This window comes from Copadichromis virginalis, linkage group LG5 (genome assembly GCF_057382275.1).
Source record: "Copadichromis virginalis isolate Kocher_CV1m ecotype Utaka linkage group LG5, C_Virginalis_male_GT1.1, whole genome shotgun sequence".
NCBI classification, from domain to species: domain Eukaryota; kingdom Metazoa; phylum Chordata; class Actinopteri; order Cichliformes; family Cichlidae; genus Copadichromis; species Copadichromis virginalis.
In genome coordinates this window covers 12,822,208-12,961,803 of record NC_140622.1, presented here as the reverse complement: position 1 = coordinate 12,961,803, position 139,596 = coordinate 12,822,208, and the positions used below count along the sequence as shown (strand labels likewise).

The 139,596-nt window shown below is 41.1% G+C and overlaps 10 protein-coding genes and 7 non-coding genes across 21 annotated transcripts in view; 13 read left to right on the top strand and 4 right to left on the bottom strand.

The window, feature by feature from the left end:
• Window positions 1–13,911, top strand: part of fgd5a (FYVE, RhoGEF and PH domain containing 5a) — a 33,877-nt gene extending 19,966 nt beyond the window's left edge. The window contains exons 8-21 of one of the 2 annotated variants that reach the window (XM_085456025.1): window positions 3,650–3,740; window positions 4,110–4,160; window positions 4,300–4,358; window positions 5,139–5,210; window positions 5,413–5,481; window positions 7,858–7,941; window positions 8,029–8,108; window positions 8,230–8,326; window positions 8,679–8,816; window positions 8,970–9,072; window positions 9,182–9,318; window positions 9,770–9,871; window positions 10,196–10,350; window positions 11,820–13,911. In XM_085456025.1, the coding sequence (XP_085312151.1) occupies window positions 3,650–3,740; window positions 4,110–4,160; window positions 4,300–4,358; window positions 5,139–5,210; window positions 5,413–5,481; window positions 7,858–7,941; window positions 8,029–8,108; window positions 8,230–8,326; window positions 8,679–8,816; window positions 8,970–9,072; window positions 9,182–9,318; window positions 9,770–9,871; window positions 10,196–10,350; window positions 11,820–11,856 (1,275 nt within the window). In that variant the 3' untranslated portion in view covers window positions 11,857–13,911. Of the gene's footprint in view, window positions 1–3,649; window positions 3,741–4,109; window positions 4,161–4,299; window positions 4,359–5,138; window positions 5,211–5,412; window positions 5,482–7,857; window positions 7,942–8,028; window positions 8,109–8,229; window positions 8,327–8,678; window positions 8,817–8,969; window positions 9,073–9,181; window positions 9,319–9,769; window positions 9,899–10,195; window positions 10,351–11,819 lie in introns of both variants that reach the window. The other variant, XM_085456024.1, reaches the window with a different exon arrangement.
• Window positions 9,498–9,569, bottom strand: trnae-cuc (transfer RNA glutamic acid (anticodon CUC)). Its single transcript has one exon. It is a non-coding gene; the product is annotated as a tRNA-Glu (tRNA).
• A 5,813-nt stretch (window positions 13,912–19,724) lies between the features above and the next one.
• On the top strand, window positions 19,725–22,056 carry LOC146709057 (uncharacterized). The gene has a single exon (XM_085456023.1). It carries the CDS (start codon window positions 20,399–20,401, stop codon window positions 21,770–21,772), a length of 1,374 nt encoding a protein of 457 aa, XP_085312149.1. The 5' UTR covers window positions 19,725–20,398; the 3' UTR covers window positions 21,773–22,056.
• A 2,399-nt stretch (window positions 22,057–24,455) lies between these two features.
• Window positions 24,456–27,675, top strand: LOC146709056 (uncharacterized). Its single transcript, XM_085456022.1, has one exon. It carries the CDS (start codon window positions 26,005–26,007, stop codon window positions 27,376–27,378), a length of 1,374 nt encoding a protein of 457 aa, XP_085312148.1. The 5' UTR covers window positions 24,456–26,004; the 3' UTR covers window positions 27,379–27,675.
• A 2,497-nt stretch (window positions 27,676–30,172) lies between these two features.
• On the top strand, window positions 30,173–33,255 carry LOC146709055 (uncharacterized). Its single transcript, XM_085456021.1, has one exon. It carries the CDS (start codon window positions 31,594–31,596, stop codon window positions 32,965–32,967), a length of 1,374 nt encoding a protein of 457 aa, XP_085312147.1. The 5' UTR covers window positions 30,173–31,593; the 3' UTR covers window positions 32,968–33,255.
• Window positions 33,256–35,436: 2,181 nt separating this feature from the next.
• LOC146709054 (uncharacterized) lies at window positions 35,437–38,652 on the top strand. The gene has a single exon (XM_085456020.1). It carries the CDS (start codon window positions 36,983–36,985, stop codon window positions 38,354–38,356), a length of 1,374 nt encoding a protein of 457 aa, XP_085312146.1. The 5' UTR covers window positions 35,437–36,982; the 3' UTR covers window positions 38,357–38,652.
• Window positions 38,653–50,124: 11,472 nt separating this feature from the next.
• Window positions 50,125–70,546, top strand: prkcdb (protein kinase C, delta b). The gene is made up of 17 exons (XM_085456019.1): window positions 50,125–50,277; window positions 59,167–59,297; window positions 59,487–59,762; window positions 63,542–63,710; window positions 64,453–64,484; window positions 64,650–64,735; window positions 65,133–65,262; window positions 65,392–65,492; window positions 65,592–65,676; window positions 66,185–66,309; window positions 67,090–67,263; window positions 67,841–67,932; window positions 68,064–68,126; window positions 68,289–68,427; window positions 68,642–68,830; window positions 68,925–69,053; window positions 69,212–70,546. The coding sequence occupies exons 2-17, from the start codon at window positions 59,189–59,191 to the stop codon at window positions 69,368–69,370; spliced, it is 2,058 nt and encodes a 685-aa protein (XP_085312145.1). The 5' UTR covers window positions 50,125–50,277; window positions 59,167–59,188; the 3' UTR covers window positions 69,371–70,546.
• trnae-cuc (transfer RNA glutamic acid (anticodon CUC)) lies at window positions 62,002–62,073 on the bottom strand. The gene has a single exon. It is a non-coding gene; the product is annotated as a tRNA-Glu (tRNA).
• Window positions 70,547–72,267: 1,721 nt separating the features above from the next.
• Window positions 72,268–94,155, top strand: sfmbt1 (Scm like with four mbt domains 1). Of its 4 annotated transcripts, none has more exons than XM_085456014.1 (21): window positions 72,268–72,477; window positions 77,792–77,852; window positions 79,123–79,268; window positions 80,141–80,384; window positions 81,081–81,169; window positions 83,015–83,267; window positions 84,055–84,152; window positions 84,334–84,435; window positions 85,571–85,730; window positions 85,874–85,956; window positions 86,607–86,733; window positions 87,180–87,293; window positions 87,479–87,521; window positions 87,619–87,686; window positions 87,794–87,933; window positions 89,131–89,240; window positions 89,596–89,786; window positions 91,286–91,464; window positions 91,552–91,776; window positions 92,201–92,329; window positions 92,524–94,155. In XM_085456014.1, the coding sequence occupies exons 2-21, from the start codon at window positions 77,828–77,830 to the stop codon at window positions 92,662–92,664; spliced, it is 2,667 nt and encodes an 888-aa protein (XP_085312140.1). In that variant the 5' UTR covers window positions 72,268–72,477; window positions 77,792–77,827; the 3' UTR covers window positions 92,665–94,155. The 4 variants fall into 4 exon arrangements, with proteins under 4 accessions (XP_085312140.1, XP_085312143.1, XP_085312141.1 ...); XM_085456017.1 differs by having other exon boundaries at window positions 72,270–72,477; window positions 79,174–79,268; XM_085456015.1 differs by having other exon boundaries at window positions 72,270–72,477; window positions 89,596–89,771.
• A 56-nt stretch (window positions 94,156–94,211) lies between these two features.
• stimate (STIM activating enhance) lies at window positions 94,212–108,602 on the top strand. The gene is made up of 9 exons (XM_085456012.1): window positions 94,212–94,376; window positions 94,703–95,222; window positions 97,894–97,942; window positions 98,041–98,136; window positions 98,242–98,363; window positions 98,614–98,726; window positions 100,869–100,946; window positions 101,348–101,491; window positions 106,447–108,602. Exons 2-9 carry the CDS (start codon window positions 94,997–94,999, stop codon window positions 106,558–106,560), a joined length of 942 nt encoding a protein of 313 aa, XP_085312138.1. The 5' UTR covers window positions 94,212–94,376; window positions 94,703–94,996; the 3' UTR covers window positions 106,561–108,602.
• trnar-acg (transfer RNA arginine (anticodon ACG)) lies at window positions 103,831–103,903 on the top strand. Its single transcript has one exon. It is a non-coding gene; the product is annotated as a tRNA-Arg (tRNA).
• On the top strand, window positions 104,642–104,714 carry trnar-acg (transfer RNA arginine (anticodon ACG)). The gene has a single exon. It is a non-coding gene; the product is annotated as a tRNA-Arg (tRNA).
• On the top strand, window positions 105,589–105,661 carry trnar-acg (transfer RNA arginine (anticodon ACG)). Its single transcript has one exon. It is a non-coding gene; the product is annotated as a tRNA-Arg (tRNA).
• trnae-cuc (transfer RNA glutamic acid (anticodon CUC)) lies at window positions 108,595–108,666 on the bottom strand. The gene has a single exon. It is a non-coding gene; the product is annotated as a tRNA-Glu (tRNA).
• Window positions 108,667–110,116: 1,450 nt separating this feature from the next.
• Window positions 110,117–111,565, top strand: mustn1b (musculoskeletal, embryonic nuclear protein 1b). The gene is made up of 3 exons (XM_085456013.1): window positions 110,117–110,263; window positions 110,364–110,487; window positions 111,210–111,565. The coding sequence occupies exons 1-3, from the start codon at window positions 110,255–110,257 to the stop codon at window positions 111,323–111,325; spliced, it is 249 nt and encodes an 82-aa protein (XP_085312139.1). The 5' UTR covers window positions 110,117–110,254; the 3' UTR covers window positions 111,326–111,565.
• trnae-cuc (transfer RNA glutamic acid (anticodon CUC)) lies at window positions 110,669–110,740 on the bottom strand. Its single transcript has one exon. It is a non-coding gene; the product is annotated as a tRNA-Glu (tRNA).
• A 1,299-nt stretch (window positions 111,566–112,864) lies between the features above and the next one.
• On the top strand, window positions 112,865–138,399 carry LOC146709043 (inter-alpha-trypsin inhibitor heavy chain H3-like). The gene is made up of 22 exons (XM_085456007.1): window positions 112,865–113,027; window positions 113,229–113,258; window positions 113,510–113,533; window positions 113,674–113,828; window positions 113,981–114,085; window positions 114,182–114,344; window positions 114,755–114,865; window positions 114,984–115,112; window positions 115,216–115,329; window positions 115,412–115,580; window positions 115,690–115,815; window positions 115,935–116,116; window positions 134,215–134,400; window positions 134,521–134,660; window positions 134,833–134,993; window positions 135,345–135,371; window positions 135,476–135,538; window positions 136,465–136,578; window positions 136,772–136,973; window positions 137,363–137,535; window positions 137,786–137,897; window positions 138,019–138,399. The coding sequence occupies exons 1-22, from the start codon at window positions 112,914–112,916 to the stop codon at window positions 138,155–138,157; spliced, it is 2,739 nt and encodes a 912-aa protein (XP_085312133.1). The 5' UTR covers window positions 112,865–112,913; the 3' UTR covers window positions 138,158–138,399.
• Window positions 138,400–139,596: the final 1,197 nt, after the last annotated feature.

Below are 139,596 nucleotides of genomic sequence, written 5' to 3'. Positions count from 1 at the left end.
CTCCACACAGAAAACCCTGGCCTGATGGTGGAATTGAACTCACTGAACTTCTTGCTGTGAGGCAACAGTGCTAACCACCTTGTCACCGTGCTGCCTTCACTAAAAATGATCCAGTATTTTTTTTTAAAACATAAACAAAAGTAAAATCTCAGGTTTACTTTAAATATTCATGGAGGGAAAGTAAATCAGGGTGCAGAAATCAAACCTAGTGTTTCCCCTGGTGCTTACTTTACAGCTCTCTGCTTTTATTTTTGTCACCCAGCTTCCACAGGGAGACGCTGGCCTTTCTAAACCCCCTCTATCCCCTCTCTTTTTCATCTAACTGACCTTTCTGCTGCCATGCTCGCATATTCTATACCCACTCCACAGCAAATACTCACTGTTTTGCCAGCGTGTCTCTTCATCCAGGAGGTTGGATTTGGGTGAAGGGATCAGCAAAGGCTCAGTCTAATAGGATCTGTGGTCTAATTTCATCACTGTTTTCAAAAAATTGTATGCATGGTCCGCTTAATAATCCTTACTTTGTGCTCCTGCTGAATATGAACATGTACAGCTTGAGCGGGTAACAACCACGACTGACATATTTTGAGTAAGACGCAGTATATTAAGAAAGCATATAGATAAACCCACATACACAGCATTCAAATGATTGAGTCTTTATATAAGCCTCATCTGCCTCTGGTTTCATCAGAGTACAGATCATTAGAAAGCACTGCCTCATGTTACCTATTCAGCTCAGCTCCTCTGTAACCAAATGCATGCGTCACCAGCTCCATGCCGTGTGCTGATTCGCCATGAGTGCCTGACACAATGCTTCCGAGCATTTGTGGTTTGATAAGAAAAATGAATGGACAAGGCACCAACTGTCTTCGCTCATGAATATTCAACAGCAGCTGCCTCTTCCCAGAAAGAAAAACTTTGGCTCTGTCCGATCAAATATAAATAGGGGGGAGCGAAGTTGAGAAATGACTCGCAGCCACGGACAGTAAACACCGACCTTTCGTAATCTTGCGACATGTTTCCACACTTGGACAAGCTCGGCTCTAAATATCCTTGATCAAAGTCAATTACGTGCCTCAACATGAAGGGGCTATAAGCTCCTTTTCTCACATCGTAAACTGCTGCTTACCCGGAATATATGCCGTGAATGGCTTGATTGGTCTGAATGATTTATGTGGGGTTGGCCTTACATCTCCGAAAGTATCACCCGGAGTGGCAGTCGCTATTAAATTCTCCTGGGAGGATCGCTCCAGCTGTCACTGTATATTCAACCTGCATTTACTTTTCCCTTATTACATATAAGCATGTAACCTGGAGTCTGTCCTTCCCACAGTCCCACACCAGGGCATTATGTGTGGGTGATGAATGCTGTGCTGTACCAAAGGACTGCTTTGGGAGTTACATGGTGATTGTGACCCCACTGTAATCAGGAGGAAAGAGGGCTGAGGGAGAGCAAAGACAATCATACAGGCACACTGTACCTGCTCCTGCTCCTGAGAGATGCTGTGTTGTTATTTAATACTGGTTGTGTGGCACATCTCAAGTCATTATACCTACAAAAAAGCACAAGCATTGACTTGGGTAATTGTACTCACAGCTTGCTGTTCTTTTTTCTGCATTTAAAAATAGTCAATCTTCATTAGATCTGGCTATTTTCAGTGCTTACCTCCCCTCAACACCTCCGTTTCCTTTTTTCCACTCTCCCGGCCAATTGCTTTTTTAATGCCACAAGCCAAAGTGCTGCAGCATAAGTGCTAGCAATTTCATTGTGGATGTGGTGATGACAGTGATAAAGTAGCCACAGACCCTGATCAGATCACTGCTCGACCCTTACAGGATTACAGTCTCCTCTGGACGGCCAGTGTTGCTCGTTTACCACGTGAGTCAACACTGCGTGGTGTGCTTGTGTGTTACCCATTACCTCTGTTACCAATTCATTTGTGTCCCTTCATGTGTGTGTCTGATTGTCTTTGCAGGGCGATTGTCATTCACAAATTGCATGGATGTCATTCAACTGCAAACACTTCAGAAATCTCCTTCCACAGCACTTCGGGTTGGATTAGTATTCATGCGGTAGCGTAGATGTGTGTAAACGCTGCGTGTTTCCTCCTGTGCCAGAAGCCTAGGGGGACAGTGGGAGGCTGTGCAGCAGGTGGACAGAGAGCGATAGGGGGAAGAGAGAGCGATGGAGTGAAATCCTTGTAAAGGCAGCTGGGCAATGAGGCAGACAGAAGCTAATTAGAGCCACAGCCTCTTTTACAACTCCCCAATTAGATCAGTTCTGTGTGCAGGCAGCAAATCAGCTGGCCGTGACAGAGTGTGAGAGGTGTGGGGCTTCTTTTTTTTATCTCTGCGTTTCTGTGGAGGTGTTTATTTGCCAGCACAATGCATCGCACATTCGCTCCTCTCTCCCCCTTCGTTTGGTCTCACCCAAACAAACTGCAGGCTAATTACCATCTCTCGAAAGCTACTTCCTCTTTACAAGTGTCAATTGGATGACAATTTACAAGCAACACTTGAGTGGAGCGGATGCTCTGAAAACAGAATGGAGAGCTAGTTATTATTGTTCTCAATGCATCATGCAGTGATCAGTGGGAGAGGAGGAAAGAAGGAAGACAGAAAAGTAAAGGCTGAAGCTGAGGGGTAAAAAAAACCAACCACACCTTCATACACGGAAACCTTAGGAGTAGGTGAGTGGACGTCACTAGAAGAGGCCTCAGCTTTCTGTTACTTTTTGACTCCTGCAATTCAGATAATGAAGACAAAGCGGTGTGTTTAAGTCATATCGCATCCCTCCCCTTTTAGAGCCCCAATCAGCGTTATCTCATCACCAACCACGGCCTGGGTGTACGTGGGAAGGGATCCATCATTTGCACACTGCACGCACGTGTGAATGCGTCTGAAATTGCATGATAGAGCTGGTGTTTGTGTCTGCGTGGGCTCCTGTGTGTGCACGAGTGTGTATGCGTTTGTGTGGTGTAAATAAGATGAAGATGCTGTTTCCCGCAGGGTGCTATCTGTGCCTCGCTAATGAAGGATGGGACTTCATTGGATTAGAAAAAAAACTCTGTGTGTGTGTGTGTGTGTGTGTGTGTGTGTGTGTGTGTGTGTGTGTGTGTGTGTGTACACAGACAGTACACAGACCCCCACTGCTTCTCCACCGCTTAGGGCATAAATACCTGTCAGAGACAATTAGATCCTGATTGATTTTCTAAAGCTCTCTCTGATTGTGCCACTTTTTGTCCCCTTTCACCTGCAAATGACTGCACCGAGCAGAAGAATGGGAGTCGCTTCAGGTTTTTATACACTGGTGGAAAAGATGTTTTAAGGTCATCCTGTCCCATAGGTTTCCTTTGGTCACTTGTGCCCTTGACTTGCAACACTGACTAATAGTGGTTAACCTTATTTGGGAGCCAGAGAAGCGGCTCTTTGTGTGTAGCTCAGGGGCACCGTTGCACTCTTATGTGGGTGAGATCTTTTGTGGGAGAAGGTATTTAATTTCACAATAATTTTGTTCTGCGGAAATAATATGTCTGCAGTGTACAATTCAACAAATGACCCCTAATAAAAACTTTTCCATGTAGACTAGTCATGGATGATCTTTTACAAGCCTCTAAAATTTCCAATATGTGTGTGTGTGTCTGTGCAGACAAGAAGCCCAGAAGAAGCAGAAGTCCCACTGAAACACCAGCTGCTGCAGGTTATAGTGAGAGTGCTTCAATACCGCATGCTACTCACAGGTAACACATAAACGCACATATGCACATATTTAATTGTAAGACAAAGTGTTATTTATGCTTAACATGAGCTGTTGTTTCCACTTGGAGCAATTATGTGGCAGCTTAACCAGCCAGGTTTGCTGACATCAGCTAACAGTAGCCACTCAGCATAGTATTGTGCATCCCAGGAGTTATACTGGGCTGGGGCTGTCTGGGGTCCACCACTCATTTTCAACAGTGTGTATTTTTGCAAAAGTTGGACTTAAAGATACAGTTTCATTTGTACCACTAGTTATGGCCAGACAACTGTAGATGCTTCACACCTGCAAATTCAGATTTAACCTTGTTTTACCTTGTCTTGTTTTCATATCTTCTCTCTGATTTCTCCAGATTACCTGAACAACCTCTCTCCTGATTCCAAAGAATACGAGGACACTCAGGGTAAATCTGCATGCTTTGTGCTGACACACGCGTGCACACTTGCACGCAGCTGTATCGGTGCCTGGCTGTTGTGTCAGAGCCAATGAGACGGTTCCAAGTTCCAACACTCTCTCTTTTTCTTTCTCTGTTTGTGTTGCAGCTGCCTTGGTGATTGTGTCCGAGGTAGCCGACCAGGCCAACGACAATCTGAAACAGGGGGTGAGTCTCTGAGTCAGGATACACCCCGCGAGTTTACATTCAGACTGTGTAGCCCCTGTTGAGTTTGACATATTCACAGCTCACCGTTGCAGTTGCTGCGTCTTTATTCTGCGTGGCAATGAAAGAACAATTTTCAAGCGTGACAAGATTAGACAGCTGAGGTTTTTCTCCCACGTGAATCCTTCTTCCAAACGACTTGCAGGAGTGAAGGGGAGCTCTGTTCCTCTTTTTTTGGCATTTAGCTTGTTGATTTACGCAAGAGGCAAGGAAAGATGATGTCATCAGAAAGTCCCAGGTGTTTATTACAAAGGGAGCAGTGTAAAGGGTGAATATGACCCCCTCACCCTCACACACACACACACACACACACACACACACACACACACACACACACACACACACACACACACACACACACACACACATTATCTCTTCATGGAGATAATTATAAGGGAGGGAATGGTTTGTGAATGAACTGGCAACCCCACCTCACTGCTGAGCTCCCATGTGGCTCTTTGGCTTACCTCCTGTGTTTATCACACTTTTTTTCTCATTTGTGCACAAGCCCTGACACACGCACATACACACAGAGACTGACAGACGGTGGTAGCACATCTCTCTTTGGGCATGAAAGGGAGGGAGTCGGAAAGGGATGTGATACTAAAAATGTGAGGGATGGCAGACACAGAGAAACAGGGATGGTTCAGTTCTTTGTCTTCTCTTCCATCAATCACTAGATAATCTCTCTCTCGCTAACTTCCTGCTTCTCTTCTTCTGCAGGAAAACTTGTTGCGTCTGGTCCACATTGAATACAGCGTGAAAGGGAAGAGGGACCTTCTGAAACCTGGAAGGGTGAGCATCGTGTAGTTCTGTCTGACAGCGTTACTGCTGCACTGTCAAAAACAAAGCAACACCAAAATCTGAATGCCAGATCTCTGAGGTCACTTTGAAAGCATAAAAAAGACTGGTCATGACCCCCCCACCCTTGTAAGGATTAGTTAACAACATTACATCAACCTAACATGCAAAGCTTTTATACTGTTTCTTTTGGCAGATGTTTGTCAAAGAGGGCACACTCATGAAGGTCTCCAGGAAAAGTAGGCAACCTCGGCACCTGTTTCTGGTAATGGCATTACATCGGACACTACTGGTGTTAAAGCTTAAAAGTATTTCACTATTTTGTTTCTTCAGTAGTTTGAAATGGTCTAATATTAGCTGTGATTAGCCTAGCTTATCTTTAAAAAAGGCTAATCATAGGAAAGATTAAAGGAAATGTGGTGGACAAACTGTGCAATGTAAACACTCGTAACATGGTGGAAGGTTGTTTCTCCCATCTCTTCTTTTTATGTATTAGCCTTATTAACCTTTGCTGAAAGACTGGTAAATATCTAATATCAGCCAATAGTTTTACCTCACCAATAAATCAGTTGGGTGCCAATCTTTGTTCAAAGTAGCGTATTTAATATTTATCCTGAGTGACTTAATCAAACATTTGGCTATAGCTTGACCTTTCTTTCAAGTGCTTTTTGCATTATTTCACACACGTTTACCAAAACAAAGCCTCGTGATTTCAGTATCTTTGGAAAGTGCCATCTCAGTTAGAGTTCAAAAGAAACTCGTGTGGTTTTAAGCAAGGTGTGGATGGACAGCACGAGGACAGAAAACACCTGCAGTGTTATTTAGGTAATGTTAAAATGAATGCTGGCGTGGTCTGCAGAAAATGTGGAGGAATGTTGGACAGGGTTGTGCCACAAGTTAGGTGAGGTTTTGGGGAAGGGTGGGGGGCACAAGGCCAAGGCTGTAAGACCTCGACTAAACACCACACCCATCTAGCCAAGGGCCTCCCTCTCCACTCTCCTCCTCTCCCCTCCTCCCCTCCCAGGACTTGTTTTCCAGGGCCCCACTTCCTTACAGGATGTTTGGTGTGGGTCACTAGATGCCGACTTCCTGTGTATTGGGAGGGGACTGACAGCGAAGTGAAGGCCAGACACCCTGTAGAATGCAGGGAGGAGGGGTGGTGGTGCTACACAAACACATAATGTGAAATAGAGAAGTCCCATCTATTGTTTCATGTGCAATCAGTGCTGTCTCATGTTATGAATTTCCATGGGCAGCATATTTGCCATAGAGTGTTCCAGGTAGCATGTAACATTTGAGACACTCAGGATTCATTTTGTTCTCTTCCATCAGTCTCTTGCTGTTTTTAAACTGATAAGCTCTAGCTTGAAAATGTTAGTGGTTGATACTTGTAGGCTATTAGGACTATAAAGCTATTTGCTCCCTTGAAGCCAACAGCTCCAGAGGTTCAGGTGTTATTAATGGGAAACTGAAATACAAACGGCGCCGATGAAAGCAATCAACCACCTCTGTGACAGAGAGAAGCAGCACCCATGTCACAAGCCAGGGCTCACAAAAGAAAGAAAAGCAGGCTGAGTGAGTGAGAGGAGGGATTAAGAGGGAGGATGGAGATCTAGAGAGATGTCAGAGGGAAAGAGTAAAAGGGGGAGGTAAAGGAGGTGATGCTTTTAGGGAAGGAGATGAAATGCCACTGTCGAAAAAAGTAAATGTCTTGGTTGCTCAAGTGGATATAATTTGCGTCTCGTGGGTCATGTCTGTGAAATCTGTTAACTTGGCGCTTGCTTGGATTTCTGTGGAATGAGTAAATGAGCAGTGCAGGGTGGAGCAGAAGAGCTGCGGCGGCTCGAGCACAGAGGTCGTAGGCAGGGCTCGGGCTTGGCTATCATGCAGTGTTTTGTCTCCAGCCAGTCGTCCAATGAAATGCGTTACTGCTGCTGTTAGTGTTGTTGTTGTGGTGAAGGAGGCCAGTTCCACCCAGCTCTGGTTCTCAGCGTAGCCTAAGAAGGCTGTGAAGGCGAGGGGAGGCCCGGAGTCCAGAGCAGGGTGGAGAATTCCTGGATGCTGCTTATAAGGCCCCAGCGGATGTTTAGAGCACACATAAGGTGTGACCGATGATGTCATTTCTTTTGTCTGTGTTGTGAGAACACAATAGACTCTTGGTGAATTCAGGGGATTCAAATACCTCAGGTTTGACAGGAAAATAAACATTTTCCTTACAGTAATGCCTAATTTTGTTGCGTGCATACATGGGAATTCTGTGCTGACAGGATGCACAGAGGTGAGTGTGCCGTGAAAACACAGCCTAGTACTTAACCAGCTCTACCCTCGGTGCTGTTTTGGGCAGCTGTGGTGCTTAAGTTCATATAACACTACCACCTTGTGTTAGCAGGTGATATTACATCCGAGGTAAATAATTTTCTCATCAGGAGAAGAAACTGTAAAAATCTACAACGAATCAAAAGTTTAGTCAACAAATAAATCAGTTAATAAAAAATACTATGAATTAATTTATTGTTTCTCTTTTTTTTGTTTTTTTTTAAATGTTGGCAGTTTCAGTAAATGTTGTGAGAATAAGCCATCATATCTCAAATAGTGAAATCTTTCTATACCTCTTATATTTTCTTTCCTTTTTCTCCTTCAGATGAACGACATAATGCTGTACACCTACCCTCAGCAGGATGGGAAATACAGGCTCAAGAACACACTGTCTCTGTCAGGGATGAAGGTACATGAACTTTTCCAAGTTTCATAAACACGTTTTGCTTTTTTGCTTTTTACTGCACTGTGATCTGGTCTTGTTTGTCACACACAGGTGAGCAAACCCACGCTGGGCAATGTGCTGAACTGTCTTAAGATTGAGGTGTCCGACATCACTATTACACTCTCTGCCAGGTGAGCCGCTGACATTCAGAACTCTGATGTGAACAATGGCTGTCGTTTCCAAAGAAATCTACACATTCAGTCAGGCACATCAGGGGCATCAGGTGTGTTGTATTTCTGTATTTCTCTTCAGTTCTGTTGGAGAAAGGGAGGACTGGTTCCACACGCTAAGTCGAGCCATAGCGGACCACGCGGCGGGACTCTGCACATTTGGCGGGCCCTGCAGTGAGGTAGGAAAAATAACTTCAGTGTAACACAATACGATTTGTCATAGAAGAGAACTTTCATCTGAGTCATTGTAAGAAAGGGTGCAGAATTAGCTAAGAGAAGGGTTTGATGATTCACTTTTTAAATAAATTACCATTTATAAGCCCTGTCTACTTATTATTGCTGGCAATAACTTGCAGTTCAACTCCTATGAAATGTATTTGTCAGAAGATTCAATAAACTCTCTCAGCTTTGAAAACAAAAAGACTTTTCTGGCAATTATTTTGTGGTTCGGGCTTTACAGGGTTAAGAGTTGAATTCTGAAAAAGCGAGCTTTATTCGTGCTGTAACATCTCAACATCGCTGTCCAATCAGGCCCGTGAGAAATTGTGGATGGCGCTGGGCGAGGCTGCACCTGTCCTCGTGCCAGTTTCTCATGTGATGATGTGCATGAACTGCACCTCCGACTTCAGCCTCACTCTCAGACGACACCACTGCAATGCGTGTGGCAAGGTCAGACCCAAAGTTTGCTCTCACTCGAACGTGGTTGGCGTTTAGCTGTAAACTTGTTTGGGGATATTGGGGACATAATCTTACCATACTTTACCGTTACTTTGGAGATTTTCACTGTAGATGTATCACGATGTCACTGATGTGTCCGCACAGGTGGTGTGCCGGGCTTGTTCCAGAAACAGATATCCTCTGAAGTACCTCAAAGACAGACTGGCTAAAGTGTGCGATCACTGTTATGCCGAGCTCAGGAAAAGAGGTGAAGCTTAGCTTTCCTGGTGCCTGTTTCAAAACTCACTGTACAATGTAAACCTTATTATTTCCAGTTGTTTACCTCGATAAGGAAATGAGTTTGCATTTGCCTGCAGGTGGAAGTGTGTCAGCTGCCTGTGATAACTCCAGCCCTCGGACTCACCGGGCCAGTCGTCCCCTCTCCGCTGTCTTCCAGAGTCTGCAGCCGCCTAGTCTGTGGAAGTCCCGAAAGAGCATATCCCCTCTGACCCAGGTGAACTACTCGCTGCCTGTTATCTCTACCCTTTTTTCAAACCCTGATAACTATTTTATAAGCAAGAGAGTATTGCTTCTTATTACCAAAGTAACACGGACCACTGTGATATTTAGGCAAACCTTGTAAAAACATTCATATCCCACATACTCTTGTATTATTGGGGAAAGTAAAGATTATTCCCTGACCGGGAATCGAACCCGGGCCGCGGCGGTGAGAGCGCCGAATCCTAACCACTAGACCACCAGGGAGCTGTGTGAATGGAAGATGTCTGTGTGTACTGGCATCACTGGAATCTAGTCCAGCTGCTTCCTGCAGTGCACAGAAATTGCCACTAGGGTTCACACTACTTTGTACCCTTTCATTTGTCTTTACAGCTGCAACAAACAGCTGACTCATCATCCCTGTTATTAGAGTTTCTGAATGTCTAATAAATTACAATTATCTGCAGGTGTCACTTGGTGTGGAGGGCTCCACCATGAGTGGGAGTTTGCAGCGCAGGAAGAAGAGCAAAAGGAAGTGGAAGCGACTGTGGTTCCTCCTCAAAGACAAGGTGCTCTACACCTTCACAGCCAGTGAGGTGAGGGGGCACAGAGTCTCCCACACCAGCCCCAAACACATTCACACATTCTTATTGCCTTTATCCAGCTCTTCTCGAGTGCATGACAGCTATTTAACTACATATCCACTTCTTTAACTTTTTCAGCCTCATGAGCAGAACACTTATTGACTAATAAAGGGAATCTCTGTGCTCTCTCTCTCTCCCTCTCTCTGTTTCTTTTGTCTTTTGTTTTCCTCAAAGCACGAGCAACTTATTAAGTTGTTGTTGCTGCTGACGGCCAGATTGGCATTTTTAACTTGTGCCTGCTTCCTTCAGGATAAAGTGGCTTCAGAGAGTCTGCCTCTGCAGGGCTTCACCGTCAAGCTGACTGAGAGGCCAGAGGGAGAAGAAAGCAGTAACGTATTCCATTTGTACCACAAGAAAACACTCTACTACACCTTCAAAGCAGATGATCAAAACACTGCTCGCAGGTCAGTGCAAAAGCTTTTACAAGCACATTCATGGAGTGTCTTTTAAAAGCACATTCTCTGACTAGCAATCATAGCCAGACTACAGCAACAAGAGCTCTAAATCTTAATCACTGGACCACCAGGGAGCTGTAGCAAGGCATGTGTGGTATGTTAGACAGCAGGCAGTGAGCAGCTGATCTCCTGCAGTGCAGCATAATGTACTCTCCATGCATTCTCGCTTTCTCGTGTAAGATTGCTGCACTGACCGTTAACAAGTCTCCTGTCTTCTCTTAATGTTTGCACTCGTTTATCTGCATTTATGTCCTCTATTGCTGATCTGTTTTGGTAGAATGTGTGACTCAGTGAAGGCTGACAGCAAGCTTATTAATGCACTTTTTGTTTTAATAAATACGTGGCAGTTTGCAGCATCCCCATTTTACTGGCAAAGAGTGGAGGTGGCAGGCTGTGTTTGTTAAAGTGGATTCGTTTCTCTTCCAACTGACTTTGAGATTTACAAAAGGCATCAATTATTATAATGGGCCATGACAATTTATTTGAATTCACTTGTTACTTACTGTCAGCCCTGTTTTGTAGGTTGTCGGGTTTTTTTGCTTGTAAAAACAGTTCAAAAGAGTGCATATATATTTATTTTTGAAAAGTATTTGAGCAGGAGGTCTTCCAAGATTTAAACTGGATTCCTTTGAGGGGCTCCTGGGATGGGATGACATAAAAAGAAAAATAACTCCAAGGCACTTTCTTTTAAATATCAAATAAAATGGATTCATTCTCACGGCGCTCCGTGAAATCTGTTCTGACTCCCTAACGAAGATTTGCATCCTTTTTTTTTTTTCTGCTTAAAGTTAAATATAAGCGTGTCACAACAATAAAAGAGAGCCTTTTTAACATTTAAAGTTCAGACACAGACCGCAACCTGATTGAAATGCTCTGGTGGGACCTTAAGAGAGCTGTGCATATATGAATGCCAGTAAATCTCGATGAACTGAAGAAACTCTGTAAAGAAAAGTGGGCAAAATTCCTCCACAATGATGTGGAGAGGGATAAAGTCATACATGATTACTTCAAGTTTTTGCTGATAAAAATGGCACTAAAAGTACTACTAAACTACTAATCATGTTTTTTTAGTGTTTCACAGTAAAATAGTCTATTGAAATCAAAACAAGCTGATAAAGAGAATGAGCAGAAGGTGTACACGAGTGCAAATCATACAAACCTGTTAAATAAAAAAAGACAAAGAAGCCGCTGAGTTTTATGATCTAGTTTGTAAGATTTAATTTGTTGATTATATTCCACGAAAAACAAAGTGGTTAATATTCATATTAACAATTTAGTATCATAATTATGAGAAAACAGAAAAACACTGGGAAAAACACACCTTGACCTCTGATCTGTGACATAAGCTGACTTTCAAATCCAGTCAAAAAAAAGACAATGAGTTCGAAGGTCTAATGCTCCACTTCTTTGTGTTTCAGATGGGTCAATGCCATGGAGGAGGCCACTATTTTATAGCATCTGCTAAGTTAAATAAATGACGCATCCACTCCGTGACTGCAGCAAAGCTACCTGCTGCATGTGAACTCAGTCCATCAGTAAGGATTCGTCACATCAGGCCTTTTGTGGGATATTGAGTGACAATTCAAACACCTGGGAGATTTTTCCTCAAAGGAATTCTGCTGTATGGAGAAGAGCAGCAGAATCCTCGAGTCGGATTTCACAAGAGCCTTCAGGAGCAGCTCAGATACCTTAAATACGTCACCTGAGAGAAAAATTTTTATTTCTTCTGTTTTCACCTTTTTTTTTCAGATGTCTGCACTTTTTCCTTTTTTTTTTTTTTTTGCTTTTCTGGTGTATTTTACCCGACTTTCCACTGGACTGTTAAACCACTCTTTGTCTTCTGCAGGAGACGTCCTTTCATATCAGTTTCGTTGCAGTTATGCATGGTAACTGCAAAGACATGAAAAATAACCTTTGCTTCAGGGTAGTATGCATATCTTGTAAAGGGGGAACGGAGAGATACTTGGTATTCTGAATATATATTGTGAAGTATACGCTGCAGATACTGAAGTGAGTTAGATGATTTATCTGTATAAAAATTGTGATTCACGATGTCCCCAATAAGGGTTCGTTTTAATCATCATAGTATGTGTACATTATTGTTCTTGTGGAGTTTTACACAGTTTTACTCTTGTGTTGAATCTGCAAAGTGAAGAAATGACCCTCGGCATGCTGTCCGCTCTAAAGCATTTGTCAAAGGATGAACAATTTTGAAGATACTTTGTATTTTTTAAAAGTCTTTTAGAAATTTTTCACACAGCTCTGAAGTGCCAGTTGCTTTCTTCCTGTTGAATGCAGTGCATTTTGCAAGTGATGATGAATGTGCCTCACTCTTTATGTTATCACAGTACTGTACGGAGGGACCTTGCTTTTTAATCTATTCTTACATATACTTTAACCTTATAGTATTTTTGAACAGGTCAGTTACTGTGCACTCACATAAGAACATGTTATTGTGCCATTTTTATGAGGGCCTTTTTTAATGCTGTATATATATGCTGCTAGATATAATCATACTTTGGCTGCTTTATTATACAAAAGCTTCTTAAAAATGCTGTCAAACTATCTTCATCCTCACAGTATTAGAGTGATCTCAGCCACTCGTGCCACAGGATTTCACTCATAATCAGATGCAGTTTCTCTTAAATAACCCATCCAATGGCATTATCTGTTCCTTTCAGAATGAAGATCCATCATCAGACAAGCAGCATGATATCAAAAGCACATGTTTGAGTACTGTTCAGCTTTTCTACCCGTTTCCTATAGCTCACACCTACAGTGTTACTATCGTTGTACCTCTATAGCATATACTGCATTGTAAATGTTTATGTATATAGATGCATATAAAAAAATAAACTACATTAAAAATGCTTACTTAGTGGGCGTTCGCTGTGCTGTGCTGCAGGCTTGTTTCTTTTTTGCATTATAATTCAGTATCAACAATAACGAGCGACTGTAAAATGATACCCACTGCAACAGCATAGTAACTTTTTGTATGTGTGTGTGGTTCTGGCTTTGCTGAGGTTAGTTACAAGCACAACAGCACTGGATGCTCAGAAATGGCTGTGCACTTCATCCTCTTCTCTCCGACAGAATTGTCTGTTGTATTATTAGGATTTATTCACGTCTTGTTGCTATGCATTGTGTGTTTTTTGTACTGATGTTCACGCTGTGCTTATCTCCTCCTGGTCATAAATACCGGGGTGATGGAGAAATGAGAACACAATGTACCTATCCTCCTCTATTGCCTGTGGTGCTGGAAAAATACAGCTTGGTTAAGTGACCCTTTAATCCAGAAGGGGGCAGCACTACATCGTGTCAAACTGGTTTAATATGAACTTTAGCCAGCCTAAATCCTGTTTGTGTGAGCATGAGGAAATAACTGGTGTTAAGTGAAAATAAGATTTAATAATCAATGAAAAAGTGGACTTACATGGTAATGTTAATGAAGTTGTCAGCCCACTGATATGGATGGAAATATTTTGCTTTTAATATAAGGTTTTAAAAGAGAAAGAAAGAAAGAAAGAAAGAAAGAAAGAAAGAAAGAAAGAAAGTGGATTCATTTTGTTGTTTTATTGTTTTATCGTGTATCAGTATAAGCGTGTGCACACAACACTGAATTTATAGTCGTAGCTTATTTGCAAAGGCCCGTGGTCTTTCAAATACATGAAACTCAACCACAAACACAGCAGAGGTAGTACAACACACAGTCTGCACAATACAGCTCACAACTGAACAACAGCAAAGTTGGCAAGTCACAAGAAAACCATTGAATAGAGAGCAGCAGATCATCCAGAATTGCATTACTCAGAGTTCCAGGTGTAAATGATCTCAGTTAAAATCCAGACAAAAAGCGATTTGCCGAAATGGGGATTTAGATAGAGCCCTTTATACTTCTCACTGGTTGCTCATCATGTTTCTGAGTACAGTCATCTTAAGGGTGACTAAGCACCTGAGGAGCCTGATCATGTGATAATTTGCATACCCTGCATCCTATTTAAAGCATTAAATTTTGGCTTCTGAGCTTAGCTGTGCAGTATGATTCTCAATGGCATAGATGAAGTTGCTTGAAACATTCCTTAGAGATTTTGCTCCATATTAACATCATAGCAACCACTAATGCAAATCTCCCATTTCACACCATCCCGAGGGTGCTCAGTGGACTGCGATGGTTACTGTGGAGACCACTTGAGTACAATGAGTTCGCTGTAATGTTAAAAAAAAAAAATAGTTGCAAATGATCTGACCTTTATGGCATAGTGTAATCCTGGTGGAAGCAGCCATCAGACAGTACACAGTACTTTATGACCACAGTGCACTGTGGTCTGTAACAATACTCAGGCGGGCTGTGGTGCTTAAATGATGCTCAGTTGGTATGAAGGGGCCCAAAGTGTTCCCCAACACCATTACACCACCATCAACAAGCTGAACTGTTGATACAAGTTGTTTACACCAAATTCTGACTCTGCCATCTGCATGTTACAGCAGAAATCAAGACTCATCAGATCAGGCAATGTTTTTCCAATCTTTTACTGTCCAGTTTAGTTCAAATTGTATTCTCGGTTTCCTGTTCTTAGCTGAAAGGAGAGACACCCAGTGTGGTCTTCTGCTGCTGTAGCCCACCTGCTTCAAGGTTCAGTGTGATGTCCATTTAGAGATGCTCTTCTGCATACATTGGTTATAACAAGTGGTTATTTGAGCTACTGTTGTATTCCTATGAGGTCAAAGCCGTCCGTAAAACCTATTCTGAGATTGATATGTGAGGAAAATCCCAGTAGATCAGCAGTTTCTGTAATATTCAGACCAGCTGGTCTGGCAGCAACAACTATTCCATGTTCAGAGTCACTTAAATCACCTTTTTTGCCTATTCTGATGCTCAATTTGAACTGCAACATGCCTAAATGCAGCTCTGTGGCTGACGTTAGAGTCCTAATCCATGCTTTTTTTTTTTTTTTACAGATGACCTTTGAATTTTCTTTATTTCCTGATAAAGAGTGGGGTAATGACAGATTAAAATCAAGATAAAGGCTGATCGATCAGGAAATAAGTGACTAATCATCCAAGATTTAATTTGAAGAAGTTTAACATAAGTTTTAATATAAGAATGAGCGTTATCAAAAAATAAACGAAAAAGAGGCTATGGTTAGAACTGGAGGATCAATTGCTGGAGTAAAATAAAAAGTATATGTACATATAAGTAAAAGGACATGGGTACAGTGTCCATTTATCCAACATCAAATGCATATGTAGTTTTCTTCTCTGCAAGGAAAGTTTACATACCCTGTGGCGCTACTTTAAAGTTTGTGGATTCACTCCCGAATGAGGAAAAAAACGTTACTCTGTCAAACACTCATTTACAGTTATGTTGTCCATTGAAGCAGCTGTACCAACATATGTTTAAATGAGCAGCTACAGCACAGTTTTGTGTGCAAGTCTTAGCTGTAGATCCTCGTGTTTTCATGTTCACCATGTTGCCTTTCGGTTTTCCAGTGTCTTCAAAGGCATGCGAGTTAACTCAACTATGCATTTCTCTATTACTGTATCAAAGTGACGTTTTGTCCAGAGAGGACTTTTCTCCCACCCCTCCAGCTGGTCAGCCACTAGTTTGAGAGATCTGAAATTACTCAAGAACAGATATTAGAAAAATTAGTAATGCAGTAATGTTGCACGAGTTTTGTAAACGAAATCACAATAAGAAGGCACACCGCGTTGTAAGCACGTGGATGATTTTATTTACAATATTTTCTTGTGCAGCTGCCTTGTCCCATTACAGCACACTGCTCTCCTGTTAGACCCCAGCATCCTACTAAAGCAGGGAAGGCGTGACCAGGTAATGGAGAACAGCTGTGTGGGTCAGCCTGCTCTAACACCACACCCTGAACTCACTGCTCCACCCCTCCAAGTGTTTAAGTGTTTGATTTCCTTCTATTGGAATAGATCTTTTCTCCTCAATACAGGCCCACTAATGTTGACACTGAGCTCTCAGCTTATCTCTTGATTGCAAACCTTTCCCTGCTGGCTGTCTGGTCAGAATAGCAGATTTTTTTAAACTCAAGAAGATCCCACAAAGTTTCTGGAGAACCCCTAGCCACTTATCTAAGAGTTAGTGCAATGTGACTGTATCATCAAATGACTGGAAATCTAATTGTACTTTGCAAAACTTCACTTGTCCTCACTTTTACATTTTAGAGATGCCTTTTTGAATGAGAGTGGTTGCTGATCTATGGGCATGAGAATTTGCATAATTATGATGAATAAACTGACCTCCCAGCCCTTTGTTCCTTCAGTGGGCTGGTTTCAGTGTCAGGGCTCTGTGTGCGGGCAGGTGGAAATGTGGATCCAAATGCAGGACTCCGAGACGAAATGTAACTAAAACCACAGCTTTTATTGCTGGCATGAAACAGAAACAGGGTACGACGCGACACTGAGCACAGGAAAACACAGGGCTAATATACACAGGGTGGTAATCAGCGAATGGGCAACAGGAGGGAGACACAGCTGGGAGAGATCAGGGTTAACGAGACGGGGGGAACCAAGCTGCCCACACTAACATAAGATGCAGACCTTCACAATAAAACAGGAACAAGAAACCATCATACTAAGACACAGACTTGACATTTGAGAGACAGACAGAAAATGACACATGGAACTAGACATATACTAAGCAGACCCAACCGAAGAACAAATCCTAAACACAAACATGAAACTCTAATAATAAACATCATAATCATCATCATCATTAACACAAGAGAACAAGAAAACAATCCCTGATGCAAAATTACACCAAAACATAATAAACTCAAAATACTGGGTCCAACGGACCCAGAACCGTGACAGTCAGTCATTATGCAAATCTCCAAAAGTTGATTTTGTTCATCTGGATGTAGCGTTTTGTGGGAGAAACGTTTCGTCACTCATCCAAGTGACTTCTTCAGTCTCAGCTGACTGCAGGTTTCCCCAACCTTATAAACAGTACATTTGCATAATGACTGAAACCAGCCCACTGAAGGAACAAAGGGCTGTGAGGTCCGTCTTGCGTCCCATTTAAGCAAGTGCGTGTTCACACTGCCCCTGGATGTCCTGGCCTCTGAGGTTAAGGTGTACGGCTCCTGGTTGTCAACTGACCAATTTATCATGGCAAAGCCTGTGGTGGACAAAAGATAAGAGGCTGATTATAAAAATGATCCATGCACGCCTTATGACCTACAGCATGTACAGTTAACACAGCTAAATGGCTGTGAAATTGTAAAATTACTTTTGAAATAAAGCTATTCAAAGTCAATTAACTGTGACTATAATAATAGCAATGTTAGCCAGCAAACAAAACGTTAGCACTAATTAAAATAAGCTGCTAGGTGATGGTACTGTTTCAAGTTCTCTCATTGTTTGACATGTAGGGCAGATATTTTGGTGACACTGAGATCAGCCAGACACTAAACAGCAGTGTAATATCAACGCTAGATTAGATGTTTTCTAATCCGATAAAATGACATTATTCCTGTTTATAGAAGATGTTTGTCGTCTGTTTGTTTGACTGACAGGAACAGGAAATAGTGGTTGGAAGTTACTGTTGGTGTTACATGAGGGTAAAGAAGGGCTTTAAGCACCTGGGTAAAAACTGGACCCATGATGAAACACTACAACAAGTACAACATATTCTTCAGTTTTAATATGTGACCATACTGTGCAGACTGCTGATGAGTTACACGGTTACATTTCATTAATCATTGTTAAACTAAAGTGGTAAGCAGTTACTTTATCCTTTCACTTAAAATTTCCAGGAAAAACACTACCTTGGCTACTTTTGTGCTTACATTTGATCTATGCTGGGTCACTACTTTTGCACTATAATGCTGCTGCTGACACCTTGGTTCACACTGACAACTAGAAAAAAGCTGATAGGAAAAGAAGGATGGAAAATGCCTGGAATTTAGTTACACTTGCAAATACTGCTTCCTCCAAACTGCAAGCATCAATAAAATGTTACAGTATTGTTTTCTATATCTGTGCATATATCCTTATTGGTAGTTTTCTCGAAATAGAAGCTCTTCATTTAAAAAAAAAAACCTCTGATAACATTGCTGAAGCTAGCGCCCACCCCTACTGCGCATACTGCAAATATAAAACTGATATATACTTACATCATGGAGCAGTTGATGTCTGGTTTCCGACAAATACAGTAAAGAGGTGCGTTCTCCCCCTCCATACCAGTGTTCTCAGGCACTGGTACATGGTCAGTGTCAGACACTTCACTGTCCTACAACATACCACATAGGACCACATTAGAAATGACATGTATGTAGACATGCTAATTATACCTGGCTAAATGGATGCAGTAACAAAATGTTACTAACTACTCTAGTTATTAGTTTCCAGATGTGTGCAGTTGCTCCAGTCTTACTGACAGTATACTGTTTCAAACACCAGTGCCAACATTTTATTTTTTAAATCTTAGTATGATTCTGCACCAAGACTTGTGGCCTGTTGCTCGGTAACTTATTGTCTGACTACATTAACTACAGTTCATAAACATCATTCATTTTCTCCTACTTATTTTATTCAGGTTGTATTCCAGCTGTCATAGGGCAAAAGTACACCCTGGACAGGTCGCCAGTCTGTTGGAGGGTTATTAGAGAGACTCAGACAACCACTCACACCAACAGCCAACTAACCTAACCCCGCGCATGTCTTTGGAGTTCAACACCAGTCTGGCCGAATCACAGATAAGCAGGGTGTCTGTGCTGCAGAGCACAGCTGTGTCAGAGACTCTCGACATCAATGTAGCGTTAAGGATGCGGAGCGATGGGTGCACTAACACAATGTAAATATTAAAGTTCTCGCCATTGTCAATATGCTGTTGCGCTCTTGTTCGTATTATTGCAACCATATCTCGAGTCTAGCTTACCCTAAAAGTTTGGAGAGAATTGGTCTGTTAAGAAACGCAATCGATTGTTTGGGACTGCTCTAGCCATCACGTCGCATAAACAACTCTACTTCCGGTGGGAAAACTAATTAAGGGTAAAGTCGCACTAATAACACCTACCACTCACGTTCATAAGCATACACTATGATCACTCCCACGCAGTAACGTTGTAATAAATATAATCCCCGGTAAAGTCAATTAGCGAACACTACTGGCATGTAATGCCAATGGCGACCATTTCACAAACTGTAGAAAATGCTCAAAATGTTGTCGGCACCAAAAGTGAAGGGCTGACAGTTGTGTTTATATACGAACCGTAAGCGCTAATGTTGGTTAGCATCAGCTAAAGCGAGGAAGTTTGACACTTGCAGAGAGAGCTTAAAAACGCATTGTGGGTTTTTTGTTTTTTTTTTTTGTTTTTTTGCATTAAGACGTTGCACACAAAATTACAGATATAACGGTGACTTAGCTGCTCGTTGGATAAACCCATGGACCTTAGAAAAGATCAACACTACTCGGATGTAAGCACCCGTGTATAACACAATAGGCAAAATTACGCTTGCTAACCTTTCCACATCACAGGCTTCACATTAAATAAACATTTTTTCAAATACTCACCATGATCTGAGACCGTTTAAATATTTTGTTACTCTGAAAATATGGCAGTATGAAGCTAAACCTTTAGCTTGACGGCTAAAGCAATGCTAAGATTTACACGGAAACGATCAGCGGACATCGTTAAAGTACTATTGGTCTACATTCTTCTTCTATGGTAGCAGCCTGGGCAGAGTAACAGCCAACTTTAAACTGCGCCATCTGTTGGCACCAATTACAGTAGAAAACATGATTGCGACAACACGTTTTTTGGGGAAAAATAACAGAGATTGAAACTTTACTGATAATTTGTCCAAGTTGAAAAATGCCCTCCTCCAAAAATATCACGTGACAACCTCATTGCCTTACAGAATTATGACGTCACACACGTAGAATCTTACCACCATTCTTTCCTTTGATCCAAAAACCTATAAATAGGGGTGAAGAGCAACGACTTTTAGTCCGTTTCTCGCAGCCTTGATGTGTGCAGCATTGAACCGTTCGCCAGAAAAGCCTTTTGAAATATTTGGATCCTTTGCAATTGTAACTGTATCCAGACCAAACATGTCTCAAAAAAATCCAAAGGGACAAGAAGTTGACCCATACGCTCTTCCTTGGGATGAGCCACTAGACTCTTCCCTTTCCTCTCTTCCCTGGTGTGACCAAGTGGAACTAGAGGAAAAGCGTTTGGAAGAACTGGAGGATGAAGCGCTCAGAAACGCAGAGAAGATTAAGTTCTTGATGGAGGAAAATGAGCGAAAGAGCGCTGAACTAAAAAAGTTGTCATTCCAGCTTCAAGAAAAGGAAGCTATTATTGAGGGGAAACAACAGGATCTCCATGACATGGACAAAAAGAACCAGGAGCTCCAAGGAAAACTTGATGAAGCCCTGCAACAAAATGAAAAACTTGTCCAAGAGAAGAAACAAGACGGCATGAAGAAGAGAGGGCTGCACAGCAATCTCCAAGAAATGGAGCTAATGTACAGTGTAGACAAAAAAAGGCTTGATCGCACACTGCAAGAAAATGAAAAGCTTCTCAAAGAGAAAAGGCAAAAGGAGTTAAAAGAGAAAGAAATGCATTCCAAGCTTCAGAGCATCAAGCAACACAACGAAAGCTTGCAAGGAAAGCTTGATCAAGCTCTGCGACAAAATAGAAAACTCCTCCAGGAGAAGATGAAAGACAGCACGAAGAAGAGAGGGCTGCACTCCAATCTCCGAGACATGGAGCTAATGTACAATGTTGACAAAAAAAGGCTTGATCGCACAGAGCAAGCAAATGAGAAGCTTCTCCAAGAGAAAAGGGAACAAGAAATCAAACAAAAAGAAATGGATTCCAATCTGCAGAGCATCAAGCAACAAAATGAAAGCTTGCAAGGAAAGCTTGATGAAGCTCTGCTACAAAATAAAGAAATCCTGCAAGAGAAAGAGCAGCTGGACAGAAAGCAGGGAGACATGGAGTGCCAACTCCAGCTCATGGAGGGAAACAACAGGATGCTGCAGGTAAAGTTCGAAGACCTGCTTCAAGAGAGAGAACAGCTGGTCAATAAGCAGAGAGAAGAAAAACTTCTTCTCCAGGAGTTTGAGAAACAGGAGGCAACATCTAAAGTGCTGAAAGAAAGGTTGGAAGAAAAACAAGCCGTAATAGAAGAAGTGGAGAAAAAATGCAACAAGCTGCAGAAGCAAAACACCGAAACAATCGAGGAGCTGAAAATCCTCATCCTCGAGAAAAAGGTGCTCGTGGAAGAGCAGCTGAAGAAAAAGAAAAAACGCTTCTGCTTCTTCTGGAGGAGGAACACTCCTTCTTTCAGTACTGCCAATGTCGCCTCTTCCTCTCCCACCTCTGTTCCAGCTTAATCCCCCCCCCCCCCTTAACTACTAACACCTCTCCCATCTCCCTCCCGTTTTTTCACAGTCACCCCCCAACCAGTCCCGACAGTTGACTGCCCCCTCTAGAGCCTGGTTCTGTCATAGGTTTCTTCCTTTAAAGGGAGTTTTTCCTATCCACTGTCGCCTAGTGCTTGCTCAGAGGGGATTGTTGGGGTTTTCTCTCCTCTCTCCCTTTACTTTCCATCCCACCCACCCACCCACCCACCCCCCCCCACCTTTTCTTTTTTCTTAATAATTGAACAATAAAAACAATTGGTCACTAATTAAATGTGTCAAATCAATGTCTTTATTCAAGAATACAAGAAATGGGTAATAGCTGCATGTGTGTTTGTGTGTGTGCATAATATGCATACTTTACGTGTTGGATCCAAATCCCACAAGGAATTAAATAAAACAAGAAGACAAACAAAAACAAATATTTCTCTCCCTTCCCAGGTCAGGAATCAGGATGAGGAAGAAATGAGGTCAGATCAGTGCAGGTTTTTGCACTACTGACATAAAGTTTCTGCTGATTAAAAAAAGTATGTCGATATTTCTGAAATACATTTGCAAACAAATAACTTTGACAACTTGTGTTTTTTCATAAAAGAAAAAAGAAAAATCAGAGAGCAGAGCTGGTAAAACAGCTTAGCTCCGCAGGTTACAGGAGATCAGATGCCAAATACTTTTCATGACAGTCTTCGTTATTGCATAAATCTCCCCTTTTATCATTGATCAGTAAATCACTGCATATACATTCATCTAACCGTTATAATTTCATGAGTAAAGATTCTCAGATGACTGAATGGCGGTTTTAGTAAATGTTGAACTTTATTGTGATTTCTATTTTTAGAATCAATAGCACACATTTTGATTTAGTTTTGCAAGCTGCTGATTTCACACAGATCCACTGCCCAAACGTGCCTTTGAGTTTTTCATCATTTAACAAGAATAGGCTCAGGCAATCATTGTGGAATTAGGCTTTGGGAAGGTCTGGGGACAGGTATGATGGTGGTGGTTTTAAAGCACTGTGGCACAACAGCTTGACTCAGGGAGATGTTAAAGATGCCCGCTAGGACATCAGTCAGCTGGTCAGCACGGGCTCCGAGCACGCGTCCAGGTATATTGTCTGGTCCAGCAGCTTTGTGTGGGTTGACTTTAGTGAGAGTCCTTCTCACACTGGCCGTGGACAGGGACAGCACTTGGTTGTCTGGCAAGCGGGTGGCCCTCTATAGTCTGTCTTGCGTCCCATTTAAGCAAGTGCGTGTTCACACTGCCCCTGGATGTCCTGGCCTCTGAGGTTAAGGTGTACGGCTCCTGGTTGTCAACTGACCAATTTATCATGGCAAAGCCTGTGGTGGACAAAAGATAAGAGGCTGATTATAAAAATGATCCATGCACGCCTTATGACCTACAGCATGTACAGTTAACACAGCTAAATGGCTGTGAAATTGTAAAATTACTTTTGAAATAAAGCTATTCAAAGTCAATTAACTGTGACTATAATAATAGCAATGTTAGCCAGCAAACAAAACGTTAGCACTAATTAAAATAAGCTGCTAGGTGATGGTACTGTTTCAAGTTCTCTCATTGTTTGACATGTAGGGCAGATATTTTGGTGACACTGAGATCAGCCAGACACTAAACAGCAGTGTAATATCAACGCTAGATTAGATGTTTTCTAATCCGATAAAATGACATTATTCCTGTTTATAGAAGATGTTTGTCGTCTGTTTGTTTGACTGACAGGAACAGGAAATAGTGGTTGGAAGTTACTGTTGGTGTTACATGAGGGTAAAGAAGGGCTTTAAGCACCTGGGTAAAAACTGGACCCATGATGAAACACTACAACAAGTACAACATATTCTTCAGTTTTAATATGTGACCATACTGTGCAGACTGCTGATGAGTTACACGGTTACATTTCATTAATCATTGTTAAACTAAAGTGGTAAGCAGTTACTTTATCCTTTCACTTAAAATTTCCAGGAAAAACACTACCTTGGCTACTTTTGTGCTTACATTTGATCTATGCTGGGTCACTACTTTTGCACTATAATGCTGCTGCTGACACCTTGGTTCACACTGACAACTAGAAAAAAGCTGATAGGAAAAGAAGGATGGAAAATGCCTGGAATTTAGTTACACTTGCAAATACTGCTTCCTCCAAACTGCAAGCATCAATAAAATGTTACAGTATTGTTTTCTATATCTGTGCATATATCCTTATTGGTAGTTTTCTCGAAATAGAAGCTCTTCATTTAAAAAAAAAAACCTCTGATAACATTGCTGAAGCTAGCGCCCACCCCTACTGCGCATACTGCAAATATAAAACTGATATATACTTACATCATGGAGCAGTTGATGTCTGGTTTCCGACAAATACAGTAAAGAGGTGCGTTCTCCCCCTCCATACCAGTGTTCTCAGGCACTGGTACATGGTCAGTGTCAGACACTTCACTGTCCTACAACATACCACATAGGACCACATTAGAAATGACATGTATGTAGACATGCTAATTATACCTGGCTAAATGGATGCAGTAACAAAATGTTACTTAACTACTCTAGTTATTAGTTTCCAGATGTGTGCAGTTGCTCCAGTCTTACTGACAGTATACTGTTTCAAACACCAGTGCCAACATTTTATTTTTTAAATCTTAGTATGATTCTGCACCAAGACTTGTGGCCTGTTGCTCGGTAACTTATTGTCTGACTACATTAACTACAGTTCATAAACATCATTCATTTTCTCCTACTTATTTTATTCAGGTTGTATTCCAGCTGTCATAGGGCAAAAGTACACCCTGGACAGGTCGCCAGTCTGTTGGAGGGTTATTAGAGAGACTCAGACAACCACTCACACCAACAGCCAACTAACCTAACCCCGCGCATGTCTTTGGAGTTCAACACCAGTCTGGCCGAATCACAGATAAGCAGGGTGTCTGTGCTGCAGAGCACAGCTGTGTCAGAGACTCTCGACATCAATGTAGCGTTAAGGATGCGGAGCGATGGGTGCACTAACACAATGTAAATATTAAAGTTCTCGCCATTGTCAATATGCTGTTGCGCTCTTGTTCGTATTATTGCAACCATATCTCGAGTCTAGCTTACCCTAAAAGTTTGGAGAGAATTGGTCTGTTAAGAAACGCAATCGATTGTTTGGGACTGCTCTAGCCATCACGTCGCATAAACAACTCTACTTCCGGTGGGAAAACTAATTAAGGGTAAAGTCGCACTAATAACACCTACCACTCACGTTCATAAGCATACACTATGATCACTTCCACGCAGTAACGTTGTAATAAATATAATCCCCGGTAAAGTCAATTAGCGAACACTACTGGCATGTAATGCCAATGGCGACCATTTCACAAACTGTAGAAAATGCTCAAAATGTTGTCGGCACCAAAAGTGAAGGGCTGACAGTTGTGTTTATATACGAACCGTAAGCGCTAATGTTGGTTAGCATCAGCTAAAGCGAGGAAGTTTGACACTTGCAGAGACAGTGAACGCAGAGAGAGCTTAAAAACGCATTGTGGGTTTTTTGTTTTTTTTTTGTTTTTTTGCATTAAGACGTTGCACACAAAATTACAGATATAACGGTGACTTAGCTGCTCGTTGGATAAACCCATGGACCTTAGAAAAGATCAACACTACTCGGATGTAAGCACCCGTGTATAACACAATAGGCAAAATTACGCTTGCTAACCTTTCCACATCACAGGCTTCACATTAAATAAACATTTTTTTCAAATACTCACCATGATCTGAGACCGTTTAAATATTTTGTTACTCTGAAAATATGGCAGTATGAAGCTAAACCTTTAGCTTGACGGCTAAAGCAATGCTAAGATTTACACGGAAACGATCAGCGGACATCGTTAAAGTACTATTGGTCTACATTCTTCTTCTATGGTAGCAGCCTGGGCAGAGTAACAGCCAACTTTAAACTGCGCCATCTGTTGGCACCAATTACAGTAGAAAACATGATTGCGACAACACGTTTTTTGGGGAAAAATAACAGAGATTGAAACTTTACTGATAATTTGTCCAAGTTGAAAAATGCCCTCCTCCAAAAATATCACGTGACAACCTCATTGCCTTACAGAATTATGACGTCACACACGTAGAATCTTACCACCATTCTTTCCTTTGATCCAAAAACCTATAAATAGGGGTGAAGAGCAACGACTTTTAGTCCGTTTCTCGCAGCCTTGATGTGTGCAGCATTGAACCGTTCGCCAGAAAAGCCTTTTGAAATATTTGGATCCTTTGCAATTGTAACTGTATCCAGACCAAACATGTCTCAAAAAAATCCAAAGGGACAAGAAGTTGACCCATACGCTCTTCCTTGGGATGAGCCACTAGACTCTTCCCTTTCCTCTCTTCCCTGGTGTGACCAAGTGGAACTAGAGGAAAAGCGTTTGGAAGAACTGGAGGATGAAGCGCTCAGAAACGCAGAGAAGATTAAGTTCTTGATGGAGGAAAATGAGCGAAAGAGCGCTCAACTAAAAAAGTTGTCATTCCAGCTTCAAGAAAAGGAAGCTATTATTGAGGGGAAACAACAGGATCTCCATGACATGGACAAAAAGAACCAGGAGCTCCAAGGAAAACTTGATGAAGCCCTGCAACAAAATGAAAAACTTGTCCAAGAGAAGAAACAAGACGGCATGAAGAAGAGAGGGCTGCACAGCAATCTCCAAGAAATGGAGCTAATGTACAGTGTAGACAAAAAAAGGCTTGATCGCACACTGCAAGAAAATGAAAAGCTTCTCAAAGAGAAAAGGCAAAAGGAGTTAAAAGAGAAAGAAATGCATTCCAAGCTTCAGAGCATCAAGCAACACAACGAAAGCTTGCAAGGAAAGCTTGATCAAGCTCTGCGACAAAATAGAAAACTCCTCCAGGAGAAGATGAAAGACAGCACGAAGAAGAGAGGGCTGCACTCCAATCTCCGAGACATGGAGCTAATGTACAATGTTGACAAAAAAAGGCTTGATCGCACAGAGCAAGCAAATGAGAAGCTTCTCCAAGAGAAAAGGGAACAAGAAATCAAACAAAAAGAAATGGATTCCAATCTGCAGAGCATCAAGCAACAAAATGAAAGCTTGCAAGGAAAGCTTGATGAAGCTCTGCTACAAAATAAAGAAATCCTGCAAGAGAAAGAGCAGCTGGACAGAAAGCAGGGAGACATGGAGTGCCAACTCCAGCTCATGGAGGGAAACAACAGGATGCTGCAGGTAAAGTTCGAAGACCTGCTTCAAGAGAGAGAACAGCTGGTCAATAAGCAGAGAGAAGAAAAACTTCTTCTCCAGGAGTTTGAGAAACAGGAGGCAACATCTAAAGTGCTGAAAGAAAGGTTGGAAGAAAAACAAGCCGTAATAGAAGAAGTGGAGAAAAAATGCAACAAGCTGCAGAAGCAAAACACCGAAACAATCGAGGAGCTGAAAATCCTCATCCTCGAGAAAAAGGTGCTCGTGGAAGAGCAGCTGAAGAAAAAGAAAAAACGCTTCTGCTTCTTCTGGAGGAGGAACACTCCTTCTTTCAGTACTGCCAATGTCGCCTCTTCCTCTCCCACCTCTGTTCCAGCTTAATCCCCCCCCCCCCCCCCCTTAACTACTAACACCTCTCCCATCTCCCTCCCGTTTTTTCACAGTCACCCCCCAACCAGTCCCGACAGTTGACTGCCCCCTCTAGAGCCTGGTTCTGTCATAGGTTTCTTCCTTTAAAGGGAGTTTTTCCTATCCACTGTCGCCTAGTGCTTGCTCAGAGGGGATTGTTGGGGTTTTCTCTCCTCTCTCCCTTTACTTTCCATCCCACCCACCCCCACCTTTTCTTTTTTCTTAATAATTGAACAATAAAAACAATTGGTCACTAATTAAATGTGTCAAATCAATGTCTTTATTCAAGAATACAAGAAATGGGTAATAGCTGCATGTGTGTTTGTGTGTGTGCATAATATGCATACTTTACGTGTTGGATCCAAATCCCACAAGGAATTAAATAAAACAAGAAGACAAACAAAAACAAATATTTCTCTCCCTTCCCAGGTCAGGAATCAGGATGAGGAAGAAATGAGGTCAGATCAGTGCAGGTTTTTGCACTACTGACATAAAGTTTCTGCTGATTAAAAAAAGTATGTCGATATTTCTGAAATACATTTGCAAACAAATAACTTTGACAACTTGTCTTTTTTCATAAAAGAAAAAAGAAAAATCAGAGAGCAGAGCTGGTAAAACAGCTTAGCTCCGCAGGTTACAGGAGATCAGATGCCAAATACTTTTCATGACAGTCTTCGTTATTGCATAAATCTCCCCTTTTATCATTGATCAGTAAATCACTGCATATACATTCATCTAACCGTTATAATTTCATGAGTAAAGACTCTCAGATGACTGAATGGCGGTTTTAGTAAATGTTGAACTTTATTGTGATTTCTATTTTTAGAATCAATAGCACACATTTTGATTTAGTTTTGCAAGCTGCTGATTTCACACAGATCCACTGCCCAAACGTGCCTTTGAGTTTTTCATCATTTAACAAGAATAGGCTCAGGCAATCATTGTGGAATTAGGCTTTGGGAAGGTCTGGGGACAGGTATGATGGTGGTGGTTTTAAAGCACTGTGGCACAACAGCTTGACTCAGGGAGATGTTAAAGATGCCCGCTAGGACATCAGTCAGCTGGTCAGCACGGGCTCCGAGCACGCGTCCAGGTATATTGTCTGGTCCAGCAGCTTTGTGTGGGTTGACTTTAGTGAGAGTCCTTCTCACACTGGCCGTGGACAGGGACAGCACTTGGTTGTCTGGCAAGCGGGTGGCCCTCTATAGTCCGTCTTGCGTCCCATTTAAGCAAGTGCGTGTTCACACTGCCCCTGGATGTCCTGGCCTCTGAGGTTAAGGTGTACGGCTCCTGGTTGTCAACTGACCAATTTATCATGGCAAAGCCTGTGGTGGACAAAAGATAAGAGGCTGATTATAAAAATGATCCATGCACGCCTTATGACCTACAGCATGTACAGTTAACACAGCTAAATGGCTGTGAAATTGTAAAATTACTTTTGAAATAAAGCTATTCAAAGTCAATTAACTGTGACTATAATAATAGCAATGTTAGCCAGCAAACAAAACGTTAGCACTAATTAAAATAAGCTGCTAGGTGATGGTACTGTTTCAAGTTCTCTCATTGTTTGACATGTAGGGCAGATATTTTGGTGACACTGAGATCAGCCAGACACTAAACAGCAGTGTAATATCAACGCTAGATTAGATGTTTTCTAATCCGATAAAATGACATTATTCCTGTTTATAGAAGATGTTTGTCGTCTGTTTGTTTGACTGACAGGAACAGGAAATAGTGGTTGGAAGTTACTGTTGGTGTTACATGAGGGTAAAGAAGGGCTTTAAGCACCTGGGTAAAAACTGGACCCATGATGAAACACTACAACAAGTACAACATATTCTTCAGTTTTAATATGTGACCATACTGTGCAGACTGCTGATGAGTTACACGGTTACATTTCATTAATCATTGTTAAACTAAAGTGGTAAGCAGTTACTTTATCCTTTCACTTAAAATTTCCAGGAAAAACACTACCTTGGCTACTTTTGTGCTTACATTTGATCTATGCTGGGTCACTACTTTTGCACTATAATGCTGCTGCTGACACCTTGGTTCACACTGACAACTAGAAAAAAGCTGATAGGAAAAGAAGGATGGAAAATGCCTGGAATTTAGTTACACTTGCAAATACTGCTTCCTCCAAACTGCAAGCATCAATAAAATGTTACAGTATTGTTTTCTATATCTGTGCATATATCCTTATTGGTAGTTTTCTCGAAATAGAAGCTCTTCATTTAAAAAAAAAACCTCTGATAACATTGCTGAAGCTAGCGCCCACCCCTACTGCGCATACTGCAAATATAAAACTGATATATACTTACATCATGGAGCAGTTGATGTCTGGTTTCCGACAAATACAGTAAAGAGGTGCGTTCTCCCCCTCCATACCAGTGTTCTCAGGCACTGGTACATGGTCAGTGTCAGACACTTCACTGTCCTACAACATACCACATAGGACCACATTAGAAATGACATGTATGTAGACATGCTAATTATACCTGGCTAAATGGATGCAGTAACAAAATGTTACTAACTACTCTAGTTATTAGTTTCCAGATGTGTGCAGTTGCTCCAGTCTTACTGACAGTATACTGTTTCAAACACCAGTGCCAACATTTTATTTTTTAAATCTTAGTATGATTCTGCACCAAGACTTGTGGCCTGTTGCTCGGTAACTTATTGTCTGACTACATTAACTACAGTTCATAAACATCATTCATTTTCTCCTACTTATTTTATTCAGGTTGTATTCCAGCTGTCATAGGGCAAAAGTACACCCTGGACAGGTCGCCAGTCTGTTGGAGGGTTATTAGAGAGACTCAGACAACCACTCACACCAACAGCCAACTAACCTAACCCCGCGCATGTCTTTGGAGTTCAACACCAGTCTGGCCGAATCACAGATAAGCAGGGTGTCTGTGCTGCAGAGCACAGCTGTGTCAGAGACTCTCGACATCAATGTAGCGTTAAGGATGCGGAGCGATGGGTGCACTAACACAATGTAAATATTAAAGTTCTCGCCATTGTCAATATGCTGTTGCGCTCTTGTTCGTATTATTGCAACCATATCTCGAGTCTAGCTTACCCTAAAAGTTTGGAGAGAATTGGTCTGTTAAGAAACGCAATCGATTGTTTGGGACTGCTCTAGCCATCACGTCGCATAAACAACTCTACTTCCGGTGGGAAAACTAATTAAGGGTAAAGTCGCACTAATAACACCTACCACTCACGTTCATAAGCATACACTATGATCACTTCCACGCAGTAACGTTGTAATAAATATAATCCCCGGTAAAGTCAATTAGCGAACACTACTGGCATGTAATGCCAATGGCGACCATTTCACAAACTGTAGAAAATGCTCAAAATGTTGTCGGCACCAAAAGTGAAGGGCTGACAGTTGTGTTTATATACGAACCGTAAGCGCTAATGTTGGTTAGCATCAGCTAAAGCGAGGAAGTTTGACACTTGCAGAGACAGTGAACGCAGAGAGAGCTTAAAAACGCATTGTGGGTTGTTTTTTGTTTTTGTTTTTTTGCATTAAGACGTTGCACACAAAATTACAGATATAACGGTGACTTAGCTGCTCGTTGGATAAACCCATGGACCTTAGAAAAGATCAACACTACTCGGATGTAAGCACCCGTGTATAACACAATAGGCAAAATTACGCTTGCTAACCTTTCCACATCACAGGCTTCACATTAAATAAACATTTTTTCAAATACTCACCATGATCTGAGACCGTTTAAATATTTTGTTACTCTGAAAATATGGCAGTATGAAGCTAAACCTTTAGCTTGACGGCTAAAGCAATGCTAAGATTTACACGGAAACGATCAGCGGACATCGTTAAAGTACTATTGGTCTACATTCTTCTTCTATGGTAGCAGCCTGGGCAGAGTAACAGCCAACTTTAAACTGCGCCATCTGTTGGCACCAATTACAGTAGAAAACATGATTGCGACAACACGTTTTTTGGGGAAAAATAACAGAGATTGAAACTTTACTGATAATTTGTCCAAGTTGAAAAATGCCCTCCTCCAAAAATATCACGTGACAACCTCATTGCCTTACAGAATTATGACGTCACACACGTAGAATCTTACCACCATTCTTTCCTTTGATCCAAAAACCTATAAATAGGGGTGAAGAGCAACGACTTTTAGTCCGTTTCTCGCAGCCTTGATGTGTGCAGCATTGAACCGTTCGCCAGAAAAGCCTTTTGAAATATTTGGATCCTTTGCAATTGTAACTGTATCCAGACCAAACATGTCTCAAAAAAATCCAAAGGGACAAGAAGTTGACCCATACGCTCTTCCTTGGGATGAGCCACTAGACTCTTCCCTTTCCTCTCTTCCCTGGTGTGACCAAGTGGAACTAGAGGAAAAGCGTTTGGAAGAACTGGAGGATGAAGCGCTCAGAAACGCAGAGAAGATTAAGTTCTTGATGGAGGAAAATGAGCAAAAGAGCGCTCAACTAAAAAAGTTGTCATACCAGCTTCAAGAAAAGGAAGCTATTATTGAGGGGAAACAACAGGATCTCCATGACATGGACAAAAAGAACCAGGAGCTCCAAGGAAAACTTGATGAAGCCCTGCAACAAAATGAAAAACTTGTCCAAGAGAAGAAACAAGACGGCATGAAGAAGAGAGGGCTGCACAGCAATCTCCAAGAAATGGAGCTAATGTACAGTGTAGACAAAAAAAGGCTTGATCGCACACTGCAAGAAAATGAAAAGCTTCTCAAAGAGAAAAGGCAAAAGGAGTTAAAAGAGAAAGAAATGCATTCCAAGCTTCAGAGCATCAAGCAACACAACGAAAGCTTGCAAGGAAAGCTTGATCAAGCTCTGCGACAAAATAGAAAACTCCTCCAGGAGAAGATGAAAGACAGCACGAAGAAGAGAGGGCTGCACTCCAATCTCCGAGACATGGAGCTAATGTACAATGTTGACAAAAAAAGGCTTGATCGCACAGAGCAAGCAAATGAGAAGCTTCTCCAAGAGAAAAGGGAACAAGAAATCAAACAAAAAGAAATGGATTCCAATCTGCAGAGCATCAAGCAACAAAATGAAAGCTTGCAAGGAAAGCTTGATGAAGCTCTGCTACAAAATAAAGAAATCCTGCAAGAGAAAGAGCAGCTGGACAGAAAGCAGGGAGACATGGAGTGCCAACTCCAGCTCATGGAGGGAAACAACAGGATGCTGCAGGTAAAGTTCGAAGACCTGCTTCAAGAGAGAGAACAGCTGGTCAATAAGCAGAGAGAAGAAAAACTTCTTCTCCAGGAGTTTGAGAAACAGGAGGCAACATCTAAAGTGCTGAAAGAAAGGTTGGAAGAAAAACAAGCCGTAATAGAAGAAGTGGAGAAAAAATGCAACAAGCTGCAGAAGCAAAACACCGAAACAATCGAGGAGCTGAAAATCCTCATCCTCGAGAAAAAGGTGCTCGTGGAAGAGCAGCTGAAGAAAAAGAAAAAACGCTTCTGCTTCTTCTGGAGGAGGAACACTCCTTCTTTCAGTACTGCCAATGTCGCCTCTTCCTCTCCCACCTCTGTTCCAGCTTAATCCCCCCCCCCCCTTAACTACTAACACCTCTCCCATCTCCCTCCCGTTTTTTCACAGTCACCCCCCAACCAGTCCCGACAGTTGACTGCCCCCTCTAGAGCCTGGTTCTGTCATAGGTTTCTTCCTTTAAAGGGAGTTTTTCCTATCCACTGTCGCCTAGTGCTTGCTCAGAGGGGATTGTTGGGGTTTTCTCTCCTCTCTCCCTTTACTTTCCATCCCACCCACCCACCCCCACCTTTTCTTTTTTCTTAATAATTGAACAATAAAAACAATTGGTCACTAATTAAATGTGTCAAATCAATGTCTTTATTCAAGAATACAAGAAATGGGTAATAGCTGCATGTGTGTTTGTGTGTGTGCATAATATGCATACTTTACGTGTTGGATCCAAATCCCACAAGGAATTAAATAAAAAAGAAAAATCAGAGAGCAGAGCTGGTAAAACAGCTTAGCTCCGCAGGTTACAGGAGATCAGATGCCAAATACTTTTCATGACAGTCTTCGTTATTGCATAAATCTCCCCTTTTATCATTGATCAGTAAATCACTGCATATACATTCATCTAACCGTTATAATTTCATGAGTAAAGACTCTCAGATGACTGAATGGCGGTTTTAGTAAATGTTGAACTTTATTGTGATTTCTATTTTTAGAATCAATAGCACACATTTTGATTTAGTTTTGCAAGCTGCTGATTTCACACAGATCCACTGCCCAAACGTGCCTTTGAGTTTTTCATCATTTAACAAGAATAGGCTCAGGCAATCATTGTGGAATTAGGCTTTGGGAAGGTCTGGGGACAGGTATGATGGTGGTGGTTTTAAAGCACTGTGGCACAACAGCTTGACTCAGGGAGATGTTAAAGATGCCCGCTAGGACATCAGTCAGCTGGTCAGCACGGGCTCCGAGCACGCGTCCAGGTATATTGTCTGGTCCAGCAGCTTTGTGTGGGTTGACTTTAGTGAGAGTCCTTCTCACACTGGCCGTGGACAGGGACAGCACTTGGTTGTCTGGCAAGCGGGTGGCCCTCTATAGTCCGTCTTGCGTCCCATTTAAGCAAGTGCGTGTTCACACTGCCCCTGGATGTCCTGGCCTCTGAGGTTAAGGTGTACGGCTCCTGGTTGTCAACTGACCAATTTATCATGGCAAAGCCTGTGGTGGACAAAAGATAAGAGGCTGATTATAAAAATGATCCATGCACGCCTTATGACCTACAGCATGTACAGTTAACACAGCTAAATGGCTGTGAAATTGTAAAATTACTTTTGAAATAAAGCTATTCAAAGTCAATTAACTGTGACTATAATAATAGCAATGTTAGCCAGCAAACAAAACGTTAGCACTAATTAAAATAAGCTGCTAGGTGATGGTACTGTTTCAAGTTCTCTCATTGTTTGACATGTAGGGCAGATATTTTGGTGACACTGAGATCAGCCAGACACTAAACAGCAGTGTAATATCAACGCTAGATTAGATGTTTTCTAATCCGATAAAATGACATTATTCCTGTTTATAGAAGATGTTTGTCGTCTGTTTGTTTGACTGACAGGAACAGGAAATAGTGGTTGGAAGTTACTGTTGGTGTTACATGAGGGTAAAGAAGGGCTTTAAGCACCTGGGTAAAAACTGGACCCATGATGAAACACTACAACAAGTACAACATATTCTTCAGTTTTAATATGTGACCATACTGTGCAGACTGCTGATGAGTTACACGGTTACATTTCATTAATCATTGTTAAACTAAAGTGGTAAGCAGTTACTTTATCCTTTCACTTAAAATTTCCAGGAAAAACACTACCTTGGCTACTTTTGTGCTTACATTTGATCTATGCTGGGTCACTACTTTTGCACTATAATGCTGCTGCTGACACCTTGGTTCACACTGACAACTAGAAAAAAGCTGATAGGAAAAGAAGGATGGAAAATGCCTGGAATTTAGTTACACTTGCAAATACTGCTTCCTCCAAACTGCAAGCATCAATAAAATGTTACAGTATTGTTTTCTATATCTGTGCATATATCCTTATTGGTAGTTTTCTCGAAATAGAAGCTCTTCATTTAAAAAAAAAACCTCTGATAACATTGCTGAAGCTAGCGCCCACCCCTACTGCGCATACTGCAAATATAAAACTGATATATACTTACATCATGGAGCAGTTGATGTCTGGTTTCCGACAAATACAGTAAAGAGGTGCGTTCTCCCCCTCCATACCAGTGTTCTCAGGCACTGGTACATGGTCAGTGTCAGACACTTCACTGTCCTACAACATACCACATAGGACCACATTAGAAATGACATGTATGTAGACATGCTAATTATACCTGGCTAAATGGATGCAGTAACAAAATGTTACTAACTACTCTAGTTATTAGTTTCCAGATGTGTGCAGTTGCTCCAGTCTTACTGACAGTATACTGTTTCAAACACCAGTGCCAACATTTTATTTTTTAAATCTTAGTATGATTCTGCACCAAGACTTGTGGCCTGTTGCTCGGTAACTTATTGTCTGACTACATTAACTACAGTTCATAAACATCATTCATTTTCTCCTACTTATTTTATTCAGGTTGTATTCCAGCTGTCATAGGGCAAAAGTACACCCTGGACAGGTCGCCAGTCTGTTGGAGGGTTATTAGAGAGACTCAGACAACCACTCACACCAACAGCCAACTAACCTAACCCCGCGCATGTCTTTGGAGTTCAACACCAGTCTGGCCGAATCACAGATAAGCAGGGTGTCTGTGCTGCAGAGCACAGCTGTGTCAGAGACTCTCGACATCAATGTAGCGTTAAGGATGCGGAGCGATGGGTGCACTAACACAATGTAAATATTAAAGTTCTCGCCATTGTCAATATGCTGTTGCGCTCTTGTTCGTATTATTGCAACCATATCTCGAGTCTAGCTTACCCTAAAAGTTTGGAGAGAATTGGTCTGTTAAGAAACGCAATCGATTGTTTGGGACTGCTCTAGCCATCACGTCGCATAAACAACTCTACTTCCGGTGGGAAAACTAATTAAGGGTAAAGTCGCACTAATAACACCTACCACTCACGTTCATAAGCATACACTATGATCACTTCCACGCAGTAACGTTGTAATAAATATAATCCCCGGTAAAGTCAATTAGCGAACACTACTGGCATGTAATGCCAATGGCGACCATTTCACAAACTGTAGAAAATGCTCAAAATGTTGTCGGCACCAAAAGTGAAGGGCTGACAGTTGTGTTTATATACGAACCGTAAGCGCTAATGTTGGTTAGCATCAGCTAAAGCGAGGAAGTTTGACACTTGCAGAGACAGTGAACGCAGAGAGAGCTTAAAAACGCATTGTGGGTTGTTTTTTGTTTTTGTTTTTTTGCATTAAGACGTTGCACACAAAATTACAGATATAACGGTGACTTAGCTGCTCGTTGGATAAACCCATGGACCTTAGAAAAGATCAACACTACTCGGATGTAAGCACCCGTGTATAACACAATAGGCAAAATTACGCTTGCTAACCTTTCCACATCACAGGCTTCACATTAAATAAACATTTTTTCAAATACTCACCATGATCTGAGACCGTTTAAATATTTTGTTACTCTGAAAATATGGCAGTATGAAGCTAAACCTTTAGCTTGACGGCTAAAGCAATGCTAAGATTTACACGGAAACGATCAGCGGACATCGTTAAAGTACTATTGGTCTACATTCTTCTTCTATGGTAGCAGCCTGGGCAGAGTAACAGCCAACTTTAAACTGCGCCATCTGTTGGCACCAATTACAGTAGAAAACATGATTGCGACAACACGTTTTTTGGGGAAAAATAACAGAGATTGAAACTTTACTGATAATTTGTCCAAGTTGAAAAATGCCCTCCTCCAAAAATATCACGTGACAACCTCATTGCCTTACAGAATTATGACGTCACACACGTAGAATCTTACCACCATTCTTTCCTTTGATCCAAAAACCTATAAATAGGGGTGAAGAGCAACGACTTTTAGTCCGTTTCTCGCAGCCTTGATGTGTGCAGCATTGAACCGTTCGCCAGAAAAGCCTTTTGAAATATTTGGATCCTTTGCAATTGTAACTGTATCCAGACCAAACATGTCTCAAAAAAATCCAAAGGGACAAGAAGTTGACCCATACGCTCTTCCTTGGGATGAGCCACTAGACTCTTCCCTTTCCTCTCTTCCCTGGTGTGACCAAGTGGAACTAGAGGAAAAGCGTTTGGAAGAACTGGAGGATGAAGCGCTCAGAAACGCAGAGAAGATTAAGTTCTTGATGGAGGAAAATGAGCGAAAGAGCGCTCAACTAAAAAAGTTGTCATTCCAGCTTCAAGAAAAGGAAGCTATTATTGAGGGGAAACAACAGGATCTCCATGACATGGACAAAAAGAACCAGGAGCTCCAAGGAAAACTTGATGAAGCCCTGCAACAAAATGAAAAACTTGTCCAAGAGAAGAAACAAGACGGCATGAAGAAGAGAGGGCTGCACAGCAATCTCCAAGAAATGGAGCTAATGTACAGTGTAGACAAAAAAAGGCTTGATCGCACACTGCAAGAAAATGAAAAGCTTCTCAAAGAGAAAAGGCAAAAGGAGTTAAAAGAGAAAGAAATGCATTCCAAGCTTCAGAGCATCAAGCAACACAACGAAAGCTTGCAAGGAAAGCTTGATCAAGCTCTGCGACAAAATAGAAAACTCCTCCAGGAGAAGATGAAAGACAGCACGAAGAAGAGAGGGCTGCACTCCAATCTCCGAGACATGGAGCTAATGTACAATGTTGACAAAAAAAGGCTTGATCGCACAGAGCAAGCAAATGAGAAGCTTCTCCAAGAGAAAAGGGAACAAGAAATCAAACAAAAAGAAATGGATTCCAATCTGCAGAGCATCAAGCAACAAAATGAAAGCTTGCAAGGAAAGCTTGATGAAGCTCTGCTACAAAATAAAGAAATCCTGCAAGAGAAAGAGCAGCTGGACAGAAAGCAGGGAGACATGGAGTGCCAACTCCAGCTCATGGAGGGAAACAACAGGATGCTGCAGGTAAAGTTCGAAGACCTGCTTCAAGAGAGAGAACAGCTGGTCAATAAGCAGAGAGAAGAAAAACTTCTTCTCCAGGAGTTTGAGAAACAGGAGGCAACATCTAAAGTGCTGAAAGAAAGGTTGGAAGAAAAACAAGCCGTAATAGAAGAAGTGGAGAAAAAATGCAACAAGCTGCAGAAGCAAAACACCGAAACAATCGAGGAGCTGAAAATCCTCATCCTCGAGAAAAAGGTGCTCGTGGAAGAGCAGCTGAAGAAAAAGAAAAAACGCTTCTGCTTCTTCTGGAGGAGGAACACTCCTTCTTTCAGTACTGCCAATGTCGCCTCTTCCTCTCCCACCTCTGTTCCAGCTTAATCCCCCCCCCCCCCCCCCTTAACTACTAACACCTCTCCCATCTCCCTCCCGTTTTTTCACAGTCACCCCCCAACCAGTCCCGACAGTTGACTGCCCCCTCTAGAGCCTGGTTCTGTCATAGGTTTCTTCCTTTAAAGGGAGTTTTTCCTATCCACTGTCGCCTAGTGCTTGCTCAGAGGGGATTGTTGGGGTTTTCTCTCCTCTCTCCCTTTACTTTCCATCCCACCCACCCCCACCTTTTCTTTTTTCTTAATAATTGAACAATAAAAACAATTGGTCACTAATTAAATGTGTCAAATCAATGTCTTTATTCAAGAATACAAGAAATGGGTAATAGCTGCATGTGTGTTTGTGTGTGTGCATAATATGCATACTTTACGTGTTGGATCCAAATCCCACAAGGAATTAAATAAAAAAGAAAAATCAGAGAGCAGAGCTGGTAAAACAGCTTAGCTCCGCAGGTTACAGGAGATCAGATGCCAAATACTTTTCATGACAGTCTTCGTTATTGCATAAATCTCCCCTTTTATCATTGATCAGTAAATCACTGCATATACATTCATCTAACCGTTATAATTTCATGAGTAAAGACTCTCAGATGACTGAATGGCGGTTTTAGTAAATGTTGAACTTTATTGTGATTTCTATTTTTAGAATCAATAGCACACATTTTGATTTAGTTTTGCAAGCTGCTGATTTCACACAGATCCACTGCCCAAACGTGCCTTTGAGTTTTTCATCATTTAACAAGAATAGGCTCAGGCAATCATTGTGGAATTAGGCTTTGGGAAGGTCTGGGGACAGGTATGATGGTGGTGGTTTTAAAGCACTGTGGCACAACAGCTTGACTCAGGGAGATGTTAAAGATGCCCGCTAGGACATCAGTCAGCTGGTCAGCACGGGCTCCGAGCACGCGTCCAGGTATATTGTCTGGTCCAGCAGCTTTGTGTGGGTTGACTTTAGTGAGAGTCCTTCTCACACTGGCCGTGGACAGGGACAGCACTTGGTTGTCTGGCAAGCGGGTGGCCCTCTATAGTCCGTCTTGCGTCCCATTTAAGCAAGTGCGTGTTCACACTGCCCCTGGATGTCCTGGCCTCTGAGGTTAAGGTGTACGGCTCCTGGTTGTCAACTGACCAATTTATCATGGCAAAGCCTGTGGTGGACAAAAGATAAGAGGCTGATTATAAAAATGATCCATGCACGCCTTATGACCTACAGCATGTACAGTTAACACAGCTAAATGGCTGTGAAATTGTAAAATTACTTTTGAAATAAAGCTATTCAAAGTCAATTAACTGTGACTATAATAATAGCAATGTTAGCCAGCAAACAAAACGTTAGCACTAATTAAAATAAGCTGCTAGGTGATGGTACTGTTTCAAGTTCTCTCATTGTTTGACATGTAGGGCAGATATTTTGGTGACACTGAGATCAGCCAGACACTAAACAGCAGTGTAATATCAACGCTAGATTAGATGTTTTCTAATCCGATAAAATGACATTATTCCTGTTTATAGAAGATGTTTGTCGTCTGTTTGTTTGACTGACAGGAACAGGAAATAGTGGTTGGAAGTTACTGTTGGTGTTACATGAGGGTAAAGAAGGGCTTTAAGCACCTGGGTAAAAACTGGACCCATGATGAAACACTACAACAAGTACAACATATTCTTCAGTTTTAATATGTGACCATACTGTGCAGACTGCTGATGAGTTACACGGTTACATTTCATTAATCATTGTTAAACTAAAGTGGTAAGCAGTTACTTTATCCTTTCACTTAAAATTTCCAGGAAAAACACTACCTTGGCTACTTTTGTGCTTACATTTGATCTATGCTGGGTCACTACTTTTGCACTATAATGCTGCTGCTGACACCTTGGTTCACACTGACAACTAGAAAAAAGCTGATAGGAAAAGAAGGATGGAAAATGCCTGGAATTTAGTTACACTTGCAAATACTGCTTCCTCCAAACTGCAAGCATCAATAAAATGTTACAGTATTGTTTTCTATATCTGTGCATATATCCTTATTGGTAGTTTTCTCGAAATAGAAGCTCTTCATTTTAAAAAAAAAAACCTCTGATAACATTGCTGAAGCTAGCGCCCACCCCTACTGCGCATACTGCAAATATAAAACTGATATATACTTACATCATGGAGCAGTTGATGTCTGGTTTCCGACAAATACAGTAAAGAGGTGCGTTCTCCCCCTCCATACCAGTGTTCTCAGGCACTGGTACATGGTCAGTGTCAGACACTTCACTGTCCTACAACATACCACATAGGACCACATTAGAAATGACATGTATGTAGACATGCTAATTATACCTGGCTAAATGGATGCAGTAACAAAATGTTACTAACTACTCTAGTTATTAGTTTCCAGATGTGTGCAGTTGCTCCAGTCTTACTGACAGTATACTGTTTCAAACACCAGTGCCAACATTTTATTTTTTAAATCTTAGTATGATTCTGCACCAAGACTTGTGGCCTGTTGCTCGGTAACTTATTGTCTGACTACATTAACTACAGTTCATAAACATCATTCATTTTCTCCTACTTATTTTATTCAGGTTGTATTTCAGCTGTCATAGGGCAAAAGTACACCCTGGACAGGTCGCCAGTCTGTTGGAGGGTTATTAGAGAGACTCAGACAACCACTCACACCAACAGCCAACTAACCTAACCCCGCGCATGTCTTTGGAGTTCAACACCAGTCTGGCCGAATCACAGATAAGCAGGGTGTCTGTGCTGCAGAGCACAGCTGTGTCAGAGACTCTCGACATCAATGTAGCGTTAAGGTTGGGGGTCAGGACGCGGAGCGATGGGTGCACTAACGTAATGAAATTATGAGAGTGATCGTCATTGTCTCTATGCTGTTGCGCTCTTATTCGTATTACTGAAACCATATATCTATTCTAGCTCACCCTAAAACTGTGGAGAAAATTGATCTGTTAATAAACGTGGTCAATTATTTGGGAATGTTCTGGCAAGAACGTCGCATTCTTCTGGTGGGGAAACTAATCATAATAATAATAATAATAATAATAATAATAATAATAATAATAATAATAAATATAATCCCCGGTAAAGTCAGTTAGCGAACACTACTGGCATGTAATGCCAATGACGACCATTTCACAAACTGTCGAAAATGCTCAAAATGTTGTCGGCACCAAAAGTGAAGGGCTGACAGTTGTGTTTATATGAAAAACTGCAGAAACAGGAGGCAACATCTAAAGTGCTGAAAGAAAGGTTGGAAGAAAAACAAGCCGAAATAGAAGAAGTGGAGAAAAAATGCAACAAGCTGCAGAAGCAAAACACCGAAACAATCAAGGAGCTGAAAATCCTCATCCTCGAGAAAAAGGTGCTCGTGGAAGAGCAGCTGAAGAAAAAGAAAAAACGCTTCCGCTTCTTCTGGAGGAGGAACACTCCTTCTTTCACTACTGCGATGTCACCTCGTCTTCCCCCACCTCTGTTCCAGCTTAATCCTCCCCCTCTGCCTTTAACTCCTAACACCTCTCCCATCTCCCTCCCCTCTCTCTCTGTTTTCACCCCCCCCCCTCCCCTTCTTTTTTCTTAATAATATAACAATAAAAACAATTGACTGCATTTTAAATGTGTCAGATCAATGGCTTTGTTCAAGAATACAAGTAATGGGTAATAGCTGCATGTGTGTTTGTGTGTGTGCATAATATGCATACTTTACTTGTTGGATCCATATCCTACAAGGAATTAAATAAAACAAGAAGACAAACAAAAACAAAACAAAAATATTTTTCTCTCCCTTCCAAGGTCAGGAATCAGGATGAGGAAGAAATTAGGTCAGATCAGTGCAGGTTTTTGCACTACTGACATTGAAAAATGTATGGCGAGATTTCCAAAATACATTTGCAATCAAATAACTTTGACAACATAAAGTTTTTTAAATCAAAGAGTGGAGCTGGAAAGACAGCTTAGCTAAACAGGCTACAGGAGATCCAATGCCACCCACTTTTCATGACAATCTTCTTTGTGGCATAAATCTCCCCTTTGATCATTGATCAGTAAATCACTGCATATAACTTCATCTAACTGTTATCATTTAATGAGTAAAGATTCTCAGATGATTGAATTGCGGTTTTAGTAAATGTTGAACCTTGTTGCGATTTCTGCTTTTAGAATCAATAGCCCATATTTTCATCCACTGCTGAAACGTGCCTTTGAGTTTTTCATCATTTAACAAGAATAGGTTCAGGCAACCATTGTGTAATTAGGCTTTGTGTATGTTGGAGATGGCATTTGGCCAAATAGAGAACATGCTACTACCAGCATCAACCCCCTTTTTTCTCAAGCTTTTCACTGGTATCCATTACAGTTCATTTGTTATACCAAGGACTTCCACAAACCCAACACAACTGACTTCAGCGTCCAACCAAATAGAAAAACTATGACTGCTTAAGAAAACAGCGCAAAACATTTCAGCCTGTTTCAATTTCAGCATCTGCAGTATTAATGAGCATGAGTTAAAACAGATCAGCTTTCTGAACTAAAAGGTTTTAATAAATTTGCACAAAGGGTAAGGAAACGTGTGTTTGGTTGATAATTTCTTTTTGTCAGTTAACCTTATACAGTTTTCCCCCCTTAAATGGTGTCACTTTTGTAAGGAAAATTCATTTTTGGTCACACCCATGAGAAACTTGCCAAATGCTCTCTGGAAATCAGTGTTTTCTGCTACTGACTCTTATTTTGAGCCTCTTGTTTTCCACATGCTGACAGTCAGGTGCCTAAATGGAGCTTGATTGTCAGCAATTGTTAGCTTAGACTGTTCCACAACAGTCAATTGCTGTTTACTCCAAACATACCACATTCCTCTGTAGGGCTGCTCGATTATGGCAAAAATGATAATCATGATTATTTTCACTGAAATTGAGATCTCAATTATTTGACGATATTTATTTATCCCTTTAAGACCTACCATAGAACCAAGTCCGCCAGAGCTTATATTATTTTTTTACATGCTGTAGTGCCATTTTTGGGAGCATTTCAAGTTGCTATACAACTGTTATAGCCCATATTTTAATAATATGTATTAGAGATGGCACGATACCACTTTTTTATGTCCGATACCGATACCGATATCATAAATTTGGATATCTGCCAATACCGATATGAATCCGATATAGTGTTTTTTAATCAACAAAACTGTTTTTTAAAATATCTTGCTGCATTTTGTATAAGTTCATACTCAAGTTTAAAACAACAACTACACTAAAGCTATTCTGTTATACCTGTATGCAAAAAAAAATATTTCATAGTTCAGCAATACTGATCAATCTAATAAACTTAGACCTACACCATTCTCCCTATTCTGGTATTTTAAAGAGTACTTAGCGTAAATATTAAGCAACCTAACTAATAGGGTTCCAACTCCCAGCAACAACAAAAATAAATAAATAAAAAATAGGGAACCACCCCTCACGCTCCACCTCATGATGCTTAATCGACGTAATCAACCTTAATTTGATGCAGTGTGAAAAAAAAATGCACAGAAATCAATTATTTTTCAAGAAATATTAAATAGATTCAACATCTTTCTTCAACAAAATTGCAGACTGCACAGATGGTACCTTCCCAAAGGAAAAAGTACTATAGCTTACTAGGGTATATATATTAGACTTAATAGTTACTATATACAGTAATTGACTTCTATTCATTTTACATCAAATTAAAACTTTGGGTGTCAGATAATTATTTATTAAAAGCTAGACATTTTAAATGAGAATAAGAAAGAAAAGTATGTCTTTGTGCCCCCTTTTCCCTGTTAATGCCCTATCGGCCCCCCTGGCTAAACTTTGCTAGATCCGCCCCTGCACAGTTACCAGCGTCAGCTACGTAGAAAAAGATCCTCGAGTAGAAAGTAATATTAAATACATTCTAACAACAGCTGATCAAGCTTAAACGTGCTGCTGTTGTTCAGCCGCTGGTTTCCTCTTTCTGGTGCAAAGTGGGCCAAAAGCAAACTAGAGACACGGACTCGCGACAGAAAAGCCGATCAGCTGATCGTTAAGCAGTTTCATGATTGAAGTAGCAGCAGGAGAGGCAGTCGCTTGTTAAGCTTAACGCAGGAATGCTTTACAAACATTCAGAGATGGACTTACACACTTGCTTTACTTCTCTCGGGATAACTTTGTCGGAGATGAAATGCCGGGTTGCTAGCGAAGCTCCAAATGCTATCCAGACCACCGACAGGTCCCGCATGCCACAGCCGCTCTATCACGTGATGCATACTGCTCCGACGTGCTAATGTTCTGAGGTGAGTTACGGCGTGTTGCAAGTTTTGTGAGGTGCTTTCGTGATATTTAATGGATCGATTACATTTTTTATTTTTCTCCGATATCCGATCCAGTAATTTAGGTCAGTATCGGACCGATACCGATACGTAATATCGGATCGGTCCATCTCTAATATGTATGCATTAATTGCAAAAAAGTGCAATAAACTACAAAAAAATTGAAAATCGTTTGTTTTGGTTTTACATATATTTCTACTTGGAGAAATTTAAGAGGTTTATCCCTCAAAACTTTAAATACAAAAAAGTTGCAAAAATTAGTTTACAACAACAGGAAATTTATTTTGAGTGTCTTCATAGTTTTATTTTGGAGATACAGCAATTTTTATATACTGCAGGAAAAACAAAAAACAATCCTATGATGCAAATTTGCAAATAAAACTGCATGTTCATCAAAATAAACTATTTCCAGCAGTGCAATTCGAGTTCCAAGCATCCCAGAAACTATTCAGAAAAGTCAAACATGACTTATAAAAACACCAGTATAGGCTTTTAAGACCTACAAGTAAAAAACTACATTTTCCGCAAAAATGATGTGACTTCCGGTTTCGGATAGGAAATGGCGGACATGAGATAGTTCGTGTTGACCTCTTTTTCAATGTGGGAAGTGTTACGAACAGCTGATCGGATCGGCGTGTTTCTGGAATATTATGTTTTTGTTGCTGCAAGCGCTTTTTATGCAATTTTTGCAAAGCTTTATGTGGAAGGAAACCGTGACCGAGGACAAGCTGATGGCATAAGATGTAAGTACAACTCCTCTGGTTTCATATGCAAAACAAATTATTGCGCTAGCTTACACGGTTCAGGTTCTACAGGGATTTAAAGGGTTAACAATAACAATGTATTGAATAATGACTTTAAAAAAATACTATAAAATAGTGTGCAAATGTTTGCAATATAAGAAATAAATGAAAAATGTAAACATCTATGTTTAGTGAACTTTGCAGTGTTGCTCTGTGGTGCAGCTACGACACTGTAGCAAAGTTTACACACTACGTCTACTTGATCCACGTCTGACTCCACGAACCCATAATGTTTCCACACCATTGAAGTTTGTTTTTTTTACCTCTCTTTTCAACCAACGGCAGTCACTGTCCTCTCCAAATAACTTCTGCTTAGCTTTCCGAGCTTCCCTTGGGTCCTCTCAATTGTTGTGATGTGTTCGAAATGCAGAGAGGTGCGCTCGATTTGCCACACGGAGCAGCGCGAGAGTAAAGCACGAGGGAGGTGCTAATAATCGGCTCAGTCATTTTTAATGATCGTTGAAAGCCCAGATCGTAATCGTGATTAAAATTCGATTAATTGAGCAGCCCTATTTCTCTGATCTGGATAGTGCCCATCCCATAAGGTATCTATAAGCTGGTAGTCTACAAAACCAAGTTACAGCATTGGAGTGCACAGTACCATCTCCAAATTTCCATATAATGGGAGATCTCAGAGACACACCATTAATTGGGAGTTCCAAAAAGATGACTGTTTCCTCACCCTGTCAGCACTTAGGAAGGATAGGCAGTCCTCCACAGATTTGCAGTCAGAGTTTGCAGGACTTGTCCCTTGTCCTAGGCCTGCCCTTTACCATTGTGCTGGGGTCAGCAAAGTGTGCACTGGAACCTGAAAATGTTGAGGAATGTTATGTTCAGTGATGAGTCCAGATTCTGTCTGTGACAGTCAAATTGTGGACAAGATGTGGAGAACACTAAGCTGATTGCTGCACTTACAGGGTAACAACTTTTGGTGAAGGGAATGTGGTGGTGTGGGATGGCATCTTGCTCACTGGAAATACAAGGTCGACATTAAAGGAAATCTCAATTCAGAGAAAATTGAGATGAGATCTGCAATCAGTGGCAATCCTGTATCTCCACAGTCTGAGACTGAACTCTATCCTCCAAGATGACACCCCAGAGACTGGAGTTTATCGGGGAATACCTCCAGAATTTGGGAGTGAAGATGGAATGACCTGCCCTCAGTCCTGGACTCAAACCCACTGAACACTTGTGGGATCAGCTTAGGCATGCCAGAGTAACCAACACAACCACACTGGGGCTACTGTTGTGCCTGTGTATGGTGCTTCCACATGCAACTGAGGCTGTCTGATAAATGAATAAATTATTAAATGTATTGTCTTGTATGTCTTGATTCTTTAGACTTCAACCATCCAATCCAATGAACACAACAAACAAGAGTCAAGCAGAGAATAAGCTGTTTGGCAGAGAAGATTTAGTAAGTTTTTTTATTGGCACACTCCACAACTCTGCTGCTCAACCTACACGTGCATTTTCCTTACAGATGTGACACCATTTAAGGGGAAATACACAAGCTTTCAACAGTATAAGGTTTATTGCCGAGAAACATTGTTACAACAAAGAAATAATCAATTTCCTTACTTTTTGGTCTAATTTCATATCAGCTGGAAATGGATCCTTTAATGACTCAAAGCAGTCATTTGATTTGCTGTTTAATAATTTTATAAGATTGTCAATATTGATAATAAGGAAGTAAGAGAACAGAGGACAGTGTTTGCTGAGGACTGGATATAGAGATCAAGAGTGAAAGGTTATTTTCAATCAAATGACTAAAGCTGAAGAGTCAGGAAATAGGCAGAACAGAAAGTAGGAAGATTGGGGTTGCTCTAGATACACGATCCCAGGAGCCTCAATGACCCAATACTTAACTTGAAGTAACAAAAGAAAGAGAGAAGTGAGAGCAGCAATGAAAGCGATGACAGTTGTTCATTCCCCTTAAACATCTGATAGTAAAAGTCACCTTGTTCCCACCTCTCGGACCCAAACTCACATCCTGCAGCTTCTGTCGCACAGAAACTCATTCAGCAGACCTTTCCTCAAGTAACTGCCGGTGCATTTTAATCAATATGTTTCAATATCTGGAGTCTCTCCAAAATTTTAAGAAAAAAAGCTCTAAAAATAGTAAAAGAACACAAAAATCAGATCAATGCAGTGCTGCTATTAGAGCTGTATGTAGAATGTCAATAGGAAGAGTTGTTTGTCTTGGAAGAGTACACTGACATCATTGGAAGCATTGTAGGCAGATTAGCAACTTTCCATGCCGGGATCTGAAATTCCTGTCTTGGTGCAATACTGAAGGCACAGTGGAAAAAAACACTGAGGGTTTTTTTTCGAAGGGCAGGTGCTCTGTCTACATTTTTTTCTTGTCTATTAGTCACGTTAGAGCATAGAATCTGTTACACAACAGAGGATGGGCATAAATGACAGGGGCAGCCGAGTACACTAATGGATGCAACACACCAAAACCTCACTGATCTTCAAGCAATCTTTCGCAACTGGCACATTTTAACCACAGACAAGACAAAACACTTGTAGATGTGCTTCTGTTTTTTTGTTTTTTTTTCACACAGTGATGATAAAAAAAACTTCATTGCAACAGTGGCACTGCTAGATAACCCAAACCCTAACGTGATGTTTTTGACGACTTCATGTTGCCATGTCTGGCCCCGTTTACATCAAGGTCAATTAAATTAAGCAACAGTTGACAGCTCTTTGTGTTAACAAGCACACACTTTTCAGTCTTGAAATCTGAAAAAAGGCAAAAGAGCATGCAGAGAACAGAGAGAGAAAAAATAAGGAGAGAAAAGGGGATGGAAATGAGGACAGTTAGAAAAAGGCAGATTTAGTCTGTGGCATGTCTCTTGATGAAAGGACCATTTCTCTCCTTTTTTAGGGATTGTTTTTTCGTCCCTCCCTTCACTCCCACCGCCCCTCTTGTCTGTTCCTCTCATTACTCACTGGAGTGTTTGCACTGGCTCCGCTGGGATTGCAGAAATGGCCACCACAACAGGAACCGTCTGGGTCCCCAGCCTGCTTATATGGCTAATTCACACATAAAATCTGAAGCCTTCGTAGGCAAACATTTGCTGTGTCATAACATGCTTCTACTGTTTCTTTTTTTGTTTTTCTGTGAACTTGCATAACCCACACAGACTGTAGCCGAAGTGGAATTCCCACAGTCAATAATGCTGTTTCTGATTTCAACTTTAAATCACTTGTTGATTTTTTTTCACCTTTTCCAGTGTACTGGGCAGACCTTCACAAACATCACTTGACTTGTAATATATCAGAAAACCGTGCAGCACCCTGACCTACATTGCCTCTCTCTGAGGGTGGTGATGGTGACATTGTTTTTTAATTATTGCTTGTTCATGTCAAGAAGAAAATCTTGCTTCCCCATTTTGATGTAGTTCCTGTTAAACCTGAATTCTGGCTGTTACAAAACAGAGGGAGGTGTGACTTAAGTACATATTCACTATTATGACTAAGAGGCAGGTTAACGTAATTGGAACGGCAGGTAGGAATGACTGATCAAAAGTCCATAATAGTTTTGTTGGGAGATTTTTTTTCTTTCTTTCTTTTTATTACAGCACTGGTGCAGCATGAGGTCATTGGTGAATATAAACAGTTTTCCAGGAAGTAAGAGTAGTGGAAAGAAGTCGTCTTTTCCTGTCACAATCTGAAGAAGTTCTTTTTCTTTTATAAGAGATTTGAGTGTCTGTTTTGACTGATGACCAGCGTGATAAAACTTTCTTTGATATTAAAATCCTATCACACAGTTGAATTTAAATCACTCTAAGCTACATAACATATCCTATAAGTTTATAATAGAGTGATTTAAAACCAACCATATTATAATGTGGTGTCCTGCCCACCCCCTCGCCCCTTAAAAAAATCATAATATCCCTCATCTCTTTTTTAACTGACATGTTTTTCATAAGGATTGAGTGCTGAATAGCTGTTTGGTCTTCTCAGTAATCTGTCATTCAACAGTAGGTATACCAGCATGACACTGCTATACCTATTGTCGTGGCTATAAATAGCCCTTTTGGAGACTTACTGAATTTACCAACCCATTCTCTCTTATAGCAATGCAGTTTTGGTAGGTGGGGCTAATGACTCAACACCACGTGGATCAACAGGCTGTGTAGGCCGAGAGAGAAATGGGATCGTGGAGGTGCTGTGGGAAGACCTGATGTGGAAACGCATGGCTGTTTGACTTGACCTGAGTACTGAGAGCCCACAGTGCCCTAATATCCGGTTCCCTTGATCTACCAAATTCATATTTTTCACATAAAGAGGTTTAATCAGCACCTGTTCAAAAGCTCCCTTGCTTCCGTGTTTGCCTTTCCGCTTTTATCGATACCGTGCGTCAGGTTCAGGTCAAGGTGTCGTTAAATACAAAGCGAATTATGGGAAGACTCAGGCGCTGAGAAAAGCTGGTTTCCCCGTGAGGGAGGTCAGATTTTAAATGTTGCCGGTCCAGTTTTGCAAAGCAACCGCGCTCGGTTTGTAAATGAATATGTGAACACGCCTAAATGGGTTTGTGGCAATCACAGAGTCGCTCGTGCTCGTGTCTCCGGGAATGCACCTGTTTGACGTCACGCAGTCGCCGCGCGCACCGCTAGGAGCCGCGACACACAAAAGCTGGCAGACAAACAGAGAGGGAGAGCCTCGAGTAACAGCAGCGGACTTGAACACTTCCTTAAAACCACTCAACCGTTTAAAGTCGAAGCTCCGGGAAAAGAAAAAAACTTAAAAAAGAAACTTAGAGTCAGGCTAACGAGGTAAGTCGCATTTTTTTTTTATAAAGCAACAAAAACTTAATTGCGTTAAAAAGAAGAAGAAGAAGAAGCTTGAGCTCGGTATTTGACAACACCGAGACAACAGTCCTTCCTCGCTTGCAGTGTAGTGGGAGTCAGGAGTCCCCAGCGTTTGCCTTGGCACGACTCTGGCTGGTGTTTAGTCTCACTTGGTGACTACAAACCTCGATTGTTTAGCCGTAAACTGATGGTTAGGGCTGTGTGGTTTCTAGAAAGAGGAATGCTGCTGTCGCAGAAAGCCTCTCTGTGTGTTTTATCGTGTTTTTGTCACTTAGACCGGGAAACTTTAAGCCATGTATCGTTGCTGCAGGTTCGCGTACTGTGGCAAGAGCTTGAATCAGTGAGCTAGGTAATAACCGGGGAAACAAGCTTATAGGTCCTGCGAGTAACTACTACAATTTGGCACAAAAGTTAACCCGTATAATAGTGAAAATCAGGGACAGGGCGTTTTCTCGTTATATCAAATCCACCTGCCGCAGAAGCTAAAGGGACGGTTTAAATGGGGTACACGCGTAATCTTTAGTATAGGCCTAATTCGTGTGTGTAAAAGTGTCATAAACTCCATATTTTCATAGTTATTATTACCACTGTTTATATGCAAGTGCTGTTAATTATTATTTTAAACGTCATAAAACTGAGTTCTGCAGCTATCATAGTGACATAAGCGGTACAGTACTGGGTGAGTGCTTAGTAGATTTCCATTAAATCGCAGGTTTTTGGTGTGGCTGGACAGAGTGCTGACAGTCTCACCGTCACTACAAACAGCAGCCGTCTGCCGAAGCGGTTTCACTTGTACCGAAGCCGGTGTTGTGCCAAAAAGTGATTGTCTGCCAAAAACTGATTTCCGGTATTTGCCAAAAACTGATTGCTCGTATTTAAACTGCTATAAGTAACTTGTTGGGCTATACTATGTGAAACATATGCCAAATGCATCCCTTATGGATGACATAAAGTCATCTTGAGCCACAAACAACATTCGTGTAACAAGGTAGAAGCCGCAATCAGTTTTTGGCAGTGACTTTTATATAATCTTTATTTTTGCAGTTAAAAACAATCTCATTAACATTAAAATGTATTTTGTAAGAGTAAGTTGGCCAAGAGCACAGCAGAAATGTCAGAAAATATTACAATAGTTCTGTAAAAATATTTTAAGTGGGGATAAAGGACCGGATTGGTTATAATGTAAGTACAATAACACAGAGTTGTGAAGATACTTGAAAAACGGATAATTTTTAAATTCTCTATATAACCCCTTTGTAAACCCTGTTCACCGAAGTCTATTTACGAACATACGTAAAGATATTACACATTAAAAAATACACAGAAAGACTGGAAATCAGTTTTTGGCAGACAATCAGTTTTTGGCACAACACCGGATTGTATTGTTCAGCTGAGGCTAAAGTCCACCAGCTCGAAATATCAAAGGTCCTCCCTCACGTTAGGCGGCTGTCATTGCTGTTAGTCATCCTGCGGTAATGTAACTTCTTTCTTGTTGCCAGAATCACATGTGGCTTTGACATGACAGCACAACCCAGAGTACATATGATGGCTCACTTTGGTTTGTGGGGATGTGTCTGTGTGAGGATTACCCTTCGTTCCTGCGGCTGTAAAAACTCGGCCTTCTCAGTAGGAAATGGTTAACACAACTTCTTATCTGACCGGCAACACTAAACCCATTATCCCATGTTGAAATATTCCATCCATTGCTTGCAAAAGTCTTGTGTCACTCACTGCAAAACAAGCCTCTTGTGTTGCGGAGGCTGCAGGTAACATTATCTGACTGCATCTGCCTGCAGTTACTGGTTTGTCAATATTGGCTTGTGGCATCATGAGCTGCTTGGAGGACGCGGTTGGGACATCTGCTCAGTGAGGAACAGCACTGATCCCGCCAATTGCACGAAACTCACAAACATTACAGATTCACGTAAGCCTTACAATGTGCAGGGCGTATTCATTGTGTATGAATAACTAAAACATTGTTTAAAGACAGTACCTAAGAGCTGGTTACATTTAAACAGCTTAAACCTTTTAATTACCAACCCAGCTATGTTTGAGAATTAACTAGAGAAATACTAAAGACAAATCATTATTCTTTATTTCTCCAATTTAAATAATATGGCACACTTGGAAAGTGTGTTCTGATTAGTGTGTCCCATCACACTCACATATGATGTGGACCTTTGTAATAGGACACATGCAGTTTTTCCCCCCCACACAAGTAAACAATGAAAGAGCAAGAATCGCGGGCATTGGGCTCAAATTTTGCTAATTCATCTGTGGGTGATGATAGTTTGGCTCATTACTTGCCCTTGGCCTTGTCCCTCTTGTCTCTCACACACACATCACAATCCTGCTTGGCTCCCCTTGCTCTGATGCTATTTTGCTCAACTTAACTAAGGTTTTGTAAACTGTGAGAGGGGCAGAAATGGACACCGCTTTTAATGCATGTGGAGAGAGGACTCTCACACACGTATGCAGACAGGGGCAGGATTCTGTCCTCGCTGTGGTAGCAGGTTTGAAACTGTGCCAAAGAGCTCAGTGTTCTTCTTAAATAACAAAAAGCCCCCCTCCCATTTAACAGTTGCACTAAAATTTCAAGTTCAAGTGTACTGTTCCTCAAGCATTTAATACCAGCTTGTACTGGTTTGATTGACGCAGTTCCCAGATCCAGAATGATCAGAGGCATGGGTGCTTCACTGTAGCGATTTGTGTCTCTGACCTTGCAGCGGTAACATCAGTTCATCTCTCCAAATCTTTCTCACTTTTCTCCCCTGTCCTAATTTAACCATATTGGTGGTGCATGTGTGTCTTATGAGTTCGTGATAGAGGGGAAAGTCGGGCAGAATTTAACATCGCAGTATAACTTCTCTGTTAGTATTACCTGTGTGTGTGAGAGAGAGAGACAGTGTTTGGGAAAGGGGTGTTAGCTATTAACCCAGGTTAGTGAAAGAAAGGAAGGCTTTGATTTTTCTTCAAGCCACACTCTGCTGAAATTCATTAAAGGCCCCTTTGTTCAAGGTTATTAGTATGTGCTTATGCGAGCACACTTGTGTGCTTTCCAGAAGGTAATGCAGTAATAATGCACACCACCGTGCCTCAATGAAAGACTTGTGGATTTAAGTGAGGTATGTGGAATTGATGAAGTTTTCTGTCAAAACTGAGGTTGAGAAAGGAAATCAAGCAATTGATTAGGTTCAGAGGTTTACCTATGTCATGTAATGTTATTACCTCCACCAAGGAAGGTCTTGGTTTTGGTTCTGCCTGTCCCTTTATATTTGTATCAACCACTCACCTTTCCTCAGCTGCAGATTTTGAAACTTTGCGCTACTAGTCCTGCCTAGTTTTTTGGCATACCGTTGTTTTGATGTACCGTGGCATTCATTTGTAACTAGTTGCTAAATTTGTACGTGGACAGTAAGCTGTCAATACTGCCATCATAATGAATGACCAAAAGTCAGCAATCCCTGTCTGACTCTCCTGAAAGTTTACTCAGTTTATCCACAGAAAATGCTGCATGGTTTTCTTTGTGCATGCAGGATGCAGAGCTGGATCTACAATTTGACTTTAAACGTCTGACGGGTTGTAATTTAAACAGAAAATAGGAATTAGTTTTTGCTGAGCAGTTCAAAGTTTCCTGCTCTTAAATCAAATGTGGTGTAGGAGCTAGGAACAGCACTTTTCCATGATCACAGTTTGACTTCCAGTGTGGAGAGAGTTTTTTCTCTTTCTCTTTCAGCCAGCATTAAGTGCCATTTTGTGATTAATAATGGATGTTTACATACACAGCCACACACATATGCACACACCAGGTTATTTGCTCTAGGACTGACTCTGACTATGAAGTTAGCGGCTCATAATAATTTGTGTTTGTTCAGCTCTCACTGGCTCGACCAACTCCATTAGCAAGACTGTTCTGGGTCTGTCCGTAGTCTTATTCATACATGATCTCTGGAAAATGTTAGGAATCGGGTCACGCATTGAGTGTAAATGATAATGAATAAACACAACAGGAGATCGTTCACATCAGCCACATTCTCACGACTGGACATATGCCATTTGGTTTAGGATATTTAATGTCTCGCCTGGCTGCTTAGGACATTAGTGTTCAACCATACAGCTTTGCTGGGTAATGCCTAGAGAAGTTCAGGTCTGCAGTGCATGTGTGCAGATTGCATTCCCATTCAGTCTTGCATCCCCCTCTCTTTTCTCTTTCAGTGCATGTTGTGCATTGAAGTAATAAGGACACAAGAACCAAAGTTTCTCACAGGGCAGATTTTCTTCCATTTCATTTTTTTTTTTTTTTTAACGCTGTGGTCAATTTCCCAATAATTCTAACTGAATATGTTGCATGCAGTATGGGAACATGCCAAATCTACTTCATGTAAGCATCATCTGCCCTGAAATAGAACCAGCAACTAAACCTGACGTCCTCTCACTGTGGTTTTAGTGATATTACCTGTCAGCTGTTTGAGTTATCTTCATTAATGTTGGGATTCTTTTGAGATGCACTGGCTGACTGATCATTTCCATTTCTGTTGCCTGCATCCACACTCTTCACTGGTTTGTATATAGAATCCTGTTAGACTAGTTTTCATTACTCTGGGTCATCTTTTGGCACAAAGGCAGACAAAGTGTCTGCGAGAAACAGCCACATTTTAGTTTAGTTTTTATTTTTAAGTAAGCAAACGCATGACGTATGAAACTCAAAGGCATACTGAATATACTGCAGATGCATTTTCAGCATTTCTTACACATCAATCTTGTATCTCAGCTGTCAGTGGTTGTTAATGATGACTCAACTCTAAATTAGTCTCAGTAAACAGTGACAGTGAGCAGGCCTGCACAGTGCAGAACCATGAAACCAAAGCAGCATGAAGGAAACTGAAGAATGAAATAATTTTCGGTCAAAGGTCAAGGTCAAGGTCACGGGTTATCTCCCATCCTTCCCAGTCTCGTTAACATGATGTAAATCTGGAATGTATTGAGGAAGTTTCTTAACATATGCCTAAAATCTCGTTGTTTTCCGTGATGAACTGATTAGAACCTGGAGGTCAGAGGTCATTGTCATCGTGATCTCACAGGAGATGTGGTCTTCTTCTTTTTTCTTTTTCTTTTCTGAGCTCAAACTCAAGAAATCATGATCGAAATATTGCGCTGTACATAGGATACTGTGCTGCTGGGTTAAAATGTTATTCTTCAGTTCACTTCTTCTCCTTTAACTGTTGTCTACTCCCACGTCTAAGATATGTCCTCACAGATTTGTTTTCTTGGCTGAGCATAAAAGCACTTAAAACAAATTGTTCCAGATCCCTGTTTTCTGTATAAGTCTGTGCAGATGTAGATGTCAGCTGCAAATTGACTTGTTGGCAGCGTCGTACAACCAAGAGCCAGTAATTCTAGTTCTCCACCTGTGCTTTTCCGCCTGTGACATGTTCAAACATCTTCTGTGGAAATAAAAAAAGCCCTCAGTATGTAAGCAGAGAATACTGGTGTATTTAAATCTGCGCAGATCTTTTGTTTTGTGGACATTGTGATGTGTCAGTGGCGATAAGGTGATGTAATGTCAGCATTAACAATGGTTACATTCCATTTAAGTGATGTACTTCAGGGTCTTTACCGTAGCCATGCCGGCTTACAGGGTTATTTTTGGATCGCTTCAGCTGAGTCATGTTTATTTATGTTAGTTACACCTGCCCATTTTTCACCCATTTGAAATTCAAAAGTACCGTAAGTGTGGAAAGTCTTCTAAAGTAAAACATAAAAACTTACACAGCTGTTTTGGGATCATCCCATTCCCATACTGTATATATGTATATATAAAATATGGGCATAAAGTGCACTCAAAGTATCTCGAGAGTTCCAATTTTCTAGCATTTGCACAGAGACTTTAAAATTAAACTGTGTCTGTGGCAACAATTAAAATGGTCTTTAAATTAACATCTCAAGAGAATTTTTATCGACTACCAAATGAAGTGCCTTTGGCTTCTTGCAGTCAGTGATTGTCTGAAGTCTACAACCTTTAGATATCAACAGACCCTTATTGATGCTAGAGGCTCTAATTGCCTTTTATTCGTCCAGCATGCTCATGCTTTGTCCGAGGGGTTGGAGCCAACTGGGCTAAGATCAGGTCACTAACTTGACTAAATTAAACTCTCTTCCCATTTAAAAAATTAGTTGGCTGGCTTTTCGAGCCTGCTAAAATATTCTAATATTGAGAGACAGTTTATATTAGTCTACAAGTTCTAAACTGCTAACCTTATGTGGACAACATCACATGCTGTTTGTTTTTTGTTTGTTTGTTTTTTTAAACAAACAAATCTTCCTTGTAATTATGTAGCAAGAGGGAACAAGGATTTAAAGCAATGCCAGTAATATCTTAGACCATATTTCTGATTCTTGTATGTTGTCCAACTTTTGTTTATTTCTCAAATTACCCGTCTTTGTTCCGACCTGCACAATTAAAGGTTACTCCCCAGCCTGCTAGACCGGCTTGATCATTTCTTCGCCATCTCCACAAATTCACTTCATGCCAAACATTTGACTTGTCCGTGGTGCATCGCTGAGCATGAACTAAATGATGGCCTAGCTTTTGTAGGCAGTCACGCACGTCCCTCTCCAGGACTATGTCACGTTAACTCAGTGCACAAAAATAGAATATTTGTTTTATGTCATTTCAAGTAAGGGCTATTGTGCCACTGGTTTTCTTGTACTGTTTAATACCGAAATGTGTGTTTTTTGCTGTTGTGCGTATTACAGGGTTTGCTGTTTCTGTATTTGTTCCTATTAAACACTGACTTTGACATGAATCACCGTGTGTGATTATTGGAAGAGAAATCCTTCCCAATTCCCAAGCCAAGTGGCAGCTAAAGCCCTAGTTACCAGCATCTTTTTGTTCTCTTGTTTTCCTCATACTGGTGATCCTTCTAATTAGTTCTGAAGAGCATTTTGAAGTTAAGAGAGACAGTACAGGTATGCAGCCCAGCCTTACATCTTCTGGCTCTCCAAAAGTACTAAAGACTTATTTAAGAGTAACTTTGTATCTCTTCAAAGACGCACACTGACAGATGTATGTACAGTATCTGTTTCACTGGAGTTTGATTCTATTGTATGAGTCAGTCTAGTGAGGGCGACTCTGGTTTCCCCCTCATGTCCAGTGGCATGTCTGTCAGTGTGTTGTCTGTTTTTTTTTCTTTCTTCCTCTTTCTCTCTCTTGCTCTTTTCCCCTACCCACCCCTTCCCCAGTTGCATATGCTCACTTTTTCCACTTTCTCTGGGGAAACAAGGCCTTCTTTTGCACATAATGTCTGTGCATGTGTACATTGGAAAAAGTGTGTGTAAAGTCCTGATAAAACTGGAAAAGTATATATTCCCAGTAAGTGTTTATGTGTTTTTCTTCCTATTCCTGTATGCCTGCCTGTGTGAGTACATGTATAGGAACTTTCAAATGCTCTCCTCTTGTTTAAGAGCAGTCTTGACCGCAGTCAGAAACAGTCATTTGTTTAGCAATCTTCAGTTCATCGTCTGCCCGATGGTATTATTTCATAACTATATAAACATTTAAGGTGCCCGAGGCTGTGAAAGGGGCATATATGTGCTGGTTACTGAATAATTTCTGTCTGTTGAAGAAGTTGGCAATGAAAGAGCACATTGGAGACGATTTCTGAGACATCACAGTTAGTTATTCATTTCCTCACCCAGACTGTTTGTTTTGGATTTCAAGCCTTGACCTCCAAATCACAAGGCCTGTCTGTGTAGGACATCACTGCCTCCCAGACACTACACATCCCTTTATTATAGTTAAAAAAAACTCTCCTGCTTTCTCTCTCTGAAATTCTGAGTGTCACCCCAGCGAGCACAAGATGTGATCTTACTTCCAGCCTGAGCTCAAAATAGCATCTAGTCTACCTTTTAGCAGGCTGAGCAGCATGCTTATACATACATTAAAAACACATACCAGGTTCTTCAATTGGCACCTCAGAGCATGTTTCATTCAGCAAAGTGAAAGGAACGTGAACACGAACAAACCTTGTCTTCTTATGAGTGACCGATAATGTAGACGCACAAAGGCGGCATGTCATTTCTGTGAATCTCATGTACAGAAAATGAAGTGAGGAATTACTCTTCCACTATGACACAACATCCGAAGAATGGTTTAGCACAAGAAATGGAGTTTTAATAAGTAGATGACTTGTCTTGTTACAACAACAGTTTTAGGAACTTAGGAAATGTAAAATTTAGATGGAAGCATTCATTTTATTAGACTACACTAGATAGAAGTATTAGACAGAAGAGATGAGATTACTGAAAAAGGAGACATGCATTTGTTTGAACATTTTGCTATGCCACTCACCTACAGGCCCCAGAATTTCAGCCAGTAGCGCTAACATGCTGGATAAACACAAGCCCCCCCAATAAAACATTAAAAGCGCTCCAGATTTGTCCGCTCACAAATAGCAGGGCTGTTGTTGGTGTTGACAGTTATGGAGCCTTTTAAAGAATGGTCAGAGCAACAGATGGTAACATCTGCTGAAAAGAATTCACAACAGGGTTGAAATTATATATTTGTTTTGAAAAATGTTCTCTCGCTGTCTGCCTCTCTAGAGTACAGTTTAGGATTGACATTCTGTTCCTTCTTCCCTCGTTACTGGCAGGTAGTTTCCAAACTTATGTGTGAAGTAGAAAACCACTACTTCCTCTGCAGGATGCTGCTAGCCGCTGTTACCCTCTTCCTTCTTGTTTTACGCACAGAACTTGAGCAATGTGTGAGTGTGTGTGAGAGCAAGAGACAAAGATCTCTCTCTAGAAAGTCTAGACAGAGTGGCTTAAATCACAGTCTTTTTTTTTCGCCCCCAGGAGCCTTTGGTGAGTGGTCACCATGCCACCCTTCCTGCGTATCACCCTCAGTAATTACGATGTGGGCGCGCTGTCTCCTCTTTCTGATGCTCCCATCTGTGCCATCAGGATAAAAGAGTCTATCGACACAGGTATGTACAGTTGTGCTTGTGCAAGAAGTGCAACAGTTGACAAAGAGACCTTACAACATCAGTTTGACTGTCACTATCTACTGCCCTCAAAAGTCCACAAGGAAACTGATTCTCAACAAACATCTTTGAGCTATAACCACTCCTTAATGCAGCGATGATGATGATGATGATGTCATTGTTCTTTTACAGAGAGAGGGAAGACCCTGGTTCAGAGGAAGCCCACCATGTACCCCCCCTGGAAGTCCAATTTTGATGCTCATATCAAGGAGGGGCGTGTCCTAGAAGTTGTTCTTATGCAGAGTAATGAGGAGCCATTGGCCAAGGCCACAATGGGCGTGTCTGTGCTGGCAGAGCGCTGCAAATCCAAGTCTAGAGGCAGCGGACGTGCTGAGTTCTGGGTGGACCTGCAGCCTTCTGGGAAGATTCAGATGGCTGTGCAGTTTTTTTTGGAGGATGGTGATGCAGGTAATGTGATTCAAGTTTAGTTTACAATCACTAGTTTTCTATTCTTCTTGGGGGAGAAAAAACATGCAAGGTCTTTTGATCATTATCAGTGGATTTGTGGAAACATAAACATGTGACCAAACAGGTGTCACCTTCAGATTCAGATAGTGATATTGGTGCATGGAAACATGTGACATCGCCTTTACGCCAGTTGAGTCCAGCCCATTTCAGGCATGATTATAAAGCACATAGAGTTCTACATGCTGTTGTCTAATGTGAAATGGCTGGAAATGGATCCAACTTGATCAAAGTGTCTGTTACTTGAAGTAGGTTTACATTTAAAAAATATATATTACAGGTTGTAGAAAACAGTTTTTAATTCAAAATATTTTTATTGAGTATTTCTGGATATAGTTTACAAAGGAAAAAAAGAAGACGGAAAACACAAACTGTTTAAAATGAATGAATACAAAACAGAACTTCTCATGTTGGAACATTGTTTTCCTCTCCTATTATTTACCAAACAAGCAGAAACCCAGAAGAAAAACAAAAAGAGAGAAAACAAAAACAAGAAAATCCCCCAACAAAATAAAAGCCACAACCCGGGAGGGATTATGATATTAACTAACCCTTTCCATAAGAACCACACAGAAGTTAGCTACGATATCGCTGAGCTTCACGTTCCCGTTAACACAGACAAACATCAGATCAGATCAGCAAATCCGTTACTCAGCTGGAACATCCTTAAGTTGAAGTTTAGAGAAGTTTTCCAGAAAGACACCCCAAATTTTATCATATGTGCCCTTTTGGTTCTGGATGGAGCAGTGGATCTTTTCCAGACTGAGACATGACATGAGATCAGCAAGCCACTGAACATGGGAGGGCGGGGCAGCAGCCTTCCACCTCATCAAAATGGCACTCCTAGCCAGGAGGGAACCAAAAGACAGCACCCTACGCTTTGCTCTGGGAATATACTTATCATCCTCTCCCGCTGTACCAAAGAGAGCAAGTAGGGGGTTGAGAGCTAGTTTCAGGCCGGTAGCCTTGTTCAAAGTGCAGGAAACCTCCTCCCAAAGATTTTGCTAGGCCAGGGCAGGTCCAAAACATGTGGAATTGTAACAGGGAACGACGGGTGCAGAGTGATGTAGAGTTTACCAGAGAAAGGACTGAGTCCCAGACGTCATGTGACATAGATATGTTTAACTGCTTCTCCCATGTGGACTTGAGGCCCACAACGGGAGCTGGTGTTACACTGCACAGTTTATTATAAAGACATTACAGCTTTGCCTGATAGTTGCAAATTAAGGAGCTTGTCCAGTAAGTTAGCAGCTGAAGCTTCTGGAAAATTGAAGAGGTGGGATTGCAAAAAATGTCTCAGTTGTAAGTATCTAAAAAAAGTGCGTTTTGGGAAGACTGTATTTTTTTGACAGCTGGTCAAATGATGCTAGTTTATTGTGTATAAAGAGATCTTTAAAGCAAATAATACCTGCTCTAAACCAAACCTGGAACAAGTTGTCCAAAGTTGGGGGGAAGAATAGGTGGTTTGAAAGGATGGGGCTTTGAAGTGAAAAATTATTATTAATATTAATATTATTATTGCCGAATTATCTGATTAGATCCAAAGTTGTCAATGAATAAAGGAAGAGAAGAACCCAGGAAGGAGGCAAGACAAATACCATGAGTTGAGTCTGATTCCAGTGCCAGCCAGCTGGTGGGGCCCACACCCTCCCCAGACTGTAACCAGTAGGTCAGAGATCGAATATTGGCAGCCCAATAGTAAAAGTGGAAGTTGGGGAGTGCCACCTTCAATCTTAGGTTTCTGTAAATGCACCTTAGCTACTCGACGTCATTTACCCTTCCAAATATAAGAGGAGATTATAGAATCTAGAGTTGTAAGGAAAGACTTGGGGATGAAGACTGGTGAAGATTGAAATAAGTATAAGAATTTAGGAAGGATATTCATTTTAATTGAATTAATTCGTCCGACCAGAGTTGTGTTCAGGGGCGACCACTGTTGAAGGCTTTGTTTGACATTCTTCAATAGCGTAAAAAAGGTGGCTTTGAGAAGTTGTTTATACTTTCTTGTAATTGTAATACCCAGGTAGGCGAACTGCTCTTTGACCACTTTAAAGGGGAAACCCGACAAATCTATTGGAACCGCGTCTTCATTTAATAGATAAAGTTTGCTCTTGGACAGATTTAATTTATAACCTGAGACTTGACTGAAACGCGCGAGTAGTGACAATATATGAAAAGAGTTTTCCCTGACCGGGAATCGAACCCGGGCCGCGGCGGTGAGAGCGCCGAATCCTAACCACTAGACCACCAGGGAGATGTGCGCTCAGTGAAAGTTGAGATCTTTTCCGGCAACAGTCACCCACGTCCCTCACCACCATTTTCCCATCTGTCTACTCTGTTTGCTATACATCACCCTCTACTGGTAGAAAGGCTTCATTTTTCCTTATTTTTCTACAACCAGCCACAGATTACATGTGTTTATGAGGTTTGTGGAGCAGCCACGCTTCTAAAGTGCCTTGAAATAATCTGTCTGCCTCAGGCTGTTGATGATTAATCTGCATGCTGGTTTCACACCTCACACTGGTCTGGTCAGCTGACTAGGTGTGCCATGAAACCATTGCAGAATAAAACTAATCCTCTGGTGTCATTACAAATTTAGCCTGTGGCTTGGGCTGCAGTTCAGCTATTTCTGACAAGGACTGTAAATGTTTGTTTTTCTTAATACACCGCACTAGTGAGTTTACTAAGAACTGGGGTAAACAAACACCTACACTGTATTAATTGTTTTTGTTGATGTCTGTGGCCTAAATTAAAATGAAAAAACACTGCAGCATTGTCAGTCTGTGAAGCCCATTAAAGTACATTCTTAATAATAATAATAATATTAATAATAGCAGAGCATTAGCTGGCTTCATGCTGCATTTAGGGTACCAAGTTGGTCCGGATGGCAAGGCCAGCCCGCATAGTCACTGTTAACACAACAAACATTTCGTGGTATTTCCAAACTGCGTTCTGTGTAATGAGAGTTTCAGTGTGGGAGTGGCACAGTCTGGGTTTGCTGTTACTGGGTCATGAAAACTCCATACTCTGCATCTTGTCTCCTTCCAACACCCTCTGTAAGTTTCCTGAAAAGCAGCCCGGAGTATTTTTAGGCACGTGTGAACAGTCATCAGCAGTATCTGCCCCCTCTGTCATTCTCTTTTCCTCTCACTCGCTCCCACTTTCTTGGCTCAACTTACCAAAGTGCTGTCCAAACAAACATCTGTCAGTAGACTGGCAGATAAGAAAAAAGTTTGTCCCTCACCTCATCACTCTTCCCACTTTCCCCCCGTCTGTTCTGTTGTCTTTAAGGCGGCTTCTTTTTTTGAATTGTCCCAAAATGCCACCTCCCATCCACCCACATACCCCCCTTGTCTCTTCCATAGTTTCTGTTATGTCTTTGTTTACCACTCTCACGCCTCTTTCGCTGTCTTCTCTGATTGACTTTTGACCCCCACCCATTTGATTTGCATCAGTTAGAGCAGCTAATCCAGGGAGGCATTTTGCAGTGTTTAGCCTCCATTCAGCAGTGGCAGTAGCTCATGTCTCCCCTTTCCTTAGCTCATAAGGTATTCTTAACAAATAGTTTTCTGTTACAGTTGACAGTGATAAAATACACAGCGGCAACATTCAAGGTTTATCAGCCAAACTGTTTGAATTTAGGTAACGTTTGACAGAAATTATGTTTCTAAAATTTAATGGACATGCAATTATTTGATTGTTAACTCTATCTCTCCCCACAGTGGCTGCTAGGCCGACCCTGAAGGCTCCTACTGAAGACGGGTTGATGACCCTGAACAGGAGGAGGGGCGCAGTCAAGCAGCCCAAGATTCTTGTCATCAAGAACCATGAGTTCACGTCCACCTTCTTCCACCAGCCCACCTTCTGCTCTGTCTGTAGAGACTTTCTCTGGTGAGATGCAAAAGTCCCTCTTTGTTAGATGGCAGCTGCCACTATTATTATTAAATCTTAGTTTTTCACTGGTGTATTTTTTTTTTTAAATCTCAGTAGAGTCTCAGAGTGAGGCTATGAATGTTTTTCCTTCCACTTTGTTTGAACGTGACTAATCCAGAGGCAGCTAGTTTGCCTGTCTGTTTGCTTGCTTTTCTGCTTTGCTTTGTGTGTGTGTGCGTGCATGCGTGTTTTATTTCACTGGTACAAGTAGTCCATACTTTCAAATGTCTTTCTTAAAAGATTGGTTATTTTGTTTTGCTTAATGGAGCAGTTTAAGGGAATTAAGGGGGGAAAAACCTGTAAGAGTGCTATTGTGAGAATGAGTCACCTCCTAGGGAAATCCCACAAGGCTGTTATATCAGTGTCAGCAGCACTAATCTGTGAACCAAACTCCTCCTTGTACTCAAACTTCAGTATTATCTATATCTTGTAAAACAGGGAGGAGGAAGTCTGAAGTTTATTGAGTCTGTTGTCTGACGCTGGTATTTTTACACCCATAGTTTCAATCTTATGACCTAAGATGGGAGGAGAATCTAGTTATCTCCACACGATCTAAAGTATATCACTATCATCAGCAGTCCTACAATTAAAATCATCCCGTGTATATTACTCTTTTACAGTATTAGCAGAGAATATTATAATATATTCTCTAAATTGGATATAGCTCAGCCATTTACCTTCTCCCTTTTTCCCCATGCAGGGGGCTCAACAAGCAAGGATACAAATGCAAACGTGAGTGTTTCTTTGACTGTTACCAATTCATGTGCTGTCAGACTTACACATAAACACCTTTCACCTCCAGGAAAAGGGGAACCATCAAAGTTGCAAGTGAATGGACTGCTAATATTTCAGTCTCACAGTTAACACAATATTTATCGATTTATTTATTTCACACAGAATGCAATGCAGCAATCCACAGGAAGTGCAGCGACAAAATCATTGGCAAGTGCACTAGAACAGCGACCAACAGTCGTGAGACTATGGTGAGCGAAGTTGTGTATGGACGAGTACAGTCACTCTGCTGGTTTCTTTTTATCATGGAATTGAGGATGATTTTGTATTTTATCTTGTAGTAATATATCAGTGATACACTATTATGTCAACTAAACAGTCATTTTAACACTGTACTTTTTTTTGTTTGTCTTTACACGACCACATATCTTTGACTCAAATGAATACTGAGCCAAACACATCCACCCAAACCTACAAACATCATCAGTATTGGATTCAGTGTTCAAATCAGTTGAAACGTGTGATTGCTTATTGTCTGTAGAAGTTCTGTGTGACTTTAGCTTAGACAGGCGAAACATATAATCTTGCGTGTTTTAATCATCAGGTACCAGCATTCTCTGGGTTTAATGCTCTTCTATGTGTCTGTAGTTCCAGAAAGAACGTTTCAATATTGACATGCCACATCGCTTTAAAACTTACAACTACAAGAGCCCCACCTTCTGTGACCACTGTGGAAGTCTACTGTGGGGTCTGTACAAGCAGGGCCTTAAATGTGAAGGTAAGTCTGGTGTGTTGAGTTTCTTTGTTTGTTTTGTTGTTGTTTTTTTATTTTCGTTTTTATTAATATATTTTCTCTCTGAATCTTTTCCTTTGCTTGGGCCGTTCCATTGTTGACTCCACTGACCAGACTGTGGCATGAACGTACATAGTGGCTGCACAAGCAAAGTGGGCAATCTTTGTGGAATCAACCAGAAACTACTAGCAGAGGCTTTGTCTCAAGTCTCCCAGGTTTGCACAGTCATTGGGTGAACATTGTATTAAAAAGCTAAGAAAAACTAATTAAAAATATGAAAGAATCTGTTGCCAAACTTCTTTTTTTCTCCATAGAAATCTGTGAAGAAATCTGATGACTCCCCTGCACCAGATATTGGAATCTACCAAGATGTCAGAAATGCAACAGTGGACCCTAGTGGTGAGAAGCTTTCATTGTAGCACTGACTGTAATACAAAGTTTTTCTAAAATGGTGTATCAGCTTTAGGGGACCTATTACTAGACCTGAGTGATGCTTTGTCTGCGGCATGCAGTTTTACCTCCTCTGATTTTAAGGCCAGATGCTGTTTAAAGTCTGAGGTTTGAACAGCAGGTGGGAGAAGCTGCTGTGTCTGAGATGGCCATATTAACAATACACCCTCTAAATAACATAATTAAGAAACAAGAGTAAGAAAACACGGTGTAAAGCAAATCTGAAACTGTAGGTTTTGGATCAAAGCAATTGCTTGCAAATATAATAATGTCATTATCTGAATGCTGGGCATATTTAAAAATGCAGTGTTGAAACAGTCATTCCCAACATCATTCTTTCCTTATTAATTATGTCTTTATTATCAACCTTAAAATGACCTTTTTGCTGTTTCAGTTTGCGTGCATGTTTGTTTACAGGTTTGCATACTCATTTACTTAAAGTTTGCAAATTTTACAGCAGGTGGCAATGGGAAGGGCCCTAGCCCTAGCCCCGCCCCAGCCCCAACTACAGTTTCCCAGGCACGCCTCTCCCTCAACCAGCTAATATTCCACAAGGTTCTGGGAAAAGGCAGCTTTGGCAAGGTATGCTCCATGTTGCTGTCTTTAAATCTTTAAGTCTTTATCATGGACTGTAAGGCACCATAATGTTACTCAGACTTGCATGTGAAAAGAATGTTTGCTTAAGAAAATAAACTCAAAGTAGTCCTTCAATTGTCCACATGGGAATTTTTGCTGATGCTAACCATGAACTATTATGTTGGTAATGGGAGTAAAATATTTTGAAAAAACTGTATACAAAGTAAAAATTCACATGTTTTAGAAGACAAAACCATTAAAAGTAACATTACTAAGGAAAAGTGAAGATGTTTAAATTCAGATGAAGGGAACCTCTGAAAGGAAGAAACCTCTGAAGGGAAAAAAATCTCATGTGCTAATTTTTTTTTTTGTTAATTTAAGTCTATAACTAAAGCACATTTTGATTTACATGGCAGATGTAGTTTATCCCACTTTTGATCTTTAGTCTCGCTTATAAGATCTGTACAACCCCCCGCTGCTTCTGAAATGACTTCCTTCACTCTGCAATGGGAGCATTTGACTGCTTTCAAGCGCAATAACAAGTTGTTCATCTGTCACCACAGATGCCAGACATCATTTAACACACAGAATGATTTACAAGAAAAGGAGAAGGCAAATTTATTTATATCCAGTCCCAGTGTGGGCATTGTGGGCTCTGCATTGAAGTGAAACATCTACACAGAAATGCAAAAACATAGCTCAGTTTGTTTTGTTATACTCTAGTTATGAAGCAGGTGTGATTAACCTGATGATGTTACTGACAGTAATGTGGTTCTGACACCCCAGGTGTTGCTTGCAGAGCTGAAGGGACAGAGCCTGTACTTTGCTGTGAAGGTCCTGAAGAAGGACGTCGTTCTCATGGATGATGATGTGGAGTGCACCATGGTGGAGAAAAGAGTCCTTTCCCTCGCCTGGAACAACCCTTTTCTCACTCATCTCTATGCCACATTCCAGTCAAAAGTAAGTGCACACATGCTAAACACCTCTGCTAGTAAAGTTCATAGAACATGTTCTCTGATGGGGAGTCGTCTAGGCTGCAGCAATAAGAGTCACAGTTCCAAGCTGTCATTAAAGGCTGCATCCTCAACAATTCAATTCTTTCAGTTTGTTTTAAAATAAACACTGTTTTAACAGCGTTTCAGTTCAAAGGAACACACAGCAGTGGTAAAATATTGAATTTATCTGCACAACAGCTACGGGCATAGAAAACAACACCTGTAATGCCTGTAAGTCATTATCTATATTAAATTTAGTGCCATGCAATAGTAGTAAGTAAGTAATAACTGATGAGAGCCAGTCAGGCAGCGAGCCTTGGCATCGATATAATTATTTTAAAAAGTTACTTTTTCTGCCTTTCAAGACTTAATGACCCTGTGTTAATATAAAACTCTTTTAAGGTTTTTGGAACTTCTTAATTGTCAGATTAGTGTGGACTCTCTGCGTACCGAGAAAATGGATTAGTGTGAGCAACTTACCCCGCTCTCCATATCCTCTTTACGTCTGCTGGTTAACTTACAATAATGTATTATTTGCACAGGAGCACCTCTTCTTTGTAATGGAGTACTTGAATGGAGGTGACTTGATGTTTCACATCCAAGACAAGGGACGATTTGATCTCAACAGAGCTACGTGAGTACATGGGGATAGAGTGTTTTAAAAAAGGAAGAAAAGAAAAAAAGCTACAAGTGTTGTATGAGTTATCATTTTCAGCGTCATTGGGTCTTAAATCGTACTAAAACTGTTATTTCCTCAACTTTTAGATTCTATGCTGCTGAGATTATAGTGGGACTGCAATTCCTCCACTCAAAGGGAATTATCTACAGGTAAAATCCCACAGGCTCTCTGTACTACTTCCTGCATTCTCTGCATTCAGTCTGCTACTGCAGCAGAGTAAACTGAAATTTCGTTTTAGATTACATGGCTTCAAACTGAATTTACTGTGACAGTCCTACATTGTTTAAATATCATCCTATATCTGTTTACAGAGACCTGAAGCTGGACAATGTGATGCTGGACAAGGACGGACACATAAAGATAGCAGACTTTGGCATGTGCAAAGAGAATGTCTTTGGAGATGTCAAAGCGAGCACATTCTGTGGGACACCAGATTATATCGCACCGGAGGTTGGTTTGCCCGGCTAAGGGTTCAATACCTTACTTTTCCATCAAAATCTTTCACCTTTTTATAAAAGCCACAATCTGTATGTCATTCAGGTGGCAACCTGAATCGTTTGTTTGCAGTCTCTTTGTAATACTATGTAACAAGAACAGAACACTCCAGACATCACATTTCCTCATTCTTCTTCTATGCTTCTGATCAATTTGTCTCTTATCTCAGATCCTGTGTGGACAGAAGTACACATTCTCAGTGGACTGGTGGTCTTTTGGTGTCCTGGTGTATGAGATGCTAATTGGTCAGTCGCCTTTCCAAGGTGACGATGAGGACGAGCTCTTTGAATCCATCAGGTCGGACATTCCTCACTACCCTCGGTGGATCTCCAAGGAGTCCAAGAGCCTGCTTGACCTGGTAAAAATATAAATGAATAAATTATTAGGCAAACATGCGTATTGTGGAATTATAGTTACATAATGAGATCTATTGTGTTCTGTTATTATTTCAGTTGTTTGAGCGAGATCCCACTCGCAGATTGGGTGTTGTGGGGGACATCCGAGGACACCCATTCTTCAAAAACATTAACTGGACAGCACTGGAGAGGAGACAAGTGGAGCCTCCTTTCAAGCCTAAAGTGGTATGGGCCTAAAATTTTGGTTTTAATTAACATTAGTTCACAGCTATTAATTAGAGCTGTCATTAAATATAATTGCTTGCCTCTAGGATATCAGATACCTCATCTTATTTTTTCTTTTTTACTTTAACCTGACTAAATGCCTAACCTCCCACCAACAGAAATCCCCCAGTGACCACAGCAACTTTGATCGTGAGTTCCTGAATGAGAAGCCGCGTCTCTCCCATGCTGATAAAAACCTCATTGATTCTATGGACCAGGCAGCTTTCGCTGGCTTTTCCTTCATCAACCCCAAACTGGAACCCATAATAACCAAATAAGAAAGTAAAAATGGCATCCTCAGATGGCTCATCACTTCCAGCAGGCTTCTTACCCAATTCCCTTTGTCTTCGTGTGGTGGAGGGCCTGAGCTTGACAATGAAGTTTTCTTTTGTTTTGTTTTTTCAGTTCCCCAAAAGAGGAAAAGATCAAATAAAACCAAGATGTTGTTGGAAGCTAAGTGTAATAATATCTCAGCTATCAAACTTGTACAGGTGTATAAAATAGTGTCTGGAAATTAAGGGAGTTTCATCAGAAACCAGTGTTACCATTATCAGTCTGGGGACAGGTGTGTATAGTAGAATATATTCAATCTTTGGGCACTTTTCTTTCCCTTTTCCACATGATCACACTTTGAATCTGTAAGTATCATTTAGTGTACTGTATCATAAATTTTTATTCACAGACAGAAATGCAGCATCTTTGTTTAGTCATAGAAATTAATACACCTAGCATTGCTTAGTCAAGCCGTGTTTGTGTTTGTGTGAAAGACAGAGTGTGTGTGGTGCATGCATAAGAGCCTGTGGGTGCGTGCAGGTATTTTTGTATGTAAATGGTGCCTCTGTAGCCAGTAACATTAACTGTTGGTGTACGAATTCTCAGCTGGTCCAGGTAAAGGTGCCGTGAATTTAAGTCTAGCTGAAATAAAGTTGTTTTTTGTTTTGTTTTGTTTTGTTTTTAAATGCTAGAATTGACATTTTCCCTCATAGACTGCACTCTTGTTTAGAAACTAGACATGCATTACCCATAGTGTCACATTCACTTTAAAAAAATGCCCATGATACCCACTTTTCTTGTGTTATTTATCCAACACTGGTGTTAAAATTCATTCTTTACCTCAGACTCAACCACAGTGCAAACACTTGTTCCACACATAGCATTATGTTTTTCTTTGGGCTTGCAAAAGATTTCATGAAAGACTTGCAGCAGCCGTTTGGCACCATGCCTGTATGTGCTGAAGGATGTGCTTTTAGGGGGGGGGTGTCACTGTAAGGACAGATCTTTAATATGTCTTATATTACTTGAATGCAGGAATTTTAACATGGAAATAATATTGCTGTATATGGAAGATTAAAATGTATGTTACTATGAGCTTTCTGTAAGTTATGGGTGGACTTATTTTTTACTCTCATCTTTTACATTTGATTCTGAATAAATATACTGTAAACTCCTGAGAAGTCATGCCCTTTCTTCTGCTTTAAATCAATTTTGCATCCCAGTTATTATTGATACAGGTTAAGAAAACGTTTACTTGGTTCACGTGCACCTCTGTACTACTGGCATTATGTTAGGAAAAGACCTGTGGTAATTTACCGCCACCTAGCGATCAGGTGTTTTTATTGCAGCTTAACGTGCCTTAGAAGGGTGAAAAAAAAAAAGGCGAGGAAACGTTCATGCAGCGCGCTCGCCTTTTTATGACCTGTCCTCGTCCTCTGTCCCCCACCCCGCCCCGACGCATTTCGGTGTTTTAAGTCTTAGTGCAGACTGTGGACAAATAGCAAACAAGAGACAGGAAACTGAAAGCTGCACTGGGAGGCAAACGTGTTCAACTTGTTCGGAGATTTGCCTCTCTACGCAAACAGCCTTAAGCCTAATGCAGCGTTAAAGTTGCAGGCCATTTTAAAAAGAAAAAACGACCCAACCCAAATGACAAATTAAAAATAACACGATCAAAAAGATAAATTGAAAAATGCGGCACGGTTAACTAATACTTTCTCATTCAGCAGCAGATTTATTTGGGGAAACCCAAATTCCTTCTCGTCTAGTCGAAAGCTTTTAGTGCAAGGCAGCTCCACACTGGAATAAAAATCACCAGATAAATTTTGGAAATAAATGCGTGCCCCCCTCCCCCAGTCCCTGTCACTTAAATTTATTCACGGCTCTGCGATTGTTTCGACTGTTTGTGCAAGATCCGATCGCCTTTCTGTGGCCAACATTTACTGTATTGTTTCCACCTGAAAAAGAAAAAAATAAACGCTTTTAAAAATATTTGTAGGCATCCGTAAGGCTGCCTATTGTGGGGGATTATATGAGGCAGTTGCCTTTATATGTTCCAAGTGAGCGGCAAAATGTGTTTTAGATACCGGGTGAGGCTTGAAGAGCTGAAGACGGGTTTATCGAAACGAGGTGTACACTTGTTTCATAAGGAAAGCGCCTTTCTTGCACAAAATAGGTAGACTTTGTGCGCCGCACTCAGTGTCAGCGCATATTTCCAGCAGTTTCTCCCGCCCTCTCCCCCCCCAACAAAAAAAGAACCCCAAAAAAACCCCACAAAAAAAAATAAACGGCTTGGCATCCTTGCGCAGCTTGAGTACCCTGACAGCAAAGACGCGTAGAATTGTATCCTTCAGTGTGATTGTCCATTTTAAAAGTACGGGACGTATGTCAGGCATTGTCTGTGAGCTTATTTTATTTACTTAACAGATATTACAGTGAATGGAAATAAATCAACTCGAGGTCATCTTCAATAACACAGCCGATAGCCTACTTTAATACAGAATGAATTGCTTGTCTTTTGTAGCAGAAAAAGAAGCCTATTCCACTTATCGAAATTGTGTCGATTATACGTGCAATTAATTCCGGCTCAGCCATTAACTAAGTGTTGATTCCGCTGGGTATAAAAGAAGCCCTTTAACGGCTGGTGAGGCTGACCCTCCCCTTCTGTACGAACACGGCAAACATTTAGCTTTTTTTCTTTTATTTTTGTGTTATAGATTTGAGTCTTCACTCCTGTTGTGTGTCATTTTTATTGTGTGTGTGAAGATGGAAGTCAGTGTGATGTAGCCAGGCTCAGAGGCATATAGGCGGCAGAACATGCGCAGTGGCCGCTCGTGCCATATTGGAATGAGGTCGTGAACGAGAACTGCGTTAAGCTAACGGCACGCTGCCGAAACAAAGCCGGAAGTATCTGCGGATTAATCCTCGTCACAGCAAAAGCCCCGCTCGTTGCTCGGGCAACGGCTGTAAAGCGGTGGCTCGTAAAGGCGGTTTTATTGTGAAACGTCCCACCGGGGCCTCGGCTTTTTATTCGCGCTACGCTAACGCTGCTGAGAGCAAGCAGGCGGAGAGGAACGGCATCTAAAAAGCGACTTGGAAAAACTACTTAGCGGTAAGGGGCCGATTTTGCGACTAAATATTCACTTGGTACGCGTTGTTGCGCACAAATTCCTGGCGATGTTTTGTGCTGGGGTGGCGCATTCGCCTTTTTTCCCGTCTCTCAAAAAGATGAGTCGGGTTCGGTCGAGTGTAAGCGCCCTTATTGCTCGTCAGCCTGCTCTTATTGCTCAAGCCGTGACGTTCAGTAACTTGACTCGGACACAGGCGGTTTTAAACCATGTGTCCGAGGAGTCCCGCACGGCTGTTACACGCTTACCCTCGTGTTTTTTTTAATTTATTACACGGAAATTGAGCACATTTCTCCGGCTGCCTGTGTCATGTTCCGCTCAGTGTGAAAGTTAGACCGTTGGCGCTGTAGTCTCTCTCTCTCTCTCTCTGCAAAGCCATTGCGTTGATGGCCCATCTCTCTCTCTCCCTCTCTGAATGCTGCGGTTAGTCGGAAAAAGCGGCGCAATCTTAAGCTAGTTACAGTTCAAGGACCGTGTGGAAGTGTCCATGGATGTGCCCTCGTGTAACTCCGTATATTTGTACCGTGTTTAAGTCTTGCATAATGAAGGTTGCACGACCTCATCCGATTTGTGTTGCTACCACCAAGCAGGCTGCATAAACTAACTGCCCCCCCCCCCCCCAAATCCCTCTTTCTCTCTCTTTTTTTTTAAAATTCCTCTAGCTTTTTAACGCGGATAAACGAGATGATGCTCGAAATGTCTGCGCTTTCCCGTCAGATTCACCGTTCACTTAATGCACCCTATTATTCATCAGCCCCCTTAACTTCCCTATTGTGCAACTTGAGTGATCCGCTGGCTGGCAGCGGTTGCTCGGGTTGACGTGCCGCTGTGCAACGAGCAGCCTTTACTGAAACTAAATCGAGCACCTGAAGGAAATAGGTGTTATTTAAGCGTGCTGTATTGAGGAAATTGGTCTTTTCCATTTTTTGCCTCCTCCCCCTTCTTCTTTTTCTTCTTCTTTATTTTTCTTCTTCTTTGGATGTGTAGTTGTCGCAGGTTTCGCTGGGATGTCGCAGTGATTTACGGGAGCAGGCCAACTCTTATTTGTTGGGCTCTTGTTTACAACCATTACCTCCACATTGAAGATGTCAGGGTGTCTGAAGTTATTTAAATCGCCTCGGAGGGTGAGAGGTGTGTGTTTGGTGATGGGGGGTGGTGTCTGAGGAACAACCAAAAAGGCTGCTGTTGTGAATTTAATGGTATCGTTTTAAGATGCGTTATCAAGAATGACATAGAGTTTCAACCTTATGTGCTAGCCCTTTAAAGGTGGTTTCGCCTAAAACCAAAACTATTCTCGCTTTCCTATTGTGCTATTATTATTGACCTATAAACCGTGTGGCTTTCGTGTCATGAACCAAGAGGTATCAGTCAGACAGTTCTGCCTCTGTAGACTCAATAGAGGATCATTCTGTTTGTGATGTGAAATTATTCTACTGCAACACCTCCTGGCATTTAACATAACCTCATATTTCATTGTACACAGTTTATTTTTTTTACCACATAAAATGCTCCTATTAACACATTGGGTTATTTAGAGCATGGTGGGCTGTCACAGTTTCCAGATGGCTTTGTTGCTGGTGATTTTTTTTATTATTATTTTTTTATTTGTCACATTTCATTGGTTTGAACACCACCAACAGAACTCTGGTTTGCAAGAAACCATGAAAGATTTGATAGCATTACAGGTGTAAATTTATACCAAATGCAACAGATACGTTTTAGGTTTTGTGAAGGTCAGAGTGTGGGCTGCTAACTGTAGAAATACATTTTCAGTCACTGGTGGATGACATTTAATAGTGCTTGGGGAAGTGACTAATTTAATTGTATCGAAAGCAGATTGTGTTCTAGAAAAGCCACACAATGTGTAAAGACTTATTTAGTTGGTTTGCGTTTCCCTCCCCGAGACATCAGAGGCCCTGAAAGGCATTATTGAGAACGCTCAGTGGCATGCTAAGTGCTGATGAGAGTATGATTCGGTGAGTGCTTGTAAAGAGGATGTAGTGTGGATGTCAGTTGTGGGTGTGTGTGCATTTGGCTCTTTCTCTTTCAGGTTCAGTCAGAGTCTTGGCTGTAGAAAGATTCAGGCAGAGCTGTGGTCCACACAGACCACTTTACTTTATATGAAACAGGGGAAGTTGCTTTTCTTCCTGTCTGCTGTGGCAGTTACACAGCAAAAGTGCTGCACCTCATGGACTCAACAATTCCCTGTGAAATAACCAACTGCATGGGAAATGTATCCATGTTCCACTCATAGTGATTCTCAAATGCTGACGTCCTCCTATTTGTTCAAGAAAACATGATTCAGTTTTATGTTGTTTGATTTTTGTCAAATGTATTTATTTAATCTGAAAATCCTATTGAGACCAAATCTGGCCAAGGTAGCAGCCATACAAACTCCAAAATATCAAAAAAAAAAAATGCAACAAGTACCATAAAATAAAAGATCTACATAATTATATACAGTATAATTTAAAACTAGTGGTCTCAAGAAAAACGTCCATACGTCTCCTTCACTGCATTCCCTATGGTGCTTTTAAAATCAGCGCTAGACATAACTGTATTTAGGTTTGGGTCTTTCATGTAGGCACAAAAGAGAATGGGAATGACATGAATTTGGATGTCTCTGCCTTGCTTGTGGGTGTATTTTTACACAGCTCAAGTAAGATTCCATGTAGATGCTTCTATTTCTAGCAAACAAGATGGAAAGATAGGAAAGGCAATACAGAAACCTCACAAATCTCAGCGTTAGGGGCTAAAGGAAACAAGTTGTGCCAAGAAGGTAATAGGGAAGTTGTTCAGACTACAGTACAGAGTACCCGTTCTTAGAAAAACCATAGCCCTTAGTTTGCAAAATATTTTAGCAATTGATTTGACAAGACTTTAAAATATATCGTGTCTTCGGGTGCTAGCGAATAAAGCCATGAAAACAGCCAAGGTGAGCTTTAATCCTGTCAGGCTGACTTTTAACTGCAGTTTGAGCAAAATGGCTATAATGTGAAAAAAATGTAAGTGGTAAAACATGGTTACATTGAAAATTTAAATTTGCAAGTCATTACATTGAACAGTTTTAGAACAAAATAGTTCCTGTGGCTTTTAGGGTATAATTAGTGGTACGTATTTGCATGATCAGGGTTAGGATTCTGAGCGAGTACTTTAAAAATTTATCCTCTAAGGGGTCCCAGTGACCAGGAAGCATGAGGAACTTTTAATGCAAACTCACGTCGTCAGAACGTAAATGTTACCTGAAAATCCTCCATGTGTGAACAAAATTATCAAGGTATTGTGCTCGCGTTCTTGGAGGGAAAAATGAAGCAATCGAAAAGAGAATTTCAATTAGAAAACACAGACTTCTTCATATATGAACAATAAAATAAGACTGATCTGAGATGAGCGCTGCACTCGCTGTTTGACTGAAGGGTGTAAAAGTCATCAAGAAAACAGTTTTCAAACTGACAGGGTGTTCAGAAGCAGAAAGGGAAAATACCTCACGTGTTTAAGCAAAATGAGGAAAAGAAGCACCAGCAGACTCCTCACAGGAGGACTCATTGTTGAGCACACATCATTAATCACTGAACTTGAAGAAACTGAGAAAAATGTAATTTCTTTATTGCAGAAATGCTAGAAATGCTGCAGCCACAATAATGTCAATCATTCCCTTAGCTTTGTGAGTATCAGAATCCAAAAATTCTGATATTTAAAAAAAAATAACAATAATCAACTAATTAAAGGAAAAATAAAGCGGTCTAAAAGATATTTGGATATGAAGTGTCCAATGAGTCACAGGTCTGACAGTGTTTCTGTGTAATAAGTGAAAGTGTAGTTGTTAGAACAGCCTGGGATCTGTGTAAAATTGTGCTTATTTCTAGTTACAAAGAAATGCAAAGAAATCTGAGGCTCCAGTCCCTAAGCACTGGATGGACATAGAAATCTTTGTGATGGAAAGGGTGCACTAGAGATGCAGGTTTCTCAAGAAAAGGAGAAAAACAGACTGTTTACATAAAGTGGGTGCTACATTTGTGTGATGTCATTATGGATGGTGATGGACATAATGCATTATCATTGTTTGAGTTTGTGAGACCCTTTTTAGGGTTCTGTTTTTCTTTATCTGTTGTATCAAAATGTTAATTTTAATTAAGTACAGAATAAAAAAAGAGATATCAGTTTAGAACGAGGCCCCTAGGACCCCTTGGAATATAGCTTTTTTACTAAAGGCTTGTAGCTCTGCTCCTATCTCTACTGCTCTTTTTCCACTCTGGTGTAAGGAGTGTGCAACCCCCTGGCCCCCCCAGGACAATGAGGTCCTCTGCTGCGTGTTTGTGTATGTGCTGGAGGGAGGGGGAAAAAGGCAGATCGAGTAAGGGACAGGGTCGCGGGTGAAAGGCGGCACTGGTCCCGGCGGAGCACGGGGGTCGCAGTGGTAGTCCCGCGGTCGGGAGGGGGTGGCTTCTGATGGCGGCCTTGGTTTTAATAGAGACATCAGATGTGACAAAGACGGGCTGACAGGGCGCCTGAATGGAGCTGCAGTGACAGACAAGCTCTACTCAGCATCCCATACAGCGTGCTCTCCACCATCGTCACGCCCAGCGCTCCGCTCTTTCTCATTCATGCCACTTCTCTTGTTGTATTAACTTATTTCATCTGGCTCTCACAATGCCCTGGGTTGGGTTTCATGTGTCCGAGATTGACGTGCGAGTCCGCATTCATGCGTTTGTTCGTTTTCACATTGGGCAGGAAAAGGCATATGACTGTGGTTTTAAAAAGAAGAACCCAAATGAGTTTCACAAGTAGAGAGGTGAGGTTGGATGAGATTAGCATAGCTACATATATTTTCCAGCTATCGTACCATCTGGTGCGTTACTTAGTTGGTAAGTCCGGGACCAGATAGAAGCACTTTGAATATTAATGTTAGATCTTCTCTAAAGACATTGGCAGCCTGATTATCAAGAGGCAGCAGTCCTTGATTTTCAAATGGCTCAGGGATTCAAACTAATGCAAATTCATTTTTTTGTTTTTGTTTTGAAGCACAGTTTGCAAATTAATGCTGTTGAATTTTCTTTGTCTTATGTCTGCTGTTTGACCCAGTAATGCAGGTTACTCTGCCTGCCATTGTGATGCTTTCTATTGTCTATGGCGAGTGGCTTACATGCTGTTAACTGATACCGATGTTTATATATTATAATGATATAGATGGTGTTAAAATAAAGGTATAGGCATAACAGTGGTGTGCCACAGATGACTATTTGGAGCCTGGATGAGTGCACTGTTTTCATTTCTGTGTTTCATTCTCTCTTCTGCCAGAGTTTTGGAGTCCTAGTTGGCCGCGAGGGCACCAGCATGAGCCAGGAGACACTGGTGTCTGGTAAGAACAATTGTGTGAACAAATGTGTGAAAGGCAAAAAGTTTAGGGAGGTTTTGATTATGAAATTCAAAACCATAATTGACATTTAAAATAACAGTTTGGCTACACAAAAGTCTGGAGTGACCCCTCATTGCTTTATATTGAGCTAGATAAGTGTTAATAGATGCAGCGATTCATTTAAACATGGACAAAAATTAATGTAAATATAGTATATGAGGAAATATTAGAGGTGGAAAAGGGGCACATTTTAATTAACTAAAAAAAATAGACATTTGTAGAACAGAAAATTAACCGAACCAATTGTGTGAATTTGGAAAACAAACTAAATTCAAATTCAAATATAGAAATATCCTTAGTTTTAGTCTTTGTCAGTAGGCAATATTTGTCATGGAAATGTTTATTGAGACTTGTCTGCGAGTCAATTGCTTTTAAAAAGTTCTGTATTAGTTTTTGATTTTACTTATGCCTGACATGTGCCTTCCATACATAATACGTAAAAAAACTGAAACTAATGAAAATGAAACAGCAAACCGATAATTTTCCAACAATAAAAACTAAGTGACACAAACAAGCCCACTCTGGAAATGTACTTGAACTGAATTGAAAACAGAAAGTCAAAACGAAATAGAAACAGAAACTAGTTAGAAAATACAAAAGCTTTAATAACTGTGCTTCTTGAAGGGGATTCAAAGCTCTTTGGATGTTGGCTGACTTTTAATCTTTCGTGATGATCCCACGCTGAGGTCCGGGCCAATCCATGACTGATATGGTTTTTCTGCCCAGGTGCTATCCAGTTTACTGCACTGGCAGTGTGTTTGGGATCTTTGTCATTGCTGAAAAATGAAGCTTTTGCCAGTAAGCGGTTTTTCAGCAATTTTGATAGTTGCCCAACACCAGTGGTTGAAATGCAGTCCCACACTATGACAGAACCTCCATCATGTTTTACAGATGGATGCAGACATTCACTGTTGGACCTCCTTTCCTGTATGCATTTTTGCAACAGGCTACTAGTAACAAAGGCCCCATTTAAATTGGTTTCTTGCTAGTACGTAGACACAGCACTACATCATCCCTTGTGTTCCAGTTGTTATCTTTAATGCTTGCTGTTAAGTGACTCAACAAACAACAAAAAACATTCCTACAAGAAATGGTTAGCTACAAGGACTGTGCTCAAAATAAATATGGAAAAAAAAACCCCCAAAAAAACAACAACCCAAAAATATATATAAAACTGCAAGTGACCCGTGGATATTTGTGCATTCCTGTGTAGGACAAAATGCTGGAAAGCAGGTTCATGAAGAAAAATGCGTTTGCATTCCAGATGGAGACTCTGCTCAGGATGCTCCTGACTTTAACTGGGATGATTACCTGGAGGAGACTGAAGCCGTGGCTGTGCCCCATCACAGCTTCAAACATGTGGGTGTCGACAACCTTGACAGCTTACACACATTTCTGGATAAACTTGTGCTAGCTATTTATGATGAATTACATAGCTTCTGTGTAAAGTCTTCAGAGAGACTGGTGGGGTCAAATGTCATATTAAAATTTAAATTGAAGTTTTTAAACTGCCCATATGGTGTTTCATTAATGTGCTAGAAGGCATAGAATGAGGAAAACAAGCAGTCAGCACCATGTCTGAATGTTCTTTTTGTAGTAACAACAGAGTCACCACTGTCACCATTTTTTTCTTTCCCGACTAGTGTAAAGTTGGCTCTAGCTGTTACATTGTTACAAGTTACTTCCTGTATAGGCGCAACTTAAGTTATTCTGTTGTCAGATAACCAAAGCAAGTAAATGTGAGTGAAAATTAAACCCTTTTTCATAGTAACTCTTGTTAATTCTATTAACTAATTACAAACATGTGCCTCACATATGGGCAGTCCATACTGCAGCGCCTTTTTTTTGAGGTTGTTTTGATTTGACCAGCTGTAATATGCAAAATGCATTGAAAAGGTTTGGAGATGTTGAGGAAAACTGTGGGTCAGGTTTTGAAGTAATCCAAAGAAATCTGACCACATGTTCTTTGCAATCCAGTGGATTATATGACTAAATATTTCCATGTGCTTTGTGCTCATTTTAAAGAAACCTAATCCAACCCTGTGTTCTCTGGATACGTTACTTGTATCAAACAATTGGAGAGTCCTTGTGTTCTCTCATAAAACTAGTGTTTTAACCCATGTTACTTAAGCTGAAAGCTGGTAGGTAGATTTATTTAGGATGAAAACCAATAGAATAAAAGTCTTTTCTCTTATGTTGATTTGACCTCCTGTTTTCCGTTCTCCCCTCAGGTGGACCAGGGCCTGCAGACAGGGCTGACTCCAGGCATGAAGCTGGAGGTATGTGTGCGCTCTGAGGCTGACAGCCCTTATTGGGTGGCAAACATCATCACCACATGTGGACAGCTGCTGCTTTTACGTTACGAGGGATACCAGGATGACCGCCGTGCAGACTTCTGGTGTGACATCATGACGGCAGACCTCCACCCTTTGGGTTGGAGCCGGCAGCACGACAAGACAATGAGGCCCCCTGAAGGTGAGGCGCTGCTGGGGTTGGCATTGTGATTTTTGAATTGTGGGACGCATAGTTAGAGCTGACTGATCTCATAAATCACAGTCAAGTAACCTTTCTGTCTTTTAAATGGAGAGAGCTCTGCAGAGACAATGTAAGATTTTGGGGGGTTTTCTTTCATGCCAAAATGTAATTTAATGTTGGAACTCAACTAGGCAATTGGACTTTTGTTCATCAGTTAGATTTAAGTAATGAATATTTCTGTTCCCCTGATGTGCTGCTGGCACAGTTGCCCAAAGGTGAAACACTGGGGTTTCCCTTCTGATGTTCTCGCTTCATGAAAAATAGATTTCCCACAAAATGGGTAGGCGAAACACTGAAGGAAATTAACTTTTTTCTTGTGCATTTTTTTACATTAATGGAGATTAAAAAAAACCTTGATACTTGTGTGTATAAACAGAAAACATAACAAAACAAAACCAAATACTTGATTTACCATTATGGGATGTGGTAGATGACACAGATGAAAGTTTGATTAAGATAACATCTCACCTTCAGTATATGATCCCGCTAGTATTTTTTTTTTTCTGTTTTATAATTGATGTGATGCTTCAAAGCAGCTGTGTGAGGAAAAATTAGAATTGGGATGTGTGTAATGCTAAAGACCACCAGCTTTTTTGGTTAATAAACTAAATGGTGTGTGTGAATCATCCACCTCAGGTGTGCGTGAGAAGCATCAGGACTGGGAGGCTTTGCTGGAAAAGGCCTTGGCTGAGGAGTGCAGCGCGCCTGCCAGCCTGCTGGAATTGGTAAGGCAGGGGAAGGAAGCAGCTGTCCTTCCAAAAGGCTACTCACACCCAGGGTGGGGTGTTAGCTTTTGGCATTTCGGTACCCACCCGTGCCAACAACAGTCTCCTCTATCAGGGCAAATTTACGGCACACACTGTGCACTCCCATGTGTCATATCACTTAAATGTCAGATAATTACAAGTTACATCCTCTCACATTAGACGGGCAGTTGAGGAATTGTGGATATATTAGGGAAGGGATGTTGAAGATAGAGCTGCCAGGGATGTGGAGAGACGGAGGCAGGTGATCAGCTGTGATAACCGATAAAGGGAGCAGCCGAGAGGAGATCCTCTCTCAATATTTGACTTACCTTTGAAAGTAATGGGGTAATATTAGAGCTTATTCCAAATTACAAAGTAACAAATTAGATTTACTATATTAAAATTCAGGCCCAGCAGAAGGAATTTAAAGCAGCAGAAGTCAGTGTCTTTCTTCCTTTTTCCCACTTCTTAGCTTTTCTGTCTTCATTTCTGATGCCAGACTCCCTCAACATGGACAATTCCAGTTTTTGTGGAGAAATGCCATCCTTCAGAGACTTTTCTTTTTTTTAAGCTGTGCTTTGCTCGCAGAGTTTCTCTTCTACCTTTGTGACATCCACATTTACCTCTTCTGTCAACTCTTTCTGTGATTATTTTATTTGTTACATTTTGGCCAGTTTGCCTTTGATTGTTGTCAAGCTAGAAAATGTCTCTCCTGCAAATATTATGTAAAACCTATCAACCAGTGTTGCAGTGTATCCACAGGCATTCATCTATAAATGTCATCCCAAACAGACTTTGCCTCACGCAGCCCCATATCACACTCTCACCTCCCTTGCTTCGCGGTCAGAACTTTGGTTTCACTGTGGTACTCTTGGCCAGGATCATGCCAGCCATGCTGGAAACCATCTGAACAAATTTATCTTGTGTCTCATCTGATCAAAGAATGCGCTTCTATTATTAATAAGGATTTTTTGTGCACTTTAGCACAGTTTAATCTTTTAATTTTGTGCCAAAGAGCAAGCAGGGGAATTTTTTTTTTCTTGGCTGGTATCCATAAAAGCTGACATCAGCACAGCGTGCTTCACACTGTCTGAGCTGTTGCAGAGCATCTCATTTCTACTCAAAAACTCTGTGCCAAGTCTTCTTTTAAAGTTCTTTTTGTACAAGTGGTTCTTGGCTTATTCTGTAACTTCTGATTACTGTGGAAATGTGTTCCAATAATTTTTTCCCCTGATCTTCCTCTATCCTTTTCCGTCTTTGTGAACTCTCAGTATCAGATTGCTGCATTGATTTTCTACTTTGGGGTCTGTATTCACAATATAGTATCTCTGAATATTTTGAGTGTTTATGATAGGAAACGAGCACAGAAATAAGGCAGTTGTTAGAGATGAATTGCTTTTAAATTTTAATGATATTGCATTCATCACTGTTGCTACTTAGTTATTTGTATTTTCCTATCTGTATTTTAAGTTTAGATTTATATCTCTAAGAGCCATAATAAAAAAATCAACATTAGAATACATCTCAGCTTGAACTAAATAAGATTTTATCTGCTGAAGTCTGAAGTATACAAAACACAAGGCTCTGAGCTTTTGTTTACACCATGAATGATGTGCTGCTGGAAGCAAATACACTGTAGGAGCAGCCTGTGAAATTCTTCACATCCATTAGTTAGCTTTCAGTCACCGTGCTTCAGTTCTGCCACTTAGCCATGCAGTGCATTCTCTCCACTGCAAATTCCTCTCCTTGTCTAGGCGTGTGTTCATGTGTGTTTGTGTTAGTGTGCTATGGGCTTTCCATTTACCACTCCTGGCCCCTTTCCAGCCCCAGCGTGGCAGAGACCCAGTGGAGCTCCTGTGTGCGGGCTGCTACGTGGAGCTCCAGGATAGCGTTGACCCGGGGCTGGCCTGGGCTGCTGAGGTGGAGGAAAATGTCGGAGGAAGGTTGAAACTGCGGCTTATAGGCACAGAGGGTCTCCCAGACACACCCGCAACTCTCTGGCTCTTTTATCTCCACCCACGCCTACACCCACCCGGCTGGGCCAAAGAGCACGGCTGCACCCTCAGGCCTCCTTCAGGTCAGTGGCATCGACATGGGACAGGTTTTATTTCCAGAAGTAAAGGAAGTTCCTTTCTTCTTCATCTATAGGTTTCTGAGCAAAGTGCCATTGCATGCATTAGTGACAGTTTAGAAGAAAGGACACGTGGACGAACTATATGAATGCATTTTAATTATCAAGTGTAATTCTATTATTTTTCTATACACTGGCCCAGCAACAAAACTTCTCAGTACTTCCTGCTAGACCTTGAAATTAATTTTCCATGCAGGATTTGATAGATCACTGCTAATACTTTTGAAGTGGATACAGTTTGTTGGCACTGGAGGCTGTAGCTCTATCCTTACTGATCTGTCTTCTAGTACCACCAAAAGTCTTCATTTATTTTAATACCACCCTTTTTATAGCTCAGATACAGAACAATGTTAGTAAAAGGAGTTAATTAGATCTTTTTAGATTACTTTTTCTTCTTCGTAAGATGTTTTTATTGTATTTTTTTTTTCAAAAGCAGTAATTTGATTTCAGCCATTTAATTTCTGTCTGGAGTCCAATATCCTGTGATAAGAAGTTTCTGTTTTGTGGTTGCAACATTGTGGAGAGCGACATCGATTTTTTTTTTTTTTTGCTTCCCTTGTTTAATTAACTGGGAGCAACTTTTTAAAGGTCCAGCTACAGACCAAGCTGACATACAGGCTGTGTTTTACCAAGTACTGCTTTATACTTTGTGTTTATTTAGTCAAATTCAAAAGCATGCCCTTGATAATCAAACATTACCACAGTTATCTTTAACAGTTGGTCTTTGTTTCAGATCTGTTAGGTCTGCGGACAGAGGAGGAGTGGGAGGACGTGAGACAGAGGATCAGTGACCTGCCTCAGGATGAAGCTCTGACTGCAGAGTTAACTAAAGTACGGTCAACTGCGCTCTTTATTTGTTCTTCCCGAGCAGAACATTCCTCTGTTTATTCACGAGTTAACATTTGATATTTATGCTTAACTGAAAGCGACATTCTCCAAATCGGGTGCTGAAAGATTTTTAAGACCAAGGCTTTTGGAAATGGCTCTTCATACAAGCGTTTGTTTGTCTCAGGATCAACCTGCCATCTCTGCTCATTGTTTCAAAGAAGGGATGAAACTAGAAGCTGTTGACCCTGCTGCTCCCATTTCCATCAGGCCTGCAACTGTCACCAGGGTAACGGAATTTCCCATTAAATCTGTGTCTTCTGTGCTCAGTTTTGCTTCTGTTTACTGAGAATTTATTTGCTATCATACTGCAGTGAAACTCAACTTACAGCGAGTTATTGGCTTGCCATCCACTTTCTATTTCAGAGCAGGAAATAGAAAACGCTTTAAACTATGTACTATTCTTAATCATTATTTTCTTTATATGTTACAACAATATATGTAACACAATCAATAATCAATCATTTTTTCATCAGCTCAGCACTACTTTTATCTTTTTATTGTTATATGTGCAGTGTGAAAACAATTCAATACACTGTTGTTGTTGTTATTATTATTATTATTATTATTATTATTATTGCACTATTCTCAGTCTTTCCTCTTCAGACACCGGGGATGCAGCCAAATGTAACAACAGAGTTTCATATGCCAGAATGAAAGCTTCCTTGTAGTTAGCTTGAGTTGGGCAGCGATGCCATTTTACTTTAATATTTGTATGTGAAATAATCTCAAATTTTAACAGCACAAAATGCTGTCATTTAAAAAATGCTAAATATTTCTCTACAGTAGATTCCTAAGAAAATGGTCTGCTTTGATGATGGGCTCTCCCTGCTTTTCTGCTAAGCACAGCTAATGGCCCCTCGTTTACTCACGTCTGCAAACCTGCGTACAGGGAAGAAACTTAAATTTTATCAGATCGAGTTCCAGTGTTTAAATTATATGTGAAAGTGACTCATCACTGCAACGTGTTCTGCAGCATCTTGGGCAGCAGGTTCTAACTTGTGAAAAGGTTGATCTTTTTACACAGAAGTGTGGCTGCTCTGCTCTATCAGAGCTAAAAATCTGAGTGTTTCTGTTTGGTTTTTTAAAATAAGCCCACTGGCATAAAATAATATAAGCAGAGGGAAGGACATGTAAACCAGAGGACTTTGGGGGAGCCTCACAAAGCACCCAGAGTGTCCATGCTGTCTTTATTCAGTTAAAAATGTCTTTATTCCGTTAAAAAATGTTTATCCAACATGCTTACATGTGCCTGAAACAATAGATCATATTAGAAATGCTAAATTGCTAAAAACTCAACCAGCTCAGTGTGACTACAAGATAAAACATCTGACAGTCTCTGGGTCCGGTGTTGTATATTCCAGGTGTATAATGAGCAGTACTTCCTGGTGACAATGGACAACCTTTGTGATATTGAGGAGTCAGAGAGTGCTGGGCGATCCTTCCTGTGTCACAGAGACAGTCCGGGGATCTTCCCTGCTCAGTGGAGCCTCAAAAACGGGCTCCCACTCAGCCCCCCACCAGGTTTGTTCTGTCACTTATCACTTTTTGACAACTTGAAATCAGACAGTTCATGATAACAGTGGTGAGATTGTTTGTGCTGTCTTGCTTTCTCTCTAAATTGCCTTATTTCCTTCTCTTGTTGGTGTTTATTGTATCATGCACAGGATACCAGGGTCCAGACTTTGACTGGGCAGACTACCTGAAACAGTGTGAAGCTGAAGCTGCTCCTCAACATTGCTTCCCAACTGTAAGTAAACCTTTTTTCTTTTCTTTCTTTCTTTTTTTTTTAGCCATCTGTCTTGCAGATTACTGACCAGAAAAATAATGATTAAAAGAAAAACGAAAAACTTGGGTCTCACTATTTATTCATGCTTCTGAATTGAGGGTTATTTGTTTGTTTGTTAGTTATTTTTTTTTATATGAATTGAGTTTAAATAAAATAATGTTGTTTATTTACATGATGGTGCATCTAAAAACTAGGCTAAGTTAAAAATTTGAGGAAAGGGGAGAAAATAGTTCAATAAAACATTTTTCTGATATAGTTTTGAGAGAGACTGCAGGAAGCGAAGATAAAAAAGATAACAAATAGTGGAAATATTGGTTTTCCTTGATTGTGTCATTGCTTATTCTGTTTTTTCCCTTTTGCCTGTCATAAATGACCAAATATGAGAAATTACACTTTTCAGTTTAGCCATGTGACTGACGGCATAATCGGATACCAGTGATGAAATGTATCCCAACTGTGTAATGGGGTTGTAGAGCAGGTGACCCACTGTGACTTCTCTTGCTTTTTACGGGAGACTCAGCATGTTGTTTTCCTAATGGACAAATTTCACAAAAACTAACCATCAGCCATCCTCCCTCGCCGTGAAACAGCTCTCTCTGTTTACCTCCCAGGAGCAGTGTGAGCACAGCTTCAAAGAGGCCATGAAACTAGAGGCTGTCAACCCACTATCACCTGAGAACATTCACGTGGCCACAGTCACCCGGGTCAAAGGGCAATACATTTGGCTGAGCCTTGAAGGTGAGATGACTACTGAAACTTTAGTAGATGGATTCAAATGAACAATTACAATATGCACAGTTTTTTTTCTGCTGTTTTAAGAAGAAAATGCTGACATAGTATTTGAATGGCAGCAGAAAACAAATTTGCAGCTAATTACGCAAAAGGCAAAGTTCATTTGTGCCTCTCTATTGTGTGCCTTCCTCCTGTTTTGTATGTACTCCTCTTGTCTATTATTTATTTTTGTTGTCCTACTATTTATATTTTTATTCCATGTACAGTTGGTGTGGAGCACCCACACTTTAGTTGTACATGTGCAATGACAACAAAAGCCTATTCTATTCTTCTATTTTGAAAATAATCTTTCATTTTAAAAGAAGCAGTTTCATGTCTGTGTGTGTGTGTGTGTGTGTGTGTGTGTGTGTGTGTGTGTGTGTGTGTGTGTGTGTGTGTGTGTATTCTTGCAGGTCTAAAGCAGCCCATGCCAGAGCTGATAGTTCATGTGGACTCACTCGATATATTTCCTGTCAGCTGGTGTGAGACAAATGGCTATCCACTTGTCTACCCTATTAAGCCCTCAGGTATACAACATGACTCATCATTGTAGAGTTTCATGGTAGTGGTGGTTACCCAGCAGCTTGAATAAGCCTTTTACTAAGAACACAAATAGAAACAAAATACGATCTTCATTTTATCGTGACGTTGGAATAAATAGCAATGAAAATCAGTGCATCCGGGCACACGTTAATCTCTCCTTGCTTTTCAGTTGAGAAAGAAAAGAAGATTGCTGTGGTGCAGCCAGAGAAACAGTAAGTATGAGAGGAGGGGTGGGGTGTGTGATTGGTGGTAAAGTGGACTAAGCTCAACAGCCTTTCAACATCTCATTTAATTTTCATCCTTTTACAGCAGAACTCCCCCCAAGTCTTCATCACCTGACACTGTCAAGCAGCAGATAACAAACCAGTCGGAGACAGGTCAGTTTGTCTGATCAGTTTTTAAGACCCTATATATTATGTTCGGTCTGCTGCTTATCTACTGTGGTGGTTCCATCATATATATGTTCTTGTGTGAACGTGTGCAGGGCAGGGCAACGGGAAATACTGTTGTCCCAAGATCTACTTCAACCACCGCTGTTTCTCAGGGCCCTACCTTAACAAGGGACGCATCGCTGAGCTGCCTCAGTTCATCGGCCCTGGAAACTGCGTCCTCGTGCTCAAAGAGGTGAGAAGGCTTGGTCAGCTGGTGACATGTCAGATATTTTAGCCATTTTGATATCCAAAACATTGTTATATGACCAAATATCAACAAAGCGAATGCGTTCCAGAAGTAAAAATCCCATCCATATTCTCCATAGAGATTTTTATTATGAGCCATAAAGTTGCAAACATCCAAAGCAGATTTAGGACAAGCTACAGCATTATGAAATGCCGGAAAGTGTTTCAATGGAAACCACAAGTCTGCATGTATATCCGCCTTGTTTTAACAGAAACATCTTTTATTGTGATGCTGTGGAACTACTTTACCCACAATCCTCAATCAAAACAGTGATGACTCTGATTGGTGGAGGTTGCTGTTACCATAGCAATGTTTAAACCCCACCAAATGCCAGAACACCAAACTTCAGAAACTGTGAGAGCGGTGATTACAGTCAGGAATAAATCACTCTACCAATAACCATGCAACTATGCTGTAGTTTACTACATATACACAACACAGACTACTAAATGTCCAGCCATATAAAAAATGGACACTTAGCACTCAAGGGTCAGGAAGTAATTTGCTGTGGAATCAGGGGTTATGGGATTAATAATTCTTTCACCAGTAAAAGTAATTATCTGCACAGTCTTGTGCCTGGCCTCTTTTCTATTTCTATTTTATTTTTTTATTTTTATTGTCATGTTTCACCTCGTAGCTGGTTGGATTGGTTCAAGGCTTGAAACTCTTGGTACAAGGATTTTTTTCATTTTTTATTTTTTGTTTAATGGAGAAAATGAATAAGGAATTCACTTCCAGAAATAGAATCCTTCAAAACGTGTGCAGTAGCCATTGTTCTGCGTTACATCTTTCTTTTGTGCAAATTAGTCAGTGTTAGCAATGTCCTAAATTGTCATACTGAACACTGCAAATGTAAATGCCAAATTAAAGGTGGCAGCTTTGTCACTGTGAGTATAATCAAGTTAGGATTTCACCCAAAGCACTGTATAGCACAGCTAGACCCAGGTTCTGAAATTGTTCAGCTCGTTGTGTTTCCTCAGAAACTAGTGAAATTATGCCTATTAGTTAACAACACAATGTTATACTGTACAGCAAAAATCTTGTCTCAGGCTGATTAGGGATTTTTGATGTTAAGAGAAAACACATAGTGCTACTAAAGTATAAAATAACAAATTCTTTTCATCGTTTTCATCTCGTCTCCAGGTATTGACTCTGCTGATAAACTCGGCCTACAAGCCCAGCCGTGTGCTGAGAGAGCTGCAGCTGGACCAGGAGAGCCGCTGGCAGGGCCATGGAGAGACACTCAAAGCAAAGTGAGGAGACGCGTCATTTAATTCTTCACTCAAAATACTCAGTTCTTCAGAAGAACCTGTAGGAATAGAACAAGTGCTTCCAGCTGGCATATTTGACAGAACAAGCTGGTTTAAAAGTGTACTTAAAGCACAAATAGGTACAGACATGGGTGTATTCACACCGGAATCAGGGGCAACCCACTAATACTTCAGTAAAGTGGTGAATAAGATGATAGCATCTAGGTTTCTGTAAGGCGAGATCTTGTTAGATTACATATCGAAGCGGTTTTGGTTTTGAGTAACTGAAACTTTTTTTCCAGCCCAGCACTTTGTGGAAAATTAGTCACATTTACCATTGCTTTTCTTTAAACATCAGGTACAAGGGAAAGAGCTACCGGGCCACCGTGGAAATAGTCCGTACTGCAGACCGTGTGGCAGACTTCTGCAGGAAAACCTGCATTAAGTTAGAGTGCTGCCCGAACCTGTTTGGACCTCGCATGGTTCTGGAGCACTGCTCAGAGAACTGCTCTGTCCTCACCAAGACCAAATACAGTAGGTGGCAAACAGGTCATTGAGACTTAAAATTATTTCTCATTTCATCTGAAGTGTTTGTTTAAATAGCTAGAGAGGCAATATAAACAACCTCTGATATTCATGTATAATATCTTAGAAATCTTTGTATTTGTTGATCAGCTGTTATAAACTCTTTGAGATGCAATTAGAAAACTCAACAGATTTCTAATTGAATTAGAAAGTATATGTGCAATCTGGACGTTACCCGGCTAATAAAAGACTCAGATCATGCAGTGATACAGTGGAAATCCAGTAGAACGTGTTTCTGTAACTGACAGCATTTGGCATTTGAAAGACTGTGAATACAGTGGCGTTCATCAGGAAAAGGAACGCCATTGCAGACGTGATACGGAATGTCTAACATTTCCAACCAATATTTGTAATACATGCTCAGCATTGTGGTGGCACGTGTAAACCTCTAAAGTCCCAACCATGACATAATTGCTAGAAATTAATGTTTTGAAAATTGTAGAAGTCTCAGAACGCATATATTAAATTTTATAGGATTAATGTTACTTTTCATTATCTGTTTGTTATGTGTGGAGCTCCATAGTTGTCTACTAAAGAGGTTTTGCACTCCAAAATAATATTATTGTGTGTTCTGTGCATGTCTCCTCCTCTTTTGTCTGCCATCTCTTGGGGCAGTTTGTTTTTGCAAATGTGTTTTGTTTTGTTTTGTTTTTTATATTTATATTTATATATTTATATATATATTTATATATTTATATATATTTATATATATATTTATATATATATATATATATATATATATATATATATATATATATATATATATATATATATATATATATATATATATATAAAAACTTGTATATGGAAATGTAGGTATTTAGAGATTTTAATTAAGTGATATATTTTTATTTTTATATAAATTATTTTTTTTTTTTTTTTGGTAATTTCTGAATATTTTTTTTCCTTTTACAATTTTCTTTTTTTATGGTGCTCTCATGGCTCCATAACTTGTTCTCATTTTGCCCAAAGCTTATTCACCTTCAGTTCATTTGTGTAGCTCGTGAATAGAAATGATCTGTGCCTTGAATGTGAATATTCTGAGAAATTTATTTATTTATTTTGCAATAACCTTTTGGCTTAGCGGGTATTCAGTGAGCACACAGAGTTGGTAGAAAATTGGTGTCAGGGTTGGCCTCTTTGATCTTGTGTAAAACTTTTTTCTTTTTTTTGAAGCACAAAGCCACAGATTTGCTGATATGTTTACTGCAGCTGCATCACAGTGTTGTGGTTAACTGATGCAATTCAATAGCAACAGACAAATGATTATGCTTTCTCTTTTTTCATCTCATTCAGACCTACTGAACAGCCTGTTTATCAGTGCTTTTCTTATAGAGAGCGTTTAAGAATACAAGCATTAGAGTCAGATTAATATCCATCTGTTTCAGTGGTGTATTCAAGTCTATAAGACATGCCAGATGCAACATGATAATGACACAACAGGTTTGTTGTTTTACCATCAGCATATTACTATGGAAAGAAGAAGAGTAAACGTGTTGGTCGTCCACCTGGAGGCCAAACTAATCTGGATGCTGGAGTGAAAAGAAGGGGGCGGAGGAGGAAGAGGAGGAAGCAGCTCTTTGTCCATAAAAAGAGACGCTCATCAGCTTCCGTTGACAACACACCTGCCGGCTCTCCACAGGTACCCCAGAACTCATGTTACTTCTGCATTAAGCTTTAGGTTAAACGAACTGTGTGAAGTGACCGCTTGTCATCCTTTTGCTCACAGGGCAGTGGGGAGGAGGAAGATTTAGATGAGGATGACTCCCTGAGTGAAGACTCTGGCTCTGAGATGCAGGACGATCTCCAGGATGATTCAGAGCAGTCAATTGGGAAATCTCAGCCCACCACACCGTCCCCTTCCCCGCCGGCGACTCCCAGGCCGACACGCAGACGCCGGAAACCCCGCTCCCCCTCGTTCTCTGATGATGAGAACCGCCCCCCTTCACCAAAGGTGATGAAAATTACAGAGAGGAGCTTTGCAATATTTCTAATTATGTTTCCAAGCAGTGTATCTGTAATTAATACTCAGCAGGTTCACAAAGATTTTCCACTTGTTCTGCGCTCTGCCCCTCCAGTTGCACTCTAAATAAATGTCTTGTGCTTTCTAACATTTCCATTTTAGTAACATTTTAAAAGGTGTTTCTGCCGCATTACGGTCTGTCCCATTATGCTGCTTGAAAGAAACAAAAATGTCTCCAATGGCTGTTTGACTGTGACCTTTTACTGCTTTTACACAGCTATTATTTCTTTAATGAAAGGTTTAGGTCTGCTACCCGTCTCAGCATCAATTGCAAGGGTTAAAATGAGCTGCGAGCCTTTCGTCTTTGGCAGGGAAATCTCAGTCTGTCTGACTCACACTGTCTATGTGTTTGTAGACGCCAAAAGCTGAGCCTCCTCAGAAACTGTGTTTGGATACCAGCCCCCTGGAGTGGAGCGTTACTGATGTGGTTCGTTTTATCAGGACCACTGACTGTGCGCCTCTTGCGAGGATTTTCTTGGATCAGGTATGAAAAATACTCAGACTTAATGGCCGTGGCCATTAGGGATAAGAGCACACTCTGCTTCAGTGCAATAAGTGTATATATACACTTGTACTGTATCCATGGTTAGAAATTGAAACATTTTAACATTTCTCGTGTGTTAACCCAAAAACAAGCTATATATAGAATGCATCTCACATGAACTCGTGTGTTGGCAGGAGATTGACGGACAGGCGCTGCTGCTGCTGAACCTCCCGACAGTGCAAGAGTGTATGGACCTGAAGCTGGGACCGGCCATCAAGCTGTGCCACCACATCGAGCGGGTCAAGCTGGCATTTTATCAGCAGTTTGCTACGTAGCTGACGGGGGACCAGATGTGGGATGTGACTGCACCCTGTTCTGTGTGTTAATCCATTCAAAATCAATGGGTTGTTTTGTTTTTTTTAGGGGGGTGGGGTTCCCCCCTAACACTGGACCTCATTTAGAATCCTTCCTATTCCACAACCTGCGTGGACATGATAGACGAAGCAACATTTCTTGATCCTTGGGGAGGGGGAAAGACAGCTGAGAAAGTAGAAGACCCAAAGGAAGGAACTTGTGGCTCTTTGATGGCACAAATAAATGTAAAGACACATAAGTATAAATTCCTTAAATTCAACATATTTTGACATCAAAATAAACCATCACCAAGGACTTGCTTTAGGTTTAAAAAAGAAAAGAGCTTGGTTTCTGTATCTATTTTAATTAATGCTGTTTGACTAATTTGTATCTTCAGAGTGTTGTGAACCTGTTTTTTTGTTTTGTTTTTTTGTTTCTTTCCCCCTTTTCTTACCCACTTAAAAAGTGACTTAGCGCCACTTCTAGAACTCTTGTTCTATTTAATCATACTTTGCAGTCCGCTTAGGGCAATACCACAGGATCAAAGCTTTTAAATTGTAATACTATGGGATAAGTAAGTAATAATCTCACTAAGTAATAAGTGAGATTAACTGCCTTCTGATCTGGTGACTTCTGTGGAGAATATTTAAAGTGTCTTCAAAAATGTATTTCGGTGTATTAGTTAAAGAAAAAGAGTAATCGTTTCTTCAGAAATCAAATTAGACGATGCAAAGAGTCTGCTGCCCAGTTGTGAAGCGATAGTTTGAGTCATTGCAGGGACTGCATTAGATTTTATTTTAAACATGCAACATGTATATCAAGATCCGTTGCTAGTTTTAAGATGGAATACTTTATGCCAAATTTGTATGTTTAATGTAAAATGGGGTCTTGATCTTAAGAGACTATGGCTCTCTGGTTTAAGTCTCAATATGTGAAATGATTTTGTACTGCAAGCACAAGCAAAACCATGCACTACATGGTGGTATGCAATTATGACACGTGCATGTCTGTATATAGTGTACATATTCAAATATCTTCTAGTGCAACAGGGTGATTTGAAAGGGGAAAAAAAATCGTCTTTGTGCATATGTGTAAATGCCCAAACAACATGATATATTTGCACAGAATAGGTCTAAACTTTGCAATATTGGGTATATGATGCGAGTCAGTTTAGCTACAGTTGATAAAAACATTTTTAACAGCAATGGGTTATTTTAATTGCTAATGCTAAATGAAATTAGCAGTTTTAAAGCAAGATGATACTCTTAACGTGCTTTTGTAAGTCGTTTCTCCCCTCGTTTTTTTCAGTCCGTGTCGTGCGATTTGATGTAACGTTCTTCAGTTTGTGTGATGTTTATGTGTTTACTAATTTTCTCGTAGTTCCCTTGTGCTCAGAACAATAGCACAGGCCTCGTTTGAAGATTATTATCACTGCTATTTAAAGACAACACTGCAATAAAAGCTGAACAACACTTTTTTATGCGGCTCGTGTTTGTTCCTCCTTTCCCGGCATGCACTTTGTGGCTACGTGCGCGCCACGTGACCCAGCGTCTGTCAACATGAGTGGGCACTGCTGGGCAGGGGAAGCAGCTGGATAAGAGACGGGAGCTGTGACCTGCAGTTATTCACATTTATTTTTCTGTACTTTTTAAACAGACAAGCTGGTATTGTGCGCGACTGTCACGAGATGCCGGTACATGCGCCGTTTTAAACCTTACAGGAAGTATAACTTTGTCTGAAAGCTTTTGCTTAACTGAACTGAGTAGTTCGCTCCGAGGCTAGCTAGGTAGATAACGATAGCAGCACCTCAGTCGCTAGACGGTGGACGGTTTCCCCATCAATTGAAATTTACCTCCGAGTGGCTGACATGTCCGTATAACGCGTTAAACACTTGCTGTTTAGCCGGGCTTATGTTTGTTGCTGATGTTAGTTCCCAGATTAGAAGATTCCAGGTCGACCTAGGAAGTGTTTGCTCCACTGTGTGCGTGTACCTTTAAACTAGCTTTTTTTTTTTTTTAGTGTTGCATTGCCGTTTTAAACTGTGTACACGGCTCAGTTGGGACCACGCTATACGTCGTTGCAACTTCCAGCGCCGACGGCTTCACTTGTCCAGTGACAAAGAAGCTATGGATGCCTGAAGCAGGAGAATGAGTGCGAGCTTTCAATGGAGAGGATGTCACCATCTTTCACCGAAGACTGTCCTGCTTAGCGTATCGATTAGCTGACCGGCAACTTCGCAACAGAACTGGGTCCGAGCGGCTGCTGCTGCTTTTCTTCACTTTATTAATTAGTCACGTCCAGATCTTCTGTCCCATGGCTGCAGCAAGCGGGGTCAACATGCTGTCCCAGCACGGAGAGGTGGCACTGGCTGGTCCAGGAGGAGCAGGGATGCCCGCGGTGTCTCTTACCAATACATCGGTGTCTTCTACACCGACACCAGATCCCAATAACCGGGGGTGCGAGAACGGCGCCTTGATGGACTCCTTTGGGATCTTCCTGCAAGGTCTTCTCGCTGTGATGGCTTTCAGCACGCTCATGTGTAAGTATGGCTAATGCTCTGCTGTGTCAGATATCTGACACCAGCTGCTGATGTAAGCGGGTATCATCCAATAGCAACACTCTGATAATCAAATGTGATATTGATTTCAGCTGGGAGGGTTGAGGTAAATCTATACAGAGCCAGACAAACGACATTAATATGTGTAAATCTAAATGCAGGGGTTTCACTTCACTGTAACAGCATACCAATTAGAGTCACTTGTTGGGGCTTTTTTGGCTGTGTTGATCATTACAAAAAAAAAAAAAAAAAAAACTTCCTCTCTGCATTTCCTGGCACATTTGACCTCTCATGCTGCATGTACTCCATATACTGCTGAACTTTGCAAAAATAAATGAAAATGACTTTGTTTGGATGTTGCTGTAGTTTTCACATTTCTGCTTGGCAGTCAGTTGAGGAAGCAATCGCAGTGGGGAAGAAAGATATAAAATGTTGCTTTCTTTTGATTGGGTGATGTGCAGATAGAAAACTGTCCTAAGTAGTTTCAGAATATGTTTTTTAAATAAAGTGCTGTATCTCAAGTGATGGTCACTCTATATATCCTGTAGGTGCTTCACAGTAACAGCTACTAATGAGGTTTCTTTGTCTCAACTAGCATATATGGATTTCAGAAGTAGAAATCATCTTATTATTATTATTATATTTATTTATTTATTTATTTATTTATTTATTTAATAAACTATTTAGAGAGACCATCTTAAATAGGATTTGAAAACTGAAGTATCACTGAGTTTTCAAAACACTACTTCTTTCAGTTGTTTAGGGGTTGCCACACTGGATCACCTGCCTCTGTCTCACCCTTTAACTCGCCTCTGTGCATGTCCCTCTTCTCTACATCTGTAAACATTCTCTGTTCTTCTCACAACCTCAGAATCACAATCAGAATTAGCTTTATTGACATAAGCTCTCAATGTAAACAGAACAGACGCACAATTGCAACATGACACAGACAATAATATGTGCAATGGTGCAGAGTCCAACAACATTCCTCTCATTTGTCTGCAGCAGTAGCATAGTTTCTAACAGCACCTTCCTGGTCAACACAAACCGGTGGCAGTCATCATTAACCCAGACCTGAACCAATCTTGTTTCAAGGTTGCATTCATAATGAGCATTGTATTTAATTTCATGATGAGGGTCCTTCCTAATGGGTCTGATGTTAAGAGCGCACCGAAGTATAAATGTCTTTATAACTCAGAGAGCTCTCATACTGGGAGTTAGAAATACTGAAATAATACTTACAGTAATGTAATACTTAAAATGTGGGGCATGGGTATGAAATGGCAGGACAACCCCATTGATTGCCTTCTTTTAGTGTCCTTTACTGAGCACTCATGGTTCACTTCACCTCTTCAGACTGGACGTTTAGTTTGATCTCAGCTACACACCTGAAAAGTTTTATAAATGCATCACACACACACACACACACACACACACACACACACACACACACACACAAAACATGTAGTAAACCTTATCAAACATGCTGTCTTATGTAGTCAACATAGATTGTAGTGCAACACTATATCTAGTTTTTCTTTTTTCTTTGGCTGTCCTTGTCTCGTGATGGCTAAATGTCATCTTGGTGACACCTACTGCAGCATGAGACTGTTCGCTAGATTGTCTCTAGTTGCTTGTTGTCATTAAGCTCATCTTCTTTTACTTCTCCATGTGGACAGACTGTAAAACTTTTCTTTTTACACCTCAGGCTAAGGTAGCTTTACATTAGCAATTGGCAGGCAAATGTCCATAAACACAGACAAGGAAACGCTGGCACAGAAGATTGGGTTCAGCCAGTGTCTGGCACCAAACTGGCAGCTGTGTGACCTAATGAGAGAAGCCTTAGTTTTATGTGGCTCAGCAGCCTCGCAGCAGTGAGTAGTTTTTTTTTGTTTTTTTTTCTGGGCAGAAGGAGGAAGCAGAGGCCTCTGTCTGCCTTCACATCACACCCAGCTGTAAGTGGGGTGTGTTGGTTATGAAGTCACACTCGTTCGGAGCACAAACTGAGCTCATCGTTTTCCGTAAAAAGCAGCCCTCAGTATATATTTGGACAGAGCAACAACAACATTTAGTTTAAGTTTACAAAAGTGAGGTAGTTTGATGTCCACTTTCCATGATGGAGCCATAAAGCAAAGACTTGAGTGAAGCAGATTGCTTCCCAGAATAACAGTCACACCGATGCACACATACAGTGGCTTTAGTGTTTGTTACCCAGCAGGAGTGCTTAGCAAACAGTTCACTAATAGCTTAATTTGTACCACTTTATTTCATGTATCTTTAAATTGGGCAGACTAGATGAACAGTTTTCCTTCTAACACTGATTTATTGATTCTCTCCCTTTGCGACATTTTGAAAGAAGCATCCATTCCCTTTCACTTAAACTCTCATAGCTAGTAGTTTCATGTCAGCTTGATTAGAAACTCTTTGATTTCTCGCTTGTTCACTTAATTGACTGATATCAGGGCAACGACGGCAAGAGTCTTAGAATAAACCGGTATTCATATACGAAAGCAATAAAATGCTCACTGGAGGTTTGATGGCTCAGAGGAGGGTTGGGTAACTTTGTTTAATGAAAACAAGAGAGAATGTTTGAATGTGTGCAACTCTGTTTGCAAAATCCCACTATCTGTGTGGCACTCTCTTTCCTCTACAGTGAAGCGCTTCAGGGAGCCCAAACATGAGAGGAGACCCTGGAAGATCTGGTAAGGGAATCGAGCCAGCGCTAAATTAATTTCTATGCAAAGAAACCGCATGAGACCCACTGGAGTGCCTTGGAAGTAACGTAAGCGTGTATGTGCAGGTTTCTGGACACCTCAAAACAAGCAATTGGGATGCTCTTCATCCACTTTGCTAATGTCTATTTGTCGGACCTCACAGAGGAGGATCCCTGCTCATTGTGAGTATTTGGATGTCTCTGATAAATCAGAGTAATCTTTTTAAAATGAAGATAATTTAACTTTGTAGACACTCAGTTCACATTAATTTTCCATTTTCCCTCCAGATACCTCATTAATTTCTTGTTAGATGCTTCTCTGGGCATGTTGCTGATCTATGCAGGGGTAAGAGCCGTCAGTGCTATTGTAGAATGGAGGCAATGGGACTCCCTGCGTTTTGGAGAATACGGTGAGGACAGTGCCTGTGATGTCCAGTGGAGGGCAGTAGCTGCCCTTGCTATTATAGCGCTTCAGTGCCATTTCCTACCCTTTCAATGCTTTACTTTGTTCTGTTGGCAATTATGTAACACCAAAGCAGTGACATCTAATATTTTTGTACTATATATATGTGTGTGTGTGTGTGTGTGTGTGTGTGTGTGTGTGTGTGTGTATATGTGAAATACATAATCATGGTTTTAGACAATCATCTGTCTCCCCAGGAGAGCCAGTGCAGTGCACAGCGTGGCTGGGGCAGTGTATCCTCTACATTCTCATCATGATGTTTGAGAAAGTCCTTATCATGTTGGTCCTCCTCATCCCCCAGTGGAAGCAGGTCAGTAGAAGAGTGTGTTTTTCGTACATGATCATACTATACATGCGAGGTAAATTCACTTTACACGGGTCAGCCCTGCCTCTCACTCGGCATGCTGCTCTGGTCTTGTTTTCTACACCTGAACGTTTTGGTGGGTGTTGTGCTAGTTTGTTTAGGAGTAATTTGGGAAGTTTAGTACACAAAGATGATGCCCAGAGAACTTGTGTAAATACAGTAAAGCATGGTTATAGAGAGTTATTATATTTTTGTAATTTCTACAATTTAGTTTAGGTTCAGCTAGTTTCCAGAGTTTCAGTTTAGTTTTTTGGAAATGTTTTAGTTTAATTCATGTTAATTTCAGTCTTAGTCTTTATTAATTATTGTTTGGAGGGCATATATCAGTGGTAAGATCTACAAAAATCAGTACAGATATTTAAAAAAAAAAAACAACACTTTTTGAAAGCAGTTGACTCAGTGTTGTCGACATCAAGTCTCAGTAAATAATATATTAAACCTCATGAAGCAACTTTTAATTTAATTTTTTTTACCAATCCAACAAATACAAATTTTGTGCTATATTTTAGTTTAGTTTAGTTTTTTCAAATGTGTAGTTTTTATATTTATATAGTTTCAGGTTTTATTTAGTTATATTTAACAATAATAACCTTGGTCCTACATCACTGTGTATACAATAAGGCACACTTAAACAGCATTTTCTGAGTCATTACTCAAAAGCATTTGTAAGTAATGATTTATATTTTTAAGTATTCCCTGGAGAAGGTATTTTGTTATGCTACTAACAGTTTTACTTTCACATTGAGATATACACTTACATAATTACCATTTAATAATTAAATTAATCTCACAAATGATGAGGACACACAGCATCTTTCTTTGGGTGTTTCAGTATGAGCACAAAGCTAACAGCCAAGCAAGTTGTCCAAAGAGCACTTAACTGTGATTTTAATATTGCAGCATTAGAAAAAGAGTCCGTAATCCATCACTGTGTTTGTTACCTGCTGAAGGTCAGCCTCTGGCAGTTTGACTGGGGTTAGTGTACACTCGGGTTTAACTTCACTCTGGGTTCTTCAGTACTACCTTTGTTGGCTCTGCAGATGTTTTCAGAGTCTGTGTGGTGTGAGCAGCAGTTGTTCCTGGCCCAGGGTGCAGCTTGCATTTAATTGAGAAACTATTGCATTCATTCCCCTGCTGGACTTGACCCAGGGGCACTGAAAGCATTAATTCCTAACCACTGGGCCTCCAAAGACAGTTTTTTCATGCCCAAAACAGTTTGTTGTGCTGTACTTTAGCAATTGTGGCGCACTGATTATTTGAGACCTCAGTGTTGGGGGGGGATGAACGCACCTCAGGCCATGCGGTGACTATGTAAGCTACGCAAATTACGTGCGGGATCCGCCTTTCCCTCGTCTCACTATGAGCGTCGGTCATTGACAACTTCTATACATGATAGAAAAGTTCTTCTTGTCGGGAAAGAAAAAAAAAGCCTTCAGAGTAAAGTGTCGTTACGGCAGTGAGGTAAAAATGTGGCCTCTCCTCCAGATTTCACCGAATAACAGCAGCGTTAACGTGCTAGCTAGCAGAGCACATCCAAGGTGGGAGAGCATCTTTTGGCGTCTTCGCCTCTTTTATTTAAAAATTTTTTAGTAGTTCTGTGGTTTTGTGTCCGGTTAAAGTAACAGTAATTTTCATTTTAGTCTGTGCGTGAAATAATGGTCTAAAACCACGGGGTTACAGCTAAAAAAAATAAATAAATAGAAATAAAAGGTTGTTTATCTGCAACACGTTAATTTAACGGTAATACTGCTGTAATTGTAGTAACCGCGATTTACAGCACAGGGATGATGCCTCATTGATGCCTATCTATGCATACTATACAGTCTGCAGATTTGCCAGCTTTCCTCTTTCTTTCCTTTGTATTTGCAGCAGCTGTTTTCCATTCAGCTTGTTTTCTTAAATGCCGCACATTTGCTTATATTTGCTTATATTTCGCTTGAATATGACAGACCCGTCCCGACCCCATTTAAGACTATAATATTGTCATTGTACAATAATATTATGGGCTGCATGTTTAACCATCAAAAGTTAATGCTGTCACTAAGTGCAACATTATATTTGTGCTTGTTGTGTTTGTTTGTGTGGCAGCTGGCACTCCTCAAGCCTATACACAATCCTGCCCTGGAACTGGCCATCGTTATGCTCATCGTTCCGTTCTTCGTAAATGTAAGTCTGCCCTTATCTTATCTTTCTTCTCTTTTTTGTCTGAATTTTACATCTCCTGCAAAACCAATATTACATGTCTAGCAGGGGTGGGAGAAAAATTGTTTAATTTGAGGACCTAGTTTGTAGTTGAAACAATGTGATAAATCACAATGTATGTTACTCAACAAATCAAAAAATGTTACAAGTCACAATTACATGAATGAAGTGAGTGAAGTACTGCGATAATATTGTGTCACTAACGTGCAGTGAGACATTGTCATTGGTTACCAAAATCATCAGTGCCCATTGTATTGCATGCACACAAAGGTAAAAGCTGTTTCTCTAGTTTTGGTGGATTTTTAAAAACCGCTTGAATCAGTTCTGTAGAAAAATCATCCACCTGTATTTTCTGTGTCACGTAGGCCCTAATGTTCTGGGTAGTAGATAATTTCTTAATGAAGAAGCATAGGACAAAAGCAAAGCTTGAAGAGAGGGAAGAGGACTCACGGGGGAACGGCAAGGTGCGATACAGAAGAGCTCTTTCCCATGATGACTCGGAGTCAGAGGTAAGTTTAACTGGAAAGCTAATGCTAAAGGAGACAGATTCAACTGACACATACCATTTTCATTTCTTCAGTCCATCTGTGTCTCTCTGTCTCTCTTTTTTTTTAACCCAGTAATCTTCTTTTGAGCTCAAACCTAATAAAAAGTGGTACATCGCATTTTTTGATTTGATTGATTTGATTTTTATTGATTAGCATTCAAATATCTCAGTGAAGACATAATAAAGATTACCACAAAGCAAGAAAGCATGAGACAAGGCTAATCAAAAGGTATTGGCTGAAGCATTTGCTTATTACCCCAACCCTTTTAACAAAAGATCTTTTTGCATGCAGCTCCTGTACACAGGGCTCGAAGCAAAGAATAAAACAAAGCAAAAACAAAACAAACAAACAAGATAAGTAACTACATCAAAGCAAAAGAATCAAGAGTTTGGTTTTTGTTTTTGTTTTTTTTGCTCTTTTCATTCTTGATTTATATATATATATATATATATATATATATATATATATATATATATATATATATATATATATATATATATATATATATATATATATATATATATATATATATATATATATATATATATATATATATATATATATAATTTTTTTTTTTTTTTTTTTTTTTTTTTCTAATACTCTACTTTTAAACAAGGAAAATGAACTACACCTTTTTTAAATCACTGTCATAACTATTCCACAGGTTAACTCCTCTAACAGAAACACATCTCTGCTTTATATTTGTCCTTATCTTGTTTTTTTTAAAGAAATCTGTTCCCCTTAAGTCATATTGACTCTCTCTGACTTTGAACGGCTTTTGAGTACTGGGGCAAAGCAAGTTATTTTGTGCTTTATACATTATCTGTGCCATTTTATATTCAACTAAATCATAAAATTTCTGGGTATTCAGATTAATAAACAAAATGTTAGTTGGTTCTATATAGTTTGATTGGTTTATAATTCTTATAGCTCTTTTTTGTAACTTGAAAATAGGAAGAGTGTTCGTTTTATATGCATTACCCCATATTTCCAGACAATAAGTCATATATGGAAGCAACAGAGTACAATAAAGTGTGTATAATGATTTTTTGTTCAGGACATTTACACAGTAAATGTTTCAGTGCTACTGTGGTCCTCTAACTAGTGGTTTACTTTATAGCTGGTAAACTAGTGTTTACATATCTCTTCTCCACACACACACACACAGTATTCATTCATCATTCATTCAATAACATTTTTCAAATGTTAGGACAGATAGGATGGCATCTCCATAAAACCTCTCTTGACATGTCTAGATGACATTAAAGCTTGGTTGGCTCTAAACTTTTTAAATTTTAATGAAAAGAAGACAGAAGTGTTGGTGTTTGGACCCAGTGGTCCCTGTGAGTCCTCCTCTGTTGTTTTAGGATCCCTGGAAGTCTATTTTAAATCTGTTGTTACTGACCTTGGTTTTAAGTTGGACAGTGATTTTAAATTGGACAACCAAATCAGAGCAGTGGTGAAGTCCAGTTTTTATCATTTAAGGCGACTGGCAAGAGTAAAATCTTTTCTTTCGAGGCAGCACCTTGAAACAGTGATCCATGCTTTTATTTCTTCCCGCCTGGACTACTGTAACTCACTTTATGTGTGGGTCAGTCAGTCATTGCTCTCACGTCTGCAGCTGGTTCAAAATGCGGCTGCACGACTTCTAACAGGAACTCGAAAAAGAGAGCATATAACCCCCGTGCTGGCCTCTCTGCACTGGCTGCCTGTGTCTTTTAGAGTTAATTTTAAAATTCTTATGTTTGTTTTTAAATGCCTTCACAGTCTTGCCCCGCCTTACCTCTCTGAGCTTCTTCATCCCCACATACCCACAATACCCTGTCGGTCTCTCAGGTCAGCTGACCAGCTGCTCCTGGAGGTACCGAGATCCAGGAGGAAGCTCAGAGGGGACAGGGCCTTCTCTATTGTGGCTCCAAAATTATGGAATAATTTGCCCATGCATGTTAGAGAGGCCCCTTCACTGTCCACTTTTAAATCACGTCTTAAAACCCACTTTTATTCCTTGGCTTTTAACCTCAGTGAGACTTAGTTTCTCTTTTAATTGAAGTAGTTATTTAATTAATGATTTCACTCTTCTTTTATTTGTTCTTTATTTATATCTCATGTAATTTTATTTTACAGTTCCAATGTACAGCACTTTGTGTCAGCTGTGGTTGTTTTAAAGTGCTTTATAAATAAAGTTGATGAGATAGTCCCTAGATTTTCTGGAATTTTATACTGTTATGCGCATGCTGTTACCATACCACAGAGTTGTGGACACACACGTATTTGTGTAGGCGGCTCCTTTGTTCTGCAGTGGGCCAGTGGCGCAATGGATAACGCGTCTGACTACGGATCAGAAGATTCTAGGTTCGACTCCTGGCTGGCTCGTAGCTTTTTTTTTTTTTTTTGCTTTTTTTTTTTCTTTTCTTTTCCTTTTGGTGTTAGATTGACAGTAGTACTCAGTGACTGTTGTCCCTTGCTGGAAGTTTTTTTTTTTTTTTTTTTGAAGGGGGGGGGGAGGGGCAGTGTTCTTGTTTCCTTAGCAGGTGTTGATTAGGAAAATGAAATGATCCAGACAGGGTGTAGCATTTTAAACAGTTGTTAGATTAAAATTTAAAAAGTAAAGTAAAGGATACATGGGAGAAATAGTCTTTGCAATGTTTGTTCATCAGAGGGCACTCAGCAACTTTGCTGTTAGAAACATGCCACAAAGTCAACAACCGGCTGGTCCAAGTAGAGTAGGGCAGAGTATAAATGCGTATTATTATTTTCATGTTATCTTAGCAAGGACTCAGAAATCAATACACATATTATTATCCTTTGACTGAAATGATTTTTGGCCTGTAAAATTGGTGGTTGTTTATAAGTTCATGTGCAGTGTTACAGATTTGTATATATTTGATGTATGTATGTTCAATCTCAAAGCAATATCAGGCTTACTTTTGAGGCATTTGAACACTGTAGCAGTCATGCAGCGTTGACAAACGCAAGCTTTGTGTTACTTCCTTCTTCTTGTGTGTTGCTGTTGAATACCACATGCAGTCAGCAGAGCAATAGACTGTGGGGGATGGGCTGAGCTGTAGTAAAACGCATGTATTCCTGTAGGGAGGCACTGCATTCCACTGCGGGCCAGTGGCGCAATGGATAACGCGTCTGACTACGGATCAGAAGATTCTAGGTTCGACTCCTGGCTGGCTCGTATATGTTTTATTTTCTGGGTTGCTTTGATTTGGTTGAAATAATAGAAGCAATTATTGTTATTCTTGCATAAGATGAGAACAGTCATACTATGAATACATTTTCTCTGACCTACTTAACGCTATAGTAAAATTACAGCATAACTTCGTTAAATAAAGCTACAATGACTAGCTTTTAAGATTCAGGAGTTTGTAACCTTTTCTGTGGAGAGATTTTAGGGCATTTTGTGACCACAATATTGAGCATAAACCGACATGAACATATGTGGGCAGTTACTACATGGTGTGCAAATGAGCAACAGTGCAGTTCAGTTAACAGTCACAGATGTAATTATTAATAACTATAGTTATGTTAATGAGGTTGCACAGACCTCCACAAGTCCAGTATTTAATCACTCTCCAAATTCCTCTTTATGAAAAACACAACAACTCTCCTTAAAGGGGACCTGAAACACTGCACATATAAAGGCTAATTTACACGATAGAGCACTGCTCTCAACCACTGACATGGATGTAACAGAATCAATAACTCAGAGGAAAATAAAGACACTAAAACCAAAAATCAGTTTAAGGGGATCACATTTGTGCTGTCTTTGCTGCAACAATGAGTTTTAATTAATTGGCTGTTAATGTCTAGCGTTTCTTGTCCCCTTTAACGCAGTCATCTTTTCCCTCCTATTTATTTGTGAAGTAGTGTTTACTCCAGCTTCTGTTAGGATGTGTTTACATTGTGAAACAACATCAAATGGATTTTGAAAGCATGAAAGGTCACAGCAGTGCAGTTTAGCTTCCCTTTCTGAGAAAGTGTTGCTGCTACACGTGGACCTTGCACCCAGGGCACAACTGTGGGGGATGGGCCACAGTGGTTGAACCATGGGGCCAGTGGCGCAATGGATAACGCGTCTGACTACGGATCAGAAGATTCTAGGTTCGACTCCTGGCTGGCTCGGAACTTTTCTTTTTTCTTTCTGGGGTTACATTGACGGTAGTACTCAGTAAAGTCTTTCTTTTTTTTGTTTCCTTTTCCACATGTTAAAATACAAAATTAGCAGGGGTTGATTATGAAATGATGCAGACATGTATTGGCTTTTTAAACAGTTGTTAAGTGAAACTTTAATTCGACTCCTCGCTGGCTTGTGATCTTTTCATGTATTAAGTTGTGCTATTACTTTAGATTTTGTTAGTTTGTAAAATAAAACAGTCATTCCCACTGTTTTTTTTTTGTTTTTTTTTCCTTAGTGAGAATATTAGACAATATAAAATTATGCTATCATGCTTTCGTATTATGCTCATTTGGGAGCTCGAGTTTTATGTGGGAGGTCTTCTTTGTTAGGTTTATGTGCTTTACTCTGCCCCCCCCCCCACAGACTTTCTTTTCATGTATTTTTTGAGCAAGGTTAAAAACAAAAAAAGCTACATCAGCAATGAGGTTGTGAGGCTAGATTGGAATATGATTGTGCTTTTATGGGAACGGGCTCTAAAACATCTGGAGGGCAAATATAAAAAGAAATATTTCTGTGTTTATCCCCATTGTGTGATCAAGCACTTTAGAGTAAACAGTGCACCTGGGAGTCAACATGATAATGATGATGGCAGTCATCGTGGATCTTTTTTTTTTTTATTGTTTTTGTTTGTTTGTTTGTTTGTTTGTTTGTTTGTTTTTTAAATGTAACCGTTAACCTCGTCTAACCTTTGAGGTTTGATATATCTCTGTCTCTCCTTCGTTTTCCTCAGATCCTTTTCTCTGCAGATGACGAAATGGATGAGTCTGATGAAGACGATGTCCGTCGACTCACTGGTGTGAAGATGGTGAAAAAGAAGAAGCTTCGCATGGGGATCCCTGTCTGACCTGCGTGCCTAGCTTTACTGTTAGGATCAAAAAGTCTGCGTACATTTCCCCGTTCCCCTACAGATTGTGTGATATTGCCTTCAATCAGTGACCTTCAATTACAAAATAATACACTGTATCTGAAGCTCCTTTACCATTGGCTCCTGGAGGACAGCTATATGAACTTTTTTTTTAGCAGTCGACCATTTTTCTTTCCTTTGTTTTTTTTTTATTTTTTTATCATTGTTTATTTTAAACATGGCTCTCATGATGTGAGTGTTGTGTTTCAGGACACTGGGAAAAACAATGAGTGAAGTTACTGTTAAATCCTTAATGTAATAGGAAAACTGAACTGGCTCCAGCAGAGCCAAATATGATGTACTGGGTTACATTTGATATCCTTCCGAAGTGCACCCTCCTCCCCCCAAAACAAACAAACAAAAATGAGCAAACAAACAAAAAAAAGATGTATTCCTTGTGTTCATTCCACGTTAACATCTGTCCTGTTGTCGTCACATGTAGATGCCCCACCATGGCCTGTGTTATACGTGTGTCTGTGACGGTGTGTACAATTGCACACCCTTTAACTTTAACAGGAGCATTATGTCAGGTTTTGAATCACTGTATTGACTCTACCGTATATCTTGTACGTGATGTTACATTAGTCGAATGGAGCACATTAATCCTTGCAGCAATCTTCCATTTCTTTTAACAAAGACATCTGAAGTCTCTTTTGAACTGTTGAACCTGTAAGACTGCAAGCGCTGCACTGCAGCATCCTTCTAATGTCAGCTCAGCCACTGTTTTTTCTGTAAGCAAACGACTGCAACATGTCTGACTCTTTTACTGATGTGCTCTGACTGTATGTTTTAGTCCTTGAATGTACTTTTTTTTTTTTTTTTTTTAAAGTTTTGAGTGTTTTACTTTCGGGCCAAAAAAGGTGAGTATGCTCATCCCAAAAGTGTTTTTTCAGTAAATATGGGAACAGGTTCTTGCACAATTTCCCATTTTTCTCAGCTTTTGCCTTTCCCCGTTCTAATGTGTGGGGTTTTTTTGTTTTGTTTTTTTCCTTTGTTATTGTTGTGTTTTTGTTTTGTAGTTCCAACAATGTGCCTGAGTTAAATTACCAGCAGTCTTTTTATTTTTGGTTTTGGTTCGGTTTTGTTTTCTTTGACTGTTTTAAGCAGAGCTCGAGATCTCCAGAGGGGTATACTACGAAGACAGTTTTAACACAGCCAGGCTTTCTTTGTGTTAGTATCATCTTATTAGTACATGCACATTCCAGTAAAAATGTGGAACTTCATTCAGTGGTTTATTAAGATACAGCTTAACAACTTGCACAAATGAAATACATTCCCCTAGCATAGAATCTACATTGCGCTTAACACATGCTGTAAGTGAAAATGTGAGACTTCTGCTAATTTTTAAACTGAAACTCAGAACATAACCAGCTCCTGTCCAGTAATGGAGTCACATTAGTGACACAAAACTCTGAGTTTAAGCTCAACATAGTTTTCTAAACCACTAATCTCACTTTGCAGTACACCCCTCAGGCATGAAGCACCATCCAGCAGGCTCTAATCTTAAGAATGTGACGTACATAGACCTCTAAACTGTAAACAGTAAGTGCAGACCAGGCAGCTGAGAGAAAGGGTGTGCTTGTGTGTGTGATTTAACACACACACACTAGTGTGTGTATATAAACTGGCATGTCCTGAATATATGTGTGACTGCTGGTCCTGTTTAAAGTAAAAGGCGTGACTTAAACTACAATGATTACGGTGCTGCTGATGATTTCATTCTGATGTTTTTGGCATGTTGGTAAAGAAGGAAAGACTGCGTTTTTAAAAAGGGGAAAGTACGGGACAGTGCAGAAGTCATGGTAACTGTCAGCTGAACTAGGACAAAGAGGGCTTTAGTATTTTGCAGAGCTTAATCTACTTCATGAACAACTTCTGATGGAAATAAGTTATCATATAAATGCTTTCCAAATAAACGGTATGATACAGAATGAAAGTAGTGGATTACCTTTCTGTTGTGGCAGAGAAAAGGTGTTCCCTGACCGGGAATCGAACCCGGGCCGCGGCGGTGAGAGCGCCGAATCCTAACCACTAGACCACCAGGGATTGAAAGGGACAACGGTGTGACGTCATAAAATGTGTAAACGCATTTATGTTAAAAAAAACAAAGGGGGATGATGTTCATCCCAAAACTGTTTTTCATACCTTGACTTTTAAACTTTGTATTTATTTTATAAAAGTGAGATTCAAAGATATTCATTGATATCTGCATTTGTTTTGTTTTGTTTTTTTAAAGCCATGTTTAAACAACAAAATTACAACACGGTGATGATTTCAGCATCTCTTTAATTGTGGGGATTGCTTGCTGTTTACCACTAGGGGTAACGCTTTCCTTATCAGAGTCGACCGGTAATGATTGTGTTCCCAGAAATAGATCTGCTTTCAGCAAATACACATGCAGTAATTAAGCACCAGGAGCCATTCTTAGGGGCTCTTTACAGTTCACGACATGTTGGATCAACAGCTTAATTTAAAAGGCACCTTTTGTCTCTTTGTCTAAGACTTTTTGTCTATTTATTACTTTTACTGTAAGTACCATGTTCTGCTCAAAAACATATAATTTGTTGCGTTTGATATTTTAAGTGTTGTGGTTTTAAATGCTGATGATGGAGCTCCAAGCCAGTTGTTTAAGGGTGAAGGATATATTTAACGGGCCAGCATAAACATACATGCGTAATGAGATGCTCTAAACATCGCACTGGGAAAAGTCTTAATAATCATCATAATCATCATCTGCACAAACGGGTAATCCAAATGATGGCTAAAAGTCCTATAACTGCTTTGACTGCTCTAAGTGGGTAACAATCACATACAAACAGTAACGAGTCTTACTGTGTGTCACTGAGTTAAAACAGTGATGAGTCGGCGTTTCCATGATCCCACAGCTCACACCTTGAATTTAAACACTGATGCCAAGTCTAATGAGTAATATTGCCTAAACTGTTTGCTTACTTGTTCCAGGCTAAAAAGAAAAGTGTAAACGCATTTAAAACAATCCGGATCGAGTGCATAAAGTAACATGATATTAAGTCCTAATGGTCCATACGAACAGATTTGGCAGAGAATGCGTACTGAAAACACAACTGGTCCAGATTGACATTTGGGCGGCTCTTACTGGTCCAGCCCTTATTTTGATGGTTAACTGGCTGAAAATGCTTTTTATGACATCCCAACAAGAAACATCCTCTTGCCTAAATCAAGTTATTGAACTGAGTAAGCAGATTCCCAAGAACTGGCTCTACAAGGCGGTACTGCTGGGTGGTGATCACTAGTTTAATGTAGTCCAAAGTGCAAAGCTCTACAGAGACATTTTCAAAAGAGGATGTGAGTGCAGGGTTAACCGGAGGAGGAGGTGTAGCCTTCTGCCACTCCTGTTGTGTCTTGAAATTGTCAGCTGTTGGCCTGTAAGCTTATCGTTAACCCCATTCCAGCTGTACTATCCTTCACGTCACACCTAATAATACACTGTGACAACAGGCAGTGGAACCGATGGCAGGGGGGGCCTGACTGACTCACTGCAGGCTGACACAGGACTATATATAATGTCTGGGGGACAGACACACACACACAACAGAATAACAACCAACAAATCAATTACACTGTCTGCGGGATCAGAGCACCAACACCAACAGCCATGTCACAGGTACGTTACATCACCTCACATACAGCAAATGAATACACAATGAATCCACGCTTAACCAGAGTCACATACGTTTTATTTGCCCTTATTTTTTTTACTGTAGCCAGGCGAGGTAAAAAAGAAGAAGCGCCCACCGATGAAGGAAGAGGACCTCAAAGGAGCCCGCAGTAAACTGGGACTGAAGGGCGAGGTTAAGAGTAAGACCTATGAGGTCATGGTGGAGTGTGGTGAGTAAAGTCTTTGCTGTCTGCAAAGGCATTATGTCTTCCTGGAATAACAAGTATGAACTCATGGGCGCATAGACCGTAAACATGACTATGTATATCTCGTAAAAACAGACTAGTTGACTTTGTGTTGTATTCGTGTCCGATTGTTTAAAAGAGAGAGAGAGGGGGGGAAAAAAACGAGTTCCCTGACCGGGAATCGAACCCGGGCCGCGGCGGTGAGAGCGCCGAATCCTAACCACTAGACCACCAGGGAGAGCTGAAACTACGAAAACATGTATCACTTTTAAAGGACACACCGACGATGAGTTCCCCGTGTTTCGTGTAGTTTTCTTGATAATAAATCACCAATGGTTTCTGTCGGAGTGAGTGGAGGGACATTTTATAGCTTCTTCAAACATTGACATTGGACTCTATGAAGAAGTAAATACAGAAAAAAAGTCCTACGACAGCACTATCTCACGAACATTGCACACATACACATCCATATAAGTGTACTAGATGTCCACACTCCAAACACCTCATAGTCTGATATAGTTTTAATAGCAGCTTACTTGGACATGACGTTGAATGATTAGTATTCCTTTGGGGTTGGTGCCTGGTACTAAGAAGTGCCTGATTAAAAATTTGAATGTCAAATTCTCAACTATGAATCGAGGAAGTGCCACAAATAGAGAGTGTTTTTCTGACATGTGTCTTGTGTCTCTGTCTCGTTCTGTGATCAGAACGCGCGGGCAAAGTTGCTCCATCTGTGTTCAGTGGTGTGAGGACAGGAAAGGAGACCGTGCTTGACCAGCCCACATCTGCCAAAGCTCCTGGAGCCAGTGTGTTCAGCAAGTGAAGCACACTGCAACCTGAAACCAAACAAATAGCACAGGATGAACATGCACACTGTTGGCTTTGTGCTTCAGACTCAGAGACTTTTAAGTGTGTGCTTCTTCCTGCTTTAATGAAAAATGTAAGAAAGATTAATTGAAGACAGATGAATGTGGTTCATTGCTATGATTATATATTGTGAAAAAAATGTTTGTTTTTTTTACTTGTGTTCAGCATTTTCCTAAATAAACTCTCACTGTGACAAGCAACCTTAAGACTTTTATTTCAACATATTATAATCTGCTTATTGTAATCCAATTATTGTAAAAGTAAAAAAAAAAAACACTTTCGAACAAATGTTTTTTAATGCAAATGTGCACATCTGCACCAAAATACAAATGTGTGATAAATCCTGATGTTCTATTATTGTACAGGACTGTAAAGCTCTTTCTTTTAAAGTTATGTGTTAACAAATCTCTAGATTTTCAGAGGCCTTCCCTAAGTATCAAAAAAATAAATGTTCATTTGTTGTATTTTAAACGCTGATCCCTAACTAGTGAACAAATAGAAATGTGGGGGTTGGTCAGCATAGTGCCACAAAATGAGTTACCAGATCTGGCTAGGTCTGGAATAGAGAAGAGCCAACATCAATAGTTGTTCGCCAAAATTGCAACACAACAAATAAGCAGACAAAAATCTACTTTACTGTCTGCGGAGATTATGTCTACTTATGTTTCTGGGCTAAATGACAAACACATCTTTACATAAATGCTGATGATGAGAAATGATAAAAAGCCTCTTGTAGTTTCTGACAGGTCTTCACTTTTTAATTCCAAGAGCATAAAAAGACTGTAAAGTAAAGTCCCACACAAGAACCTCCTTCCTTCAGCCAAAACAATGAAGACGAGATGTGGAACATCTTGGAGTGACCTAGCCAGTCTCCAGACCTCAGGCCTGTAAAAAATAAAGTTTCGAGTTTCCAGGCGGCAGCCAAGAAACCTAAAGGATTTAGAGACATCTTTCCCCATCTCACAATGCTGTGATTGCAGCCATTCTCCAGCTTTCTGTGAATGGTACTCTTGCCCGTTAATCTGTAGTCTTTGATCAATGGTCTTTGAAAAGTGTTTGTTGATCAATGGTCATGACAATTTGCATATTAATAATCAAGGAACTGACCTCACAGCCCATTGTTCATTTAGTGGCCTCGTTTGAGTCATTGTGTAAAGGTACTGTTTATATGGCTGGACAAACCTGCAGTCAGCTGTGACTGAAGAAGTCACTTGAATGAGTGATGAAACGTTTCTCCCACTGAAAACGTTACGTCCAGATGAACAGAATCAACTTTTTCGGATTACTTTCTTGAAACAGTTGGTGTCGATTTTATTGTCACTTTGCTAAGTCTTTAATTAAGTGTCGATTGGATTCACTCTCCCAAACATCCACAAACTAGCAAATATTATCTTTGCGGTTCACAGCCACCTCACAGCCTCCTGGACATTGAGCTCAGGGCAGCTGACCAATATAGGAAAACACACAGATACGTGTCCCTCCCACAGGACACTGAGAGTTTTGCTCTGCACTGAAGTCAGCCAGTGTTCAGTCAGAGTTTGGTCATGTCTGGACTGTTGGGTGTTCGCCTGCTGCTGCTGTGGGGCTGCGCCTGCCTCTGGCTGAGCAGCTCAGCCTCAGGAGCTCTGGTCATCTCCAGGCACGATGAAGCCATACAGGTAACGTCAAACACTTTTGTGATATGAAACTGAAATAACTTTGTGGCATGATTTTGACAGCGCTGACTTCAGAAAGTAGTTCTATGATTTATTTTTTTTAACCCAAAACCCTTAAACACCAACTGTGTCTGAGTTTTTTGTAAGCTTTTTCTTAAAACTTACTTCGTGTAATCTCCGTAATATCCTGTGTGTGTATTTCAGGAAAGAAGAGGAGCTGCCAGATCACTGCAGGTACTTGGAAAACTATTCACACATAGTCTCTTTGTATTAGTGAAAACATCTCATTAGTTTTTAATCACTGCTAGAATTCAGTTTCTGATACTGCGTCATAACAGCTCAACTTCAACATAACACAGATCACACTATTTTTAAAGATATATCTGCTGGTAAACCAATAACTACATAAACATGCAGTGGAAATTAAGAGCTTAGTGCAGCCTTATTATTTTTTAATGTGAATCCATCGCCCTTTGTTCTTACAGAAAAGAAGTACAAATGAAGTAATGGTAAGAAATGTATCCATTCATATTCCTGGTGATGATAATGGTGATGAGAGATAATAGTTTTAATTCAGATTAAAAAATCAGATTCATAGAGAGAAACCCATTTTTATCTTCTTACATTTTCTTCTGTCTCTCTGTCTCAGGTGGAGGTGCACAGTGTGACAGTGGACTGCACTGTGACCTCTCGTTTTGCCCACACTGTCATGACCTCCAAGGCGTTCAACAAAGCAAACTCGTCACAGGAAATCTTTTTTGAAGTGGAGCTGCCCAAGACTGCTTTCATCACAAACTTCAGCATGTTAGTCTGTTTCCTCTCTAATCATTCTGACAGTTTTATAGGCCAGTCCTTCATTTCACAACTGTGCTCCAAAGCTGAATTTCTCACTATCTTGGTGTCAATTTATGTGCTTTAACATCCCTCATGTCTATCTCCATCTTTCACATCCACAGGGAAATTGAGGGTCAGGTGTATGTTGGAGAGGTGAAGGAGAAGGAGAAAGCTAAGAAACAGTACGAGAAGGCTGTTTCCTCTGGACAGACTGCTGGACTCGTCAAGTGAGTCGTCCAAATGAACCAGAAACACAGATCGTGTAAATTCACTGGAGAAGCTGTCAGATATCTCTGCGACATTTTTGTTGTTGTTATTTCCAGGGCTTCTGGAAGAAAGATGGAGAAGTTTTCAGTCTCTGTCAATATTGCAGCTGAAAGCAACGTGACCTTTGTCCTGACATATGAGGAGCTCCTTCAGAGGAAACTGGGCCGATATGAGCTTTTGACCAGAGTCAAACCCAAAACACTGGTTCAGGACTTTCAGGTGAATCCATGTTTGATTAGATTCCCTACTTAGGGTGTCCCAAAAAATGTATTCTTTGTATCTGGCTGTAGTGCTTTCAGTGGGAGAAACGTTTTGTTATTGTGCAAAGATACATTTTGATGATTGACAAAACATTTCTCCCACTGAAAGCACTACAGCCAGATACTGTTTATAAGGTTGGACAAACATGCAGTCAGCTGAGACTGATGAAGTGACTTGGATGAGTGACAAAATGTTTCTTGCACTGAAAACAGTTACATCCACATGAACAGAGTCCACAAATCAACTTTTTGGGATTTCCTTACCTGGATGATTGAGCATGCATCAAGACATTTTAACCCCCATAGGGTGATTTCCTGATTTACATTAGAAATGATCTCTTGTCTCCATGTTTGCCTTTGTGGAAACAGATTGTGACAAACATCTATGAGCCTCAGGGCATTTCTTATGTTGACGCCCATGCAACCTTCCTCTCGAATGAGCTGCTCCCTCTGGTGGAGAAAACTGTCACAGACAGAAAGGTACCTTCATACAATTGATGATCATCTATAATAAACTTTCTAATTACTGCACCCCACTTTATTGCATGGTTGAATCTCAGTTGGGATCATAATTGTGTATGTATTATTCCCTTTTCAGGCACACATCTCCTTCTCACCAACCATGGAGCAGCAGAGGAAGTGTCCAGGTTGTGATGGAACACTTATTGATGGAGATTTTATTGTCAGCTATGATGTGAAGCGAGAGAAGAACCTTGGGGACATACAGGTCAGTGAAAGCTTCAAGTACTGAATAAGATCAAATTGAAAAAGTGATTTATTACACCATTGTTTTAAAATTCATTACTTTTTGGAATCTGTCTCTTCTTCAGATTGTAAATGGATACTTTGTGCACTTCTTTGCTCCTGAATTACCCAAACTCCCAAAGAATGTGGTCTTTGTAATTGATATAAGTGGATCAATGAGTGGAAGAAAGATGGAGCAGGTAAGAAGTTGTTCTGACCCCTGATGTGCTTCTAATATGTCAAAGTTCACGTGGACACACGTCATCCTCTGACTCTTTGTAGACAAGAGAAGCTATGCTGGCCATTCTTCAACAAGTCCATGAAGACGACCACTTTGCCATCATCCTGTTTGATTCTGTTATTGAAACCTGGAAGGATTCACTTACCAAAGCAACAAAGGAAAACATAACTGAAGCCATGGATTACATCAGAAGAATGCGTAGCAGAGGAGGTAAGAAATACAAAAAAACAAGTAAACAAAACAAAAAAACAAACACCTAACAGCACAAAAACATTAATAGTTTATGCATTTTAAAACATGAATTGTGTTTTTCTTTTAGCAACCAATATTAATGATGCAGTGTTGACTGCTGTACACATGCTGGTCAAAGACAGACAGATGGAGAGGCTACCAGAGAGAAGTGCTGATATGATTATATTACTGACTGATGGAATGCCAAATGAGGGTAAGTATGTAGAGTGCAAACATACCGTAGGCTAGATTATGTTTGTTCAGCATTTAACATTTAACATTACATTGCATTTAGCATTTTTTTCTTTATGTTTTGCATGCATGCATTTGTAGGAGAGAGCAACACTGGCAAGATCCAGGAGAATATGCGTACAGCTATTGGGGGAAACATGTCTCTGTACTGCCTTGGATTTGGAAATGATGTGGATTATTCCTTCCTGGATGTGATGAGCAAACAAAACAAAGGCCTGGCCCGCAGAATCTTTGAAGCTTCAGATGCTGCTGCTCAGCTCCAGGTGCGAGTTCCTCTTCCACACTAATATGTGTAGCTCCCTTATTTAGAAACCTTTAGATAATAACTTCTTCCACAGTGTAACCTCGTGTGCTTTATCCAAGCATACTTTCTGCTAAATCACCTGCAAATTATAATTAGAATAAATGCAGCCTGTTTGTAGTTTTGGAAACCAGAATCACTGAGTTGGAGTCCCAGCTCCAGACCCTTGAAAATCCTGCAGCTAGCCAGAGCCCTGTAGTCCATGTGGGCTTAGCCATCGTTAACTGCCTCCCCGGGCGGTTTGTACAGAGTAGCCAATAAATCAGGCCAGCTGGGTAACAGTAAGCAGGAAGTCCATATTGTCCCATTCACCAAACAACCATAGTGTGAATTATTTTGCCTCACGTGGTGAGGAAAATATTCTCGTTATTGGCAACTGTTTTGAGATGCGTGAAACTAGAGACACCAGCGACCATTGTCTTCCAGTTAGAGTCGGGTGGACTGATCCAAATATTGATAACAACACTAACAGTGTTATCAGAGTGATATTTGAATTTGTTTCTTCATTAAAAGGTTGAGTGTGTTGCATCTGAAAACAAACAGATCTACGCAAACACCTCTCCTCTCCTGCAGCGCACTTTGCCCTACCCCCCTCTCTCCTTAGTTGTCCCATTCAGATAATATATACAGCCCACAACAACACAGACAGTTTGAATTCATTTGAAAGCCTGACTCTTAGCCAACACAATGCAGAGCCGCTACCTAAACTCTCACAGAGGTTGATTATCTGATAGATTGTCACTGGATATGACTCTGAATACTCTGGCTCCCCTGCAGTGTTGGGCAAGTTACTTTCAAAAAGTAAATAGTTATAGTTACTAGTTATTTCTTCAAAAAGTAATTGAGTTAGTAACTGAGTTGCAATATTATAGAAGTAACTAATTACTGGGAAAAGTAACTATTGTGTAAATAAAAAAAAAAGTCTAACCCCCTTGGGGCGAGAGTATAATTGCTGTTATTTTACCTCTACAGTTCACCTTTAAAAACTACAGTGGGGCAAAAAAGTATTTAGTCAGCCACCGATTGTGCAAGTTCCCCCGTCTAAAATGATGACAGAGGTCAGTAATTTGCACCAGAGGTACACTTCAACTGTGAGAGACAGAATGTGAAAAAAAAATCCATGAATTCACATGGTAGGATTTGTAAAGAATTTATTCGTAAATCAGGGTGGAAAATAAGTATTTGGTCAATAACAAAAATACAACTCAATACTTTGTAACATAACCTTTGTTGGCAATAACAGAGGTCAAACGTTTACTATAGGTCTTTACCAGGTTTGCACACACAGTAGCTGGTATTTTGGCCCATTCCTCCATGCAGATCTTCTCGAGAGCAGTGATGTTTTGGGGCTGTCGCCGAGCAACACGGACTTTCAACTCCCGCCACAGATTTTCTATGGGGTTGAGGTCTGGAGACTGGCTAGGCCACTCCAGGACTTGCAAATGCTTCTTACGGAGCCACTCCTTTGTTGCCCGGGCGGTGTGTTTTGGATCATTGTCATGTTGGAAGACCCAGCCTCGTTTCATCTTCAAAGTTCTCACTGATGGAAGGAGGTTTTGGCTCAAAATCTCACGATACATGGCCCCATTCATTCTGTCCTTAACACGGATCAGTCGTCCTGTCCCCTTGGCAGAAAAACAGCCCCATAGCATGATGTTTCCACCCCCATGCTTCACAGTAGGTATGGTGTTCTTGGGATGCAACTCAGTATTCTTCTTCCTCCAAACACGACGAGTTGAGTTTATACCAAAAAGTTCTACTTTGGTTTCATCTGACCACATGACATTCTCCCAATCCTCTGCTGTATCATCCATGTGCTCTCTGGCAAACTTCAGACGGGCCTGGACATGCACTGGCTTCAGCAGCGGAACACATCTGGCACTGCGGGATTTGATTCCCTGCCGTTGTAGTGTGTTACTGATGGTGACCTTTGTTACTTTGGTCCCAGCTCTCTGCAGGTCATTCACCAGGTCCCCCCGTGTGGTTCTGGGATCTTTGCTCACCGTTCTCATGATCATTTTGACCCCACGGGATGAGATCTTGCGTGGAGCCCCAGATCGAGGGAGATTATCAGTGGTCTTGTATGTCTTCCATTTTCTGATGATTGCTCCCACAGTTGATTTTTTCACACCAAGCTGCTTGCCTATTGTAGATTCACTCTTCCCAGTCTGGTGCAGGTCTACAATACTTTTCCTGGTGTCCTTCGAAAGCTCTTTGGTCTTGGCCATGGCGGAGTTTGGAGTCTGACTGTTTGAGGCTGTGGACAGGTGTCTTTTATACAGATGATGAGTTCAAACAGGTGCCATTCATACAGGTAACGAGTGGGGGACAGAAAAGCTTCTTACAGAAGACGTTACAGGTCTGTGAGAGCCAGAGATTTTCCTTGTTTGAGGTGACCAAATACTTATTTTCCACCCTAATTTACGAATAAATTCTTTACAAATCCTACCATGTGGATTCATGGATTTTTTTTTTCACATTCTGTCTCTCACAGTTGAAGTGTACCTCTGGTGCAAATTACTGACCTCTGTCATCATTTTAAGTGGGGGAACTTGCACAATCGGTGGCTGACTAAATACTTTTTTGCCCCACTGTATTTATCTTGCCTTGTTTGGTGTCATTCTTTTCAGCACAAATTATTTGTGCCACTCCAAAAAATAATCATATCCACTATAAGATAAAGGAGCACTTCACAAGCCTGATACATCAATGCATGACAGCAGGAGATGTATCACTCCACCTGGAGACTACACTAAACACTAAACACTAACTACACGACACACTAACTACACACTCCAGACACGCTAAACATCACAAATCTCTCACATCTCAAAGCTCTCTCTCTCTCTTTCGTTCTCTCACCGCCTTCACTCCTAAAACATCCCCCTCTCCCTAAAGAACCAAATGCTATGTGACCATACCAGTTTTTTTATTGGTCGACATGGTACATTTTTCCACCAATAGGTGGGGGTGGGGGGGGGGAATCATAAGCAGAGAGTGCTTGCAAGCGCTGTCCTTAGACAGTAAACGCAACGATAGTATTCTGGAGAAAACACCACATATATTTTATTTTATCATGACTTTTATGAATTTTTTTAATCCTGGCTCTGGTTTTACTTGGCCTATCAACACAATTTATATAGCATTATATAAGATGCTATATGGTATATAGCATCTTGTTTCTATGTGATCTTAAATTGGTCATGTGATTGATGTGAGACATGAGCGAGACAGATAAATATGAAGGCATGCCGGCTCAGACGTCGCCCGGAGGAACCAGGGCACCCTGACGAAAAGTGGGCTACTGGAACAAGAAGGCATCGGTGGGCAAGAGATGAAAACAGGGCGTTGTTGGAATGCTACTACGCAAGTAACCCCGGCGGAAGGGGCTACATGAATAGGATGAGGGACCTAAGGATTTTTCGATACCCAACATCCACAATGACGGCGAAACAACTAGTAGCTCAGTGTTCCAACATTCGAAAGAAGGGACTGCTCTCACAGCTAGAGATTGACGAGGTACAACACAAATGCTACGGCAAGGAGGAGTCAGGACGCCAGGTCAGGGGGGAGATATCATCACCCCCACCCGAGATTGGGTACATAGCCCCAAGTGCGATAGGAGAAGGATTGTTGAGTGCGAGAGGAACTGACCTGAAAAATAGGATCATGGCCAAGCTTGAAACCTGGATCCCCCGTAGCCGGTTACCAAGATTACGTGAAGTACCCTCAGAAGGTCTGCTAGATGATGTTAATGCAGCACTACGGACAATACCTACAACCACGATTACCGACACTAACAAGCTGATCTACAATACGGCAGCAGTGATCAGTGAGATGCTTGGCTACAAGTTGAACAGCCACAAGGGGCAGTACTCTCCATGGAGAAGGAGGCTAGAGGGCAAGATCAAAGTAGCACGGAGGGAGGTTAGCCAACTAACGGAGTTGCAGAAAGGTGCGACAAAGAAGGTGCATAAGAAATACAGCAAGCTGTCCATACCTGAGGCCTTGGAAACTGCCAAGCAAAGACTCACAGCCTTGGCCAGCCGTTTGAGGAGGTACACCAGAGAGATAGAAGGCAGGAGAATAAACCAGCTGTTCTCCACAGAACCAGCAAAGGTGTACTCTCAGTGGCAAGGGAACAATAATAATAAGAGAACAGCACCACCAAGGCTGGAGACTAGGGCTGAACGATATATCGCATTTGCGATAATATCGCGACATGATCAAGTGCAATTTTCTAACCGCAAAGGCTGCGATTATACTCTGGACATGTCCAAATTCATGGGCTGCATCCTCCTGAGGCCGCATTTGTAGACCGATTACGTCACAGCGACGCGCCGAAGGCTGTCCAAATTACTACCATATCCCAGAATTCATAGCGCGGCCCAGCCAAACTCCAGTTTCCAGCAATGGCGGCCGCTACTAAGTTTTAAAATTACTCATACTAATCTTTCAGGGTCACAAAATAAACTTTTAACATATTTTCAGGCGAGAAAGTAGTTGTGTAAACATCAAATATCTGCTCGGTTTATCAAGATATCCCATATTTGCAAAAGTGCTTCGACGTTTTCAGAGGCGTCTGCTACCCACCAGCTCGACAGCTAGCTGGGAGCTCGAGGGTTACTGATGCGGCCGAGAACGGCACAACTCCCGGCACATCATTTTCAGATCACCGCGGAGTTTCGCTGCTCGGGTTAAACGTAATATATAAGTCACTTAGACAACCTAAAAATGTTATTGTTGGGCTTTTTTCAGTGTTTTGTTTGTTCGTGAGTAAATCGGTTTGGCTGAGATTAAAGTTATTAGATTAGATAAAATAAAACTTTATTAATCCCCCGGGTGGGTTCCTCCTTGGTTTTCACACAGCTGACTAAACGTCAAACAGAAAACTTATTAAACAGAAGTATGAGACAGTCGAGAATTTACGCCAGTGTCTGGTTATATTTTAGATAGCAAGAAGCAGACGGCCGAGTTTATTAAACTCCACCGAGACAGCGGTGACGCTAATCAGAAGGCTAGACCGTCCAATTTCACGCCTTTAAATTTGAAAGGCGTGTTTGTGTGTGTGTTTATACAATTGCTATTATGTTTGCACTTTATGTGTAATGTTACTGACTGCAGAGATCAGTAAGATGTGTGTATTTTTTATTTATTAGTTTTATTTATTTAATATTATTTTTTAATTTAATGACTGTCTAGTAGTTCACAGATGTCGAAAAACTGAGTGTTTTTTTTATGTATATTTATGTATATTTCTGCAATCTGCACATTGTACTGACTTTCATTTTAATGTTTACACCAGGGTTCCTTGTCAGCACTTTATGCTCAGATGTTTGTAAGCTAAAAATTAACTATTGTGTATGTTCAAATATACTGTTGTGATTGAAGAAGTTAAATAAAAATGTCAGTCATCAATTCATGCATCACCTCATGTCATCATAACAGAGGTCTGTCTTCCAGGAAAGAACAGTTTAAAATTAATGTAATATAGTATTGGCCATACTATATGATGTATTGCTTGTCTTTGTTTAATAATACAGAAGACAAAGACGTTAAAAAATAATCGCATATCGCATCGCAATCGCAATATTGGGGCAAAAAATCGCAATTAGATTATTTTCCATAATCGTTCAGCCCTACTGGAGACGGAGCAATACTGGAAGAGCATATGGGAGAAGGACACAACCCATAACGGCAATGCTCAATGGCTAGTGGATCTGAGGGCAGACCACAGCGACCTCCCTGAACAGGGTCCAGTAACCATCACAGTGGCAGATATCCAAGAAAGGGTCTCCAGTATGAAGAGTTGGACAGCACCAGGGCCCGACATGGTTCACGCCTACTGGCTGAAGAAGCTGACTGCACTCCACGAGCGTCTGGCAGCACAAATGAACCAGCTGCTAGTTAACGAGAGACATCCGGAATGGCTAACCGAAGGTCGGATGGTCCTGATCCCCAAGGACCCCAAGAAGGGACCGGTCCCCTCCAACTACCGACCAATAACCTGCCTCAGTACTACATGGAAGCTCCTGTCAGGCATCATATCGGCTAAGATGAACAGGCACATGGGTCAATACATGAGCGGGACACAGAAAGGAATTGGCAAGAATACCAGAGGTGCAAAACACCAGCTACTGGTAGACAGAACAGTCAGCCGAGACTGCAAGACCAGACTGACCAACCTGTGCACTGCCTGGATTGATTACAAGAAGGCCTATGACTCAATGCCCCACAGCTGGATACTGGAATGCCTAGAATTGTACAAGATCAATGGGACCCTAAGAGCCTTCATCAGGAACTCAATGGGGATGTGGCGTACAACACTAGAGGCCAACTCCAAGCCCATAGCACAAGTCACCATCAAGTGCGGGATCTACCAAGGAGATGCTCTGTCCCCACTGCTGTTCTGCATAGGCCTGAACCCCCTCAGTGAGATCATTAACAAGACTGGCTACGGATACCGACTACGGATACCGACTACGGATACCGACTACGGAACGGAGCAGTTGTCAGCCACCTCCTGTACATGGATGACATCAAGCTGTATGCCAAGAGTGAACGAGACATCGATTCACTGATCCACACTACCAGGCTATACAGCAATGACATTGGAATGTCGTTCGGACTGGAGAAGTGTAGTCGGATGGTAACAAAGAGAGGGAAGGTAGTCAGAACTGAGGGGATTGAACTACGAGAAGGCAACATTGCAGACATAGAGGACAGTTACAAGTACCTGGGGATCCCGCAGGCGAATGGGAAACATGAAGAGGCCGCTAGAAAAGCTGCAACCACCAAGTACCTGCAGAGGGTCAGGCAAGTCCTGAGGAGTCAGCTGAATGGTAAGAACAAGATCCGGGCCATCAACACGCCCTGCCCGTGATCAGGTACCCTGCTGGGGTAATAGGCTGGCCAAAGGAGGAGATAGAAGCCACTGACATAAAGACAAGAAAGCTCCTTACCATGCATGGAGGGTTTCACCCCAAGTCCAGCACCCTGAGGCTGTACGCTAAGCGGAAGGAAGGGGGCCGGGGACTGGTGAGTGTCAGCACCACAGTCCAGGATGAGACAACGAACATCCAAGAATACATTGGGAAGATGGCCCCAACTGACCGAGTGCTCAGTGAATACCTCAGGCAGCAGAAACCCAAGAAAGAGGAGGGAGACGAGGAACCATCATGGAAGGACAGGCCCCTGCACGGTATGTACCACCGGCAGATAGAGGAGGTGGCTGATATCCAGAAATCCTACCAGTGGCTGGACAAAGTTGGACTGAAAGACAGCACAGAGGCACTAATCATGGCAGCACAAGAACAAGCTCTGAGTACAAGATCCATAGAGGCTGGGGTCTATCACACCAGGCAAGACCCCAGGTGCAGGCTGTGTAAAGATGCCCCAGAGACAATCCAGCACATAACAGCAAGGTGCAAGATGCTAGCAGGCAAGGCATACATGGAACGCCATAACCAAGTGGCCGGCATAGTGTACAGGAACATCTGTGCCGAGTATAACCTAGAAGTCCCGAGGTCAAAATGGGAGATGCCCCCAAGGGTGGTGGAGAATGACCGAGCTAAGATCCTGTGGGACTTCCAGATACAGACGGACAAAATGGTGGTGGCTAACCAACCGGACATAGTGGTGGTAGACAAACAGAAGAAGACGGCCGTAGTGATCGATGTAGCGGTTCCAAATGACAGCAATATCAGGAAGAAGGAACACGAGAAGCTGGAGAAATACCAAGGGCTCAGAGAAGAATTCGAGAGGATGTGGAGGGTGAAGGTAACGGTGGTCCCCGTGGTAATCGGAGCACTAGGTGCGGTGACTCCCAAGCTAGGCGAGTGGCTCCAGCAGATCCCGGGAATAACATCGGAGATCTCTGTCCAGAAGAGCGCAGTCCTGGGAACAGCTAAGATACTGCGCAGGACCCTCAAGCTCCCAGGCCTCTGGTAGAGGACCCGAGCTTGAAGGATAAACCGCCCGCAGGGGCGTGCTGGGTGTTGGTTTATATATATATATATATATATATATATGCTCTTCCAGTATTGCTCCGTCTCCAGCCTTGGTGGTGCTGTTCTCTTATTGTTCCCTTGCCACTGAGAGTACACCTTTGCTGGTTCTGTGGAGAACAGCTGGTTTATTCTCCTGCCTTCTATCTCTCTGGTGTACCTCCTCAAGCGGCTGGCCAAGGCTGTGAGTCTTTGCTTGGCAGTTTCCAAGGCCTCAGGTATGGACAGCTTGCTGTATTTCTTATGCACCTTCTTTGTCGCACCTTTCTGCAACTCCGTTAGTTGGCTAACCTCCCTCCGTGCTACTTTGATCTTGCCCTCTAGCCTCCTTCTCCATGGAGAGTACTGCCCCTTGTGGCTGTTCAACTTGTAGCCAAGCATCTCACTGATCACTGCTGCCGTATTGTAGATCAGCTTGTTAGTGTCGGTAATCGTGGTTGTAGGTATTGTCCGTAGTGCTGCATTAACATCATCTAGCAGACCTTCTGAGGGTACTTCACGTATCGCACTTGGGGCTATGTACCCAATCTCGGGTGGGGGTGATGATATCTCCCCCCTGACCTGGCGTCCTGACTCCTCCTTGCCATAGCATTTGTGTTGTACCTCGTCAATCTCTAGCTGTGAGAGCAGTCCCTTCTTTCGAATGTTGGAACACTGAGCTACTAGTTGTTTCGCCGTCATTGTGGATGTTGGGTATCGAAGAATCCATAGGTCCCTCATCCTATTCATGTAGCCCCTTCCGCCGGGGTTACTTGCGTAGTAGCATTCCAACAACGCCCTGTTTTCGTCCCTTGCCCACCGATGCCTTCTTGTTCCAGTAGCCCACTTTTCGTCAGGGTGCCCTGGTTCCTCAACACCTGACGCGGACCTTGTTGATCCGGGCGACGTCCGAGCCGGCATGCCTTCATATTTATCTGTCTCGCTCATGTCTGCGGTAGGCTTGCTTAGCATAGGGGGTCTAGCCTTAGGACCCTTACTGGATACAGACGCCCCAGGCAGGAATCGAACTTGCGATCCTCTGTTCCAAAGGCGTGTAGTTTTAACCACTACGCTATCCAGCTGCATATATATATATATATATATATGTGTATAGATCAACTTACCTCAGAATATATAAAGCATATAAACAATTACAGCAATATGATGCAACAAACACAGCAGTGCTACTAATCCAAAATACTCAAAGCTTCATAGAACTGAAACAAACATTTGTTTTTAGCTCCATTCTGCTGCTGATACATACTTTAGGTTTCTGAATATTAAACTTGTTGCTGCATTTCATAGTGTGTAACTTGACAGCCCTGAGTACTTTCTCCCACACTGAAAAGACTGGAATGATAAAATTATTTGAACATTATCTTATAAGACTGATTCAGGACAGACAATTAGTTATAACTTTCCTAGCAGTTCTTCACAAACAGGGAACAGATAGAACAGTCTGTCTATTCTCTCCATCTGTCAGCTGCTGCTGGCTCTTCCTCCTCCTCTTCCTCACACAGTGCTGAATTTGTCCTGGTGGATCATCAGGGGTGCAAAGCCTCACAGATGATGTGCAGCAGTGGGTCCTTCAGTCTGTCCTCACTCTGGACACTTGCAGTTGTCACATGGAAATCAAATGTGTGATAAGCTGCAGGATTCAAACACAAGTGTAACTTATAAATACATGTTCATACTTTTATTACACAATCAGAGAGAAAGAAAAAGAGAGAAAGTGCAGGACAGACAGAAAGGTGACAGTCTCAGATGTATACACTGCTACAAAACAGCACAAGAGAAGGAGGATTTAGTGTTTGTGTTATTACGAGTGCTAAACAAGAAGAGTTCCCAGATGGTACAGTGGACACATATGTGACTGCTGTGATTAAAGCATCTTTCTTTCAGCTTAACGAGTGAACCGTCAGCTCGTTCAAACACACGTTAAAGTCCGTTTGGCTCGACACCACCGAACAGAGGCAGCAATATAACATAGCTAACATTAACAGTGTAGTGAATCCTGCTTGTGCCGTGATATTCAGGACCGCAAACTGAGCAGCATCACTGAATTTCAGCTTGTTGTGTTTGTGGATATATGACTGACTTTAATTATCCACAAAATCGTCAGATTCTCTGTAAGATTAAGGTCAACTATCGAACGGCGTATAAAGTATAGGCTTTAAAACAAAGTAAACGCTAAAAGTACAAACATCGCTAATGTCACATAACTTTGCCGGCATGTGGCCAACAGTAATGTTTTAATGTTCTTCATTATTAAACATTTGCACATAAATAAGTGACATAATATTCAGAACTAACTTTTGAAAGCTGTAGATAACAGCAATGTTATGTTTGTCCATACTGCCTCCTGTTGCTGCCGTTACGGAGAGTTCCAGCAGGTGTCGCTGTGGTTCTCTCTAGATGTTATGTGTACTTCCTAAAAACGAGTGTACGGACGTTCATGTTGGCTGATAATAAACGCCTGGCATACAGTTACAGCGGACTGGTTATTATAAGCAAAACCTACATGGTGTCAGAAGTGGGATATATTAGAAAGCCTGCACAGTCCAAGAAGAAAAGCGGAGCCGGTAAGGACGACGAAAAAAGCAATCACCGCACAACATGGCGGACGGATTCCGGCGCCCAGATCCTCTCATCTTTGACGGCAACGTCGCTGAAAACTGGCGTAAGTTCGAGCGCGAATATGACATCTTTATCGCCGCTGCCCACAGTGACAAAAATGCTAAGACTAAGGCCTATATACTCCTCAATCTGGCGGGACCAGAGGCCATTGAAAGAGAGCGATCATTCACGTATGCCCCCGCAGTCATATCAGCTGAAGGCATAGTAGAAGTCGCCGCGGAATCGAGGGAAGACCCCGCATGCCTAAAGAGAAAGTTCAGGGAAATCTGCAACCCAGAGACCAATGTCATAATGGAGAGGCATAACTTTAACAAAAGACAACAGAAACCCGGTGAAACCATTGAAGCATACGTGAGCACGTTAAAGAACATGGCCAGAACCTGCAGCTTTGGTGCACTACAAGACGAGTTAATCAGAGACAGATTAGTATGTGGTATAACCAGTGACAGCGTCAGACGTTCCCTTCTTAAAGAGACGGAACTCACTCTTGCCAAGGCGGTGCGTATATGCCAAATAAGCGAGCTCACAGATCAACATAGCAAAGCCCTCTCTACACCAAAGCATATTACATCTGCTAGTGTGGACACTGTACAGATTAAACATGGCAAGTTCAAAAGGAAAATAAATAAACCTCTAACGAACATTCAAAATTGCAGAAACTGTGGCGGTTCGCATCCAGCCAAAAGGGAGCAATGTCCTGCTTTCGGACAACAGTGTCACGTCTGCAAAAAATACAATCATTACAAAAAACAATGCAGATCAGCAAAACCACATCACAGAGGCAAACAAGTGAACCAAATTTCAGAGGATGCTGACCCAGACAGTGATGAGACATTTTGCATTGAGCACCTAACAATGGAGGGTGAGAACAATCACAACAAAGAAGGATACTGCACAGTCAAAGTTTCTGATAAGGCCCTCAAACTAAAAGTAGACACTGGGGCAAAATGTAACGTAATCTCACTAGACACTTACAGAAAGATCGGCAACAACGAAACCCTATTCAAGTCACAAAAACAGGTAAATCTTGTTGCTTTCGGAGGCACGAAGATCAAGACCACAGGCACAGTTACTCTCAAGTGCAAGCTAGCTGGACAGTTATATGACCTGCAATTCCAAGTTGTAAAACACGATGTGCAACCCATCATCGGATTAAAGGACAGCGTGCGAATGAAACTGGTTAGTTTCAGCAAGGAAGTCTACCAAGTTGACACAGATCAGGATGAGACACTAGCGCAGAAAGTGTTTCATGAATACACAGACCTGTTTAAAGATGAAGTCGGTGACTTACCTATAACTTACTCAATGAAACTCACTCCAAACGTGTCACCTGTCGTCAACCCTCCAAGACGCGTTCCTGTTCCTATGCAGAAAAGAGTTAAAGAGGAACTTCAAAGAATGCAGGCCCTGGGAGTAATTGAACCAGTGGAGGAGCCCACGGAATGGGTATCTAACATGGTCGCAACACACAAAAAGAATACAGATGATGTTCGTATCTGCATTGATCCAAGGGATCTGAACAAGGCACTAATGCGACCTCACCATCCCATGCGAACTGTGGAGGAAGTAGCTGCTCAGATGTCGGGAGCAACCATCTTCTCAGTTCTGGATGCAAAGAGCTCCTTCTGGCAAATCAAACTAGATCCTGCCTCATCTCTTCTCACTACGTTTGCAACACCTTTCGGCAGATTCAAATTCCTGAGGATGCCCTTTGGCATCAACACCGCTTCTGAAGTCTTCCAGAGAGCCATGGAACAAATATTCATGGGATATCCATGCGCAGTGATAGTGGATGACATCATAGTGGGAGGCAAAGGAATAGAGGAGCATGACAAAAATTTAAAAAAGGTTCTGGAGCGAGCCAGACAAGTAAAACTCAAACTGAATCCAAAAAAGAGCAAGTTCAGACTTAAAGAAGTGAGCTACGTGGGACACATATTCACTGACGAAGGACTAAAAGCAGATCCAACTAAAATCTCTGCGATCAATGAAATGCCACTACCAGAGGACAAGACGTCTCTCCAACGTTTCCTGGGAATGATCAACTACCTGGGCAAGTTCATCCCAAACTTAAGTGAACTGTCGGCACCACTTCGTCAGTTGCTTCACAAGGATGTGGTGTGGAGCTGGACTCAACATCAGCAGGATGCTTTCAACAAACTTAAAGCATGCCTCACTAGCCCACCAGTACTTCAATACTATGACATGCACAAGCCAGTGACTCTCACATGTGACGCTTCCCAGCATGGTCTGGGGGCTGCATGCCTTCAGGACGACAAACCTGTGGCATATGCATCAAGAACTTTAACTCCAACGGAGAGAAGGTACGCTCAGATAGAGAAGGAGTTACTAGCTGTAGTGTTCGCATGTTACAGGTTTTACGACTACATCTACGGAAAGCCAGTGGTGATTGAAACTGACCATCAGCCTTTGGTCACAATCCAAAACAAACCTTTCCACACAGTCCCGGCACGGCTACAGCGCATGATGCTACGATTACAAAAGTTCAACTTGACTCTGGTGTACAAGAAAGGCAAACACCTTTACATCGCAGACACACTCTCTCGCACACCAACGCTGGATGAGCAACCTCTAAAGGAAGAGGGGCGCGACTTCGAGGTAATGTCACTTCAGCTCATCTCACCAAAACGCCTACAAGAGCTCACCGAACACACCTCGAAGGACGCTACCCTACAGACACTTGCTCGCTACATCCAGCAGGGGTGGCCAAAACAAGCAAGTAGTGTGCCTATAGAAATAAAACCATTCTTCAGCTACCACGATGAACTAATCATCGACAACAATGTCATTATGAAAGGCAACAGAGCCATCGTTCCAGCATCACTACATGAAACCTATCTGCAGGAACTACACAAGGGACATCCAGGCATGGAGTCTACAAAAAGGAGAGCAAGGGACAGCGTATTCTGGCTGACAATAAACTCTGACATTGAGAACAAAGTCAAATCATGCAGCATTTGCAACAGTCTAAAGCCTCACCAACAAAAACAACCCCTGAAACTACACCAAATTCCTGATCTTCCCTGGTCCATCACAGCCACAGACTTATTCGAATGGGACAATCGCCACTACCTTGTGCTCGTGGATTCATATTCTGGATGGTTTGAAATAGATAAACTTGAAAACCTAACATCGGCCTCAGTCATTAACAAACTCAAACACCACTTCTCAGTACATGGGATACCACAGAAACTGTACTCAGACAATGGCACCCAGTTTACCAGCCAGACCTTTCGTGAGTTTGCCACACACTGGGAGTTCATACACGTCACAAGCAGCCCTGAGTTCCCTCAGTCAAATGGACTCAGTGAAAGAGCTGTCCGGAGTGCTAAAAGACTCCTTGAAACATCAAAAAGAGATGGAACTGATTTCTATTTGAACCTGTTACATCTACGCAACACGCCACGAGACAACATTCTTGGCTCACCAGCACAGAGGCTGCTATCAAGACGAACGCGGTCAACCCTTCCTGTGTGCAAAAAACTGCTAACACCAACAGCAAAAGTGACAACCACTATCAAAACTCAACTCACAAAAAAGCGTAAAACTCAAAAACAGCACTACGACAAGTCCAGCAAGCTGCTCAGTCCATTAACACCAAACGAGGTGGTGAGATTACAAACACAGAGAGGACATGACAAGATTGGAGTTGTAAGTAAAGTATGTGCTGAACCTCGCTCATATGTCGTTGAGTCGGGTGGAAAAGAATACAGGCGCAACAGACAACATCTTCTGCCTGTGAGCGAGCCTCAACCCGAAAAGCTCGCTACAACACAAGATGAACTGGACTCATCTCGACGAGCGGATGAAACTGAACCTAATAAAACACAAACCAACAAACATGAAACAGTTCAACTCAACCCACCACAACATGGCACAAAACAGTCAGAACAGGTGATAACACCTACAAAATGCCAAGTACGCTCTGATGACAACTTGTACCGAACCAGATCTGGTAGAGTGTCTAAACCGAATAGTAAATACGTGGATTAAAAGCACACCGGTGCTGTATTTTCTGTTTTGAAATGTGTTTTATCTCGTGTTATGTTGTTGCATATTTGTCGCAGTTATGACAATGATTACTGTGAATTTCATTTGATATTTGAAGCCTTATTTTGTTGTGTAATCCATAACCTGATAAGTTCTTCCATCACGGTGGTGTTGTTTGATTTGGGTTTGCCTGAAAAGTGCAAAATTAAGAAGAAGAAAAAAAAACTGAAAAGGGGATGTAGATAACAGCAATGTTATGTTTGTCCATACTGCCTCCTGTTGCTGCCGTTACGGAGAGTTCCAGCAGGTGTCGCTGTGGTTCTCTCTAGATGTTATGTGTACTTCCTAAAAACGAGTGTACGGACGTTCATGTTGGCTGATAATAAACGTCTGGCATACAGTTACAGCGGACTGGTTATTATAAGCAAAACCTACAAAAGCTTACTCTTTGGCCGCCCCGCTTCCACTTCTTTGAAGTGTCTCCCAGTCCCAGTGCACTTGTTAGCATGTTTTGGTTCGTGCAACTGGTCTGTCGGGTTATTGTCTCCCCAGAAACATTTCCGTTGTGTCTTGTGTGCTTTTGCAGGTGTTTTTCTTTTTGCAGTGTTTTTCTTTTTGCAGCATTTTTCTTTTTACAGCGATTTTCTTTTTGCAGCGTTTTTCTTTTTGCAGCATTTTTCTTTTTGCAGCGATTTTCTTTTTGCAGCATTTTTCTTTTTGCAGCATTTTTCTTTTTGCATCGTTTTTCTTTTTGCAGCATTTTTCTTTTTGCAGCGTTTTTCTTTTTGCAGCATTTTTCTTTTTGCAAGTGTTTTTCTTTTTGCAAGTGTTTTTCTTTTTGCAGCATTTTTCTTATTGCAGCATTTTTCTTTTGGCAGCATTTTTCTTTTGGCAGCATTTTTCTTTTTGCAAGTGTTTTCTGAAGTTGCAGTCCATTTGGCCTCTCAGGGTAGCTTCAGCCTTCTTCTGTGTGTTGAAAAATAGTAAGGCGTCTGCACTGCATTTTCTTCTTAGTAACAGTAACGACATTGTAATGACAGAAATAGTAATTAGTTAGATTACTAATTGCTGAAAAAAGTAACACCGTTACTTGCCATCACCAGTGTGTGAATGTGTGTGTGAATGGGTGGATGACTGGATATGTAAAGCGCTTTGGGGTCCTTAGGGACTAGTAAAGCGCTATATAAATACAGGCCATTTACCATTTACCATTTTAATGGCATTATTACCATCACTGCTCCCTGGGGCAGTCCTAGCCTGTTTGGTGCTCTGGGCAAACACTCCCTCTGCCACCCCCTGACACACACACACACACACACACACACACACACACACACACACACACACACACACACACACAAAACATATTAAGGATTATACATTAACATATCTTATTGTGAAAACTGATGATGGAAACGTACTGAAATTAACAAGATAAATATTTTATATAGTGAGAGAGAGAGAGACTATGCAAATGGCTAACAAGCAGTCATTATAATTCGTCATGCATTGAGAATAGCAGACAAATCAACATTACAGCTCTTCCAATTAATGGCTAATTAATATTGTGCTGAAAACAGTCCAAAAGAGTCAATAAACCACATCAGTGTCTACTGTCTGCCTACTGCTTACGATCATAGCCAAGTGGCTAAGAAAGGTAAACAGAAGTTGTCCCAATCCCTACTAATGAATGCTATCTTGTTTCAGGATACATGTCATACATAATACCTGCTATTATCCAAAGACACATCTGCTTGCCTGTATCTTTTGCTCGTTTCTCTCTTCTTTTCTCTTTTTTTTCTAAGCTGAGGACCTGATGGCTTTGAACTTTTCTTTTCCATCTTCCATCAGTAATTTTGCACTCCAGTATCAACACCCAACCCTACAACATAAACTTGGACAAACTACCGAAATGCGTTGACAGAGACATGCCAGCGATTTTGAGTAATTCTGCGCTCCAGATGGATTAATTGCGTTAAAAATTTTAAATGTGTTAATCGTGATGAGGGCGTTAACGTTGACAGCCCTGATTTGTTTGGTTTTCAATTTAGTTTTATTTTGCAAGCTGGTTTTAGGTGCCGCATTAGCCAGCCAGAGAGTACTCTGCCATTCCACCCCTCTCCTCCCTGTGCAGCAAGGAGCAGGCACCTCATAAATGGAGGGCACCCTTACTCCTCGCAAATAGACATGTGCCTATGCAATCTCCAAAATGTGCTGGCATGATGTCAAGGCAGGATGGGTGCAAGCAACTTTTTTTTGCAGATGCCATGATGCCGTCCCAACCACGATACCGCCCTGGTCAACAGCCCAAGTCACCCAAATCAAAACCTGCCACTGACTGCTTCCCTGAAAATAGCCTCAAATCAGAAGTACCTCACACCCTATTATAACTCACAAATGCATACCTTACTCAAGAGGAGAAGAACATGGTTTCTCACTAATTAGAAGTTCTTCATTGAGCCTGGAAAAAGAGTTTTTTGCTCTTAAAAGATGCGATTAGAGTATGCTTTAGGTGTCAAATGTACTGCAGTGTAACCGTTTTAAATAAATTCTATCTAATAGACTCTAATTTGTTCATGTAAATGGGGAATCCTCTTCACAAAGATTCGTTATGGAGTTCCGCAGGGTTCTGTGCTCGGACCATTTCTGTTTATATTATACATGGTTCCCTTAGGCAGTAAAACAAGAAGGCATAGTGTACATTTCATTTTCATTTCTATGCAGATGATATCCAGCTTTATCTATCAGTGAAGCCAGATAATACACACTAATTACTTCGGCTGCAGAAAAAAAAACCCCTAAAGCCATAGTTGTTTTTAACCAAGATATGTCCTTAAATGTGCATAATCAACAAATATGCAGGACTGTTTTCTTGCATCTTCGCAATATCTCTGAAATTACAAAAATCCTGTTTCAGAATGATGTTGAAAAACTAGTTCATGCATTTCTAACTTCTAAAAAAACTCACTAAAAGCCTTCAGTTGATCCAAAATGGTGCAGTGAGAGTACTGACTAAAAGCCAGTAAGTATTTCTCCCATACTGGCTTTTCTTTATTGGCTTCCTGTTACATCCCAAATCAAATTCAATCTTCATATACAAGGTGTTAAATACTCAGATCCCACCTTCTCTTAAAGACCACCAAAACAAAGTAATGTAGCACCTGAACAGAGCACTTCGCTCTCTTACTTGTGGTTCCCAGGTTATTTAAAAGACGAGTGGGAGGCAAACCCTTCAGTTTTCAGGGCCCTCTTCTGTGGGTTTGATTTCAGGAGCCAGACAGACATTGTCATGATTTCTTAGATTTTCATTTAAAGCACTGCAGTTATGCCATATTCCTATGAATTACATGCCGTCACTATTTCATGCTGAGTTTACGATAGAAAATTGGAACATGCAAATGTGATAAAGTGTGTGTATTTATTTCAGGGTTTCTACGATGAAGTGGCCAGCCCTCTACTTTTAGAGGTGGACATGCACTATCCTGACAATGCAGTGGATTCTCTGACCACCAGCCACTTTAGCTACTTGTTTAATGGCACAGAGATTGTTGTGGCTGGTCATTTAATGGACAACGACCTTGACAACTTCCTGGTGGAAGTGGTTGGACAGGGGGTGAGGAAAAAAAGAAAAACACAAAAAATGGCAGAAACATTGAGACATTGAGTAGACATAGCCTATATTTATTTGTTTTACTCTGGTTCATATGGATTTTATCTTTTGTTTCTCCTGAAGCTCGAAGAAGACTTCAGAGTCCAGGGTCAAGTGAGTGCTGCAGACTGGGATGTTTTTTACCCAGACGAGGAGTACATCTTTGGAGATTTTACCGAGCGGTTGTGGGCCTACCTCACTATCCAGCAGTTACTGGACAAGAGGTCAGTTTAAATCAGTTCAGTTTGGCTGCTAAGGCACATTGTTCTCATAAGAAATATGGTATGATATATAGTCTTTGATGACACTTGTTCTTTTACCAGGACGCTCATTTTAATCATTTGATGTTCTTTTATAGATTTCCCCGTAGTAATACATATATTTTCCTTCTGGCAGCAAGAGCGGTACACCAGATGAGAAAGCCAACACAACAGCCAAGGCCCTGGATATGTCCCTGCAGTACAGCTTTGTCACCCCTCTCACATCCATGGTTGTTACCAAGCCCGAAACCGAAGACTCGACAAGCAGCCCTCTTATTGCTGACAAGCTGACTGAAGGTACCTGGAGAAAACAGAGTTTAAAAATGTAAAACACTGGACTGGCTTTTCTTAAAGAGACAAAAACTATATTGACTGATGAATCGGAGAGGTGTGTGTGTGTGTGTGTGTGTGCGTGTGCGGGTGCGTGTGTGGTTGTGTGTGTGTGTGTGTGTGTGTGTTTGTCAAGTGTCACTTTGAAATGGCTGCAGTCAAGCTTTACCACAAAAGCAAAGCATGGCTGCAGCTCATTCATGAAGAGAACTGGTGACTGAGTTTACATTTTCCACATATTATTCCTCTTTAGTGAAGTATAAAAGCAGAAGCTGGAGCTCCAGTTTAAAACTGTTATCTGTCTGTTTTTTCTCACAGAGCAAAGACAGCAGGCTGAAAAAATGAGTAAGTGATTTTTTTTTTTAACGATAAATCACAAAAAAGATTTATGGGACAAAGTCAATTTGTTGTATTCGTGTTGATTTGGATTTTATTCTCCCTGTTCAAAGCATATAATTATATACCTGCGCAGTCGTATCCACGGCATTACCAGCCAGCACCCGCATATTTTGGTAAGTACATCATATACAGTTCAGATAGGATAGATTGTGCTCCAGCCATGACGTCTTACTTTGCTGATATTTACAGATCTGCATTAAGAGGCACAGTTAACTAGATAAAATGCCATGGCATCTTTCACAAACATAGGACTTGGTGACTGCTCCACTTTAAATTTGGTGCCACTTTAAATTATTGCTAATTATTATTTCAAGTCCTTCTGCACTAACTGGTCCAAAGATGTGTGGAAATGCTCTTCATTGCTCTCAGATAATGACTAATTTTGGCTTCATCTAAATTTTAGCTTTGTTGGCATGTTTTCAATAGTATGCCAGAAAGATGCCATTTCTTTGAATGAAAAGACATGTTTAGACTCTGGTTAAAATGGATAGATGCAGATGAAACATTAAGGAGAGCAATCTTTTTGGCTCTGAGTAAGGAAAGGCTCACTTGTAGTCCTTTCTTAATATGCTGCTTTTGAATTCCTTTTTATTCTAATGGGGACAGTTTACAAAATGAACCCCATGTTTATAAATTAGTCAGGAAATAGATCACTGAAACCGTGTGCCATTTCCCAAAGATATTGATAAATATAATTTTTTTTTTTGAAACCCTGACAAGCCTCCCCCTGCTGGCCATAAGAATGACAGCAGATTTAAGACATCTCCATATTTGCTTCTCTTTTTGGATCCAGAAACTATCTCCATCTTTAATATAGAGCCTGTGATGGACAGATTTTCTTTGAAAACAGTATCAGTGTTTCAAAACACTGACAACAACACTTAAGATTATGTAGCTGGAACTAAAATGAAGTATATGGACGTGGTTCCACCCATGAGTGTGGACTTTTCATGGGTGGAACGTCATGACCTTCATGTTGCTTGTGTGTTTTTCTGCAATATGTATTTATTCCTGTCACACTATTCTGGGGCCCCTGCAGTGGATGGAGATCCTCACTTCATGATAGAGCTACCAGACCGAGGTGATGCTTTGTGTTTCAACATCAACGACAAACCAGGAACCATTTTCAACCTGGTCAGAGACTCAAATTCAGGTCAGCCCCGTGTACACAGCTGTCTTAAGACTTAGGAAATGCAGTCTTAGTGTCGTCGTTGTTTTTCTTCATGTATAATTTTATAGATCGAAAACTTGTACTGATATTTTTTTCCTCAGTTCATACATGAGTTATGCAATATGTGCCAGAAAGTCCAGATATCATGTGATTGACTGGATCCCACTGTCTCCAGGTATTTTGGTGAATGGTGAGATTATTGGAGACAAGAAAACTCCCCCTGATGGGAAAATAAACACCTATTTTTGGCGTTTTGGCATTGTCCACCAGACCCTTGGGGTCAGGCTAGAGGTGAGCACTGAGGACATCTCGCTGTTCCAGGATGGCAAATGGGTCAAACTGCTTTGGTCTGACGCAGCCTCCATTAAAGGATCCAAGTGAGTGATTACATTGTTAAAGTCACAGCAAAAAAAAAAAAAAAGGTCTACATAGTTTCTCCATCATCCAGGGAGTCTTACGAGTATGCCACATGACAGGTGAGGCAAGGTCTCACAGTGGTTTCTCTCAAAAGGTCTGGTGGTAATGATCCACTGCTTTTTTTCACACTTTGGCTCATGTGATTTTCTGCATGATTAATCATGAGCCAATGATCACCTCCTAAGGCACAACCCTCACTGTGGTTTAAATACCTGGGACTCTCCACCTTTTGGTTTTTGAATCAAAGACGTTTCTTAGATGTGAGATGAAACATTTCCATGAAACTGAAAGAAGTCAGACTGCCTTCTTTTCAAGCTCTTATGATTGATTTTTATTCTTTCTCCTACAGTGTGGATCTTCTTGTGACCAAGGATCGCAGCCTAACTGTAACACTAAGAGATTCAGTTAAGTTTGTGATTTTGCTTCACAAAGTGTGGAAGAAGCACCCATACCACCGGGACTACTTGGGTTTCTACACCCTGGACAGTCACCTCCTGTCCCCTGGTGTTCATGGCCTGCTAGGTACAACATGACACATTTCTTCTCTAAATTTGTGGTTTATCACTGATGATTTTGAAGATGTTTCCATGTTCTATGTTAATGCAATTATTAATAAATAATATTTAACAACAATATAGGACCACTAATCTCTTGCATCAGTAAAACAAATACAGCAAAACTCAAATTATTTAGGTATAATTTACAATTACCAGTGTTGGAAAGGGTCCAAATTCAAATATTTTTATAATTTAAATGGTTTACCATCCTCCAGGTCAGTTCTATCATGGGATTAACTATGAGGTGGCACACTTGCATCCAGGAAAAGTCCCAGAGAAACCAGATGCCACCATGTATGTGAAAGGACAGGAGCTCAATGTAACCAGGTACACTAAAGACTTCAGTCTGGAAGTGTTTGCATGCAAAATGAATTTTAAATGTGTTGTTGCTGTGTTTGTGCTCTCGCAGTGTGAATCTTCTAAATGAAACATCTCTCTCTGTCAACAGAGGCTGGCAGAGGGATTTCAGGAACGATGTGAAGAACGGGGAAAATGTTCCGTGCTGGTTCATTCACAATAATGGGACTGGCCTCATTGACGGACATGTGAGAGACTACATTGTTTCCGGCCTTTTTAAATCTGGTTAAGAAGAGGCCACACGGCCGTACCAGCTGCTGAAATCATCAAAATGCAATTCTTTTAAATAAATATTCAAATCCGCAGGCACTTACAGCACCAATAACCAGCAACCAACACAAGACAGCTTTCATTCATAGTGCTGCATACATAATAATCTCAACAGTGTCAAGTACTTGGAGACTGTCTCAGTGTTTCCTTGTATTAAAATATGTGCAAAACAGTCATTAAAGATGTGCTCAAGATTGGTCAATATGTGTCCCTTTTTCATGGTTTCAAACACTGTTCGTGTTTCCTCCTATTTACTGGAAAATGTATTTAACTTAGACACTTTCAAAACAGGGCTGGACAATTAATTTTCCCAACGGGGTACATGAGAAACTGGGACTGTTGTTGAGGGCAGCACCAATAAGATGAAATCAGTTCTCTTTATAACTGTAATCTCAGCTACTGGTAAGAGTAGGAGCTATAACTGGGCAATGAAAATGTGAAACAGGCATCGTAAACATGCCAACATTTTATTACTATCTAATCAATATTTCCCAAAACAATGCTGATGCATGATGTTAAAAACGAAAATGTAAAAATCTAGTGTGTTTTGGGCTTGAACGAGCACATCGAAACAAACCAAAACAAGAGCACCAAGAGGGCCAAAAAACAAAACGAGTCCAAAACAACAACAACAAAAAACCCAACAACAACAACAACAGAAACACACCGGAACCCAAGAAAACAGAGTCCAAAACAGAACGGTTCAGGGGGCCGGCCCGGGGGCCAACAGCACAGGAGCCCGAACAGTTCAGGGGGCCGACCGTGCGGACGGCGACGGCGGGGCAGGTCCGGAGGCCGGCCGCAACAACGACAATGTCTAGCCAACGGCCTGGAAGGTGGCCGGACAGGGCGAGGACGTGCAGGCTGGACAGGCTGGACAGGTCGGACAGGTCGAGGACGTGCAGGCCGGACAGGGCGAGGCAGGACCAGGCGAGGCAGGACCAGGCAAAGCTGAAGCTGTAGCTGAGGCTGGACCAGGCGAAGCTAAAGCTGTAGCTGTAGCTGAGGCTGTGGGAGGCGACGGCGTGAGCCGCAGGTGGTGGCGCTGCAGGCGACAGCGTGGGAGCCGCAGGTGATGGCACTGCAGCGGAGGCAGGTTGCTGGACGGGCCCCTCGGACCCTCCAGCGGAGACGAACAAAGGCTGGTGCAGCTCTCCAGAACCCCCAGCAGGAACAGAAGGCTGGACAGGCCCCTCGGACCCTCCAGCAGAGGCAGAAGGCTGGGCGGGCCCCTCGGACCCTCCAGCAGAGGCAAACAAAGGCTGGTGCGGTTCTCCAGAACCCCCAGCGGGAACAACAGATGAAGGCCGGACGGGCTCCTCGGACCCTCCAGCAGGACCAGGTTGCAGAACAGATGACTGGGGAGAGGAGTGGCGGTGGTGCCGTTTCCTTCGGGACA

Coding starts and splice junctions, on each gene's coding strand:
- LOC146709057 (XM_085456023.1), top strand. CDS start 20,399: ATGTGTGCAGCATTGAACCGTTCGCCAGAAAAGCCTTTTGAAATATTT.
- LOC146709056 (XM_085456022.1), top strand. CDS start 26,005: ATGTGTGCAGCATTGAACCGTTCGCCAGAAAAGCCTTTTGAAATATTT.
- LOC146709055 (XM_085456021.1), top strand. CDS start 31,594: ATGTGTGCAGCATTGAACCGTTCGCCAGAAAAGCCTTTTGAAATATTT.
- LOC146709054 (XM_085456020.1), top strand. CDS start 36,983: ATGTGTGCAGCATTGAACCGTTCGCCAGAAAAGCCTTTTGAAATATTT.
- prkcdb (XM_085456019.1), top strand. CDS start 59,189: ATGCCACCCTTCCTGCGTATCACCCTCAGTAATTACGATGTGGGCGCG. Junction 64,485..64,649: donor GCAAGGATACAAATGCAAAC/GTGAGTGTTTCT, acceptor TATTTCACACAG/AATGCAATGCAGCAATCCAC. Junction 69,054..69,211: donor CTCCTTTCAAGCCTAAAGTG/GTATGGGCCTAA, acceptor TCCCACCAACAG/AAATCCCCCAGTGACCACAG.
- sfmbt1 (XM_085456014.1), top strand. CDS start 77,828: ATGAGCCAGGAGACACTGGTGTCTG. Junction 84,153..84,333: donor TGACTGCAGAGTTAACTAAA/GTACGGTCAACT, acceptor TGTTTGTCTCAG/GATCAACCTGCCATCTCTGC. Junction 87,522..87,618: donor GTGGTGCAGCCAGAGAAACA/GTAAGTATGAGA, acceptor ATCCTTTTACAG/CAGAACTCCCCCCAAGTCTT.
- stimate (XM_085456012.1), top strand. CDS start 94,997: ATGGCTGCAGCAAGCGGGGTCAACATGCTGTCCCAGCACGGAGAGGTG. Junction 95,223..97,893: donor GGCTTTCAGCACGCTCATGT/GTAAGTATGGCT, acceptor TTTCCTCTACAG/TGAAGCGCTTCAGGGAGCCC. Junction 100,947..101,347: donor TCGTTCCGTTCTTCGTAAAT/GTAAGTCTGCCC, acceptor TGTGTCACGTAG/GCCCTAATGTTCTGGGTAGT.
- mustn1b (XM_085456013.1), top strand. Junction 110,488..111,209: donor TGAGGTCATGGTGGAGTGTG/GTGAGTAAAGTC, acceptor TTCTGTGATCAG/AACGCGCGGGCAAAGTTGCT.
- LOC146709043 (XM_085456007.1), top strand. CDS start 112,914: ATGTCTGGACTGTTGGGTGTTCGCCTGCTGCTGCTGTGGGGCTGCGCC. Junction 113,028..113,228: donor GGCACGATGAAGCCATACAG/GTAACGTCAAAC, acceptor TGTGTATTTCAG/GAAAGAAGAGGAGCTGCCAG. Junction 134,661..134,832: donor CAGCAGTTACTGGACAAGAG/GTCAGTTTAAAT, acceptor TCCTTCTGGCAG/CAAGAGCGGTACACCAGATG.